The following is a 121,896-nucleotide window of genomic DNA, read 5'->3' as shown; positions in this document are numbered from 1 at the left end:
CACTGAATTTCTGCCCTGCTGTACTTGCACATTTCCCATCAAGGCCTGACATTATTCAGTGTGGCTGTAATGAGAGATGGAAGTGGTAGAAGGAGTGGTGTGCTGTTTATTTCAACCATCTGTGACTGGCCTGAAAATTCCCTTTAATAGTCCTCGCTGCACAGCACAGGGAGAGAGTGACTCTACGTGAGCTATGTCTGTGTCAAGAGAGTGACACGAAAGAAAAGGAGGTGGTTAGGATCTCAAGTGAATTTGTTTTGCAAGTCAAACATTTTAAATCTCTCTGACGTTGTGTCTCCCTCGGGATGAATGGTAAATTATGAATGTTGCTGCTGTGCTTGAAGAATCAATCAAAAGATAGAAATAAATATCATCATATATTTTGCATAGATTAAAATGAAACTGAAATGAGGAAAATAACACAGACGTCACAACCTGTTTGATGTTAAAGGGTTAGTTCACCCAAAAATTAAAAATTCACTCATTATCTTCTCACCACTACTCATGCCAATGTGTTTTTTCTACATTTGAAGAATTGGTCACCATTTACTTAAATTGTATTGGATTTGGCTGCAACGCTGTTTACCCCTGAACCTCCAAAAGTGCTTCGAGGACTCAAACACTTCACCCAACCCTCCATCGGCATAGTGGTAGAGTAGATAATGAGGGAATTTCCATTTTGGGGTGAACTATCCCTTTCATATGCAGCATCTGTCATTTTAGCTCTGAGGTCTTGTTTGTTTCGGCTGACTGAAGAAATTCTGAATTTCCAAATCTCCTGTGGTGTTCTTCTTTAAACTATGGACATACTTGCATGTGTCGCTGTCTACTTAGCTACATTTTGAGATACAAGCCCAACACCGAGGCCGTGGGGGGAACGTGTCGCCTGATTTGTCGATGGTCCTGCTGTGTGTTTTGCGAGCTTTTAATGCCATTGAAACCGAGTGCTCTCTGGGGACGGAGAAAGCAGAGTTGAAATGAATTGTGTCGGCCGAACAAGTTTAACTCCTTACAGGTGGTCAATAATGTGCTCTTTAAATAGCAGGGAGCCGTGTAGTGGCTACATGTATTTATGATGAAGCTACAGCCGTGCTGGCCTACTTCTGGGTGACTGCTCAGGTCCCAGCGAGGAACACCTCCTCGCTCTCCCTCTGTCTTTTTCGGTTTTTGGTTTCGTTTCTATCACACGTTCTCTTGCCCCATTTCTCTCCAGTAGTGTTAGATCTGTCTGACTGGAGGTTTGCTTTTCTTAGCCTGGGGGGAAGATTGGAGCTATATTGTATAACCATCATCTCAATAGTAATCACACTTGCTTGTTTATCATGTATTGCATTATGTATTTATGTGTCTGTTTAAATCAATATGATATCATTCAATTTGGTTCCCGGCTTGTGTCACTGAGCTACAACTGCAGAATAAACAAACATTTCACAATTGAAAAGGTCACAAATAGCAACTCACTGTGTGTTTCAGATCCCTTTGAAAGTTCCTGACACCACCATTTGGGTCCAGAGCCTTTTTAAGAGTCCATCAACAGCACATCGAAATGTCAGAGGATTCTGATGCATGTTTGGATTCTAAAGTGGCTTTTACTTTGTAATTTCTCTAGTGAGACTTTATCGACATTCAAAACATGGTTTGAAAGAGTTGTTTATATTACAGGCTACACACAGGCAGCACCTCTCCAGAGGCAAGAGTTGGGTGCTTGCTTGCTAATGTCGGTGATCCCCAAAATAGCTAAAGTGCCTTTGAGCAAAAACAACAAATCCTACTGATTCTTGTACCAATGCGCTGCAGGTGGATACCCCCATGTCTTCTTCTCTGACCCTACAGTCAATGCAGGACAAAATTTAAAATTGAAATTTAAGTGTTAAGTGAAACAGTGTTTCCTCAGAGGGAAAACACACACAGTGCAGGAAAGCTGAAAATGCAGTTTGGCTTTAGGCAAGGTTGGTTAAGTGGACACATGAAAAGACTAAAGGAAATTAAAGCGTAGTATGTGTACAGGCTACAATAAGGACACGTTTTAGCAGGAAACAGACTTTCTGAGACTTCTGTGATTTGGCCCTGCAGGCAGTGTGTGTTTGTACGACTGCAAATTACACTTCATTATAATTATTTTCATCACAAACTAAATTTTGAATGAATCTAATGACGTCAGTGAGTGTTTTGTTCTGCGTTTTGTCTGGATGTGAATTGTGATGTGGCAGGAAAAGATAAACCTTTGTCCAATATCCCTGAAAAAAGTAAAAATCGAAAAATTCATATATGTTCTTTTTTTAAAAACTATTTATTGTACTTTTCTGTACAAAACAATATTTGTGATACATTTTATAACCGTGTCAAGAAATAAAACAAAAACAAATCCCCAAATAATCCAAAAGAATTAAAAAGTGCACATGATATTTACAGCTGTTGTTCTGTATGAAAATCAACACTTTCTGAATACGAGAAGAATTATATTGAAGTATATTATTATATCATGTTATAATGACATCAATTCTGTACTTTTCTGTGGTTCTGTCCATGGTGCTGAGAGAAGAAATCTCAGCCATGTCGCAGTACAAACAGAGGGAGGCGCTGTTGGTCATTTCATGTGCAAGAGAAATCTCCCATAATGTTACAACTCCATGGCTCTAACAACCATTTATCTGTCTATTGAAGATAATAATTGTGTGAGCAGAATTGTACCATTGTTGCAAAACATAAAAACTGCAATAATGACCCACTCTGAATGTTAAACTGGGACAAATAAACTCGGTTTGTCTCGTGGAAGCCAAAAAAACATGTCCTGTGTTAATGCATTCAAATGAAATGTCTAATACTAATGGCTTCACGCTGGGGGTCAAGTTGCAGCATTGTGAGAGTTTAGCTTATGATAATAATGGGACAAAGATGGGTGCAGCAGTGAGCCTGAAACTTGATTTTTTAAATGTATCAGTTTGTTAACCTTGACAAAGCCAAGTCATTTTAACATGTAGTTGAGGCTAATAATACAAAAATAAAAAAATATATTACAAAACCGTCTGATATATAATAATATACTCATTTAATGACAAAAATCATGATATCGTTTTAATGCTTTCAGGGAATGTGATGATGATTGATCATGAACATTTTTCATTTTCCACCAATCCACCAGCAGCCTGGGATCGCCCCTAGTGTGTGTGTATGTGAGGAGTGTGCATGTGTGTGTGTGTGTGTGTGTGTGTGTGTGTGTGTTTGAGGAGGGGGGAGGCAGCCGTTCAGGCACCACCCAGCTCTGAGGGTGAGATGCTCGTTTCAGCACCGCGGGCAGCTCCCGGTGAAAGCAGCCGCTCCTCTCCGCTGCTCCGAGGAGAAGAAGAAGAAGAAATAAAACCCCCTCATCCAACAGCAGAGATTTCTTTAACACCCCCGGAGAACTGGAGCATTTGGTTTAATTCAATCTCGAGAAGGCGACAGATTTGTAGTGACAGGCTACGGACAAAACCATTACAGGACTCCCGAGGTTGGCGTGTGCAATCTCTGCGAAGTTTCCCTCGCCGCTGAAAAAGGCGCACTGCCTCCATCCCGACCCGGGAAAACAAACAAACACCTGCTTGTCGTTCAGGGGGGAAGTTGAAGTGAGAAGACACCCGCACCTTATTTCTGTGTGGACCGCATCCGTGGAGAAGTTGTTGGACTTTTATCTTCGTTTCACCAGCTCGACTGCATGCGTAAATGTCTGGTTTTGCGCGCGTGTGCAGAGGGATTGCCATTTTCCTGTTGGATAATACTCCCAGAAGCAAAGCAGGGGCAGAAAAGACAAGTTTCTCATCTTTTCCGGTGCAATAGGCTTCTTCAGCCTTCGTCGCTCCCCCTGTGCGATACTCTTTTTTTTCTCCCTCCCGGTACAGCGATGGGAGACCGACAGCCCCATGACGCGAGCTTTTGATGCGTCCGGATCCACCTCACCTCTCTGGCTGCACCGCTCCTGATCCATTCCTCCTCCTCCGAGTCGGTTTCATTCAGCATCCACAGAGGCACTGCCATCTTTCTCCCTGCTAAAGACTGGTAGGTGATAATGGCCATGGATGGATGAGCGCTGCCTTATTCGGATCGCTGTGAGATGAAGTTGGAGGCCCTGCAGCGCAGATTAACGGAGGGCCAAGCTTAGACAACTTTTTTTCCTGATCCATGGTGTTTTAAACTTGCGAGCAGAGGAAAGGTGTGTATCCTGTGTGTGCATGACGGAAAGGATGGCGCTGACGACAAACTGCAGGACTAACCCCAAAGAGCAGGCATCCGTCCAGAACAGCTTCCCAGATGTGGTTGAATTAAACGTCGGCGGGCAGGTTTATTACACGCGTCACTCAACTTTGGTGAACAACCCGAATTCATTACTCGGTAAGTTATTCTCCTCCAAGAAAGAGGCGTCGAACGATTTGGCGAGGGACCCGAAGGGACGTTATTTCATCGACAGAGACGGCTTTTTGTTCCGGTATGTGTTGGACTTCCTCCGAGACAGACAGGTCGTCCTCCCGGACCACTTCCCGGAGAAAGGGCGGCTCAGGAAGGAGGCGGAGTACTTCCAGCTGCCCGACCTGGTGAAGCTGCTGAGCCCCGAGGACATCAAGCAAAGCCCGGACGACTACTTCCACAGCGACTACGAGGATGGATCCCAGGGCAGCGACCACCGGCAGTGCCCGCCGCCCTCCCTCGTCCCCGCGGACAGAAAGAGCGGCTTCATCACGGTGGGGTACCGGGGGTCGTGCACCACGGGCCGCGAGAGCCAGAGCGACGCCAAGTTCAGGAGGGTCCCTCGGATACTTATATGCGGACGCGTGGCCCTGGCCAAAGAAGTTTTTGGGGAGACCCTGAACGAGAGCCGGGACCCGGACCGGACCCCGGATCGCTACACCTCCCGGTTTTACCTAAAGTTCAAACACCTGGAGAGATCCTTTGACATGCTGTCGGAGTGCGGTTTCCAGATGGTGGCCTGCAACTCCTCGGTCACAGCGTCGGTCGTCAACCAGCACACAGAGGACAAGGTCTGGTCCAGCTACACAGAATACGTCTTTTACCGTAAGTCACACCTTTGACGCGCACGCACGCACACAAACGAACTTGGGAGTCGCCGCTAGTGGGCGCGCTTGGTTTGCTGGCTGCTGGCGTGGAGAGGAACATCTGGTAATGGGGACGGAAGGGCGTTTCTGGTAGGGGGAAGTCTAGTCTGAATAGGTGAATACGATAGTGAAAGCCCCCCCCTTGTGGTGATTTGAAATGTTTCCACCCTTTTCTACAGCTGCAGCGTTCTTTCCACTGGTTGAAAAGCACGCTAAGGTAGCATCAAACTTTACGCTCCATTGGTGTGCGAAGTTTTTTCCGAGCCCTGTCGAACAAAACCAGATTTGAATGATTTCTCTCCAATCTGAGCCACAGTAATCGTCATGGCAATGACGCTTGCCACTTCTCATCATGGTGAAATGATCCACGCCACCTCTCTGCTTTCATCCAGCCCATCCTTTCATCTCGCAGCATTTCCTTCTGGCGCTCCATACACCGTCGCCCTGCAATTACTCCATCTTTGCAGCTGACAAGAATCTGGCAGCGAGGGAGTGGTGGTGGCGGTGAAGAAGAAGAGATCATTGTTACGTTTATGTTGCACCTTGTAAAGTTTAACGATGCAACAAAATAATCCATCTATATTTATGTCGGAGATAACTGCCACAATGCAGCTGCCACGGTGTAGATCCTGTGAACTGCTTCTGTACCTGTGACTAATTCGACGTTATAAGACAAACTTCCCATAGAATAACCCCTGACCCTGCAGCCATTTTTGAAATGTCATTAAATATTGAGAAGGAGAAACAGAACCAAATAAACTGGAATTTGGGAATTTTATTCCTTTAACTTGTATGGAGACCCCCATTAATACTGTTTGGCAACATGTTTGACACTGACAAACTGCCAGACACATTAGACAGACTTGTGAATCACAAGAAAACCGAATAAACTCTGTGAAACTTGTGATTACAAAATCTATTTCTACCGTAAGTAGACTATGGCTTCATGAATATTTGAAACTGCTGCTGGACTTTGTTTCAGACTGAATTGATGTTAGAATCCCCAAAAGATCAAATCAAGTCGTGTTACATAAGTGAAACGTCAGTGCACAATGTGCTGACTGTTGCTGCAAATAAAACTGGAGAAGCTGCCAAAGGCTCTGAGATCTATGTGTCAAGGCAGCGATATGATATCCACTAATAACCCAGAGGAAGAGTTTCTATTCTTAGTTCAGTGATGTAATAAATATGGTTATTTTAATTCAAACAGGAGTGGTGACGTTCACTCATCTTTCTCTATACTTGTTGTTGATTATTGGTGTTTTTGTATATGAATATTGTATGCAGACTTTTATTGTAACATTCATTGAGGTACCAAACTATCTCATCAAACAAACACAGAAACTAGAGAAAACTATTTGCCTTTGGCGTTTCGCAGCCGTAATAGTTCGGAATTCCTGTCCCGTTCTCGTTTGAAAGTCATTTCTGATTGCAGAGAAGACATTTTTGGTTCTTTTGTCAGTCGTAATGAAGCAGCAGACGCCGTCTCTTATTCAAGTGGAACACTTTTCAGTTCAAATAGAGACATCTGTCCAAGTTGTTTTGACTTTGCCCGTTTCACTATCCAGTGCTCCAGATGTTTGGCAAATGAAAACAGTTATGGTCAGAAATCCTTAAAAAGGCTAATTTTCAATCTGGCACGTGACTCAGAGGACGTTCTTCACATTTCCAAATGATATTTTATTCAATTTGTTCCAAGATTGACTTGTAAAGAGTAAGATGAGGGTTCAGGAGCGCTGGTTAGAAATCACTAAGCCGCGCCTTTGGGGAAACCCCTGCTGGCCCCATAAATCAAACAAGTCACACAAGTCAAAAGATCACGTGATCACAGAGCAAACACAGTTAATAAAAGACGATTGTGCTGGTTCCAGGCTAAATGAGCTCTGCATTAATGGTCCGGATGCAGCAACCACAACAACTGGAATGGCTCTTGGCTCTCATAACCCCCAGGAGTAGCACTAACAAGCCAAATCAAGTAGTGGTGGGGGATGGTGACACACACTCACTCTTACACGCTCATGCAGAGACGCAGGCATGCACACATGCACACAAACATGCACGCTCAGTCTCCTTGTGTATTATACGACAGTGTGTGTGTGTGCGGCCTCCAAAGACCTCTTACTTACCGACAAACAACAACTGCTTCCTGGCTTTGTTGACAAATGTTCAGCGTGTTCGAGGGCACACACTCAAAGACGAGGGCACAAACAGCAGCAGATGTGTCGGGCCTCAACACACACGGGTGGCACAAAAGCCGACACGCGGCACTGCAAAAGTAAGAGTAAAAATGATAATGATAATGATAACGCCCACTCAGAGGCGGCAGTTACACAAACAGATAACCAGGCTGCACTCTCAGAGGCAGAGGTGCACACGAGGACACACAGAGAGGCACGTGCACACAGGTAAGCATGCAGGGAGTCTGTTAAAGGAAGCAGTCATCCAGTGGATTAAGTGCAGTCAATGAAGTCAGATATTAGATGTTACTGTAGTGTGACAGGCCAAACCATTAGAGGAAAGGGAAGTAAAGGGAGATGTCTGTGATTCACAAATATTTTACACAGTTTCCACAAATGTACTCTACTCTTTTACGCCAAAATGAGCAGTTGTTTCCTTTTCCAATTGTCATTCAAGGACTTTGCCTCTTAGTTTTTTTGTGATGAACGGCCAGATGTTCAACACGACATCCTAAAATTGCGCAGAAAGTGCAGCAGACTGCCAAAATAAAGCAGAAAAAGAATTGTTGACAACCTGGTTGTCCTGTTTTCCGATTAAAACCTGCCTCTACTGCAAAGTCATTTGACCCGGGAGTGAGTGCAGATTTTATCCATTCCCACTGCAGAAGATGGGCGTGATGGGTTTTTTGACCGGTGGAGATGCGGCTTAAGAGCAGTTTATTTAAAGGTTAGAGGCCTTTTCTGGGAACTCCCTTGACCCAGGGCCTGAGACCCAGTATTTTGTTTACCTGCTCATCATATTTTTTGATGTGCTCATCTTTTCCTTCTCCCCCCTCGTCTTTTCTCTCCCTCTTCTCATTTCACGGCTCCACATTTCACTCTAGTCAATCACGCCCAGCCTTTCTCTCATATCTCAGCTCCCCACCTTCCATCTCTCCTTCTTCAATTTTCTGTGTGTGCCTCGGGGGCACGGAGCAGCGCGGTGGCACCAGTTACCTTTACATGCCTCGATGCACCATCACGCCTCCTGTCTCGCTTCTTATTCACGTCTCTGTCTCTCTGCCTGTCCATCTCCATGATGCTTTACTCATTACTTCACATTCAGCCGTGTCATTTTGGGGATTTTATTTGCTGTTCTGTTTGTGCCTCTCATCATTACACGCTAACAATGTGTGCGACCTTATATTCGTTGGCCCTCTCTCAGCCATATTTGGAGGTCCTAAGGTCTTTGGCAACAGCGGCAACTCATTGTGTTTCTCACATTGTGATTGGATCCTGTCAACGGTTTGACAGGGTTTTGACGAGCTCATGTTCTGGGCATGCTTGAGGCAAAAGTGGGCTTTAAACATCTCTCTCGCTCCACTTTTGAGATGCACAATGTCTGGACCCACGACATGGACCTCACTGAACACCAGGGAGGTGAACAGAAAGTTGGTGGTTGGTTCTCCAGTCTGCATGTTAAGGCCTTGTTGGGCAAGACACTGAACCTCAAAGTGTGTGAGAAAGTAAACAGAGAAATGTAGAAGATAAGATAAAACTTTATTGATCCCACACCCGGGAAATTCCCTTATTACAGCAGCAGACAGGTCAGAATGAGGTAGACAAGAGAATAACAATATAAAAGAAGTCAACAGAAATAAAAAATACAGAATATGTACGTAATAGACACCCTTCACTACAGAACAAATATTGTTCGTATAGAAAAAAAATATTTTGGTAGAATGCAGTGGTACAGAATTATTGCAGAATGTAAAAGAATAAGGTGATACTGAGATGAGCAAAATTACTGATGTGCAAAAAGACCATTTTTAGTTCACAAATAAAAAAGATATGATATGCTACATGATGTGATTATGCTACATAGGTAGTGTGCAGAGGATAATGTTGTGCAAAATAGTGTAAAAATAGTTAAGTAGATTGTGATGATGGAAGAAAACAGCCAGTATGTATTAAATGTTAATTTTGCTGCCTGCTGCTGCTGAAAGAGCTGTTCAGTGTCGTGTAGGGGGTGAAACTTCCCCAGCATCCTCCTCTCACCCACTTCCTCAGTGGAATCCAGAGGGGGATCCAGGAACGAGCCGGCTCTCCTAATGTATGAACAGGTTGAATGGTATGTTCAGTAGAGCTCGATAAGTGGTCACTTAGTGCTATACAAAAGCAATCCATTGACCGTATACCTCTTAGGAATGTGAGTCAGGTTTTACTTCAGAAGTCAAACCCACTAATGTTCCTGTTACTGGATTGGACTAAATCTATAGATTCATTTATATTGAATCTATATTTTTAATCTATAATATATAGATTTATTCCTCATAAATCAATAGATCCAATTATACTCTGCACATATGCAGTTGGGTTCAAAAGTCTTGTGGAAAGTCTCCTAGAAGAGTAGACGTTGTTATTGCATCATATTGATGCACATTGATTTGTAATGAGATCTGGAACAATCACATGAGGATGTGAGGTTCTGTCCATATACCCTTATATCTGCCTTTATAGCTCCGCCAAGGAGATTATGTTTTCACCCCTGTGCGTTTGTTTGTAGGTTGGTTTGTATGTTTGTTTGTAAGCATGACTAGGATTAATTACCTTGAAACTTGGTGGAAGGATGCTATATTGGTCAGAGAGGAACCAATTAAAACTTTCTAGATCAGGGAGCGGGTCCAGAAATTTATCGTTCACTTTCTTTAACATTGTGAGACGGTGTGTTTTTCACTTATTTCCCAGGAACCACTTAATTCACATTACATTTTTATTTGCATTGGTGATTGAGACTCATCTGCCAAAATCTCACACTGCTCGCTTCACTAAATTTGCCAGTCAGCAATAAGAGTTTGATCGTGTCACAAAATGATAGATTTGGGGACAAACTCACCTGGCTAGAGGAATCCTCTTTAACATGGAGGACTGGTAAATCTACTTACACACCACAACAATTTCAGATATTTAGTTATTTTATAAATTGGAACACATCCATTTCACCTCTGCGCCTTCATAATGGAGCCAAATGCATCAAGGACACCACCACAGTAGTTTTAAAGACAACTCATTCACTTTCTCTGCCCAATTTGATTGACGCAACTTCCACTTACGACCTTTCTTTGCCGGAAGCTTGAACCTGCATTAGGTCTTTCAATCCTCTGTTTTTCTTGTTATCTATTGCCCTGGATTCCTCCGCGGCTCTGACTCTACCTATCAATCTGTCCTCTGTTTGTAGTTAGTCAAATTCTTGATGGCCTCTAGGCAAATGTATTTACAAATGTGTTGCATAGCAAGAACGATAATTAATCATCTCTACGAACAGTGGATTCAGTGGTTCTCGCCGCAGGGCCTGAAGGAGCCCGTGCTGCAACGGAACCATCCAGCACAACATCCTCCGTGAGGCAGAAGAAGGAAACAGTTCTAAAAACCTGCTGAGAGAATACGAAAAAAACAACATGTTTTTCTGGCTCAGGATGTGTTTCCCCAGGCTTTATTTTTACCTCAGCTGAACATGCCAGGGTGAAGTGTGTGTGTCGGTACAAATGGCCACTTCGATATGGCCCATGTGTGTTGGTGTGTGACACATTGTGCCATTAGCCTGTTACACGCAGATGAGCAACTTCTTGTATGGCAAATGTGTTTTGGCAGGTGGGAAGAAAGGGGTTATGATAATGGTTATGGCGTTTGTGAGTGAGTGTGTGTGTGATAATGTGACCCATGTTGCACTACCTGAGGCATTTCCACACCCGTTGAGCCTCTAGCTAAACACACCGGCAATCCACCAAGCAGCCCCACACACACACACACACACACACACACACACACACACACACACACACACACACACACACACACACACACACACACACACACACACACACACACACACACTTGTAGACACAAATACCCATCGCTATAAGAAACTATCATCCTGCGAGCCTCTCCCTGCCCAGTCGGTGAAGACATTAGCAGCGGCGGTCCCATGCTGCAGGCCTGTAGGAAGTGATTAGCCGAGGAGCAGACAGGCCGTGACAGCTCTGAGGAGAGTCTTGATAGGGACAGCTGCTACCCTGGCCTCAGATCCACAGGGGAGTCCACCGCCGCACACCTCAACTCTGCATTATTCAGACAAAAAGGAAGGAGAGAGGAAGCAGGTGGAGAACTTGGTTTGATTTATGAAAGGAGAGAAAAAAACTGCTATTTGCTGCTATTTTCTACAGCTCTGTTACTATGAATACTCTGTTACCGATGACGACGACTACTACTACTACAACTAGTTCTGGATTTCAAACTCTACCAAGACTTGAACCATAAAAGTGATAACATTAAGATTTATTTATTCATCCATCCATCCAATATCGATACCACCTTTCCTTTTGAGGCTCACGGGGAGAGCTGGAGCCAATCCTAGCGTATCACAGGGCGAACATACAGAGACAAACAACCATTCACACCTACGGACAATTTAGAGTCTAGACCTAACCTCCAGGCTGCATGTCCCAGGACAGTCAGAGGAGGCCGGAATACCCAGAGACCAATGGAAACACGGGGAGAACATGCAAACCCTGCAACCAGAGCTTCCTGCTGCAGTTACAGTATGTAGCTTTCTCAAATTAATAAAATGACATGGGTCCACTACATTAAACTATATTTGCTTATAGTATTTACACAGAAGTGAAGATGGATGAAAGTGTGAGTGAGTAAGAGTCTGACTTGGGTTTCCTTTTTCTTTTACATGCTGTAGGTGAAGAAGAAAGACAAAAGAGAGCGTTGTAAAAAGACATGAAAGCTCACATGATCCTTTCCCTTCCTCGTCAAGACGATAAAAAAAACAAAAAAACAACTGCGAATTTTCCAGGTAAAGTAAAACAAAATACTTCTTCTCGTGCAAGGACGACTGATTTAAAGCAACGACGGAAAAAGGGGAAAGTGAGACATGTTCCAGAGCAGTGGAAGGAGTGAGCGATTGAAGGTGAAACTCCAAAAGCAGCCGAGGGTAAAGAGAAAGCGAACTCAATTTTCACTTTTCAAATAGAGTTTATTCACCTTCTCACAATGATTGGGGGGATAGTTACGGTGTATGTTGGAGGAAGTGAGTTAAATTTCAAGGAAATCAGTGTAGATTAAGTTTATCCTGAAACAATATACTTATTTGCATTTATATTGCGGTCGTTGGATTGATTTCACGGTGGGAGGTGCAGGTGGGGTTATAACAAAATAAGGGGAGAACGCTCTAAAAGCAAGAATGAAAAAGGGGCAAGTGGGTCGTATGAAAAGAAGATCGACTTTCTTGTTTGTCTAGCCTCCCCTTGACCTTCTCCCCTGGAAGCTTAGCGTAGCTACGTAGCGAATATTCCCATAATCCCCAGTCTCTGGAGGATACGGGGAACTGCAGAGCTCTGGGAGAGAGTGCGAGAGAGAGAGAGAGAGAGAGAGAGTGAACACCAGAGCGTCAACAAGCTCCTGTAAGCCCGCTGAGACTCCCTCCTCTCTCCTCGCTGTCTATTTTTCTCCTCCTCTGTGACTCTTGACACTCTATTCTCTCCGTGGCGGTGGGCGCAGTTGATACAATGCCGCCGCTCTCCCCCTGTTGTGTTGGAATAAGTGCTCCGCGGTGCGACGAGGTGTGGAGCGTCGCCATAATGACAGAAACTGCAGCTGGAGAGCCTCTTCACTCGCTCAATCCGCCGGCTGGCTGCTGTAATGCATCACTGCTTTAATATCCCGGCTATGTGCGAGTCCAGATTGGCTGGGAAACATGCACAGAATCCCCATCCCATCGGTAATTGCACAGCATAATCAAACCAATGGCTGTTGCCACTGTGGGGGTGCGGGTCACGCATCAGAATAATGCTGCTGCCGTTAAAGTTTCTCCAACTGAGGAACTGGCACTAAAAAGATGAAAATCAGAGAATAATAGCTGAGCTCCCGTACATGCGCCTGTTTGGTGCTCGGTTTTTGTTTGTCAGCAGGATTACGAAAATCAACTAAGTGGATTTTCACAAAACTTGTTTGAAGGATGGAACAAGAAAGAAACCGTTACATTTTGACATGGATTCCGTCAAAGGGGCCGATCCAGGAACTTTTTGTAAGATCAAGCATTTTTTGACATTTCTACAATTTCGTAGGGAATAATTGATAAATCTTGATGGGATGATGTCATGACATATTTAAGAGACTGATATTTATGTGTGTGTGAAATATGGTGTGGCTTGATTTCATTTAAGGGGACTGTTGGGCCTTGGCAGAGAAGGAGTCAGATTCTAGTTGATACTGATATATGAACCCACTGGTGGTGATCTTCTGTAGTATGAGGTTTTTATTTTCTAAGTTTGGTTTGGGTGCATTTCTACATTTTAATTTGGAGAATTCAACTCAAACTGAAACTTGACATAAATAAACTGATGATTTTTGTCTTTGTCTCTTTTACACGGGGGTCAAGTAGCAGGCTCACATGTAGCGGTACACGTCTGGTGTTTACAGGGCACGTGGTAGCTTCAAACCCTTTTTCATGGTTGTGCCATTGTGCTTGTTTTTACTTCAGCAACCCAGGGCTAAATTCTCAACAGAGCTCGTAAAATTCAACATGGCACAAACTAAGAAATCTACAAAAGTGTTTTGGGAGTGAATTTGTGTTGCTTCACTGGCACGTTTGTTTTCTTTGTTCCCCCCCTCGTTCCTCATTCACCTGCACCTGCCTCCACCTCATCCATCGTCTGCAGGGAGTGGGACTGATGAAGCAGCGGGTCAAAACTCAGGATATTACTACTTAAACTTCTTCATGAAACTCCCCAGTTTGACTGTGTTTGTGGAGCACTCCTTATTCCCCGGCGCCTCATTAGAAACACACAGTGTCACTCACGCAGCAGTGGTCCCGCAGCGTGATGGAGCATATGGTCATAACGCTGTAATCTCACTCCACTGTGCTTTATGGCTTCCCAGGGCAGGGTGTCAGTGGCATTTCATTTGTAAGTGGAAATAAAGACTTTATGTCCATTAAGGAAGCCAGGCGCACTAATGTAGCAACTCCAGAGGAAATTAACTCTGGGGGAAATTACGGAAACCACCTATGGTACTCTGTGATAAAAGCTTAATGAGTCTTAAGCTTCTGAAAAACTATAGTATAACTGTCCTTTAGTTTTATTTGTAGTAAGAGGGACGTGACACTGCAAGGATACAAATAAAGGTCATTAGTAGATACAAATCTGAAACAGGATTTGATTTGGATTTGATTTCACCTAATTTAATTTTTTAAACATCTGAAAGAGGATGGAAAAATTATACAAATATTTAACTAAAACTGAGACTGGATTATAATAAATACACATATTTTCAGAGAACAGTATTTGGGCCCTTTAGAACATATTTTGATGGTTGAAAATAACTTTATACTGTGTTAAAATAGTTTGGCTCTATGGTATCAGACAGACCATGACTTGGTGTCAGTGCAGAGGATGAGTGTCAGTCCTGCGTCTCATCAGTAATCCATCTGTGTCATTTCTGAGTACTCAGCTGCTTGCTCGAGCATAATGTCATCACCATTTTATTGCTAAGTGGCTGTAAAGCTCCCTGTCCATTAAAGCACACACACACACATTTGCTGAACAAGCGTGCACACACATGCCCTGCCCCACTCACTCACACACACACACACACGCCCTGGGAAGTTAACCTGTACAAACAGCTCACAGGTGAAAAATGACAGATTAAAGATCAGACGGCACACTCACTGTGTCTACAGAAACCCACCTCTTCTCCCGCTGTGGTGCTGGATCCCCTCCGTCTGTTAATTTCTCTCCTCTTCCAATTTTACTGCGATGGATGAGATGCATTTTATTTTATTCTCTCTGGATTCATGTGAGCAGCACTGAGAACACACGATATCACACCACCAAGCTTTTACTGTGCTGCAACGTTTCTTCATTAATGTCTTTATAATCAATTCGCCTCAATCAGTAGCTCACGCTCAAAACGGAACAGGGAAGGTTCGGACGAGTAGGAGGGACAAAATAAAACAAAGACATTATGGAGTTAGTGTTTCTAACACACACTGAATCCAGTGGATGTAAAATATCAGAGAAAAACAAACTATTAAACATGCTGGGGTAAAACATTAGAGATGATTTTATTGTCTTTTTATTCAGCAAAAACGTCGACAAGTAAAGAAAAGACGTCGGCATCCGACTGTTTGGTTTCACAATGAAGAGTTTATGGTAAATCAGTGTTTTCTGTCTTAAAGTGAACATGATTTATAGAAAATGAGAACGTCCTCTATTGTCGCATCAAGCCCGAGCTCCTGTTTACCATTCACGGTGTAATGAATTATTGAGTCTTGTTCACAAAGGAACTGCACGGTATGTGGCAGCCACACAGGGGTCCCGACTGCTTGCTTGCTAAAGTAATGGGTTGCTACCTGGGGTCCTACGTACACATCCTACCTCTGTAATGGTCTCATATCCCCACGAGCCGTGTATTAGCCGTGTGCGGATAATCATTTGCCGACTGTGAACCTGTGTGATTACGGTCCGCGCACAGGAAGTAATGCTGGTAAATTGGTTTTGTGTAAACACTCGGTGGCGCATATGCAGAAACGCACACATGCACACTCGCACACACAATGCAGATAAGATCAGACAACATGGTCTAGCCGGGAGACACGTTATTCACTATGAGATTAACCTGGCCAGAGCTGCAGAGGGATTAGTAAACAGCGTGCGTCTTTTCTAAATCCAAACAACCGATGAACCGACACAAAGTCTAATCTGCAGACCTATAGTGTAAAACGTTTTCTGCATGGCGGCTGCAGCCAGATTGAAAGTGTAGATCGGATCTCGGGAGCGCACACGAGGGCTGCGTTTGTACACGGGCGCGCACTCGTGTGTGCTGGGACGACAAACAAGCAAATGGAGCAAGACAATTATCCACATCCATCACTTCAGAAACTCATTTAGCCAATTACAGGCGTTACAGGCTGACATTTAGGTGCAACTCTCCCCTTTAATCATATAGGGTGTACTTTTTCACACACACACACACACATACGTGCACACTCACACATATACTTCAGTGTGTTAAAATGCTGGTATTGAAGCAATAATGTAGTTGTCTTGTTAAATAATTGCATGTTCTCCTGGAAGAGAAAAACTCATTCATCTTGATTAGGATTTCATATGTGTTGCATGTTTTCCTGTGTGTGTGTGTGTGTGTGTGTGTGTGTGTGTGTGTGTGTGTGTGTGTGTGTGTGTGTGTGTGTAATTGTTTGTGTGTGTGAGGTGGAATAGAGGACACATAGTCTTTACCAGATCTCACTCTCCTGTTTTCATGCAACACCCAATAACTAATGTCACTTGGCTTTCCACCCTCAGACATCACTCACCCTCTGGAGGAGCTCTCCTCCTTCTCCTCCTCCTCCTCCTCTCTTCTCCTCCACTTCACCCAGCTTCACTTCTCTTTCACCGCCAGTTTACATTCCCCTCATGAATACACCATTAGCTATGCTTTTTTCCCCAGCAAAAAGACGAGACATGTGCCACATTGTGCAGGCAAACAAACCCAAAATAGGCACGGAAATAGACAAAGTCAAAAGAAAGATATGCATATTGAGATCGTTCGACCAATGAGCCAAAACGGCGGAGTCGGAATAAATATTCAGGACGTGTTTGTCGGAGACAGTTTGCTTTGGAACTCAAAATCTTTTCAAAGTTGGTTTTGACTCATCTGTTAAAACCTGAACTCCTCAAGGGCATAAGGTTTGTTATTTTTTCCAGCTTTGTACGGTTTTTGATTTGAAGTGAATTTTGCTGATCAAGTGGTTTGCATCTCAACGCTGGTGTTGTTAAATACAGCACATGGGCCTTCTGGGTTTTTGTCAGTAAATTGTCCTGCATACAGCAAGTGAAATATAACATGACACCAAATGTTACATTCTGTGCTTTGAGAGAGTAAACATGGAGAAGAGGAGGCAGAAAAAGGAGCAGTAGAAATGAAGAGCAGAGGACACGGACACGGACACACACACACACACACACACACACACAACACACACACACACACACACACACACACACACACACACACACACACACACACACACACACACACACACACACACACACAATCTAGTATACAGCTTAATCTCTTGCGATGCTATCACCGTATCTCTCTGCCTCTTGGTTCTTACCATTTTTTAAGCTATGGGCAGTGGAGCCAGCTGAGTGAGCAAATCCATAGTGGTTAACAAACACAAATAGATGTTTAGTTTTGACTCACTGGCAGCGTGGAAACGTGTTTTGGCTTGAACTCTTCAAGTCGGCATCGAGCACTTTTGACATTTTTCTTTCTCTGCTTCTCGTTTTTTCTTCTCGGGGTCTCGTGTTCCTGTTCTGTATCTGCTGCTGCTTGGAGCGTTTGAATCTGTGCCAGCTGTGCAGATCAGATATATATATATATATATATATATATATATTTTTTTTTTTTGGGGGGGGTTTTCTCTGGAGCATTTAAAGCAACAAGGTGTTGTGCCGAGAGCTCAGCCTGTAAACAATCTCTGGCATGGTGTTGATCTCCAACATCTCACCTGGAGTGCACCGAGTGCTACGTTGGCTGCCAGGACATGTTTTTGGTTGCTGTGGTTTTGGCTGCCGTTGGTGCTCTGAGCCTCTGTCTCACTCCGTAGCCCTTTCTCTTATTAACCCTCCTACATCCACCTCTTCTTCCCCCTTAATGTCTCCCACTGACAGCCGGAGTGAAGAGTTCGCCTGCTGCTGTTCTCACTGCTCCAGGACTTGTGTCTCTTTGTGTTTGTCCTTCTTTTCTACATCCACCTCTTCTCTGCCTTTTTCTTCCTCCCTGAAAGAGCAGGGGTTTGCTGTGATTTGGCCCTGATCTAATTTTCTGCGAGGTTTGTAACCATTGCTCTCAGTGCTCTGTCTTTCTCTACTTGTGCCTCTTTATTTGGTTGGTGTTTTTATCCCTTTTCTCTCTCCGAGCGCCCGAGGAGAAGTAAAATCAAAAGCAGCCAGAACAACAGTCCTAGTCTCCCTTCCTTTTTATTCTGTTCCATTTTATTTTCTGCTCCTCTTCACTCTGCGCTATTGGCTCCGTTTTTTTCCCCCTCCTGTTGTCTCTTCACCGGATCCTCATTGGTTGCTACTTCCAAAGAGGGAGAAGTAGACTCTTCACAGCAAGTGAAATGGAAATAGAGTTCAGCTCAGCACAAGAGATGCACTTCTTGGTCGTTTGCTGCTCTTACATTAAAACCTATATAACATAAATACTTGACCTCGCTGAATGAACGTTTCAGTCGTCGACGAGACCGTAAAATAAACCTCGAAAGGTCAGCTAACGAGGGACGAGTGGGACTGGGAGTCATTTGTAACCGAGGCTGGGTTTCTTGTTAGGTGTATTTCCACAATCGATTAGGAGGCTCCGCTGTGTGAAAATAGGAAAAAAAGGTTACATTAGGACTATTTCTGGTTCAGGTATTTCAGGTCTCTCTGGTAAATGTCAGAATTTATCTCACTTTAGTTGAGCATATTTGCAAACTAAAGTAACTTCCACAGCAAAATGACTTCATCATTTTTAATTTCTACTGCACAAAGCTGTTATTTTGCTCGAGGGAAATCCGACCATCAGTGGCCCCAGTCAGTATGATGTGTGCACTCTGCTTACATGAAATCACAGGGAAAAAACAATTTGAATAACCAAAGAGGTTTTCCCCAGTGGAGTTCCTGCTATGAAAAGTCAATACTCACAGGTCATATGACCCTAAAAGTGACCTCTGCCTGCCTTTGACCTTTAACCTTTCACGTTGCGGCGGAAATGATGACGTATGACATGCTCAGTCCTTTTTGTGTGTGTGTGTGTGTGTGTGTGTGTGGGGAGGGGGATGATGAAAGATGAAAAAAATAATGCTCGGTGCCACACACATGCACGTACGCGCACACACACACCTCAATAGATCCATCCATCTAGTGCAGCTGGAGCAAACTAAACTCAAAGCCCTGATGCCCTTCAACCAATGAGTGTCCTCCGTCCCTTCCTGGGGGACCCCGAGATTTCTCCAGGCCAGATGGGACATGTAATTCCTCCAGCATGTTCTGGGTCGGCCCTGGCGTCTTCCATCAGGTCGACGTGCTCGGAATATCGCTTCAGGGAGGCGTCATATACCGGCATCCTGATCAGATAAAATCAACCACTTAAACTGGCTCCTCTTAATGCAAAGCAACAGCAATTCTACTCTGGGCTCTTTAGAGCAATTGTACTGTACATATGGACGCCCCCAGAGTGGGAGTGTATTTATAGCCCAGTGTTGGGTTTCATCCACTGTGCAACACTATACTGGTGTGTTGTACATCTTTAAGTATAACTGGATTCTCTTACAACCCAAAATAACTGTTTAGGTTCTCGGAGAGTAAATTTGCAGCCTCAGCAAACGACTACACACAAGCAGCCCAAGTTCTCACGGTTTCCATATAATACCTCTGTGGAGACGTTACTCTGATGTGTAGCTTTATTTTTTGAGTTGCTTTGAAAATTAGACACAAGTGTGTGTGCAACATCCGTTACACAACCAAACCTCTGACTGTCGGCAGGGAAGTTTCACTGGGTTTGACAGGTTTTGAGTTTCCACAATATGTGGAATATCAAAGACAATGTCTCTGGTTCTGCTGCATCGATTTTAATGTTTTTTTTTTGTAAACTGTACATCACAAGTCTGACAGTTGCACAGAATTGCACAAGTAAAGCGTCGAATATTTGGCTGCTGGATCTTCACTCAATTCTTTGGGTCACTAACTGAAGCTGAAGATCACTGATGAGAGCTGGAATGTAAATTCCCTTTGCTTTTCATTGCCACAGCCTTGGTGGACCCACTTGACTTATTAGTGAAAACTCAGATGAATCTCATATGATGGTCTTTTCTGTAATTTTTCCTTTTTCTCCTGTTGAACATGCAGATTGTTGTCGGTTTGTTTCGAGAATTTTTGTTCTGTTGTTGCTTTTATGAATTTTTAATGCTTAGGATTGTAGATTGGTTCACTTTTTGTGGGGGCTTCTTTCATTCCATCTTCGTGGCAGTGGTTTTTCTTGTTCCATTTTTCTCCTAACATTGATAGAAAAGCCTCCCACTTTAAATGTCACTGAAATTGTCACTTGTGTGTTTGCGTACATTCGTCTGCAGAGCACGCACACACCCACTCCCACACACCCACACACACACGCACACAAAACTGACCTGGGAATGTGTCTGTGATGTTCCTTTCTCATCTTAGTTTGATTCTGTTTGCATCTGTGCTAGTTTGTATTCATGAGCTTGTTTGGCTTGCCACACACGGAGTGACCACAAGAAAAGTCAGAGTGTCAGAAAGTCAGACACACACAAACAGAAACACACACACACACACACACACTAATGCTTACGGTAAGACAGGAATCCATTATCAGTCTGGAGTAGCCCATAGAGAGTGTGAGTTATGAGGTATACGAGTGGATGGGGTGCTAATATGAATGGATGCCTCTCATATACTGCATGCTGCTGCCAGCCAACTGAAGTGATGACTTTGTGCATTCACGCTGAGCGGAGGACTTCCTGCGATCAACTCGGTTACGGTGTGATGAATGCAATTTCAGTATGACTTCATTTTGGGGAGGCGAGGTGCAGGAAGCTGAGATGTGATGACTCTGTTTTTGAATTTAGTCGAGAATAACTTTGAAAGTGACAGACTGGCGGCAGGTCCTCATTTTGTTTAGGGATGCATTTGTTATTATTACATGTCTGTGATATTGGATCACACTTTGTCTAATGGACTCTGTCATTGGTAGAATAGTTGAGGTAAAAGCTTAGTTCTAGCTTGGCTGGTATTTTTAATCCAACAGGGCAAACAAACTGGGATTCATACTGTAGGATCAAAAGTGCTACAGAGCTAATAAGCTACAATAGCCTCCTCTGTGCCCTCAAAGTTCAACACTGTCAAGGCAGCACGCTTTTGGTCAATTTACAGGCCTGCGTCCCTAAGGACCTGAACTTTTAAGGCATAACACTAACGCTTTGCCGTTTCCGTGTACTACTTTGCCTACAGTTGTTTCCCCTATAGTGGTCAAAAGTCTTTGGAATATGTTACCAAACAAGTATTGGGCTGACAAACGCAAACAGACATCAAAAATGGATTTACATCATGTTTTAAAAGTGGTTTAAAGTGCCGTTGATCATCTCATCCAATAATGATGGTCCAGTTTGGCCTACGTTTACTCCTGATGTAAATATAAAGTATCTGAATAGAAAGGGGCCGATTCTAGGGTAAAGAAAACTTTAATTTATAATATAATTCATATCATTTTGATGAAACACGCAAGTGCAAACATCACAAGGATTATTTTATATTCAATTTCAGCCAATAGATCCCTTTCACCTAAATCTTACACACTGGACCTTTAAGTCTTAAGAAGGTGGGTGATTCATTTCATCAACATAAAGGAGCAGCTAAAAGACAAAATTTGAGTCTTTATCCACCAAGAAAAGATCTTTCTCAGGACTGCAGTCAACAGTCTTCCTCCATTTTCATCAAAGGCCCCTACTGGGTTAGTTCTAAGTTACAAGTGTTACTCAAAGGCACCTCGACAGTGCAGGAGAGAATTACTCATTCACCTCCACTCCTTAGTCTTTTCTTTCCCAGCTGACACGAACAACGGATCAAGCCAACCTACATAATCTCTGTCTCACCTGGAAGTTTCCCCGATGCGTCTCCCAGCATTGTGTGCACCATAAATTGCAAGGTCATGTGTTAAGGCAGAGAGGGGGTTGGGGGGGTGTCTGATCTGGTATGATCAAGTGATACTTCCTCTACATGGGCTGGCTTTCACTGCTGCTCCACATGCTCATGGATCATCAGATAAGGCAGCGCTCTGACAGGGAAGCTATTGGCTGGCAGTGCCGCTGGAGTCTCCGCAACTCCACAGCTCACGCAGACAGCATGAATGGGGCGCGCACACACACACACACACACACACACACACACACACACACACACACACACACACACACACACACACACACACACACACACACACACACACACACACACAGCGAGATAGGAATGCAGATACAGAATGACCTACTGGACATGCACCGTTACTGTCACAACATTGGATGAATTATTTAAATCCTCCACTGTGTATAATGTACATGTAAGTGGGGCGGCTCTGGCTCAGAAGGTAGAGCAGGTCATACATTAATCACAGTTTGTGGATCGATCTCCTCCTCTTCCCATGTCCTTGAAGCACTGAACCCAAAACGCTAACACTTGTTATGCCTGCAGCTTGCATGCCAGTGGATGTGTGTGAAATGGTGAATCTAAGGGCAAATCATAAAGTGTTCTCGAAAAGTTCCTGAGCCACACCTTTGAAATGTGAACGTGTCAAATCCTACAGGCATGATCATACAGTCAAATATTGACATTTTAAAATCTAAAAGTATACACTTCATTTTATAGCAACAAGGAATGGTGTGTCTCCTAATGTCAATCAATTAATCAAATATTCTTTGCAGTTCTCAAACAATTTTGGTGATCAAACAATAATTGTTGTAATTTCAAAACAATAATGACAAAATATTCACTTTGTGTAGCTTCCGGAATATGAATGAATATCTCTCAAACTTTAACCCATTCATCAGTTAAAAAAATATTTTTTTATGATATTCACTGCGGGAACTCATTTTTCAATTTCCTCTGGTATTTTATGAACAAAATAACTGAACAAGTTATTGAAAAGTCAATCAATTATTATCAAAATGAAAAATAATTGATAGATGCAGCGCTAGTTTATAACCTAGACTCTAGGTTATACACTAGCGCTGCATCTATCAATTATTTTTCATTCTAGGTCCTAGAGAGTTGTTGGTAAACGGTCATGATCTTAACTTAAACTCAGCAAGTGCGACAATGACAACTTTACGGATGTGTTGCCTTCAAAAGCTGCGTGGAGATTTAATAGGTTCCTCCCTTTCTTAGTCAGCGGGGACTCTACATGATCAGGGATCCAGTGGGACGTTCTGAAAAGAGAAGATGAAAGAAGAGAGATGATGTGCTGTTTTCACCAGCGTTCATTTTGAGGGATACTGTAAAAGCATCCAGAAGAAACTCTTTGGTATGGAACCTCTCAGGAGGACGTGACCTTGAGCTTTGCCTGAAAAGTGACTGTGAAGAATTATTTTCGGGGGCCTTTGAAGTTGCGATTGTTCTGGCAGAAACATACTGGGTGTCTTTTGCACATTATGATACCAGCGCCGATGGCTCCAGGAAACGTCTGCTCCCAAATGGAATTCTCTACGGAATTCAATTTGTGTGTGTCTCAGCGTGCTCTGGGGACCTCTGGCTCCATCGCGTACAGTGAAAGAGATATATAGTATGGATGCGACCAGATGGGGCCCAGAATAGCCCCGGACACACAAAGCAGATCAGCTGGTGCAAATGTTAGCTCACGTTTTAAGAGCTGGTGAAAGAGAACTTCAGATTGTTACGTATTTTTAATCTCCTGAATGTTAATCGGGACAATTTATACACAAATGCACCATAGTTAGATATATTTTATATACTGATCTCTGAGCCCATCGGCTATTGTCTGAGGATGAATTAGCCCCGAGGGAAAACGGTCAATATTTTGAAGATTCTGAGGTAGACAGTGGATATCCAGGACCAAGACTGTTCACAGTCCAACTAAATCCTTTTATCACACGAGTTGAAAGCTTCCTCGAACAAAACAGTGATAGAGTCTGTAGGTGTTTCAGCTCCAGACGACATATTGGCTACTGTCTATTAACAGCTACCTGCAAATGGATGCAGATAAATTTAAAAGCTGAGAGCCGATGCCTTTGGGTAAATGTGGTCCACATCATTTGCTCTGCACATGGACCTGCGGGCAACCAAAGCCTGCTCCAATGTGATTGGTCGAACTAGAAATGGAAACCTGAAGGCTTCAAGACCCCAAATCTTGTCCCTCACCAACAGATTGTGAATATTCACGTACAGTATCTTGTCCTCATTCCGTCACTACACAGTTACATTCGCCCTCTTTGATTCTAGCAGTGCCTCATTAAATTAGACGGAGTAAATGGTCTTGTGTGGCACGATGGTACAGTGGTTTGCACCGTTGCCTCAGGGAGAGAAGGCTGAACCATGTGTACCCCGCCTTTCGCCCCCGTGTGAGCTGTGTCAGCCCCCACTCCCAGCACCTTCTAAAGGATTCGCGCTGTAGCTAATGAATGGATTATATCAAAAAGGCGAATAAAAATAGAAAACGTCGTTAAAGCACTGCAAAATAAATTGTTCAGGAAATGAGCTCCGGTGACACATGTGATCCTTTCAACGTTAACAAATGCCTGAGCCCAAAGCGAACATCTGGTGCCGGGAGGTTAACAGCAGGGATTCGTGCTGACAGTTGATAAATCAAGAGTCAGAAAAGCTGCAGATGCCTTTGAACCACTCAAACTGTCTCCATTGTAAACAAGAGTAAAAGTGCCTGGTAACTTCACTCTCTGCCTGTGTGACAGTGACGCATTGATTTAATAAAAAGTCATATCATAATCAAGTGGACTTCTGACATCAAGATGAACATTTACTGCAAAATAAAATGTCCTTTGCAATTAAAACATATCAGCACACATTTTATAGCCGCCATTATTATTTTGTATCACCCAGTCATCCATTATTTATTTGAAGAGGGAAGTTTGTTCTGCTCTCATTCATTTAGTGAACCGGTTTGACCTGCGGTTCAGTATAAATCAATTGCAAGGTGCTCTGTATTGAAGGAGAAATTCCAGGAAAGAGACAGATATTGGACTGGGAGTGGATATTGCATTCAGTCGTAGAAACAGTGCCCCATCCCTACAGCTGCAATCAGTAAGTTGTTAAGGTAAAACGAAAAAGTCATTATTCACTCCAACTGCTCTCATGTATTTCTTCACATAGAATATGCAACTTTTTAAGAGGGCTATTAAATCATTTGCTTGTCTCGTCAATTAAAGAAAAATAGAGTCCCACAGTGTTCCTAATATACTGAGCGCTGCCGCCTGTTACCTCAGTCATTCTGGGTCGTAAGGTAAAAACGTAAGCTGTAATTACCGTGTGCGTCCTCGCCTCTGGATCTGGTGATTGTATGTCCGCTGCACCGAGAGGTTGTTTCAACTTCAGGATGTCGCGGGAACTTGATTTGCATAAAAGCACAAAATTACACCACGGACAAACTCATTTGCATGTAAATACATGATTGGATAAGCACCGACCGTCCACCTGGACATCAGCGAGGGAGTGGATGTTTGCCGGCAGTGCAGAGTCTACACTGCGCAGTGCTGAGAAAAGACGTGATTAAGACATTTTGTGCAATTACCTGATCCTCTTGTCCAGAGTGCTCTCGTCGGAGGGGGAGTCTACTGTACCTTTTAGCGACACTCGCTGAGGAGTAGTTCCACCCGGCTGCCTCTGAACTGTGGGTTTAACCATCACCCTGTCAGTATAATTTAAGTGGAATAAGTCATAGCAGCTCCACCTCTGTAAAAGATGCATTCTGAACTGTTTCAAATGGTATTTTCTGGTTTGTTTAATGTCTTATTCAGTTGACTTTGACTTGCATGACAGCTCAATGCTATTTATAAATACCCAAGTGAAGAATGCACTTCTTGTGCTTTTCTGATTGGCTCCATATTCCATTTGTTTTTTTCCCATCCAATCCGATCCCTTTCCATTCCTTTCCCATCCCATCCCTTTCTATCCTGACCTATTCTAAACTAAACCATCCCATCTTCCTTTCTATTCCTTTCTTTTCTCGTGGCTGTACAAATCATTTCCAGATCGTCATGCACTGTCAGACTGATATGGATCACAGGCAGTTGCAAAATGTGGCCTTTACATCAATGGGTTGTCATATATGAATATCGATCTCTTTTCAATAGTGTGCTCTGGAGAGGAACAGGCCTATTGCCACCGTATTACAGAACATGTCATTGGTATTTAGTTGGTAATGAGTGCAGGGCAATAGCTAATAAAGATTTCCTTACCAATAGCAGCTCTCTGTCATCTCCACTTGACCATGTGACATCTCACTGCGGCTGCTCCTTCATGCAATAGTCCTCCCTGCAATAATCAAACCCCTTTTCTTGCATTTTCACCGAGGAGCACGATTAAGAAACGCTCCAACAACTCATTGATCAACACATCATTTCTTATAGATGATTCACAGTCAAATCTTTCAGCCTGTTGGTTGGTAGACAGCTTTTGAAGCAGCAGCAGCAGGAGACGTTTGGTCTATGACTCAACTCGGCTGTTTGTATCAAGAATATTTCAATGTGAAGCCTCAGCTCTCTCAGTATTGAGTAATTGATCTTTATATCAACTATGGGCAATAGTGGGATGTAATAAAGTATATTTACTTAGATACTTAAGTACATTTCTCAGTAGATTTATTTTCTGGTATTTTTTACTTTTACTCTACTATATATACACACTATCAAATATCTCTAACTTCCACTTCTTATATTGTGTTACTTCTTTACATTGTTTTTTAATCTTTTTAACAGTTATCAATAGTGAGAGGGGAAGTGGTCCATTGATCCAATCAGAGGTAGCCTCCTTGATTTAAAGACCACCCCAAAACTCTACCGTAATGATGCAGTTCCCTTTACTTTACAGAGCTTCGAGCGTCTTTCAGCTCATTGTGTTTTTGTTGTATGACGTTCAACTTTGACATTTTGGTTCAGTTTCACTTTTATTATGACCTTAACAGCAGGAAACAGTTTTTCAGCAAACAAGCCGTGAGTGTGCACAACTTTCAGAGCTCTCTACGTGGCCCCATGACTTCTAGATATATAGTAAAAGGTTCAGCTTATCAACATCATCTACGTGATCATGTGTCAAGGTGAATGGGCTTCCAAGTGCCATATGTGCACAAACTCACACAATAAGCATAATTATCAATAAAAAAAGGTCTCAAGATGAATTCTATCATGTATTAGAATACATCAAGGAAAGAAGTAATCATAATAACAATGCAGCTAATGGTCAATCGTTTCTCTGACAATACCACAGTTACTACAGAGACTTGCCATTGAACACAATAGAGAGCTCCGGGTGGAAGCAATTTGACAGTCGCATGCTATTAATTAACTAGACGGCTCCCAACAAGAAGGAGGGAGACACACACACACACACACACACACACACACAGACAGAGAGACTAAAGCTAAATGTCACTGATAGCCTCTGTGACTGGAGGGAGACTCCTCTCTCAAGAACAGTGAAGAGTGAGCGAAGCTGCCGTCCCTTTATAAACAAAACCTACATTTATCCAGTTAATTAATCTTAATTTCACTCCTCGAGCGCGCTCTTCACAGCCAGACACTTTATATCCTCACCTCAGGGAGCTTTCCACAACAACAGCTCACTACTGAGCAGCCTCAGTGGAAACATTGGTTTAAGGGCACAATGAGAATGACCATCCATCTGACCTTTAGGGATACACCTCCAGGAAAAACTAATGATTAAATGGAAACTTGGAGGGTATTGATCAAGGGAAAGGTTAAATGAAACAACCCCCCCCAACCCCCAAAAAACAGCCTATGCAGTACATTCATGATGTTAGTCACTGTGCTCCTGAGACCATGTCCTGGAGTCCGACACCAGTCCACTTTCACTCAGACAACAGAAAAGCTTTTTTTTCTGTTTTAACTACTAATTATAGCAAACTCAGAATTATGAAACTTCAAAGACTTGGACTTGAAAGACTGTTTGAGCCTTCGAGGCTTAATTTGACATGTAGCATGTCTCAGAATTTGTTTGCTGAACTCTTAACGCACAGAGGGAGCTTCTGAAATGCAATGTATGCAAGATGAGAATGTACATGATTGAGATTATTGATGATTTCCTTACGTTTTTCTGAGAATGTTTCTCGAGGCAACAGATTTTTGGTGACAACACATTTGTCATTGAGCTATGTGAGAAACTGCATCTATGAAAACAACCAGGGGGTCATCGTCCTGTATGGTAACATCTTAACTACAAGCACCACAGTAGGAGAAGAGGTCGAATGACACCGAGCAATAAGGTTTAAATGAAGCAACGAATAAAAAGTAAATAATGGATTGCTCATTGTTCTTATAGTGAAAATGCATGTTACTCCAGTCATGTTATTTTTAAATACTGTGTCAGGTATTAGTATATTATGAATATAGTGGAAAAATGAAACTGCTTTCAAACAAAGTGCCACATCAGATAAATGTAGTGTAATAAAAAAGTGCAGTATTATTATACAATGTTATATTAGAAAGAAAATATAAACACATCCAAAGGGAGTCCTGTAAAATACCAGGAATCAGTTTCATCTGCTGTTTGTATAAGTTCAGACTAATTCTAATGCACGTTTCAGTTTTCTGCTGAAGATTGTGACACCAACTTAGTACAATATTCATTTTACAGTTATATCACTACAATAAAGACATCGAAGAACATTTATGGTGGAAATTTATTGTACATACATTTTTTTTAACTTCATGAATGATTCTCAGATGAGAATCAGAGAATATCAGAGAATAGCCAAAGCATAAAGACAAATAATAAAACGTAGTGCTCGACCCCACTCCTTGAAATTTTACAACCTTGTCATAATAAGCAACAAACATAATTCAAAATTTAAGTTACTTCCTTTACAACTTCCATCTATCTATTATTTATACAGCTTATCCTTTGAGGGTGGGGCTGGAGCCGATCCCAGCTGACATTGGGGAGACAACCTTCGCAGTTCTCAAATGAACCTAACACAGAAAAGCCCCAGCCGTCCATCGCGCTCAAACCCAGAACCTTCTGGCTGTGAGCTGACGGTATAAACCACTGCACCACCGCTCCACCCTCACCAGTACTCTTTCAACCTTTTGTGAAATCAGTTTCAGCAATTCTGCCGCACTCAGACTATTTACAAGTCTTATTGTGGGGCTCATTGGCGTCTGCTGGGAAGTAGGTTAGGTCAACAATGACATCACATCGCCATTGTTTACCAGTCTGAATGCACAACATCATTTGAACCCTATTTGAAATCACTTTGTAGTTTGGAATTGGGGCACAGCTCCTTTATCTCGCTCTGACTGTCACTCTCCGTGGTGCTGAAATATTCAAACAGTCGCTCTCCGTGGTGCTGAAACATTCAAATGCCGTCTTTCTTCAACGCATCTAAACAAAAAAACCTAGACTGTCTTTCTACGCCACGTGTCAGAATGTGTGTGTATATAATCGTACACACACATTCTGAGACTAATTCTCGATATTAAATGCAAATATTTTTTCTGATGAGCTTTACAATCATACCATGGATTTCACAGCATTTCGATTATAGAATAAAAATCCTTCCGCTTTCAAAGCCAGGATCTGTGCTTTCCACCCGCCCACACACCATTAGGCAAGTTTGCCTTCTCTCTTCAAACGTGTCTTCCCCTGTTCGGGGCCCCTGGAAGGAGCTGAAGCTTTTTCCTCGGAGTCTCACACACATCAAAGTCATCCAGTTACGCACAGATAGAGGAAGAGAGAACAAGAACAAGGGAGAGGAAGAAGGAGCAGGAGAAAGAGAGGGTGAATGTATTGTGACGCTCATCAGTTGGATGCATCTCTGTTTCCACATTCACTCACATGCTGAGGAACAGCACGCCGCCTCTTCATTTCACACCATCTACTCCTCCACATAGACACGTGCACACACAGACACACGCACACGCTGACACGCACGCACGCATGCACACGCATTGTAGGATCAAATAATGTCATAATGTCACTTCAACAGAAAATGTAGAGAAAAAGTCAAGCATAGCTGAGAGGCAACATCTCCAACGGTCTTCAGTGATTTAGTACAAACAAGTTGATCCTGCTAATGAGAATCAACAACTCAGTTTTTCGGCAATTCCTCCGTGAACTTTTTTTCTTCTTGCTTCTCCATCTCCCTCTCCTCTTTGCCACTTTAAGTCCATTTCTGTCCTCATCTGGCCCCAGTCGCATCGCCCCGTCATCCTCTCCATCCATCTTTCTTTGCCCATCTTTCCCACCACGTCCTTTCTCCTCATTATCCTTCTCCATCATCCATGATGCTCAAGTTCAGCCCACTGCACCAATTTGCCCTGACGGTGAATTGTGTTGAAAATAATTCCCAATGCTGAGCGGCCCGTACTGGGCTGAGGTTCAGGCAGATAGGAAATGATGGGAAGGGCTGTCAGCCGAGAAATTGTGCGGCCAGGGAAAAACACAGCGCCAGAACAGGACACGGGATTAAATCGCACTATTTACCGGTACAGTACAGAAAAAAAATTCAGCCAGGGCACACTTCAAAGCAACACATTGGTTTATTGAAAGTAGCCACAAAATGCAAACGAGGTTGGTGTCCGCTTTGCATTCATAGCTTGAGCTTTCATCAAGTCTTTTATCAAAATAAAAGACCCTTTTGTAATGTTAACACTGAGCAATGAATAAATTGAATTCCTTGTTTTCTGCAGCTTTTTTTTCCCTGCACATTTGAAAAACAAAGCACTCCACAACTAGCATCTTATCTCTCTTACTATACACTTGCATTACAAATAGGCTAAACTCATTTATATAATCCGCTAATCTCCCCAGCAGCGTTCTCATATCACAACACACACACACAAACACAAATATACTCACAGGCACGCACGCACACACACTTGGAAAATACACAAATTTACCTGACACGCACACGCACACACTTCTGTGTCTGGCTGACATAGATCCAACAGTATTTGCTCGGGTGTTGGATGCCGAGTGGGTCTGGTCGTAGCCAAGAAAGCTTCGGGGCCAAAGTATAATTCCTGCACATTCAATAGCAATCTGATTAGAGCTCTAAATTGCTTTTCCACTCAACCTTTTAGTGTTTTAACTCTCCTAAACTCTCTCTCTCTCTCTCTCTCTCTCTCTCTCTCTCATTATTGCCCCCCCCCCCTCACTACCACTATATTGTCTCCAATGCTGCAGCACATCTACCTTCCTTTTTCCTTCTGAATCTTTCAATTTCTTGCCCGTATCACTTCATTTCTCCTTCCCCTCTCTCTCTCTCTCTCTCTCTCTCTCAAATTTTTACTCCACGACTTTCATTCTCTTTACTCTCCACCGCCCCTGTTTCACTGGGTTTTTTCTTTATCCTGATGAGTCAAAGTGGAGGATGTTCTCCATTCTTTTCCACACTCTCCCCCATTAGTCCATTAGAAGCTGCAGCAAGATGTACATTATTCTGGTCTCAGGGGCCCGGCTATCACTTTCACTGTAGCCAGAGAGCCATAGAGAATGGCGTGTACTCAAGGCGAGGGGCCTGGCATGCCTTGTTAGGTGTGTCTCAAGCTTGAACGATTAGCAATTACACTGTCTGGCTAAACTTCTTGGGATTTGATGGAGTCAGCACGCTTGTCCAATCAGATATCAGGATGAAGTTGTTTTCCCCCTCAGAGTGACTAAGCATTAGATGGTGGGGGTTGCTTTTTCTAAGATTTGGTTATATAGCTTGTTTTCTGTTTTTTCACAGAAAATGATGCCTCCCAAATTCAAAATCAGAGGATGTCAAGTCGAATGCAGTGCCAAGTCAAAACAGAAGTTATCTCAGGGCACTTTCCATAAAGAGCACGTCTAGGCCACGGAATTTAGTATGATGAGTAAGCACTAAGAGACAGGATCAAAGAAAAAAGAGAGAGGGTGAGTGAGAGATTGAGACAGAGGTGGGGGCCTGTGTGTGTGTGTGTGTGTGTGTGTGTGTGTGTGTGTGTGTGTGTGTGTGTGTGTGTGTGTGTGTGTTGGGGGCTGGGAGGGGGTTGTACAATGCTCAAAGTCATGTAAATTGAATGAGCCACCCTCCAACAAAGTCAGAGCTCAAGGTGGTCCACACAAGCTGTAGAGTGGCAGTTTGAAAACACGTTGTAAATCTGCATGAACATATTGTACTCTTCATTTGGTTAGGCACAGTGGATCGGTCAGTGGGGTGGTATTTTTGGGGGGGTTGGGGTTTGGTTCGTATGCTTGTTGGGTGAACGTGGTATCCAATGAGATAATGCTGAACTCTGCCTGCCTGCCGAAGACGGTAAAATCTTTATGGATGGCCACAGACCATCGTTGTAGGATGGTCTGTTGTTTTTTCAGTTCCATTGGGCTTAAACTTTTGAAAGTAAACGGCAGATCGTGCAATTTAGTTAGCCACACATCTGCGCACACAAATTCTCTATCTGCACACACAGTCCTCTCTCTCTTGGGGGATTGGGGGGTGGGGAGATGGCTGAGAGGGGATGGCAGACTCGCCAGGTTGATAAGAGGGATGGTTTCTTTGGTCATTTTGATTTAAAGGCGATGCGTGGGTACACATAGCAATCTCTGGAATTCAGAGTAGTTTAGTTTCACACGCGCTGGTTTGATCCCTAGTTTTGCTCTGGCAAGAGAGACGTTGCCAAACCTCTTGGAAACTTTAAACTCTCTGTTGTAAACAAATACGACTTTGTTCCATGAGGCAGATTAAAGCTGTTTAATGCCTCTTAAAAAGTCACTGGGCTGTGACATTGAGCATTAACTTGTAAAAGCATTTTAGAATGCGAGCCAACATCTCGGAAAAGACATAAATTTGTTTTCTGTACAACTATGACAATGTGCGATATGTGTTTGAATGGAGTTAGTTTTTTCCCTGCCCTTTCATCCCATAGTGTGGATCATAGACACCTTTAATCACAAGCAGAAAGGGCCTCGTCTGGCTGAGATAATCTCCATCCCTCCTCATCCCTGACCTTAAACATCCACAGCCGGCTGCCTTTTCTGGCCAGCTCAGCCTTGAGTAGCATCCCACCACCAACACACAAACACGCAAAACCTCCTTTCATTCCTGTCCATCCCTCTGCCTCCGTAACCCTAAAGCCCTTCTGCAGCCCTGTAGCCCTTCAGCTCTCTGGCCTGTTACCCAGGCAGCAAAGTGATGGATTTGTTTTCATCAGACCTTGTGACCTCCCCTCTAGCCCAGCACTGGCTACACGGCCCTGACTGTGAATAACATTCGCCCCATCGCCCCACCCTCACGCCACCTCTGCAAGGATTGTAGATGACCTTTAAACTTCAATTCAACACAAGCATATTTGTTCGGTATGCAGAGAGGGAGGGTTAGAAATAAGGAAAGAGAGGGTGATAACTTCAGAGGCAAGCGTTTATGAGCGAGGGCAAGTTCACACAGTGGCCATTGATCACTGTCAGCTATTTGCTGATGATAGACATCGAAGCATAAACAGAAATCTTTTTGCAAGTGTAAGTTCTACCCTTACACTGCATACGTTTTGCAGTCATACGATCTGTATTATTTAGTTAGCTGACAGTTGATGTGTCTTAAGAGCTCTATTGTGTTTTCACGAGTCATGACAGTGACTCATGATGGCTGAAAGCTGCAAGGACAGTGGTCATTAAACACAACCTTCTCACTCCTGGTGTTTTCCCATTGCATGTCCTCCATGAATGATCTGGAGACGGCAGAAAACTTGTTTGAGCACCTCCCCTAAAATCACTTTGTGTCTCAGCTGCAGATTCAGCAGTATATAAAACTGAATGACATGTCAAAAATTGAATCTGAAGAGTTGAAACAAGGCTACAGGCTGAATTGTCTAGAGTTTATCTTGTCTCTCTCGTTCCTGCTGTCACAAACGATGTCAATGAAACGATGTCACTAGTTTTTTCTGGGCCTGGAGTCTTCAAATGAATAACATGAAGTTTCTGTTATAAACTAGGGGTTTGAAGTTTGAATGATCACTCTTATAATTCCAGACATCTCTGTTTGTCGGTCTGCATATGGCTCACAAATCTTGGGAACCAATACTAGTATTTTGCAGGTATGTGGAATAACCACCTATAAATCTTAACGTCTGCATTTTACAATATAGGTATTCTCAATTCAAATAAGATTGATGAAATAGGCAAAGGGTGCAAGGGTGTAGCTGTGTTTTATTCTTTGTTTAATATCTAATCAAATTTTCAAATAAATGAGAATCAAAGAAGAGTATAAAATCACAATACTGTGAAACTGCAGTGGTTGCACATCAGATATCAAAAGACAGGACCACCCACTCCACACCATGTCCCACCATAAGGCGTGTTGGAGTAACACCATGTCCAAACTACTTCTCAAGTACCCCTACTGTAGTCAAAGCAGACAAAGGATACAGCCTTGGCTCTGCCCCCCCTGCAGCAAGATGTGTGCTTCATTATGACAAGCCCTTAGACCCTTGCAATTATCACTGGAGCCGTCTCTTTGTCTTACTCCATCACTCTCTCCCCTCTTGTTTTGCACCATATCTCTGTCTCGCCTTCTTTCTTCTTCCTTCTGAGCAACTCTGACAAGGCGTCAGTCCTCTGTGTTCTTTATTGGTCCAGGCAACTCATTGCTAAGCTGCCCCCAAACAAATTTTAGAGAGTGGATGTGTGGGTACATGGACGACGAAGGGGGGGGGCTTATTCAATTTCACTCCCTGTAGGTCTCCTCATACAGCAAAATACCAGCGCGAGAAATGTCAGACACACTCTCTGCTCCGTCTCTTCCTGACTCTGTATTTCTGTCTGGATCTGTCTGCAGAGGCTCATTCCCTGCGCCTTTACTTTTTAAAGCTTGCAATCCCCCACTGTACGCGGTTTTGACGTGCACCGAGCTTGTTTGGGCCATTGATAAGGAGGCGTGTCAGTGATGTGTGGTCAAAGTGGTCAAAGTGTTTCTCTGTGGAAGTGCGAGGTGCCTGTTTTGACAGCAAATAAGGTGGAAGGTGGGTGTCTGAATGCTAATGCAAGCCAGAGCAGCTCTGCAGCTTCTTTCATCTATGCAGAGCGGAGATGGAGCGCAGGAGGTGAGCAGGCATTAAGGAACAACACGGGGAAAGAACTTCAGGTGTTGGTGTTTATTCCTTTACATCTCATGACTGCTCTTTGACCCACTTACTGAATGTCTGCTTCTTTACTGTAACTAAAGTTCTTCTTATAACCTAAGAACCAAAATCCTGCATGGGTACATTTTTTGCTAAACCTGCATCTGCAAAACTCTGCACCGAACCCGACCCGTTACCCAATGATATCTCAGAGTCAAATCTGGACCCACCCGGACAAGTTAACATGTCCCATGACCCCGACACCATCATCCGTGATTAAACACACATGCTACATAACCAACCTCTCACGTTAACTGGGTTACAGCCTCCTTGTCCTCCTGTTTTGGTGTGTTTGAGTTTGAAGTGTGTTATTGGAAAAGTTTCTATCGTCACTACACATATGCTTCAGCTTCTATCAATGTCTGTCCTCCGTGTTGACGTTCTTAGCTTGTGGCTATCGAAAGCTTATACTTTCTGGCGGTTTATGATCCATTTTTATGTACTTGGTGTTGTTGGTAATGACAGTTATCTGAGTGGAAGTGAAGTCAAAGTTGTCGGAGGCTTTCACAATAAAACTCATTCTGGCAGATGACTGTGCTTCATATTAGGCTTTTTCAAACATTCTGCACAATCGGTTCAATTTCTGATTTCTCCAGAGAAAATAATCATACTTAAGTTCTCATCCGCTGCCCATCCAAGCTTAGATTCTGATGCACACACATATGGGGCAGCTTTGTTATTTTTTTTTTTTACGAACACATAAACATACGTGCAGAAAGCAGAGTGCCACTGTGCATTGCACACAAAGATAATTACTATGAACAATCCCATTAGTTTCTCTTTGTATTTTAGTTTCCCCATCCTCCCTGAGTGAGAAAACCAAGCCAATTACAAAAGGAGCACTGTTCCAATTACATAAACACTGATATCCAGCTTTGTGGTGGCAGCTGGTTGAACGGTGTTCTTGTTAATGCATAGCTGTTGTTTCTTTCCTCCCCTGGTCCCAAGAAAACAAGAAATGAAGAAGGTCAAGTGCCTCCTGAAATAACCACGATGATTCTGTCTCTCTCATTGGCAAGTCATTGGCATAGAGCAATATCGATCAAGGGAGGAAGAAAAGGAAGTAATAAAGAGACGCAAGGAGAAACAAATGAGGGGAGGGAGCTGGGACAGGGGGAGGGAATCATGATGGACAAACAGACAGTGAGCTAAAAGAGGGCAATAAGTGAGAAAGACAGAACGACACAAATGGACTGAAAGAGCTGTATGGTTCATTGAGTCGCCCCCCCGGCCAAACCTGCAGGTGTGACATCTGAACACTTACCACTATCAGAGTAACCTAGATTCCGCGGGGTCACAGATAGCTTCTCGAAGACGGCACATTGGGGTCAAGGAGGCTGTTGTGGAGGCTGCAGCTGCACCGGTACCCCAGGTGTGCTCGGCGAGCGAGGAGCTCAGGGCCGGGCTCTCGGCGGGGCCTGCGAGGGGGGTAAGCAAGATGATGAGTCAGTAGAGACAGGCTCACCGTGGCGGGTTTACTCAGTCTTATGTGGCCAGTCGATGGCCTCGCTCACACTGACTGATCTGTCCACACACACATATACACACACACACACACACACACACGCACGCACACACACACTCCCTGTGCTTCTTTACCGCAGTGGAAACATCATTATAACCAGCAGTAGCTGCCTCGCACGAATCAATTTTTACGTTGACGCTTGGTGAGGGAATTGCTCGTTCCATTTCCTAAATGTTCTCATCATTGATCTAGGCCTTGAGTACTTTCTGATAAATGGTCTTGGCCTGTTAGGTACACACATGCACACACATCCTACTTGCAATGTATTTGGGTACTTGAAAAATTAGTGAGCATTAAAAAAGACCAAAAAACAATTGTATTTATTCAACAAACTGCTCAGTTTTTGCATCATTTGTTAAATGCCGCTTGAAGTTTTTCCAGTACCAACGTGTTTCAGAATATCCAAATGATTGAATAAAGCTGGAGGCTGCATTTAACTAATGCCAAGCAACTGCAGGTCAGGTGATGTAATATTCTGCTTTGCCACAATTACAGCAAAATGATGTAATGTCATTTAAATGCCATTTAACAAGGCTGGTCCGTGCACATTGACCAAGTGAGTTAACTACACAGTAATTGAGAGGCAGAGAAAAGCGTGATGAGGAAATCAGAACAGTAAATCCCTCACTGTTTGAACTTGCATTAAAAGCTTATGTAAGCAATTAGTGCTGGGGAGTATAATTTCCAGAATCAAGGTCCAACCAATTCTCTCCCCCCTGTGGAGGAATATGAAATCAAAAAGCTCGGGAGTTCAGATGCAAAGCAGATGATGAACAGCAGCTTGGTGAAAATGTCATAAGGATTGGGCCCAAGCATCCGTTCGAAAAATTGCTTTCATCTTTTCACTGCGTTTTCTAATCGGCTGAAACATACGTGGAGTATCTACATGCAGATTCATCAAATACGGCTCCGTGATTGATTGGACTGGTTCATCGCAACAAAACAATAATGTTGTGAACCTGAGAACAGCATTCATTTAGCAGTTCAGACAGGCCTGAAAAACCCATAGATGCTAATCTTTTTTTAATAAACTGCCACCACTACTCCCACATGCAGAGCGTTCCTGTGGAAATCTGTTGGTTTACACTCAGATGTATAACTAACAAATTGATGCATTAAAGTTCAGTGCTGACCTTGGAAACAGTAGGTGGACTAAAGACAAAATCCTAATTCAAGATCCTCCCAACAGCTTTTATCCGCAGCCTGACACCACGTCTCACAGACAACTGAGCAGCCTCCATCTGCTGATGAAGCTCATGACTGTTCTTGTGGAAACAAGTTGCCGTTTTGCTCAAGCTGACTCCTACACATGTTGAACAGTTTGCCAACATTTCTGTCGGTCAGTTTGTTGAAGACCACCTGCAGTTAGAATCCTGATTCCCACCGGTTGGACATTTGGTTTTATTGCAAACTCCAACAGGACTTTTACAGATTCACTCCTGTTTTCCTGCTTGACTTGAGTGAGGGCTTTCAGTCCCTCAAATTAATGTCATGAATCTCATAAATGTTCAGAGGCCTAATCACGTGTTCATCCAATGCTGGACTCTACATCAGACTATAGACTAATTATAGATGAATGTAAATTCATGCAAAAACATGTAGAACGACAAAAGTCATAATTCTAGAGGACAAAGAAGCGACTGAAAGATGCTAACGTATTTGACAGTCTACATAAAAATCACACATGTACACGGATTATACAAGAAGGGATTATTAGAAATTAATTTCTGCTGAGGGACTTTAATTATACAATATGTTGACATGCAACTACACCATTGCCTATTACAGAAAAAGCAGATTACTGTAATTGTACTAGAAATTGTTGTGCTATTATGCAATGGCCGGTTTGAACAGGTTGAGTGAAGATGTTGTCAGATGACAAACATGGCACTAAAGAAAAGGACCGACCATGAACATTGAATAATGCGTCTACGGATGAGGAAAATGTAAGCAATTCAGTATATGTGGATTGAATTGTGATTTGGAGCAGCTCTATAAACAAAGCTGCAATGAACATAACAGTAAGAGTGTGTGTGTGTGTGTGTGTGTGTGTGTGGTATTAATCATTTTGTTGGGACCGAAATCTGTTACATAGTCACATAGGTACCTCTCTGTGGACAAAAAAAGCAAATCCATACACAGAAATCATTAAATTAAATTAAATGAAAAGGTTAGGACTTATTTTTATATTAGATTAAGGTTAGAATAGGGTAAGGTGTATAGGTTTGGGTTTAGATTTAAGTTTAGGTGAAGGTTATGATAAGGACTTAGGATAAAGTTTAGGACAATTGGTTGGACAAGGTTTTCAGGAGTTAAGTATAAACATAATTTTTCTCCAAAGTCATAAATACACATCTGTGTGTTTAGTCCAGGTATTACTCATGTTGTGGGGACCTCAATCCACTCAATCTGTTTGTATAGTCACATTATAGGAAGCAAGTCCCCATAATGTAAATCATATAGGTTTCAGGTTAGAGTCTCCAGGAAATCAATGCAAGTCAATTGTAATGTGAGCGGATGAACACAAGTACAGGAACATCCATGTATCCCTTTACAGGAAAACCCTGCTCCACCTCCAATCCATCAAATGCATGGAGTACATGGAGTAGAATGAAGTGTCGGGTGGGTGTATCAACATGAATACACAGTACTTTTAAACCAGAAGTACCTTGAGCAATTTAATAAAGCCACTGTATCTGCACAAACATAATATCTATGTTCTTGCTCCGAGCCCCTTCCTCAGTAAATAAACAATTTCAACGGTGTGTTCAAATCTGCGTAGGGATCTCTGCTTCGATCTCTCTCTCTCTCTCACTTTCCCCACTCATTCTTTATCTACTTTACCTTCCTCTCCTTCTCCATTTTCTCTCTCTCTCCTCGCCTCACACATTATATTTTGAATGCTCTCAGGCCTCTGTGTAGCCGCTGGAGTGAACCTAACATTATTTGCATTCTTAATGAGTGCTCTCTGAAAGGCAGTCTGCTGTAACAGCACGGGCTGCAGTAGAAAAACACAATATCAACAAAAACATACATGCATAGGCTGCTCTTTCGAGGGACGGCCGCTGTAATGAGTCACAAGGGGAGTGGCAGTGCCAAGACGCTCTTTTTCCAATTAATGATCTCAATATTAGGGAAAGACTAGAGCAGAAATAATGATCTGGGTCCGTCTCGGTGCCTGAATTACAGCCTTCAATTTTATTATTTATATCAGAATACTCAGCAGGCAGAGAGGCAGAGGCCTGGAGAGTGATTCTGACACCATGCGAGATGTGAAGTCTTCACACTGTCCCCGGGGGAAACTCGGTTTTCAAATCTAGCAAAGACAACAGTGTGAGTCAAATGCAGCAGTAGACAACACACTATGGTAAAGAGCCTTCTAAGATTTCAATTGGGTAATGCCAGCTCTATAAACCTATTTTACTGGATTATTCCAGACATTATAAATGTAAAGCCTCGTCTCCTTCAACATTCCTGTGGGTTTTTTTAGGGAAAAACTTGTTGGATTGATGTCTTTCATTTCAATGGTGCTGAGTCAGGTCTGTGCAGGTACAGGCTGGTTTAAACGAGTCGAGAGATGAGGGTGACGGGATGCAACTGATGTGTTTTCTTCATGGGTCTGAAAGCATAAAATCTGCTCAATTAACATCACATTCTAAAACATTTTACTGAGACGTGTGATGTGTGATTATTGATCTTAAATCGTTCTTTTCTTTCTCTGTAAAGACCAAGAGACCTTGTGAACTATATAGAGTAAAAACATGGATATGCAGGTATAAGTATGTCTTTTTTTTCTTGAAATGTAAATGTTCCCCTTGAGCTAGTTTAGCTGTGAAGAAACGGATTATAGGCACCAGAACAACATGAAGGTTCGTCATCACACAGTAACTCCAGTCGCCGCAGCAGAGCTGCACTTAATCCTCCAAAAATCTACTTTTTGAGTTTGTCATGTCGTCTTTATGAAGTGATTTTATGTCTCTATTGTGTTTACAGCTTGTAACACCACCCGCATTAATAGGGTCATGTCATTTCATTGTGTAAATGTAAAAGATGTCTTTTTAATACGTGCTTTGGTTCTGAGGACAAACCTATTCTTATGGATGTATTCAGTGGGATCATAAATCTTGTGCAATGCATTGTGGATGATAGGCTTTATTAAATAACTTCAGATAAGTTGTTTTTGACTTCTCCTTTACTAATGACTGGTAGTGACAGTGGCAAGAGGTTCTTCAGTATGAAAAACACAACTATCCATAGTACCAGTAAGAATGGGGGTATATTAAACAGTCCTCAACATTTATCACAACAATTGGACAAATTTGATCAGTCCTCTGCACAAATTTGTTTTTTTGCACTCCATTTCCCAGAGCCCATCCACCCAGGAGCGAAGTCCCGGCCTCCTCCACCTGTAATAAATCAAGAGTGCGTACTCTGGAGTGTGTGCACTCGAACGTTTTATGCAGTGGTGAGCGGTTTGTAATGGCCCGAAAATTTGAAATACAAGAAAAAGTTGTAATTTTTTGTTTTGGTTTAATGATGGTTCCTCTCCATTGTTTTCCAACTTTGTGAAGCAGCAGTATGCCAGCGAGAGGAGAAGGGGACTTTGTCTATTTCTATCGCCATGCATAATTTAAAACACGGGGCTATTTTGGGGCATTTTGCAGGCGGGCAAGTGAGGGTTGGCCAAGTGAATCTGAGTACAGGACTAATGGTGGTAATGGCTGCAATTATATTTTATATACTATACTATATTTAGAGCTTTGGCTGACAAAGTCACTTCCGTCTCCCTTACAGACTTTGTCACTTTGAAAGAAAGGGAGCCATCTCATCTCTGCTTTTTTCCATTTCTCAATTTCTCTGCATCTCTCTCTTTTAGTCTGTGCTAGCTTCTGTGTCTGAGAGGGCTCTAAGTTATCGCAGCTCTGCTAACCTATCTATGGCCGCAGTGACAATGCTGGTGCAATGACTAAAAACACACAACACCAATCAGACGGAGCAACAACAATTCATTCTGCTCGCTGTTTGACATCTTTAGTGCACTTGCTCCCGGAGTTTTGCCAAAGAAACAGCTCTTTCTGCAGACATAAACATTTTTCAAATTGTCACCCAGAAAAGTTTTCAAATGTTAGGACCTGGACTTTAAAACTTAATCAGTAAGTAAGGCTACAAAAAACATATACCCGAGTGAAATGCATAACATTTACTCTGAATAACAATTACATTTTCTTTTTGGTTGAACACATCCTGCCCCAAATAGTTTTTTTTTTAATCTTCTTGCCTATTCATTTGCAGTATACGACTGTTATAAACATCCCAATCCAGCGCTGTACATCAGCCTAGATTTGTCAGTATATGCAGTGCAAACTATAAAACTTTCATATCTGGCCTTGTTACCCTTTTCCCCATTCAGGCTTTACTCTGGAGGAAGATGCAAGCTCATCACTAACACCTTGGGTGTCACAGTGTTCCGGATGGAGGGGAATTCTCTCACATGTTCATATTTCCCTCAGTAGTCATCACATGCTGGTCGGGGTTGACATGATTTATAGAGTTCCCTCTGAATAAATAATCCGTTGCGGTGCCGGGGAATCAGGGATAGGTGATGCATAGGCTTAGAGTGATGGAGAGGAGCGTATGGAGGACAGGATGGAGAGATATGGTAGAGGGATGGATGGAGGTAAAGATATTAAGAGGAGAGGGGGACTCGGTTAGGTTGTTTGTCAGCCTGTTACTTTTAAGTATGTAAACCAACAATACACTCTAAGTGGCTTTTAGATTGGTTTTACGTCACAACACATTAAATGTTAGGTTTAAAACTAACAATTGAAACAACTTTATTAGCTGTTAGAGCATATTTAATGTAACGACACGTTGTTTTACTCATGTTTATTTAATGCCAAGCTGCTGGAAATTGTCTTAAATTCTGCATAATGTCGCCTGGGTCTGCGGAAGCTGAATGTTACAGAGCTATGACACAGCAAATGCTGTAGCCTACTGGCAGCACACAGACTGCATGTAATGGACGATGCATATATTCTTCCTCCCACTGTCTAGCAATGAAGCCAGCGGATTTGCTTCGCCACAGTATGAGAATATTTGAGTCGCCCCCTCGCTTGCACAGAACAGAAGTGATCAGAAGGCGAAGGTTTGCCACTGCTACATCCGTGTATGTGGGACCGTGCCTTCGATCTTAGCTGAATTTTAAAGTATCAAACAACTGCCTAAAACCAAACATACCAAAAGAAAGTGTGATGAGAAGTACCTAGAAAAACTTAACTTGCAATTCAAACTTTTTGGTTTGGTCAATGTCCAATCCACTAACATGGAGGAAGCGCGATTTATAACCTATACTGTAGTAAGCCACGAGGTATTGATCAGGAAGCTTCACTATTGGAGAGCATTAATGTCGTCCGTCTTCATTACAGTCTATGGTAGTACAAAACACAATGTATAATATATATATAAAAATATATCCTAAGAAGAAACATAAATTGTTTGCATCTTCTATTCACTTGCCACTGTTGCTCTGACTTTGTGCATCAATTATATATGTTACAGGGCTTTTTGCAAAGTACTTATGCAAATGAAACCTATATGAAGTGCGAGGAGGCCGCTTCCCTTTGTTGATGCCAAGTATCAAATGAAAAGGTAGAGATCACGAGAGGAGGAAATGGAAAGCTGCCACATGCATCTCTCTCTCTGAAGTGAGCACTATGGAGCGGTCTTTGATACCAAATTCGAGCCACTGAACTCTACGTTGATTTGCATTGCAAATAAACCCAACGTATTGTGCACCTAACATGACCAAACAGGGTAAGTGTTGGCTCTACACGTTCATGCAAATCATCCTCATTGCTCCAGTCTTCAGGCCGTCACACTGAATACTTATTCTGTGATTGACTATGATTTCAAGCACTGAGCGTGAGGGTGCAGATTATGTTCGGTGCCAATCATCCTAAAGCCTCTTATAAATCTTAATAATCTGATCACATTTCTCTTTTCCACAGATTTAATCTGCAACTGCAAATCTGGAATAGTTGCTTAAGTAATGTATAAGATTTATTATGATTTGCTCAGTTAGTTGTGCTCAGGAAGCAGATACTGAAACATGGTAGCACAAGCAGCTCAGCTTAATACTTGTGATAAATGAAACCAGATAGTGTCGGATGCACAACGCTCCTGTGTTGGGCCAGCTGGATAGGAATCAGAAATCAAGGAGAAGGTTATACGACTGCTCCAGACAGCTTTTGAGTTGGGGTCATCCTATATTTGTAACTGGTCCCAGCCAATTAATAGTTAGACGAACCTTTTTTAAAACTTTATACTAAATTGAAGATTGGTGCTGTAACACAGAACGAGGTAAGCTTTCCCCCCTTGGATTGTATGCTTCCCATACAGACATAAGACTAAAATCTATGGGCCTCTTGCAACAAAATGTTCATATTCTTTTGTAACTCTTCAAAATGACAAACCGTTCCTTGAATGACCCCAAATTTCCCCAAACCAATTGTCTGACATTCAAACTTAACCAGAGCTGTTTGAAAATGTTATTCAAAAGGGGGATTTGCTAATGAAATTCAATATGTATAACCTCAGATTTTGTTTCTAGGACATTAAAAAGGTAGGATGGTGCTTTTTCTTTTTACCTCATTGCCGCAGTATGTCCACTGTTAACTACGGGTCGTGTGTGATGGAGCCTGTGCTGTATATTACAAGGTTCATGCAAACAGTTTATTCAGGTTATTGCACTTTGACAGGATTCAAAACCCTAGTTTCAAACATACCAGGTGCTGTGTTATTCAATCTTCAGCTTGTTTTATCCATTATTTACTCGTCAAGCTGCATAAACGCAATAACCTTTACATCACATCACTATGCAAAGTATAAATATATATATATTCAAATCAATATACAGATCCTTTGTTTTCCTTATAATGAAATCACCATTAGAAACCCAGCACTTCTTCTGCAGGTGTATATGTGGTCACGCCAAACATTCACGTTTAACAGCTGCATCTGCAAACCTGTCGATCCAGCTGCGAGCACCTCAGAAGTCACAGTATGTGAGAGCTTATGATATGTGACAGCCCCTCAGTTTTCAAAGTCTCTTCTGGGACTTCTCTCCGTCAAAGTTGGTAGCAGAGTAGGGGAGTTCTTCAGGAGCACCAATCAGAGTGCGTTGGGTGTCTTAGACTCCCTCATTACACTGATGGAAGACTGGATCAATCCGTCCCGGGGATCATTAACCAGTCATTCAGATTCTGCTGCTGTTTTCGCACAGACTGTTGCTAACAGACTTGTGTAACTCATCGCACCTCTGACTCTTATGTTGCATCATTAGACTCCTTAAAGTCATTTGGTGGAATCGGTGGATTTCTAACGAGTCCGTACATGTATTCGTTGAAATCGAAGGACGTGCTTTGAAGAAATTCTTGTGTAATATCCCAATTAGTATGAAGCCCCCTCAGCTGGACTTTGGCAATCGCTGTAGCCGAGATGTGAGAATGAGAGGCGGATATGAAGTAGACATTTTTTATTCAGGAAACATTTTTGAAGCTTCAGTCATTCAGTTATTCATGCTCTCTCCTACCATAACAGCTTACAACCACAGCCTGCCAATACTGGCTGTGATTTCAATTCCCGAATGGTTCACCTGAACCGTGTTCCACATTCAAGCCGTTATTGGAGCGGAGCAGTAATGCATCACTGGAAACCAATGATATGTCGACAGAGATCACTGCCAGGGTGTCAAACTCAAACCACCCACGCTGACCGACCCTCGGCGAAGCAGAACTGAAAGTCAGGGAAACTACATGTTATCCGGTGGGGATGTAACGTGTTCTTGTTGTACTTTTATCTCGCCTTCAGAAGAACCCAGCGGCCCCTTTGATATTCGTCCCACATGTTTTTCAGATGAGCCCGAGTGGAGTAGAGTGTGTTTGAGAGTCCTCTGTGACTGTCTCTTTTGCTTTGTCTGACCCACAATCCCTTGCGTGCTCACATGGACATGGACACACACACACACACACACACACACACACACACACACACACACACACTCTCTCCTCTCGCTCGATTGATTGCTATAATCAAACAGCGGACAGTAGCGTGGTCGTATCCGAGTGCCACGCCATTTTCCACTTCTGAAACCCATGCTGGGTGGAATACTCTCATTTTCTGCACAACCAGTCACAGGGTGAATGAGGCTGCTGGTAAATAGGGGAAACAAAAGACAGACACATTATCACTGTGGAGAAAAAAAAAAAACCACACCATTCCCTCTGGTAAAAGAGCAGAGAAGATATTTTTTGACACAGTTTATGTGGGTGGCAGAGAAAATGAAACATGAAAGACAAAGGTAAACTGTGAAAGGATTAGGCTTTGCTCTGTATTTATTTTATACCATCACAAATATGTGATTTGCTGTTTTCTTTATTTTTCCATCTTTAAAAGAGAACATATTCCTTCCTGGCACGAGGACAGACAAGTGACAGTCGGAGCACGCAGGTTAATCGGCTGGCAGAGAGTCAAGCTGGTGCACAGATAGGAAGCCGGAGCAGACAAGGTGCTTCAGTGCAGAAACAGACTAAAGCTCAGGTCAGAGTAAAGTTAGTGCTGATGCTTTTGGAAAACTGTTTGGTGCTTTTTTTATATGATGTAAACCACAAGTATTTACTAAATCCAAATATCTCCGTCGGTATGTGGCTCACATCTCTCGAGATCCGTTCCTCTTGTCAGTTTCACACATGGCATGCGTATCATTAAGGGCCCAAGGAAGTGCAGTTTTCGAAATTTGCCACGATTTGGACACGAGTCCTGAAGCTGGTCTTTACTTGCTGCTGCTCAATTACTGCAGGTCACTTTTAAAGTTTCAGAAAGAACAGGCCGAGCAAACAGACCATTCCAAACAGGCACTGAACTTTTCAAGATGTGAGTCAAATGCAAAAAAAAACGAGGGTCACATTAGTTGTGTGCCATTAGAGACGCTCGTATCAACCCATTTTTATGCACATTTTCTAATTGCTTTATAAAACATTTGGTTGCACAACGTTGCGTTGGGGCAATTTGTGTATCAGTGCAAAACTGTAGCAGCAGATCGAAACACAATGCTGAATAAAGACAGGACAAGAAAATGAGAAACACCAAGTATGCAGTTACAAATGAACAGACATGTTAAATTTTGTAATCTTGCAGTTGCATCTCGTAGGGCCTTTTTCTGAATGCTGAAGAAAACACAGTTTTGCATTAAAATGGAACGTACATTGCAAATACCTTGGACATTTGAGGACTATATTCTAAGCGTGTTAAAAAAGTCTATTTGTTCATTTTTTCATACATTAAGTCTCCAAACAAGCTGACAAGATAATATCTGACATTTATATCATTGGAGTCATTTTACACGGGAAATCTAATAATCACTTCCTTGTAGCTCTGTTTGATTCTCCTACAATTCTGTCCTTTGGTTGGGCAGAGTGCAGTAACTTATTTGGAGTTTTGGTGACAACTTCTTTTTTGAGCGTGTGAGCAGATCTATAAATATTTCATTAACTCTGTATATGATATTCTAGGCCTATACCCTGGATACACCCAAGCAGAGAGGCTAAATAAAGCAAATGGAGATGCACAAACAGGAAATAAGAGGCAAAGCCTTTAATACTGGTAAACAACTGGGTATCTTCAAATTATATGGTACTGAGTTTTCTTTTGCACTGAAGGAGAAATGTGCAACCTTAACTTGTATACGTGTTCCAGTAAATATTGTTTCGTATTTTGTTTCCTGTGTCCTTCACGCAAAGTGAAGTGGTCATTTGATCCAGTGAAATGATTATATGTATCTGCATTTTAGTGAGTGTGATGCTAGTGCACAGAGACGGAAAGAGAGCAGCAGCAGCAGCAGCTGAGGGGAGAGGCAGCAGAAGAGCATGTGATTGAGGTGCAGAACAGTCAGAAAACAAAGAAACGAGACAAGTTAAGTCCCAATAAGGACGCGACGAGAGGAGAGATGAGCAAGAGAGAGATAAAAGGAAGAAAAGAGAAATGAAAGCGAGCAGAGATGAGACACGTATGAGCCAAAGGAGAACTGAGAAAAGAAGAAAGGGAGCGGGAGACAGAAGAGTGAGAGGGAGAGGGAAGCAGAGAAATGTGTGTGTGTGTGTGTGTGTGTGTGTGTGTGACTGAGTGGTGGCAAGATTAGGAAGGCAATATCAGACTGTCCATCAATGTCACAGTGCTTGTGTCCTCTGTAAGCCATTTCATCCATCAGCCTGGAAGGCCTGGCTGCGTGGAGACGGCAGTGCCTGGCTGTTTACCTATTCTACATGGTGACACACACAAATCCCTCTCTCTAATACCGGGTTTAGATTGGGGCTTTCTGCAATCATTCTACAGATGCTACAGTCTTACTGAAAACAGACCCCAAAATACAGAATATGAATGTTTGAAAAATGGGAAACTAAATGTGCATAGAATGTCGTAGGAAGACAATAACTAGGAGCGACCCTATAGCCAATGGCAGCGTCCCTTTTACGACCATTGACTGTTTGTAAAGATGGACGACATAACTGCTCAAAGGGTCTATCACCCTCAGGTGGCTGGCTGTCGTATAGTTCATCAAGCCAGTCTCCTCCGTGTTAACAGATGGGACACGGACCAAACTAAAAAGTCAAAAACACACGTCAATTACATTTTTCCCAAAGAAGGTTTTGGGAAAACCAGGCTTTCTTATCACAGGGGTGTTTGTTCAAGTGATCATTTTACTGATAAGTTTGTGTAATTAGTTGTTTGATGCTATAAAAAAATGGGGTGAAATGCCATGATTGACAGCTGAAATCGGTGTCACTGGGACCTCGCTACCACAGCTCCATCCCAATGATTGCTACTGTGCAGACTCTGGATATTGGGGCTATTTAAGATAGATGTTATTGTCCTCCTTTATCTATGGATATGACAAAACTTAAAAAAATCTAATTACAGTCAATGCATCAACATGAAATAGCTCCAATAAATAACATGTTTGTTGGTATAGTTAAAAAAAAAAAGCTTCGCTAAAACATGACTCCCTCTCTACATTAAACACAGGCATGAGATTGATATTGGTTCTAAATTGTTGAATTATTCCTTTAAAATAAAACCTATAATGTAGAATATTTATAATGTGTAAAAAGCAAAATATTACAAGTAGCATCCTGTCATGTTCTTTAATATGATACACACCTGGAGACCTTTATTTTCGCACACTAGACATGAGGAGATCAAATATTGAGTGCCTGTACAAAACAACAGCGCACATTTCAGCGTACCACGTCGCTCTACATTTATACACTGTTAAGTCTTGATAGGGGGATTAGAGCTCAATTAACAGGAGCTTTTAATCATCACTGTTTCCGCATGTTCTTAACACCAATGCTACTAATACAAATCTGAAGTGCCTCTCTGCTGTTAAAATCCCCCGTGTACCGCTGTGTAAAAGTGGCGTTGCTTTGAAAACGCACCAAAGTACTTTTTCTTTTAGGTTACAAGTACTACAGAGTGAATCTGAACGGACCCAGCTGCTGTGATTAACCCCCAGTCCCCCCCCCCCACCACCTTAAAACAGACAGACTGGCTCAGTTTCAGTATAATGATGCTCCATATGTAAATATCTGCTGCTCAGGTTCTGACAGAGCACGAGGCCTGTCGAGCGCCGGGCGAAAACTACCTGAGGGTTCCTCCGAGGCCGTTTTGTGTGCTGTATTTTAATTGGTCCGGAGAACAGCGAGAGCTTTCCAGGAATATTCACAGATTACAAGTCGGGAAACTCCGAAAATGTCCCAATTAAATGACGACGCGGGAACAGGAGTTTGAGCGGCCCGTTCCAAATGAAGCAGCTATTATTTAGAGCATGCAGGGGAATATACACATTCAAAGTTCAATTGTAATTCTGGTGTAAAAGAAAAAGGTAATATTGGAGGAATGTCATCATTTTGCAAAGATCATCGTGTTCTAGCGAGAGCTCTCCTGTTTTTCTTATAGGGTTTGAACCGTGCACATTTGTCATAGTCTTTGTTTTCTCAGCATAGGGAGACCAATCTGTAATGAAGGGTTGGGGTTGTTTCCTATCGGGAGACTCGATAACAAAACCTCATGTTTAGTAAATGGGGAGCAGTGCTAGTTTCGGGGCTCCAGCGAGTCCAACTCTATTTATATCCGTGTTATTTTCTGACACTTAAATAACAGTTATCAGGATTTAGGATTTTTTGAACAAAGGCTGTCACACTTTGTCTTTAAGCTCTCGACATTGACAGATACTGATTATAGGTTAGAAGCATTTTATAACCTTTACAAATTTGTCCCTGACTTCACCCTTTTTTTTAAATCTTTTTCATTTTCAACCAAGAAAGCCTACATCCATCGTGTATTTTTTTTGTTTACTGGTATTTCGTCGACCATTACAGCGGCGTATGAAGTTCTGCTCTGTGCTAGAAAATCACTGATTGTCACCATTTTTCTGCCTCTGCTTAGGAGAATAATCTGGTGGGGCCGTTGCACTGCAGGCTTCAAATAAGATTTTCAACCCTACATAATTCTCCCCGGGGAATTTATTCATTTTCTGCTCTGCATGCACGCACATGTTCGAGAAGCTCAAACGTGACAAAGGTCCAAGAAACTGCGGCCTATTCACACAGCTTGGGATGAAGGTGCCTTTATTTAAAGGGTGTGTGTGTGTGTGTGTGTGCTAAGTACCGCACTGCAAAAAAAAGACATAAACGCTTTACCCACAGTTAGGTTTTGCCCGGAGGATGCTTTGATTTGTCCGATGATGATGATTATGATGATGATGATGATGATGATGGTGATGATGATACTCATTTCCTTATCACTTACTGTAAAGATGAATGAGCAGAAATAAAAAATACTGCACAACTCTGAAATAATACACCTTTTTTCTCTTTCGCTCTCGCTGCAGCTCTAGTGGCTGAAAAATGAAATAAATAACAGGACCCTCCTCATTTTTCAAAATAGACGTGTGCTATCTGACCCCTGTCTCTTTGCCAATCTCCGCTCTATTTCTCCATGATGTTCTCTCCATTTCCATCAGTCATCAAAGTCCATTAAAGGACTGTTCATCACACAGGCCGCATCATGTCAGGCAGTGACACAGTGAATAATGCATCGTTTGAGTATGGAGGGGGGGGGGGAATTAGTGGCACTGATTGAGAACCAAGTTTCCTCTGATTAGTTCGAAGCTGATGGAGCATGGTTAGGCTTTTTTTTGTAAAAACCCACTCGCTACGTCACATGGAGTGCATGTAGGATATGGCAAGAAGATGAAGAAAAGAACAGGGCAGTAATAAAGACAAATTAAAGGAGTTTATTTCGCCGCCGTGTTGAATGGCTGTTGCCTTGGATACGGTGAATTTAAACTGAGAGGGTGATGCAGAGTGCAAAATGAGCAGATACTGAGAAATAGGAGAAAGAGAGAAACAGCGGGACACATCGTTTAGCATTGTGCCTCTTATCGATTCCACCCTGTCATTGCTCAGGTAATGGCCGAGACTACCTACCAATTAGAAGATTAGGGATGTGGTCTATCTCACATGGACAGCTGGAGAGCGGAGGGGGAGAGGGTTGCGTTTGCAATTGAGGCCAGTTAGAGTCCTCCAAATCCAATCCAACACGAAAAGCAACATATGGCTAACGGAGTGCAACAGTAAAAGAGAACGACGGGAGTGATTCGCAGAGGTTTTCATTCCCCGTGTTGTCCTGCTGAGTCACAAGCATTGCTAAAGGGAGCTGACATCTGGCACATGAAATCCTTCATGCACATATGCAAGCGCAGCCACCAACACCTGCCTCCTGCCATCAACGCTCATGCTGCAATTCCTCCATGAGCCTGCATAAGCATCAACTCACAGTCAAGCACCAATAATCCAGAATGCCTTTATTAAGACTGGTGCAGTGGCCGCTCTAACTCTGCCTGTCTGGAATGGGCTGCTGGCTTGGACTGTGGTGATGCTGGTTGCAGCTTTCTTTCTGAAACTGTAAAAGTGACAGTGCAGTAATTGACCCGCGGCGAGTAAAGACCGGCTGCAGGACACGGCAGAACCCCGAAGCCACCGCTGCTGCACAAAGAGCTGTTCGCCTGTTTGTTCAAGGTCTTGGGGAAGCTTGAAGTTCAGAACGCAGAACCTGAACTGGAGAATCCGTTGTTGTGAAAACGCAGTTGTCGTGCTTGTCAACGTCATTTACGTTGATGACTCCTGGACGCCGCTGCTGCTACAGAGCGCTGATCGCCACTTTTAGTGCGAAACTGATAAGATGAACAGAGATATGTGAGCCAAACACACACACAGAGAGATTTTGGAATTAGTAGATGGATGTTTTTTTACACTGTACATAGACTGTTGGCACACACATTTTATCACTTTACTGGCAATTCAGTAAATCTTTTTTTAACAGACATTACTCAAAATGCATTTTACAAAACACATTCACATCATAAATGTAAGCAGTGCATTTTTATAGTGTAAGTGATATAAGCCGCCTAAACAATTAAAAGTAGCTCCCCTCCCCTCATCAGTAATTTATTGATGTAGTTTACTAACTACTTGACTGAGATGTTTCCCAGCTGCCTGTCACTGGCAGGCCTGCAGCCCTTGCATATGCCATCATCCCTCTCCCCTTCCTAATGCCTGTATGGTGTCAACACAGCCGTCTGTCATAGTCAGACAGGCCCTCAAAAGCCCTGGGAAAAAATCCCAGCACATCAGTGGACCATCCAAAACAATCCAAAAGGTTTTCTCCCCCCCCCAGCCACTCGAATAGTCAAGATTTCTTGTTATACTTGCTATTTTTTGCCTCTCGAGCAGAGCAGGAACTTTCCTGGACACAAACCAACTCACATGCTTCATGTCATGATTTATTTGCCGTTTTGATTTATGTGCTGTCTGCTGCACTTTGTTGTATCGATTTTGCTGCTATGGATTTGCCAACTTTTTCTGACCTAACTTTTTCACAGATTTCTTTATGCTTTGTGCTCAAATATAGCTTAGACATGCAGCTGCTCTGAAACAGCTAGATGCAATAGAGCTATAACTGTAACATTTCAAAATGTCCTCTATGAAAAAGGCCTATATTTTAGCCTGTGTCACAAATCATTAGTCAAAGACACCCTTAAGCTGTTTTCAGACATGACTTGCGGATAAAATCTGGAGAATCGGGTACAGACTTTACCCACAGCTTGCCCAACACACATGCACAACACTGCGGGAGGTTCTCGGCACAGAGAGCAAAAAAATCCTTATCTTATTCAGACGAGAGGTGGAGCAGCTGGCAGAGGCAGGAAGTAAAGTATTAACTCTGCTGCAGAGATCACATGATTTCCTTTAAAGGGGACATAGCATGCAAATTCCACTTTGTTAGTGCTTCTACACGTTAATGTGGGTATCTGGCATGTCTACCAACCCAAAAACTCTGGGAAAAAAACACTCGCGCCTTTTGTTATGATTCCTCTAAGTCAGAAACGTCATGCTTGAGTGACTCGATTGAGCTTCCTGGGTTTTGTGTCGTAACAATGCACTGGAAGTCTCCCTACATGGTCTTGGCCCACCCCCCATCTCATCCCCCCCCGTCCCCCCACACTCGTTACGCCGGGTTTACACCGGACGCAGCGAGGCGCCGTTCCCAAGCGCGCAGCCGCCTGGCTGTTCACACGGGACGAGCATTTCTCCGCGCTGGTCAGCCCCATAGACTGTATATATAAGGTCAGCCCGCGATTCTGCTTTCTCCGCTTGTTGTTGTACCCGTTGAATGTCGGGGTTCGGGGGTAAATGATGGTCTTCATAGCACCCCCCCCCACCTCTCTCTTTCTCTCTCTGTCTGTCTGCTTGTGTGCTTGTAGTGGATGGGCAGAGGGGGACATTTAATTATGTGATTGGGAAAATTAAAACTCCAGGACAACAGAAGGGGAATACAAAGTATGGGATGCATATTTGATAATTTATATCATATAAAATATGTAATTTATATCGTTTAAAATCATGGGGGGAGAGGGGGGAGCTGGCTCATTAGCATTTAAAGGAACAGGCACTCAAAACAGGTCACTCTGTGGAGGGCTGTTTTATACAGGGTAAAAAGGGTGCTGTTTTAAATGATCCTTGTGGTATTTTGACCAAAGTATGTTACAGACATTTCATTAAGACCCCAAGGAACCATATCAACTTGTGGTAAAATGGGCATGCTATGTCCCCTTTAAAACACACAGACTCCGTGTCAGCTCTTATCACCACAAACTCTTTAGACATCCTCGCCTGTGTCTTCTGCGCTTGTGCGTTTTCACCGGGAAATATGTGTTTCCTTTTTTTTTTTAATTGCCGTGTCTGTCATGTGTTAGAAGCATCATCAACCCCCACCTCATGCGCAGCCTCTCACTCTGACATTTGCGTTCACACATGCACCTCCTATGGAGAAAATACAGAGTATCTGCACAGTTCAGTGCATGTCTGAAAGCAGATTTAGTGAAGAAGTCTAAACTTCCCCTTCGGTAACGGCATAGAAAAGCTTCTCGACCCCCCTCAGAGTACCTTACTGCCTTTTGCTTTTATTCCTGGGGGGAGGGGGAAGAATACAAACCCTCCTACTGTGGCATCTAAGCTCATTACAGAACAAACTCTGTATGACACTGAACAGTTTGAAAACAGCTATTTATTATAGACTACACATTATGGCTAGATAGATCTACTGTATTATTGGTTTCTGCTTTTAGGTCTTAATCGGGGTCAACAATATCAAAACCTGTCCGAGAAAATGGCTAAGTGCTTTTACCGCATCAGTGATAAGTTGTATGTTCCGCCTGTCTGTGTATGAATGGGGGTCTGCCTATTAAAAAAGCATAAATCACACATTGTGATGGGTGCATGAGGTAGAAGCTGAGAGACGACATATGGAGCTCCGTCAGCGAGCTGTGGAAGAGCTAAATGTAGGGTGTCGGGAGCGCAGACTGCTCCCAGGATATGAACAAACACAAACACAGAAGTTACAAATATACGCACAGATGCATTGAGACGCACACACACTCACCAGCTGCGTGAGAAGACGAGTGGCTTAATGACACTTTGCGTGAGATCAACTGTGGAGACGCTCCGAGAGTCACAGTGAGGCAAAGCTGTTGTAGCTTATGACACACACACACACACACACACACACACACACACACACACACACACACACACACACACACACACACACACACACACACACACACACACACACACACACACACACACACACACACACACACACACAAAAACTTATGCAATTAATTAACTATACCTTTGAAAAAAATACTTAAGTGCTCTGTCCCTTTTTATTCTTTCCATGAGTGTCAACTTGTTCCTGGCACTTGCCCGACACTTGGTGTACACACTAGTCCTGACACTTCACTTTACTGCCAATTACTTTTGGGCTCTCTCATTGCTCCGAGGGTCTCTCTCGCCCCCTGCTATGTGTCTGCATTCATAAGTGTGGACAAGAGAGCGAGAGGCAGCATATGTGTGTGTGTGTTTGCGTGCTTACATGAGTGGAAACATTAGTGATGTGTGTGTGCGCGTCTTCGGTAGCTGTGTCCCACTTCATCCATCTACCCATCATGCATAGTCCCTAATGAGGCCCCTGGGAAGCTGTCCAGAGCTTGTGGTTCTCCAAAAACGGCTCCTGTTCCAACTCTATTTCAAAGCTGTTGCCTGCGAGGCTTTGAACCACGATGGTCGGTAACCAGCAGTCCAACTTTGTCACGGTCCTTACTGACGTTAACACCATCAGATTTGGCCTAAATACCCTAATGATGTCTGAAATAATGTTGTACACCCATTTGTTCACACACGCACAATGTGGATTTATAGTTTATCCAAGCTGTTACTTTTCCATTTTTCCCTCATTACTCCGTCGATTGTGTGTCATCATGAGTGGCAGGAGAAGAGAAGCAGTTGCGACTCAAGACAGAGCGACCACACAGAGGGAGAAATAATGTCTCCAGTTTGAACAAAATGCCGGCAAATGGGCAACACAATGGTTTATTGGCAGGGAAGCAAAGAGGGGAAAAGCTGGGGGAAATTAAACAAGTAAAGGAAAGAGAAGGAGGCTGCAAAATGTGCCAGCATCCACATGTAGAGATTTACAGTGGGTCGTGTTAAAGAATGTCAATCCCCCTCAGGCAGTACCCTATTACTCTTGGTTCACCAGCCATGCCTTTTTCTTGCACACCCTGTCCTGTGCTGTTTTCTTTAAGCCCTCCCTGCTGGGAATACTCCAGGTGAAATGGGACAACCGGCGATGAGCCATTCACCGGTGATGCTCCAGACTGAGGCACTTCACGTGGAGTAGATGCTTGGATGGAGTGTAAAGAGGGAAGAGCAGTTCTCAAGTTCACGTAGTGTTTTGTTTTTTCGCAGAATTCATGGGGATGAGATGTTAAACTCGCAGAAGCAAGCGCTCTCGCAGCCATCTGCACAGAGAGAGAGCTTAAAAGAGAGCGATTCACAATGCTGAAGGATGGTGTAGTGGTCCAACCCCATCTTAAATGCCTAAATTGAAAATGATCTTTGCTGGCCTCAGACCAAATCTCTCCAGAGCTCGTCGCATCTGTTTCCTCCCTTAGCTTTTCCTCTCGATAGAGAAAAGCTATTGTGGACCATGTGGCCACCTCCTTAAAAAAAGCAAAGCGGGTCAAGTAAAAAAAGAGTGCCTGATGGAGTCAGAGATAAAGGGGCCAAGTACAGAGAGTCCTGCCAGGATGGGAGAGGATTTAACACCATGATAAGGTTGTATTGATCAGACGTCTCGCAGTCTGTATACCTTCCTGAGCCAACAACAGCTTCCCTTAATCTTTTGATGCTTCTGCTTTACAGTCAATCCTTTCATCACTCCGACCGTCCACCCTGGACATCCGCGTCAATTCCGTCTTAATCCAGAACCGCTCGCGTTTCTTTCAAACTCTGTGTGCCGTGATCCAGAGAGCATCTTTGCCTTCTCTTCTCTGTAATGATCATCATCTGCTGTATTTTAGATTGCAGCCTTGATTGTTCCCGACAGTGCACCGGTGCTCACACTCGCCTCCGTCATGCACATGCAAAGGCTTCCAGGGCCACAGAATGGGCAACACATTCACTGCCCCAAACACTTGAGCGTCGAGTTGCAGAATCCTCCGGGGAAATCAGGGCCAGTGCCATGAATTGTTGAATTCAAGTGGTCGCATGGGGCCGTGGTTCATGAACTCCTGAGGAGCTGCATTCAGCAAAAAGGCGGCACGGCAATAACACTTTTGTTGTACTCATACACAACATGCGTTTCCCTGATGTATACAAAGTGTGATAAGGTTGCAGCACTGAGAGAGAGAGGCTTTCAGGGAGATATTCAAATGTGTGCATCGTTCTCACAAGTCGAAACATGTTTGAACAGGAAAATTGATTGGATGAAACATGTCAAATAATTACCATTCACCACTGGCTCAGGTAAATACACACTTGACAGATACGTAGCCGATCACGTCGAGACATTGGCGATGAAGGTTTTTGCATGAATTGATACACATGCGCCACTTTATTCCACCTCCTTGTTGTTGTGAGCAGCTCAGTCGTGCAGACACTCAGTGTTGAAAGTTTAACTTACAAGACGGGACTCAATTAACTGAACGTTGTGTTATCGCTGCTGCTCAGAAACTGGCAGCCTCCTGGGATTTTTCCCAGCACCAAAGTGTCATCATCCTTCCAAGGATGACAAACGTAAACAGCAGCGGTTGGTGGTTGCAGTTGAGGATAAAAACGTCAAACGGATGAGAAATGTCAAAAAAGTCAAAGCTGTGACTCTTGTTGAACCGTTCCTGCACACTGATGAATCCAGGACACAAACATTCAGGATGTTCTGCAGGCTGAAGGAGGGAGCTATCTGCTAGTAAGTAGGTGTAAGTGATACACGGGCCACTGAGCATGGAAGGAGGCATGAATGTTTTATAAGATGAGGTGGGTAAGTACTGTACACAGCTCATGTCTTGCGTCACGTGCAAAAACTATCCTGGATGGTGCACGGGTCTAAGTATATTGGTTTTTTTGTCCTTTATCTCTGATGTGTCCCTTAAAATAGGCAGGGGTACTAGACTTTTGTCATTATTAGGTTTAGACACAAATGAAGCTCGTTCAGGTTTAGAGAAAGATCATGGTTTGGGTTACAATACCTGTGTCTCAATTCAGGAGGTGCGTCCTACATTTTAAGATAGATTAGACTGCCCCATTTAAAAGTGTCCTTCAAATGAGTCCATCCATTCTTGAGCAAACGAAGGGCCCATCAAAGGGGGTGCATCCTTCTTAGGCCGACCTATCCCAGGATTTATTGCGCACTTTGATGAAGCTAACGATGCGATGGTAAGAGACGGACAAGCTGATGGCTCCGTAAACCAGATCACCTCATTTAGTCTTGGCCTTCACGGACTACTAGACTGCGTCCTTTGAAGGATGCAGCCACCGAAATGGGACACAGAAAGAAAGTAGGCTTTCTAAGGCTAGAGAACCTCTATTATCAGGTTTACAATCAAAAACACAACGTTAGTGTGGTTAAAAGAAAAATATGAGAAGTTTCAACCTTGAAACAAACAGCATTCCTCAGTATCAACATCTAGAATTTGTTAAACACATAAATTCACAATGTAGACTTTGCATATCCATACTCTAGATTTTCATCTGATCAATTATTACGCAGCTCAAGTAACTATGGGTCTTGTAGGATAAGAACAATAGTTTGACTTGTGACTCGTGAAATTAAGAGAAGGAGAAGTGACTGGGGAAAAGGGACAAATGATAAAATAGCCAAAAAGTGAGACTGGGTAAGGAGAGAAAAAAGGAGAGAGAGTCTGTGAAGACACTCTGTTATGTTGGCAGAGAGGGGTAAGAGGGGTCAGATGACAGATTGGGGAAACAGAATGGAGACTGATAGAGGATGGATGAAACCGGGGGATGGACACAGAGTGAAAGTTGCATCAGAGAGAAGAGGAGAAGAAAAATGAGTGACAGTGAGGCTCAGTGCTGCTAATGGCGAGAAAAATTAAAAACGTCATCGGTTTAAAGGATGAAAAATGAACGATCATTCTTGCAAATGATGATAATGGTGGAATTAAAATGAAATAGAGCACCATTTAACCCCAGTCTGCAGGAAGTCGTGCAGATATAACTGAAACCATCACAGAGTCAGCATAGTGTCAGGATTACAGCAGTCATGGGGAAACACGCAGTAATCTACATTTTCAAAGTAACCTTCCCAACTGTGTGTGTGTGGGTGGGTGTGTTTGTGTTTCAGTTGGATAATCAGTGAACGTGTGTGTGTGTGACAGAGGGATAGAGATAGTGACTGATGAGCGCTCTGCATAGGCAGAGATAAAGCCTTGTGCAATTGTTCTGCAGATTACGACTGTGTGTTTGTATTGACATCATCTGCAGATAATTCATCACTGGACACTGGACCAGAGCACTTGGTGTTTGTCAGGAGCAATATGCAGTGTGCACTTTTACTACAACACGTGTCAATATGGACAAGTTTGTGCATGTACACATGTCTTCGCATATTGTACAAATGTTCAGTGTGTAAACTCTTAAAATGTCATTGTTTTTATATTGTAACACCATATACAACGGAAATTAACTTGTTTTAAAGGTATTGGTTGAATTTTTTCAACATAATACTGTTTTGTTCAGTTTTTTCCCCCTGGTATAGAATTTGTGGGTACATAGTGATCAATTGGTTCATCTGTAATCATTGCGTTTCCACAGTAGAAATCTGGTAGAGCAGTGGTTCCTTTTTATGTCTTGGGTCTCTTAAAATAGTAATTTTCCTATATCTCCACAGCAGTGACCTCGACTTGGTCAAACTGACAATAGACTGTAAAAAAAAAAAACGTTGCACAATTAAATGAACACAATCACACAATACTCGACACCTGAACACAAAATATAACCTACAGTGTATTAAAACACAATAATAATCACAGAGAACACAACTGCGCCACATCTCAAGCCCTAACTCGCCATGTCAAAGCAATGTTTTATATCAAGACTTCTATTCAAATGTGTCCTGCCAGAGTTTCATTATTAACCAGAAGAATTTTTACCCTTCTCATATTAACTAAAGAAAACTCCAACTTTGTTTGGTTTTCATCACTGTGTGCAGAACTATTCGCAGCATGCTTGCGCACGCTATCGCACTGTTGCATGTGCTTGCACCTAGTCGGATCACAACATTTCATAGAAATCAGATCATTAGTTTTTGCCATCAAACAAACAGACAAAAACAACCTCCTCTGCAGAGGTAATGAATCACATATTTTCCCCTTGTGTTTGTCTGTGTTTTAAAAAGTTTCTGTTTCGTAATCACTGAGGGAGATATTATAACTTGAACTTTCATGGGTACCAGGGGACATGTCATTCCATTATTACTCCTGTCTACTAACATTTACTATACGTGTTGGGAGTTTGACTAAATACGCCTTTGAGAGGTTGCCATTTCTTCCCCTTCCCCACATTCAACCCCTTAAGGGAACCCAAAGGCTAATTCTATGACTCCAACTTTGCTTCTCTACAGCTCAGGAGACAAAAGGTGTGATTTTTTTGTCTCCTTTGGAAAAGAAAATACATATTATTCCATTAATAAATTTAGCAATACATCTCCCTTAAGTCTCAAGTATGACTCGCTAAATGTCACGTCTCGCTTATTTCTACTAGTGAATTTTAAGAGAAAAATTTGTGAAACATATCAGGTGGATGAGAAACTAAAATCAGATGTGTTAATTTAAGGCCTTGGAGGCAAATTGTGATTTGTGAATATGGGCTTTTATTGATTGATTGATTATTAAAACTGCCGGCTGTAGCTTAAGCCTTTTTTTGTGTTGTTTCTCACCCCATTTTTAAAGTGTCAGCATTTTGTCAACCCTCAAGGCCAGTTTTACCCTTTGCATCGATCTCATGTTGCCATTCACGGTTTAATTTATACATATTCAAGTAACATTTGACGTGTCCTGTCCCAAAGGTGTAATCAAAGGTTGATAAAAACTAATAAAGAATAGATGGATGATTAATCAATGGAAGGATCAATGGTAAAGTAGTAATGGAGAGGTGGTAGTTTGATTGACAGCTCTGTGGATTGATGGATAAGCTGTAAATAGACATGGAGATAATGTATCTGAGCCCAAAATACTAATTATATGAAAGTCATTATATGGACGATCAATACATATGGTTGTTTATCCACTAAACAAGTACTACCACGTGTGTGTGTGTGACCCTGATGTTTTCTGTAGGACCAAAAAGATCTGCATTTTTCATATTTTCATCTTTCACCATAAACAGACTCATTAAAAGAGAAGGGGTAAATAAAAACAGCAACAGTGTGAGCGCTGGCGTCGTGGCGTTCAGCGTGAAACAGACGGATCAGAGTCTCTCAGAAAAATGATCATTAATTTGCATCACCATGAAAGTTTAAGTGCGCAGTCTGGATTGTGGAGGATTGAAAGTGATCATCTGCACAAGTATTATTAATGAATGCAGAGGCCGCCGCCTGTTTAAAAAAAGGAACGTTTTTGAACATGTGGAAATGAGGCTTGATTAGTAATCTGTGGTCTTCAAGAGGAATGTTTCACTGAGCCTGCGTCACTACAGCTACTCTGAAGTGTCCCGATTGTTACAGATCATTTGTGCACGCGAGGACAGGGCACCACTGATACTTCTCCATGTCACATATTAATTGGTTACTTTTGCTTCATGTGAAACTTTGTAAAACTTCTCTTCTTGCCATCTTCATTCTTTCCTGCTGCTTTGCCTCTTGGTTTTCGCCACCTCCTCCAAAATTTATTTCTTACACACAATAAAAGCCGGTGACAGTGGTTTTACATGTGTTTTTCGAAAGTTGAGGCAATTTGCACTCTCTTGTGTGGAGAGCCTGCCAGTGAAACATATGGTGAATTATACTGTGGTTTTGAATTACACTGGCTTTAAATAAGAAAAACACTAAGATTAAAAAAAAAAAAAAATAGAGAGGGAGGGAGGGCAGGAGTCAGAAGACTTAGAGTAATGCTGCTTTTAGATATGCACTAAACTGCAGATATTCTCCTGAAATGATATGAGGAATGTCTGTATGAGCCCATATGGGAAATACAGCATGATAATGTTCATATTCACCGTGAGCAAGTGAGTGTGTTGATGAGGTTTCTAACACGCAAAACTGTACAGTAGCTAAAAGAATACAGGGACGTGCCATCCACGCAAAAAAGACAAGATATGTGATAACTTTTGGTGATAAGATCTGATGCCAGTTCCACAGCGGAATTTATACATACGTCCTGCTTCCAATCTGCTCCACCCAAGCTGACCTGATTGCTCTGGCGCATCTGATCTTCTGCTGCGTTCCTCATACTGTAAGTAAAAGGCAAACTCTGGAAAATGTCCGGTAGCATTTGAATTGAATTAGATTCGATGATGGGGCAGGAGCTGATGCAGAAAGGGAGGCTGATCCAGAACTTGCTTGGTCTCCTCTCGATTTTAAATGGGATACAGAGAGGAGTTGTTGTGGAGGATCCAATAAGGGACAGAAAGAGTAAGAGGGAGAGAAATGTGCTGCGAGAAACTCCTGTCGTTACATAGTGTCACTCTCTGGAGTGAAATGTAGCACCTGCTTGCAGGGAAGAGAAACATTTCCACTCAGCAAGAAAAACAAAACAAGCGTGAGCAAAGAGAAGATGCTTGCTGCCTTTACTTTGAAAAGGACTAATTATACTGCATCAAGAGAAAGACAGAGACAAGAGAGGGAGAGAAAAGGGTGGAGCTAGAAGTTGTTATTTCTGGTAATCTATTACGCAAACCCTGCAATAAAAGCTCGAACCAACAATCTGCTTAGAAATACACGCTGCTTGGATTCTGTATATGCTGATATTTCATTAGACAGCTGACATCTTTGTCCACAGCTCATTCCCGGGGCCAGGGACAGTTTAATCAATATCTGACCGACTGTGTTTCTTCCCACAGCTAAAAACCAAAGAGCCGGGATGTAAAGCGAGGTCGTGCAGCAGCATCTGTCACGTTGAAGCGTCCTTGGGCAAGACGCTGAATCACTGCTCACTCTAATTGCTCTTCATTTTGACCTTTGCAAAGAGGAAGGCATGCGAAAGAAGAGTCCCCTCTTTGGGATAAACACATTATCACGTTCTTATTTCATTTAACCTGCGAGGACATCGGGTCGTGCCACCGGGCTGCGAGCTGCTCGGCTAACAATCCAGAGAAGAGTGTCTTTGTGGGCCCACAAAGCGTTTGAAATAACATTCATTTTGAGGCAGTGATATCAGCTCTGAACGAGAGAATAGACCCATATGCTGAGAATCTCCAGCCGACGTCTCTTTCTCCCTCTTTTCTGATTGACTCTACTTTCTTTCTCCCCCTTTTTCACTTAGTTTTTTACTGAGCCTTCAGACACATACTGTCTTTCCCTGGGATACTAGTAATACCATGAGAGGGTTGAAAGCCATTAGTAATTCTGTTTTAAATAGTATAGTCCATCAAAGCCATTTGTCTTCATATTGTACAAACTGTACTGTAACTGCACGATTTAAGGCTTACACAGTATAGACAAAAGGGTCTGAAGAGAAAGGCTTGTGACTTAAATTTTATCCTTGCGGTACAATGTTCTTAAGTCGTCTGATCAGTTCTCATGCTGCAGGCAACACAAAGCAATATTAATATGAAGCATCCAAAACCAGGCCCAGTCAATATCAGAATTGTTTAGTCTTGAAACGTGGGTGAACTTGAGTAATAACATCATTTCATATGCCTGTTGTGTATTGATAGAGACAACTATTTATACAGAAACTTACAACCTTTGCACAAGCGTAGACATTTGAACAAACTTTTCTTTCTTGTCCTCACTGAGAGCCGACTCCAGCCGTGCGAGGTGACACTGAGGGATGGGACTCAAAATGTAGAGATTACTCAGGAGACATCTTAACCCACAGTCCAAATGATGAAACTGAGTCCAGAACAGTCAGAAATCCGGAGAGTCACACACAAGGAGGCTATAAAGCTTATATCCACGAGGGCAATGGTGACGATGTGGCAGTACACAAACAACAGAGCACATGACGTAAAGGGTTTCTTGGAGGGAAGCACAGGGACAGGAACTCAACAGGTAACAGGTGAGAAGTTGTCAAGTGACTGAAAACCAGGATCTGCATCAACAGGAAATGTCCGTATCATGTCAAAATAAAAACAGGAAATGAAAAGACACAGTTATCATCAGTGTTACCTCTACAGGGCAGACTGGAGGCGACAGTCAATCAGAAAATGACCGGAGGGTTTATTGTTTCCTCTTGTCTTGTAAATGCAATGAAGCTTTTGGTGAGAGACCCAAACCACCACTCGCTCCCGGCAAGAAATCCTGTTCAGCGGCAGAGAGGAAACTTAAATGAGCATGTTTATTGTCAGGACAGAGTCTTATAGATGTTTAGCGAAGGCAATACATGACACATTTATCATTTTAAAAAAACATAAGACACATATGTAACAACCTCTTTTCTTTGCCACCGAATCACATCACCATGTCAGAAACTTCAGGTCAGAGCTGCTGTTATCTTCCTATCCTGTAAGTGGTGCTGGCTGCACATTTGTAGAAATCCCTTGATGATAATTTAACCACTTAAGGTTAATCAGTGATTTTGCGAGTAAATGAACGACTTGTTTCCATGAGGTGTTTTACATTTAAAAACAAATCTAATTTACAGCAAAGACATTCATGGTTTCATACTGTAGCAACGGATTCTGAGTGCAGGCGTAGGCATAGAAACACCATCGTGTTACTGAGAGTCACAAGTGCCTCTGCCATTGTTTGATGCTTCACACAGGGACATCCACCATAAAAGAGTCACTGCCACAAAGCCTTTTTGAGTTTGACTGACCTTTTCTAATGCAACCTTTATTGGAACATGTTCAGGTTTTTCTGAAAGCTTTAAGACAAACTATCCAAGTGATGAGTCTAACTGAGTATATATAGATAACATGAGGCAGGTTCAGGGAACGTGGGTAAACAAAAAACGGAGATAATCTATGAGTTCATCTTCTTAGAGATGTTCTTACTTTTAATGTGAGATCCCAAAGCAAATTTTCTTTATTTCTAGAAATAATTAATGAGTTAATCTGTTTTTATGCGCAGTGCTCATTTGAAAAATAATACCTCCATTGAGTTGTCTCCGTGCATCTGAAACAAGAAACCTCTGTCGACATGAAAATAAGGACTGATAGACTAGATAGTTCAGAGAATAAACTGAGGAAGCACAGGGGAGAAAAAATGGAAAGCATCTAATGGAGGGCAGAAACCTTCATCTGACAGAGGAAGGCAGAGGAAGAAGGGCGAGACTGAGGGAGAGACAGGAAGGTGGGAAGAGGGAGCGGGACACAGGAGCGGAGAGATGCAGACGGCACAGTTGAGGTGGGAGAGGGAGTGATAGATAGGAGAGGTTTATTTGTTTTTGTTGTGCCAACATCATTTATCTCCGGTGAACAGCCTCCCAGTGCTGAGAGGCTGTATGACAGAAATCAATCAGAGGGCAATCGCCCATACACTTCCACTGATGCGCCAACCCATCGATACAGGCATTAGGAAAGGAACGGTGAGGGAGGGATGCAAGGAGAGAGAGAGAGCGAGAGAGCGATGAAAAATACAGATAAAAGAAAAGATGGGCCAAAAATAGATTAAAAGTGAGGACTGGGAGAAAAGGAGGGGAGTAGTTTTACCCTAAAAACGACGGTTCTGCATGTTTTGCCAGCGGATTCCAGTGTCAGTCAAAGGTCCCTTCGTGTTTGCATGACCACGAAACACCGAAGCAGTTGTAGGCATTGTTTTGCTTGCAGCTCTGCTCAACACCAAAGCGCAATTATTTCTTTCCCCCAGAACGAGTCGACATAATGAGGTAAATATTTGAGTCTGTTTGCTCTCACCATGCAATATTGTGTGAACAAAAGCATTGAATCATGCTGCACGAGTTGTTTGGATACATTCGAAAGTCTTTTTTTTATTCCCACTCTCTTTGAACGTACAAATTCAGCGATGGGGATGGAAGCAGAACAACCAACAGAAGTGAAACCACGAGAACTGGTGACTGCATAGAGCAGAGGGGGGAGGACATGACGTAGAAAATTCTGCAGGGGAAAGCACAGTGTTTTTGTTTACAGATTGACTACAGCCATTTTCATGTATCCGTAAAATCAACGACTGAGTCGAAAGAGTTATTCTCCCATGCAGTTTTGTGTCTGCCTTTTAGAAACATCATCAACACACCCACTCGTTTGAGAGAAATGTCTGGAGCATCTGACTTGAATACTTTCATTTGCCTTCTCAAACACGGCTCCTCTGCACAGACTTCTGTGCATGTCTGAAAGCAGCTTAAAGGGATAGTTCACCGAAAAATGAAAATCCACTCATTATCTACTCACCATTATGTCGATTTAGTGATGGGTGAAGTGTTTGAGTCCACAACACACTTTTTGGAGTATATGGGGTAAACAGTGTTGCAGCCAAATCCAAGTAACTGGGACCCCTTCTTCAGGCATAACAAAATAAAAGCGACTCCTGAGACTCCTAAACTCCTTTGTGGACTCAAACACTTCCCTCACCCCTCCACCGGCATAGTGGTGAGTAGAATATGAGTGAATTTTCATTTTTCGGTGAACTATCCCTTTAAGTGTGATGTCAGCTGACAAATATGACATGAAATGTGTTGCTGTGGAAAGTGTGTATCAGTGTTTTATTGTGATGTACAAAAGCCTGAATTATACTTGTGTGATCATCATAAATATTAACAGAGAATGTAACTGTCCACATGTGTCAGATGATGTTATACAGCTGCTCATTCAAGAAAAATCATCAGACCTTTAAATAGCAGCTCATGCGAGGACATCACAATGACATGACATGAAAGAATTAGGTTTGAGCTTGATTTATTCAGTGTGTGCAGTGTGTGCAGTGTGTCAGTGTGTTGACTCTATTTAATTGTAAGTGTAGTGTAAGTCAGCCAGGTCTTCTGACTGACCATAGCTGGCACACGTTGTTGAGACTCCTGCTGAGATCAATACATCAGGGTCAGGAGCACCTGTCAGAACGCATTGTTTGTTTGTGAGTGTGCGTGTGCGTGTGTGTGTGTGTGTGTGTGTGTGTGTGTGTGTGTGTGTGTGTGTGTGTGTATAACAGTGCGTGACAGTCATTAGACTTCTGTCCGACCTCCTGCTCCTTTCCCCTGGAAGAGAAACAACATGAGATCACATGAATCAACTGCTGCACATAACAGTAGAAGACAACACACACACACACACACACACAGAAACAGTGACACACACGCAACACAAAGCAGGAGTGTGCGTACTGAGTGATGCTGGCCAGAGGCACAGCCGACAGTCTGACACCTCTGATGACATGAATGGGAACCCCACCTGACAACAGCCTCCCTTTTCCTGCCCAACGGCGTACAGATAATAAATCCAAGGCCAATGTCACTTCTACGCTGAGGGATGACCATAGGCACACACACACATGTGCATACCTCTCTGTTACACACACACACACTAAAACATGTATGATGTATGTGCAGGAAAGTAGGCTGCATGGGAACAAACCGACCTACATCTTGGCTCTCATATATGGTGCATCACGTCACATGTTAATACTCTATGTACAGTGAATGGGAAAGCGTGTACTTATACACACACACACACACACACACACACACATAAACATACACTCTACCCTGAAGGAAAGCATGACCTTATCCCCACATGTGAGCAAAGAATGCCACAGTGTACTGTATACTATAGGTCACACAGATTATATACTGTCACACAATGCATGCAGAAAAAACATGATCAAAGCCAGTCTGAGCACATTAAATTCTAAAAAAAGATTTCATGAGCAAAGTGAGACTTTTTTTTTTTACTTAATTGGAAAAGTGGGCATAAAAGAGACGGATTGAGACACAAGCACGTTAGAGCAAAATCTATCGCAGACTTGATTTTATTTGTTAAGCCTCGTTTAGCCAGGGTGCTGCTCGACAAGCAAAAAAGCTTCCCTTCAAGTTGCCTCAAATTTACACAATAAACACAATCTCGCACAAGAGCTTCTCAATACAACTTAAATCTTTTCGCTTGGTCCCAGGGGCAGGTTGGAGATTAAGTGCCTTGCTCAGGGATTAAGGCAAAGAGCTCCTGAATCACTTCCTAGGCCAGTTTTATTATGAGGGTCCGCGTTTGAATCGAAATAGTAAATGGTCCGTCTCTATATAGAGCTTTTCTAGTCTTGACACATTGGCATGCTGAATTGGGAAGACTGGGATCGAACTGCTGACCCTCTTGTAAGAGGACAACCCGCTCTACCCCTGATCACACGCCCGCTTGTGTGACCTTTACTCAACTGTTTTTTTTGCAGTCTACTCCAACACATATTAGATATATACAGATATGTGCATTTCAGTTTGAATAGATTAGAATTTGTAAGGTTGACAACAAAAGAGAAAACACATTTGCTGTTTACTGGTATACATTGTTTTCTGACTTATTTGTATTTCTAATTTTCATAAATTTGATACATTTACCACAGTAATATATTCAACGGTATTACAAAAGCAGCGGGCGGTTGGCCCATGCAGTGGGTTACAAAAGTTGTGAAGGAGAAAGATGTAAAAATAGGCTTAAAAATATCTCCACTCTTTCCAAAAGTAGCAGTGACGTCAGTGAAGTAATGCAAACAAGAGTGAGACTGAGAATTATCAGGAGTAATGGGACATCTTGTAAAACAATCACCAGTACGCAGGAAAGTTATTCTCATTAGGTATTTTACTGTCGTGTTAAGTCATATGGTTCTTTCTAAACAAGCTTTTTCTTCTTCTCCATTTGGAAGGAAATGAAACTCTAAATTCGACAATAAATAAATTCCAGACAACAAAACATCTCTAATATTATTCTGTTGCAGCCTCATGTTGATTGAAATGAGCGATGAATGAGTGGGTGGAAATATTTTATGATATAAATGTTAACCGAATGGTGACTTAAGAAAAACAGCATTCATTTAATATTCAGACACATTCTTGCACCTCCTCCTCGCCTCCCGTGATTGATTCAACGTCTTTCCAAACGTGCTGACTTGCACGTGGGCGTGATTGACAGGACACGGAGATGCCCTCACCCCAAGACGTCTTCTGACTGGTATGAACAATAAACCTCAGGTTATTTTTGAGTGAGTGGATCATTCAGTCTATCTGTCATGAGGAGAAAATGTCAAAATTATTGGCAGTTTTAGAGCTTAAATACCTTGTCTATGACTGGACAGGACATTTTCTAATAATTATCTGTTTTTCTAATGAATAGAAAAAAGACGATGTTTGAATTACGTTAGATCTGCACAACCAGCGTTATAATGTGCCAAACCACCAGCTTACACAGGACATGAACAAGACATCAGCCTATTAAATGGACTGCTCAGGCATGATACAGGGGGACTCATCACAATTCCCTCAGCTTAAATGACCTCATGGTCATTACAAATGTCCACCTGAGTGATGACTGCAGGCGTCCTTTGAGTCGCTCACTACAATGTGCATTCCTCCTCAATATAATTAAAATCAAACGGTTCGTGAAGCAGCTTTAGCCTTTCAAACACTGAAACCTTGACCTTTAACTATGGCACCTCTGTTGCTGTAAATGTAGATGCTCCTGTCATCTTGCTATGATTAAGCAAAATTGGATAAGAGGTGTCTGATTTATCAAGTTTGAGGCAAATGTTTTGAGCCTTAATTGCTGCCTCGACTATGATTATTTCTGGGCTTGGATACATTTTCATTAGATTAGATTGATAGAAATTACTTCTGACGGATGGAAAATTAAAGGATAAACTCTAAATTACTTCACGTAAACAGCAGTTTATATTTTCATTGCACATGGTATCAGTATACTGTACATTAAAGTAGAAATGTTATGCTCATACTCAGGTTATTACTTGATCTAAAGTTCAAGAAACACATCACTTTCCCCACAGTCAATTGCTGCAGCTCCTCTTTGCAGCCTCTGTCTGAAACACTGGTTTTAGCTCCTGTCTCTTTAAGGCCCCCCTCCTAGTAAAGCCCAGCCAGCTCTGATTGGCCAGCTGGCCTACTCTGTTGTGATTGTCAGTTTTGTTCTCTGTCTTGTTTCTTTTACATACAAAGAGGGCAAAGAAATGTAAAAACTGAAAAAGCAAACAATTTCTCTCTTCACACATCAATGAGCAAATTTATAGTTTTTTCCCCTTCTATTATCAGGGGAAATTGGTTTTACTACTAATATAACTTGATGTGCTATGATGCATCAACACTGTATACTGATACATCCCTTTAGAAACATAATGAGGGTGTCACTGTGTGGAAGAGGGTAGCGACACCACTCAGTGACACATCAGTCCCTCTGAATGGTGTCCTCACCGGAACTATTTGCCCGTCTATTTGTCAGGAAGCAAATGGTTTTCTTAAGGTTTGACAGGGAATCCAATTGGTCAAGATGATGAATCAGATCCCTCCCTGGTAGACTTCAGTGTTAGCGAGGCTAATAGCGACTCACAATACCTGTTTATTCAGGCAACATGTCACTGTCAAGACGTACAGCATGAGCCGCAATGAGGTCTGTTTAATTACCAAACGCCAAAGTTTAATCAGAATGTCATACATCACGTGTACAGACACAATGGCTGCGTTTACACACTCACAGACTTGGCAAGTTTCTTTTAGACGTTTATTACTGCAGCTCCACCATCATCCCATCGGTGTATTTGGAATGGCAGAGTGGCCTCTGGCAGATTTAACAATTTACAAAAGCATGGGGCCATTTCAAAACTGAGCAAGCAAATATGAGACTACATCCCATCAATCAGAGGGGGCCCCTATTCACTCATGGCATAAATTATCTTATGTGTCCCTAGACAAAGATTTGGAAGAGACACCACTGCACAAATCACGGGTTATGTTCTCTCACCTCCCTGCAGTTTAACTTTATAATGAATGCATCTCTTTATCTGAGGCTGATGCATTTTTAATTGAGTGTTTAACTTCAAATTACACTTTTACAGTACGATAGTGTGTTTTATTTAGTGCCTTTGTGTTAGACCTGCGTCTATGTGCTGTTGAAAGCTGTTGTAATCAAAGAGATTCAGAGCTGGCGAAGACGGCAGAGAATGTTACGTTCCATTTGTGTCACAGCCTATGGGTGATGTTAAGTTCATGTACAGTAGGCAGCAAAGTATGTGCTTTTATATTTAGTGCTGTACGGAATGTTAGTCTTTCTGCCATCTTGACCACCAGTGTGAATCAGCATCAAAGGCATCCAAGAGATTTTTCATCTATATATACCCACATAAATGTAGTTGTGATACATGGTGGCCATTCATGAGTGGTAGTCGGAGGAACAAGTATTGGTTGGATGAATCGATTCCTGCCCTGCCGCCTCTCTATAAACACACTGAATATGCTGCTGAGGACAAAGCGAATTAAAAGCAGGGGGGTGTTTATTTTAAGCAGTGTTATTTATAGTCCATCTTGTTTGAAGTGAAATGCTCAGCAGCACATACAAAGAAACTGCGGTACTATTGAACTTGATGAATAGAAGACACATGAAAAGCTGAATCCTGTGTGTGTGTGTGTGTGTGTGTGTGTGTGTGTGTGTGTGTGTTTGTGAAAAATGGTGAGGGGCGGAGCTCTGAATTGTAAGTGGGGGCAGCGTTGCACGTGTGTGTTTGCCTCAAGGGTTTTGATCTCTTTGCCTCACTAAACAGAGAAGAGTCCATCAGCAACAGATACCCCTTCAATTATTCAGGAGGTTAGCATGAAAAATAAATGGCGGTTTCCTGCAGGGAGAGTTGTGGTGCCGCTCTGGTCTCTCTGAATCTCTCAGCCCACCGTACACTCACGCAGAGGTTAGGCCGGGCAATTGATTCCATTCAGTGATGATTGTACCTACTGGGTAGTTTTCTTTTTAAGTCTCCAATGATTCCTAACGCCTGTTATTGATCTCACAACAACGCTCCCAATCTTTTTTATTTGGAAGTGCTTGATCAAATCATAAATGTGTAGTGTTCCTGGGTTTAATAGACCTTATGAAGACTGCAGATAAAGAGGCACATAAGTTGTTTGGTCTTTCGCTGCACAGAAAGAGGGTTGTGGGTTTCAAACCCTGACAATCAGGTTGCATGTTCTCCCTGTGCCTTTGGGAGAAGCTCTGGGTTGTTCAACTTCCTCCCAGAGTAGGTAAGGTTAAATTGGCAGTAGATGTGAGCTAAAGGCAATTTTTGTCTTTGTATGTTGGTCGTAAGATTTGCTGACGACCTGTCCAGGGTGTACAGCATTTCTCTCCCTAAATCAACTGGAATTGGCCAGAGCAATGAGGTTACCCCTCAAAGGATAAGCAGTATAGCAAATGGATTGATAGTTGGAAGTCTTCCGGGGAAACAGCAGAGAAATCAAGTCGAATGCTTGTAGAGTTTGATGTCTGTTCATCCTCAAATTGACGGCCAGAGAGTTTGACAATTTTCAACAAATACCGTTGCCTTCTATGTTTTACTGTAAAAACATGTGGAGCGTGTAAATCTAGACATTATGTCGCTGTCAAAGGTTTTAGCTTTCCCACTTCTTTCATGTGACAGCAGGGATCTATGAGGGTCGTTCTTTGAACAATGCAGGGTTGTCACACAGTCAGCCGGCTCACTTCTTGATTCGACTGGAAGCAAGCCAGTCATCCCTGATGTCATGTCACTTTGTTCTTAGTGATATTCATTTGGCATTAGCTGACTTTTCGTTTTTGTCTGCCGTCAGGGATTCCATTCTTCTCCTGTCTGACTAATTTGTGCCTCTTTGTGCTACCGTGTCATTTTTGTGTTCACGACGATTGGCCAGAAGGAAAGAAAAGGTGGAAAAAAGTACCCCGCAAAGTATAATGTTAGCTTCCTATCTGCTTCTCTCTCTTCCAGGTGGCCAGTCACGTTGGTCCTCCCCTCCATGTGACTGCTGCTGCAAGAACCACAAGGGTGATGGAGAAGGCGAGAGTGGCACCTCCTTTAACGAGCTGTCCACCTCCAGCTCTGAGAGCCAGTCAGAGGCCAGCTCTCCCCAGGGAACAGTCATCTGTGGGCCGGTAAGCCGCCAGCCTCACCCCCACGCCAACGTCCAAACCCTTGACAGGCCACTAAAAAAGGGCCCCGTCGCCATGCTCCAGCAGTCCGACCAGCGGCGTAAGAGTGACTTGCTGCGCACACTAACGGCAAGCTCCCGTGACACCAGCACATGCAAGAAAAGGCCGGCAAAAGAGAAGCTGACGGTCGAGGAGGAGCTGGATAAGTGCATTCAAGACTTCCGCAAGATCAAGATCCCCGAGAGGTTCCCCGAGAGGAAGTACATGTGGCAGGCCGACCTGCTGAGAAAGTACCGCCTCTGAGCCAGGAAACAGGAGAGAGCGAGCAGCAACACGAGGCCAAGGATCCGTTTACATGTTTTTTGATCTTGACTTTTGCAACAAAAAGGGAGATAACACTAAACTCATTTGAATCTACGTTCCGAGGGGAAAGTTCACCGTTTTGTCAGGAGGTTAAAAATCCACAAAGAAGGGAGAATGAAACATAAAAAACAGATTCCTATTGACGTATGTATGTATGTGTGTGTATGTAGTTTAGGCACTCTGTATGTACTGTAAGTGTGTGCTGTACTTTGCTGAATGCTTCAGAGCTTTGAATAATTTATCACTGAGGACCAATCACAGAGGGCAGAAGACATTCTTTATGAAGCCATCAAATGAACAGAGGGCTTGCAAATGGCCACACAAGGAATTAATGATGGTTTCTGGACTGCACGTACTGTCGTCTGTCATCGTTTCACCGAAGAACTATCACAGGAACCACAGTTTTAGTCCATGGATACAAACACTGATTTAGTATGTGAATGTGTGTTTGTGTGTGTGTGTGTGTGTTTGCACCCAGGTGGCCTAGAGGTCACGGATAAATCTGCATCAGGACCCATTAATAATGCATGCTGTCCCGACAGTGCTCTCACTATAAATACACTCAGAGGTCTTTGCTGCCAGGGGAGCGTAAACAGCTGGGTCAATTACTTTACTTTTTTGGCAACATCTGCGGACCTCCGAGGCAGGAGGAGGTGCCATTTCATCAGCGCCGCAATTAATTTCCTCCTCACAATATCATTTATATTGCACACGCACCCCAAGTGAGTCAAATTGCCGCGCACTGCATTGATTTTTTTTTTTTTGCTGCGTTGGCGAGATGAGGAGCAATACCCAGGTTAATGTGTGAAGGGTAAGTGAGAGAGTCGAGGATTTGATTTGATGGTCGAACCGCGGGGAAATACACAGGTTTAATAAAGAAAAGCCCTGATTCAACACACCTGTCCACACAGTCATCGGTTTATATCACAGGCATTTAACCCCTTTTACATCACCGACACGAAAAGAGCCCTGACAAACATTCATCCCCCATCACAGCGATCAATCGTGAGGTCATTTACACCAAGCTCAATATGACACCTGCAGTTAATACAGACAGGTTTGCTATGTTTGCTAAACCCGTCAAGACAGAATGATGCATCCGGGGCCGACTGGTGACACGCTAATCAATACTTATTGATGACAGGGTCCGGGCGATAGAGCCAATAGCCGCGGCTCTTGTTTACAGTTATTAATGAAGCCCCTTGGTTACTGACGAGGACAAGCTGTTCATGTATTCAGTGAAAATTAGCCATTCTTCATGTGTTCATTTACGTCCCCCCGGCTCTGTCAGAATCAGCGGGATGTGGTGCAGCGTTGTAACAGAAACAAACACAGCGATTTTCAAAAGAGCACAGTTTTAATTTCCCACCAGATTGATGGTTATTTATTTTAGGATCTTGTCGGAACATATATACTGGCAGAGGGATTTGGAGTTGATTCCACAGTGCAAATTAAATGATTGACGACGGTACATGACGAAAGCACAAAGACATCCGCTGATGCCGGAATCACGCGTCAGCTCTCTTTAGTCTTACGATGGTAGAGTTTATATCACAATCTCTGTTTTAGGAGAAAGCACATAGGAAATGATTAAACTTTTTCAACAGCGACAACAACCAAGGGAACAAAATGCATTTCTTGATTCGAGTTCAAGATGTTAATTTCTTTTATTGGTACACAAAAAAAAATCGGATGTTTTTGTAATAGGACCATCTGTGTGGGTCGGCAATTAAAAGGCACGCTGTTACAAGTACTGTAGAAGGCTTTCAAACACGCAAGTTCTTATGAGTTTCTCCGAGAGGAAATAGCTGAAGTAGAAAACTGCTAATCAAATGCTTAGATGTGTTCGTCAATCACAGCTTCAGGTAACATCCAAGGTATTTAGGAATGTGTGATAGACAGCTTTGATGAAAAAATGTGGTTTGTGAGTTATTGCGTTTGAAATATATTATGACCTGTATGGTATAGATGATTTAAAAAAGCAGACAGGAAAATGTAAATTGGAGGAATTTGATGTATTTGTTATAAAAACAGATTATATGATTGATTATATTATATGAAGGCACAGAGGAGCGGGCTTTATCAACAATCAAAGCAAAGCACAAAGTACACGGTTTAATCTAAAGCACACCCAAATAATAAAATATACATAATATATACTTATTCAAAGATTGCTTTATTAAAAAAAAATGCCCCTGACATGTTAATAGAAACAAATTATTGCAAAATGTTTAATATACTTATTTTTCTATCCAGAGGCTCTTGAATTCATATACAATCAAATGTCCTTATTCTCCCTTAAAATGAATTTCCGTGAGCGAAGTGGGTCACAGGTTGTTAAAAGTCTCCAGTTCTATTCAGCAGTGCCCATATGTCTCCTACAGTTTATTATAGCATAAATTAATATGGCTGCAATAGGTGCTAGATTAAAAAACAGTTTCCTCATGTCAATATAATGAATATGACTTATTTTTCTACATCTAAGGAATATTACATTTTCATTTTAAAGTCATTTGTCTTCTCAGTTTGAGTTGGAATATGTTAGTCCAGACTACATATCATATGTAAATAAACACCATAAATCACACCTAGCCAGAATAATGTATTATACTCTCACATAACATGCAAATCCATGAGGCGCGGCTGCTTTGATGCAGTAGACTGACGCTAATATAATACAGGCATTCGTGTTTTATCATTTGGAGTGTCGGTCCAAAGGGGGTAAGGGGAATATAATACACACCCATAACATGTATATTTACCACCATAACAAATGATGAGCTGTAGTCACTTTTCAAGACAGTGTCATAAATGAGCTGTCAGTACATTTGTCTGGAAGTCCGTGGTCACCAAGACCCTTCAGTGGCTGAATTTAATCATTAGATAAAAAAAATAACTATGTTTACTCCTTTTAACAAAAGAAAAGCATGTTTAAAACTCAAACTGTTCATCTGGAACCCAGGAGGTTTTGTGTTACTGCACAGCACCGTCACAAAGTGTTAGGACAGTGATATTTTTTCGTTGTTTTGGCTCCATACTCCGGAACATTGGATTTGAAATTAAACAATGGGTGAAAGTGCTGAGTTCATGCTTTTAACACAGTTTGTTTCATCCATATTGGGGAAAATAGTGCAGAACCCCCCCAGTGACAGGACGATGCAGCAGGACTTACTGTCTCCATTTACAGGTGAGGCAGCAAACGTTTATGTTGAGCCTTAACCTCTTATTGACTAGGCCCCTTGTCCAGGCCCCTGCTTGAAAACGCCTGAAATGAATAGTGTATATCAATGGTCCATATGCATAATCTTGGTACTTGTATAAGGTAACACTTGTATTTCTACAGAGGTTTAAGCATCAGACTAGATGTTACTGGGTCAGAGTAAATGAAGATGGAATACAAAATAAATAAAATATTTTATAGCTATGTAAAGACAGCTACAGTGGGAGACACAGACTAAAAAGGATCAGCAACAAACTACTGAACGCATTTATGACACTGTTCATCTCATTCAGAAGTAAAAACCCTCAATTTAAACCACAACTGAGAATCGGAACTTTATATCTTTAAATGTACAGCTCGAGCACGGAGCCAACACAACTCTAGATAATGTTAATTGTGATTCAGCACTACACAAATAAAATTTAATTGAAGTCAACTACAAAATCGTTAATAACTATAATCCAGTTTAAAAGATGTTTTCTTGGTGTAAACTAAAGGTGAAGTGTTCACTCCAACACATTTTAGTCATTGAATCATAAATATTGTACTAATAATATACGATTATATCCTCTGGTTCATTTTTCCTTTGAAACGCCTTTCAAAGAAACAGCACAATGATTTGAGATAGTGAAAAAAAAAAGGTAAAAGGTGTTTGCAGTTGCTGTTACAATAATCAAGTTTCCAAAAGATCCAAACACAGTAAATAATTTGGATGAACTGGTGGAAATATGAATCATTTGAAACAGAAAAGACTAGAAAGGATTTTGTTGCGCAACTGTTTGCATCCGTCATGTTATTTTTGACATCCTGAGTACTTTTGCTGTTTTCCTTGCGCCAAGTTAAAGTGAAAGAGCGAGCTGATATAAGTAGGGATCCTGTTTGCTTGACTCTGCCTGCCATTACAAGAAAAAAATGCATCATGAAATGCTCTTCAACAGACACGCAGTGAGAATAAATACCAAGACACCCGGAGGCCTTCTAGAGTAGACTTCAGCTGTTTTTTGCACAATGTATAAAGTTATATAAAGAAGCAAACACGAGAAAGTATTTGAAAAAAAAAAAGACATGAACATGTTAAGAGTAAACTGACAAACACAGCCACACACGACGTGTCTGTCACGAGAGAGAGAAAGATTCGATCGTTTGTTGTAATTGTACATTTTCAAAATTTCTCCTTCAGAGCATGTGCTATGATATTCAGTTCTCTGGGCCATTAAACGAACAACAGACGATGTAACTCTTATTGACGAAGAATGACTGTCAATTTGCTTTGAAGCCTGATGTGACGTGTGAAAAGGGATGAGTTTTTGTCTATTTCTGTTATTTTTGGAGAGCCCGGCTACAGTCTGTGATTGTCTTTCTTGAAGTTTTTAGGCGTGCCCTGCGACTGAAGCCTGTGCACACGATTGCGGGCCCTTGCTATTTTTTCCCTCCTGCCTTTGATGAGCCTGCCAACCACAAAGAAAATCACATTATCCCGATACCACCACGGTAGACCCGGCACACGCTGCTTGAAAAAAAAAACAAAGGGGCGTCTGTTTTTGATGTATGTTGTTCTGACACACAAAAGAAAAGAAAAAATGGTTCAGAAACATTGTGAGCATGTTGGTATACAAAAACTTATAACAGATTTAACCTAGTCTGTTTGTGTGGAAAAAGAAATATGTCAAAAACTGATATTTAACAGAAAAATCTAAACTTGCAAAAAAAGAAAAAAAAAAAGAAAAGATAAGCACAAATGTGTCGATAGTGTCTGCTGTTCCTCCACAGTTGTTTAACATTATCAAATAAAAGTCGACTCTGCAGCGCGACCGAGCTCCTGCAAAACAGAGCGATTCTCACCAGAGGCTGTGGAATAAATGTCAGTGAAAAACAATTTCGGCTTCTTTCAAATTACGTAAATCTGTCTATCACAGTTTTTACAACCTTTAAATTATACATAGATTTACTCCTTTAACTTCAAATTGAACATGAGCTGCTAACGACTTAGCCTCCATATCGAGAGTCGCCCTGTATTCCAGGTGTGAGGTCCCATTACTCTGTCTGCCTTTAGAGACAATACAACTCATCTGAGAGTGTTTAGATACGAAGCATAGTATAGTCATTTTGAAAAATGTATGAGTACAACCAATAAACAAGACATTCTGTACAGCGACCTATGAGTTGTATTTATTCTCTGTGTGATAAGAAGTGAATTTTGATTGATGAAATTCATTTGTTTTGATGTTTCTGCTTTGGTCGGGCGGGCAATGGAGAAGAAAAGAAGAAAAGAATAACATTCTGAAATTAGTTTTTAATTAATTGTAGATTAAAAGTTAATTTATGACCGGGGGACAAATCAACTGCATCTCAGTTGCATTTCAGATAGCATCTCAGTAATGGCAGTATTGTTTAGCTGATATGCACTGATTGGCTGTAAATTGTGGGAAAGTGATTATATATCAGCCGCTGTGTTCAGTTCATATGTCAGAGATCTAAAATCCTTGCATCTGCCAGGGTTTACTTGAAAGCACATATTTCATCAAATCATCCAAATGCAATGATTACAGTTTATAACACGATTTTCACTGGGATCATTTCATAAAATCAAATAGCAGTCATTTTCACATTAATGACGGCTGTGTTCAAATTCACTCTCTTTTACTCCATAGGGTAATAAATGCCACATTGCACCTCGAGTGATGACAGAAAGCAATGATGATTTGTGGTTTTTATCAGGACGACTTGTCAGCAGGACTAAATTTACTTGAAGGATTGCCACGAAACCTGGAACAGGTAAATGATATGGGTCAGGGAAAAAACAAAAAAAGTTCGGTGCAGATCCAGGTTTTTTTCCCACTTTCATAAACTTTGTGTTTTCGCACTTTTCCCAGGGAATAATTCATAGATATTAATGAAAGAAATACATCATGTTTAAAGGACTGATGCAATTTGGAGCAGCTTGATTGGGAGATAGGGGAAAATTGGGCCTTGGTGGAGGAAGGTGCTCTACTGACATAGTCATAAATGGAATAGTGCACAAGGGGACAATAAAGTGATTTCAGAAAGAGTAACCATACAGTGAGGAATAAAGAGCAAATCCAAAATAACTGTTCAAAACTGGTTAAAGCAGAACTCAACCCCCACACACACACACACACACACACACACACACACCACCCCACCACCCACCACCAGCTAGACCGTCTAAATGAAGCAGGTACAGTTGAGAGCCTTCACTTAAAGGTCAGGCAGAATTACAGCTGTCAACAGACTGACAGTGAGAGGGGAAAACAAACAAAAGGCTGCCAGCAGGAGATCAGGCAGGAACCAACAGCCAAAGCACCAACAGAAGGGTGAGCAATCCGACAACACTGTGGGCCTCTGTTGTACCTAATGCACAGAGAGGCCAAACGAGAGGCATCTAATGCAGGGAGGTGCTTCAACCAGGCGGTCTGCAGGGAAGCAGGAACTTGACAATGCGGTGTAATGGGCAGGTGAGTGGAGCAGGGTTGGAAATGACAGGTGATTTGAGCTATAGTGCTGCAAGTCGGTGGAACGGGAAGAACAGAGGGAGCACGTGTTATTCTGAGATGATCGGCCCCACAGGTAACCTTCAAACCGTGTCAGATCCAGAGGCTGAGGCAGCTTCTTCTTCAGTTGAATGATGTACTGAGGTGATTTATTACCTTATAGATACAAACAGTGCATCGCTCGTGTAAAATTAGCTGAATTGTCTGAGTGTTAATATTGGATTTGATTTAGATGTAACAGCCAGCAGATTTGCAGCCACTTTTGACACCTCTGTGGTTCTTCTCACCTCGGAGAGTGGGAGGTATCGTCTTTTTGAAATGTCCAAAATCTATAGCTGAGAATTACAAGACGGAGGTGTTTTTTCCCCACTCGGCATAAACGAGGTGCAATTCCAACAGTTCATCTCCACCATACACACAATAGAGTTCAGACATGATACACAAAGAAAGTAAAGTGTATTTAATTATTTGTAAATAACAGGAAATGATGTATATATATTTTCTATATACATTGGATAACAACATTAAAGGTCCAGTGTGTAAGATTAAGCTGAAAGGGATCTACTGGCAGAAATTGAATATAAAATAATCGTAGTGATGTTTCCACAGTGTGTTTCATCTAAATTGTACAAATTGTTGTTTTCTTTACACTAGAATGGGCCTTTATATTTAAACACTTTATATTTACATTGGGAGCGGGTCCTCTCTACGGAGGCCGCCATGTTTTTTTTACTGTAGCCCAGACTGGACAAACTAAACATCTTTGAGTTTTTATGACAACTGACGGCTACCACAGGTTATATTTCAAGGGAAGGGGTGAAGTGAGGGGTATTCAGCTGCAACATGCAACTTCACCACTAGAGGTCACTAAGTTCTACACACAGAACCTTTAACATCCAACGCAAATATTAACCAAAACCGGTACACATGCTGACATCATCAATGTGGTAAAATGCAAGTATTTTTGTTTAAAACATAAAAATAATAATAATAATATTAATAATAATAATAACAATAAATAATTTTAAAAGATAATCAACAAAAAAAATTAGGAAATTACATTTACCTATTGTGTTGCTGAGATATCCACAATAGTTAGCATGGTAAACCCCTAGCCCCATCCTGTAATACCACTTTATACCATTAGGGGCGGTAGTGATTTTTAATAGTGACTATGGCTCAGGGGGAAGGGGAGGAGGGATTAGAGTACATTTCCTTGTTTAACACTTACTTTAGGAGAATATTCTGCCCCCTATTTATTTGAAGTTTGAATCACATTTGAGTATTTGTTAATGGTTGGGGTGATGTACAAACTGGTTTCAAACTAAGCTTAACACCTGGACCGATACCAGTTTTTACCACTAGGTGTTTCGTTAACTCAGCAGAAGCTCCCGAGCGGAACATGAGACTGAGAGAACAAATGAAGGAGTTCGTAGAAACTCCAGCTCCAACTGTTTTCCAACTGCCAATAAACAGTAGGTGTAAAAAAAGAGGAAGCAGATGGTGAAGCAGCATCACAATCAGCTGGAAACGTCAGTTACATGTCAGGATTTTTTTTCTCACATCAGCCTCAAATCCAAAATGTTGCCATATTGGCGCTGTCTATTTTTCTTTGAGACTAAGTCTGAAATTCCTCGTCTCATCATCACCCCAAAAAACACACAAACTTTCCAGTAAACAGATACCAGTGTCCCTCCCTCTCCTGAAGTTTGATCACCTTCATGTTACCGGCCTCGGGCTCGGAAGTAAATTGCACACTGCTCGTCAGACACTGATGTTTCTGTTGGTCTGTTTATAAACAAACATAATATTATGTGAATCATGTTGTCATGACGATTATTAATAATTCAGTGCAAGTTGGATTTAGAGCCGAGACACTGTCTGCACAGGTTGTGGATGTAGTCTACTTTGTATTTTGTCAGAACTTTTTAAATGTAGGTTTAGCAGATTTGCACAAAATCAAACCAAAGTGAAAGTTTTACACTGGAACAAACTCTAAATGGGTATAGAGACAAAAAAACCCTAGTCCCAATGTTCGTTAATCCATGAAGGGTCAAACTTGTCCCACTCCACATAACCAGCTGAGTCAGATGGCCGCCCCCCCAGATGCCAGTTCTGTTTTAAGTTTCTTCTCGGTCAGAGGGAGTTCTGTCGCCACGTGCCTACTCATGGAAGTAAAATAAAAATGTAAAGACTATGACCTGGAAAGATCCCCCGTGATCACTCCTGTTATAATTTGGCACCCACTCCAATTTTATTATAGGGGAATCATTAAAAATAACAAAAATACTAATTAAAATATCTGACAAGGAGAAGGGATATAAAAGAACAAATATGGAACAGGACTCACAGTTTCGGGTCTTTTGTGATATGAAGGCCTGATTGTGTTGACCATAAAGGGAATTAGAAAATTCATACATTTTAACAATATTATTACAAATTCAAAATGTGCTGTCCTATCTTCAAAAAATAACATTTTCCCCTTAAGCACTTTCTTTGATCATGCAGATGATGATGTCTATTAAAGTCTATCAGGGTTTATTTCTCTGGGTGACCACTGGGACTGGACCAGAAACTAATCAGACATAGGAGATGGTAATGGAGCAGAGATCATGGCGATAACACATACAAAAAAAAATCACCATTAACCATGAAAGAAAAACTCATCCTCTCTCTACTCAAAGTCCTCGGACAAAATTTCAAGAAATGAAATTGTTATTTAGCAACAGCATATGGAGAGAAATCTGCTCTGCCCGTCAGACTGGCTGCTCCCCTGACAATACAGTTAATTATACTCATTTCAAAGTCACAATCAGGAAGAGAAAGTCTGGTTGTGAGGGAAGAATGCATGTTTCATGTCTCTCTGAGTGGCTGCCAGCGCTCCGTCAAAGGGAAGAGGAGGGGAAGTATGCATGGCAGGCTTAAAATAGCATCAGTGGGATCAGCTATCTTAAGATCAGGCGGTGGGGTGGCTGCATGCTGATCTTAGAGCTGACTTGAGCCTGCAATGACAGGACTGATTGGTGGATGAGGGGTGTGGATGGAAGTGTAAGAGGAAGGTGATAAAGGCTGTTGAAAGAGGGAATGGTATTGCATGAGGATTAAGGTGAGAAAATGAAGGGAAATGAGGCAGAAGCAATGGGCAGCAGGAGCGAGGGAGAAGGTAACGGATGTAAAAGATAGATGGGAGGGATGATGATTTAAGGGAGAAAATGGAAAAAAGTTAAGTCACAGAAGTTTTGTATGAGAAAAGGCACTTTGATGGAGAAAAGGAAGCTTTCACAACCATAACCAGGTGTATCGAGAAAGGTGGAGGAGTGAGGGAGGAACGTAAGGGCCAATAGAACAATGTCAATGAAAGAGGAAATAAAAAAATTAAGCGGTTTCAGGGGGAAAATAGGAGGACACACAGAGAGCCTGTGTTGGCTGTCAGCATCCATCTCCAAGATAAGAGCCCCGGCTACATGATCTGTTTTCAAGCATTGCAGATGAAAGTGAGCGCTCCTGCACTGTAATCAGATCAGCCATGTGTATCGCCCATTGTTGCCGCTATCGCCGGGATGCTTTTCTCAGCAACGCAGCCTGAATGATGCACAATACCAGGCATTGTGGGGCCAACAATGGTACAAGCATTTGTGCACAATTGGCTGATCCAGCTTGGGTTGTGCCCTGGAGCCGCTATCGCATCGATGAGATTAGTGAAAGGACATTTGATGCAGGGTTTTTTTTCTTCCTTTTTCTCTGTGAACTGAGCCAAGCCAAGGAGGTCACACAAGACAGAGGCAACCTTAGAGGCAGAAGATAGAGCAACCTTCAGGTAAAGCAGACGTGTCAGTGAAGGGAGCAACAACTATAACACAAGAAACGCGAGTCTTGAGAGCTGTTAGAGTGTTATTCATCCATCTTGTTCACCTTTTCATGTAAAGCACAAGAACATGAAATCCTCCTCCTCACTTATTTATGCAATTATCCAGCCAACCGTCCAATCATGTGGCAGCAGTGGCATGTGTACAATATAGGTCAAGAGCTTCAGTTTATATTCACATGTGAGTGAGTGGCAGCTCTATGATCGGAAAAACGTCTTGTTGATGAGAGCGGTCAGGGGGAAACAGCCAGACGGGTTGGAATAGACAGAGAGACTATGGTGACGCAGAAAACCACTCATTACATGTGGTGAGAAGAACTAGAATTACAGCACTGCGGTTGTATGTCTTCACCAACCAGTGCAGTTTCTGTGTACATATTTCTACATACCTTTTTTTCAATGTAACCTTGTCCTTTGACAACTGAAACACAGTATCATGAGGTCATTGTGACCTTGAACTTTGACCTCCAGGCACCAACATCTAATCAGTTCATCTTTGATTTGAAGTGAAAGTTTGCACCAAATTTGAAGACATTCCCTGAAGCTGATCTTAAGACAACTCTGACGAATCTTGATCTCTGTTGGACCATTTACCGCAGATCATCCCCTTAATCTTCTTTCCAGCATTGAATGAGGCATAAAAAGACCCAAATCTTACAAAATAAATAAGATGAATATGTAGTGGACATATCTGCAGAAACGTTTTGATGCAATCATGTCAACATGGACCAGAATCTCAAAGGAAAGTTTCCAACATCTCGTAGAATCCTTAAAATGAAGAATTAACGCGATTTAGCATTGGGAGACCCTACATAGCAATAGTATGGTGTTTCTAATAAACTGCACGGTGAGCGTGGCTGCAAAGAAGGAAGGACTAATAGTTATTAAGTTGGTGTTTAGGAAACTATTCTATTTCTGGAGTTTGCAACCAGTGACACCCTCGAGTTTCTCACAAAACAGAATACACGTGCGGTTGCAAATGTTTTTATAAATCAGGAAATCCATTAATTATCCTTGTTATGCCCCAATAATACACAACGCATTTTGATGAGAAACTCTGAAAGTAAATCACAATGTTTCCAAGAAAACTCCACAGGGAACCTTTAATATTCTTTTTATGTTTACTCTGGGATTTAAGTTTATTATTATATGTTTCATCATCCACATTCCACATCGGAGGAATAGTTATTTATTCAAAACATGTGATAAACAAATACAACCGGAGAACAATTTATTTTGTAAATATTAATAGAGTGGTATTTTTGGTTCTGTTTAACAGCGGACTACAAAATATTGTCTTAAGTACGATGACAGATGAAGACGGAGATTTTCATAGAGCATTTCTAATATGGATTCGTCAGTTCATCTGCTTGTTTCCTCTCCTCCCACGTCCACTTGTCTCCTACAGTATGTGTGAGGTATCTCAGAGAAACACATGAGAGCACAAAAAGCAAAGAAAGGTGCAGAACACACAGAGAACAGCAACACACGACAAGTGGCCAAACAGAGCTCCCGCTGCTGCTCGGTGGGAGATTTCATTTTTACTTGATGCGCTGCTTTCACGTCTCAACATTCAAGAAAGGAATCATGAAATGGAAATGCGAATTTGTGACATTCCATCAAATACTCAGATCCTTTTTCGGTTGAAAATATATAATTTAAAAACAAAAACAAAGGATAATTATCGCGAAATGACATTTTTAATGCATAACTTTAACACAAATCAAAATTTGTTCAAAACTGTCTTTAACATTTTCTTTTATTGTTGATTTATTTTTTTCAGTTTAATGCCTCAGTTGTTTTTGCAGATGATTGTTTGTATTAATCTAAATTATTGACCTGATGACCTGCGATTCGTACAATTAGCATAACACATAACACTTTGGTGCCTCTGGTCACAAATGATGAAAGCATCATTTCCAGTTAAAGGGCTCACAACCTTCGTCCATTAGCCTGTTGTTGCACATGATGAAATCACAAATTACAGGGTGAGATGTGTATGTGTTAAAATATCTGCACTGTTGCATAAATGGAAAATGTTATTTTTCTTTAATGTCTTCAATGTGGGAAGAAATGGGAGGTTTCCTGCAATTCTTTGTTCATTTTCATTTCTCCCCAGTGTCAATATTAATCTTTAGTTGAGTTACACAAGACAAACAGATGTTTAAACTTACAGCTTTAATGTAAGTATAATAACATGAGGTATGGATGCATCGACTGAGAATCTGAAGAAACAACTCTGCCTTGTTGCTGTAAATTTATTGTTGTTAACCCTCAGAAAACAAAATATAGCTTCATCAGCATTCAGGGTAAAAAGATTCTTTGAGCACTTCCCTGGAAGTTGAGAGGATGTAGACAAAGGAACGAGGGCATTTATCAGGCTCACTCCAAACCACTTTCTATTTTTATCTCATTCTTGACCTGGAATATTTTTAGACTCGTTGACTCATAATATTTGGCTGCCACTGCCGTCAACAGCTTGTGCATCTTTGCCGCTGATGCCAGATCAACAAAGCCAATAAGCTCACGACAGCTCAATCAGTAAAACGTGTCATTATGGCTGTTTGAAGGCCTCGGATATAGGACTGAATTGTTATTCCACAGATTGTGTTCCAGAAGAGCGTATTATTCCAACCCAAGACAGAATGCCAAATTTCAAAAGAGCCCAAACTACATTAAAAAGAATAAAAATTAGCTGCAATGCTTTTGGCAGTTTTTTTTATAACTGAGTCAACACATTTCCAACATTTTAATTAGTTTGTACTATAAAATAAATGCTCAATATGTCAAACACCTCACTAGTGCCGAACAAGATCTGACCAAACAATTTCCACAGACTCACACAGAGACATTAACACTACATATGTCACATCAGTGTCACACTGGCGGTGGTAGCTTCATACGTATATATCTGTCATTTATATATATATATACTCGATTTGTGCAATATAACATCTTAGAGAGTTTGTGTGTAGATGACATTTAGGATAAAAAACTTGGTGTAAATGACGTTTCAAGTCGAATTTGAATGTCGGGGCTTACGGACACTTGGATGACACCACAGGAGCATTTTATGTTTTAATGGGTTTTTTTGTTGGTGTTTTTTTATGTTGTGGTCACCATTCACTTCAATTGTATTGGATTTGGCTGCAACGCCGTTTACCCCTGAAACTCAAAAAGTGTTTTGTGGACTCAAACACTGCACCCACCCCTCCATTGAGTGGATATCTCTTTTTAAGAACTATTCAGAGGATGTCATCGCTAACAAGACATGGGACGCAATGAAACGCATTGATTTGGTGCAATTTTCCACGTGAATAACATTATGTAAGAATTGTTTTCTTTAAAGTCAGGCTTCAGACGATGACGACCTGAGAGAGGGGAGCGACAATGAGGGAGAGTCCAGCAGTTACCTGGATGAAAACACCCAATGACATTGACTCTGGAGAGTCAGTCTTAGACTCATGGAGCCTGCTGAGCTGTTAGTCCAGTATCATCCTGTATGCGTACAATGCAAAGGGGGGAGGGGGAGCAGCACCATGTGTGAAACATTAACATTGCACCATGTTGTAATATTTAACGTGTTAATTAAAGTGCCCTGTGGGATTACAATCTACCACGCTTCATCAACTCGGTGCAAAATCACCTTTTATTCTCATAAATCAGAAAGGTATTACAGTGTCTATGTGCGTGTGACTGTTGGCGTGCATGTGCATTATTGTGAGATAAATTTAGTATTAGCTTTACACGTTGTGATCAGGCCCTGTTAGCTACGCTGCAAGGCCGTGACTATTCATGTAACACTCTGTCGGATTAATAGAAGATGCTCATTAATACAAGCACTGTAATTAATTGTGCTATGCATGGCATGGTTGCGAAACAAATACTGCGGCACACGGATAAGTATAGTTTTGTCCTGCATAATAAATCATGTTAGATCTGTACTGTCAAAAACTCTCTGCTTTTTTTACTTTTGCCTAAAGCTGTCAGGCCCAATATTTAATCCAAATCAATTTCACTTTATTTGTCAAAACATATTATGCTTCTAATTTCCACTGGGTCCTGGATATATATGGTTAAAAAGACTGAATGCAAAAAGTAATAGTCTTTTCATTGAAAGTAGATTAATTGAATTGAATTGAATTGAATTTGGCAGAAGACACAAATTAGTATCTTTTTCATTAGTAGAGCTCATTGGTCAAACTGGTTCCTTAAACCAGTACGACAGTGGTATGAAATCTACAAAATGAGTGTGAGCTCAAGTCCTTAGAAGTTGCGTTCACAGCACAGAATGAGTCACACATTCTCATTTGAATCTAAGTATTCAAATTTTTGAAAGACCAGTGGCAACTTTAGTATTGAAATTCAAATAGCGGCCCTACTGCGCTAATGGAGCACAATTACTGTGATTGCAGCAGAACGCATGTTACAGTAGAATGTCTGTATGTGGTTTTCAGCTTAAGCACAGCTTCTCACAGAAAAGCTCTCACAGGAGGCTTAGATGCACGATTCCCGCAGCTTCAGGCCTGTTCGATTTTATTGTCACTCGGAATGAAACTTAAGAGCAAGTCAAAGCTGGAAATGAGTCTCCCACTGCCCCATTTAACTTGTATTATTTAGATCAAATTTCAGGTGGTATCGGTGTTTTGTCGCACGCTCAGTACGACCTGTTTCTGCGGAGTTGGAGATTATGGTGAACGGGTGGTGGAAACAAGGAAACAGCCGAATGAGGAAATATATTCCTGCTTTGACACAAAGGAACAGCAGAGTCCTCAGTGTTTTTTAAATAATTAATTAAATGTATGTCTATAACAGGGGTGAACATGCATGTGCAATCAAACAAAGGTCACTCTCACGTGCAAAGAGTGAAGAACTGCATTGATGCCACAACCGCAGCTGAATCTATGAGGTCTGACTGTCTGCATGGATGGTAAAAATGTTGTGAAGCATAACTGACAGCATTTGGTTTCACTTGTGTTTATTATGGATTGGTGCATAGTCTCTTCAGACTTCCCTGCTTAGTTAACCCTTATCACCACATGCTTTACTGATCAGTAGTTAGATTGTTTCCGATTGGCAGTCACATTGATTATCAATGACTGAAGACAAATGGTTATTTCCGATCAGCAATCACCGTCAATCAGCACAAGTAACTAAGCTCAGGTTTATGAGCCATGCTCTCTCCAGCTCGTTTCTCTGCTTCTATTTCTGCTGTTCTCGGTAGAACTAGTTTTTAGTGACACATTAAACACCCACACGATTGAGAGGAGAAGGAGGAAGACATTTACGAAGCCGTTTCTGCAGACAAACTCCTTCTTTTCACTACATTTTCCAATAAAATGAACCAAAACACAGGTTAATGACGGCAGCTGTGCTGTGAAGCCGGCGACAGTGACATTTAAAATGAGTGATGACTGTAAAATAACTACCAGAGAGCAAGAAGAAAAAACTGTAGCTGTTGTTATCTCTAAAAAACAGATTTTACAATAAAAATAAAACGCTTACCACTTTTTCACGATGAGAAATGAAGTTTATACTTTAACACGCAACAGAAAGACACAAAAAAGGCTGAAATAAAAGCTTTGATCGGAGGCGCTAACCATCAGAGCCACAGAAAAAAAACAATTATGCATACAAAATAAAATATCACGTCCTAATCCGTCATGTAATGCTCATCAGCAGATGATGCTGCGCAGAGCCACACATTTTCAATGACCGGCGATTGGGTGATGGATTCGAATTCGATGCACCATTAGACATGCTACTGGTTATGTATCAGTTTTTACAGCTTCTGGAAGAGCTCAGGTCTCTTTGTGTTCAAGTGGCTCTGAGTTCCCTTGTTCAGATCAATTGTGGATAACGGCCACAGTCTCGGGTGTGTTTCATTTTAATCTCACCTTAGAAGTGGAAATGGGCAATGAGCAAACCTCACAATGGAAAGCTGAAATGAATTGTAAATCAGGCAGGAGGAGAAAAAAAAGTGTTAGGACTCTCTGACTGTTGTTCCAAAGAAGAAGTCTACAGAGGCAAAGTGTGAGCCCATTAAACCTCCATTCATCCCTCCTTCCTCACACACCCTGCGAACAACCAGACTGTTTTCAGTCAGGGCAATTTATAACAAAGTCCTTCTCATATACATATATCTCTTTTTTTATTTATTTAAAGGACCAGTGTAAGATTTAGTGGCTGTTAGGTTGCAGACTGCAAGCCAATGAATACCCCTGCACTTCCAAAGAGAATCTGCAGTGGTCTGCAGGCAACGAAGAAATGCAAAAGGCCCTCTCTAAACCTATAGGGGCTCATTCTAAGGCAACAAAAATACATCAATTCTTAATAGTAATTAGGATTAGAATTATAGATATAGAATAATAATAATTATGAAGTGAATTATGAATTATATACAGCTCAGATGTCTTGATGTAATTACCAAGCTGTTGCGCTGCAGCGATACAGCCTCTGTGTCTGTGTCACCTTTAATGTGTTTTAATTCATCCAAACTGACAACATCATTTATCTCATCTGTATGCGTTTGTGTCAGGTCAAATATATTGGAGCAGGTAAATAATGCATTATTATAAATTTGGTGTCAGTATAAACTAATGTTAATTAGTAGCAATTGTGTTGAGCAAGAGTTGATTGCTGATAAAATCAAAAGAATATTTGACAACAGCGACATTGACAATATCTATATAAATATGGATTCATTATGTGATGATGTTCACATAAGCTGTTTTTCTTAATTATGGCACACATCCTGTTCAATATTTCCATGAGTTATCCACCAAGTATCTGACATCCCGTGTCACAGATAAGGATTATTAATGTAGCTCAGTACCTGTGTGGTGCAGTGCCAATATTCATAACCTGCTTTGAATGATGAAGGAGCTACTTTACGACACCCGGTGATTACTACATGCTGACCACAGCAAACACGCAGGGGGAGGGGGGGCTGCACACACAACGCTGGGACAATGGGAACGAACAGAAGGATACTGACAGACTAATGCATACCTTGTCTCCTGTAACATGAAAATCATGCCATTGTGCTGAGTCTGGATCTGCTCCTGCTGAAGCTGGAACTGTGCGGTTTCGCATTCTCCGAATTCTGGAAAAGTTCCTTGAAATACAGAAAACCTTGGATTCAGCATGATATAAATACACCTTAAGTGGAACTATTGAATTTGATCTAAAAGTCTGACACTTGCCATAGTAGAGTCAGAATGCTGCATTGTCCTTTTTACGGTAAATACAAATTGAATATCCTTTAACTTATGTGCGGCTCAGCACACAAGCTATTGAGTCAAGGTAAAGTCCAAAGTTCTTTTTCCACCAGTCAACAACAGCTTGTTTCCTCATGTGTTAAAACTTTAGATCATTTAAAACTTAACAACGCAGAGAAGGAAATCTTACGTAGGAGAAATGAATACATTTGAAATGACCTGATAATTGAATCAATTACTTTCTGAATTGCCAGTGTCTGAGTTACTGGCAAACTGTCTAAGCAATAATATATTAACAAATCAATATGCAATGATTAGTTTGAAAATATCTCAGCATACTGGCTACATTGTCTATGAGTCGTTTTCTGTTTCTAATTGTGAACTCCCAGTACAAACGTTGCACCTACTTGTTGGATAAGTAAAGGGTTGATGAAAATAATCTGGAACATTTACTAATATTTATGAGTGTTTGCACATTGGTCCAGATCTCGATCGAAATACAAATCGAGATCAGAAGACACAAATTAGTATCTTTTTCATTAGTAGAGCTCATTGGTCAAACTGGTTCCTTAAACCAGTACCACAGTGGTATGACATCCAAAATGAATGTGAGCTCAAGTCCTTAGAAGTTGCGTTCACAGCACAGAATGAGTCACACATTCTCATTTGAATCTCAGTATTACAATTTTGAAAGACCAGTGGCAACTTTAGCATTGAAATTCAAATAGCGGCCCTACTGTGCTAATGGAGCACAATTACTGTGATTGCAGCAGATCGCATGTTACAGTAGAATGTCTGTATGGGGTTTTCAGCTTAAGCACAGCTTCTCACAGAAAAGCTCTCACGGGAGGCTTAGGTGCACGATTCCCGCGGCTTCAGGCCTGTTCAGTTTTATTGTCACTCAGAATGAAACTGAAAAGCAAGTCAAAGCTGGAAATGAGTCTCCCACTGCCCCATTTAACTTGTATTATTTAGATCAAATTGGTATTGGTGTTTTGTCGCACGCTCAGTACGACCTGTTTCTGCGAAGCTGGAGATGATAGTGAACGAGTGGTGGAAACAAGGAAACAGCCGAATGAGGAAATATATTCCTGCTTTGACACAAAGGAACAGCAGAGTCCTCAGTGTTTTTTTTAAAGAATTTATTAAATGTACGTCTATAACAGGGGTGCAAAAGATTTAAATATGGCTTAATTAGGAGACTGTTGGGCCTACTTCTAGTTATTCCCCTTTATTTATGTCTTCCGTACAAAACTGAAATTATTGTGGACATAAAAATAACATTATAAACCCTTTTATGTGTAACTTTGGAATTTATTGAATATAAACAAATAGAGAAAACAAATAAGTCCATCCACTTATCATTAAAGTCAGTGTATCAATCTGCTAACTAAGTGGCTCTGCTGCATCTGCTCAGAGGCAATAAAAAATAAACTAGAAAAAGAACAGGAATTGCTTTTGATGCAGTGCTATGACAGGATTACTTGGAGATGGCAGTAAAATCCTTTTACCACCAAAAAAGGTATTACCAGTTGACAAAGGAATAGCGGAGCAGTTCAGTTTGCTATATTCAAACTGTAAAATGTCCCATAAAATCACAGGGCCACCCAGACTGCGTGTATCTGGACTGAAATGGAAAAAGTTTGAATCGGATGCAGAGAAAAGTGCTATAGGAGCTGTTGTTTTAAAATATATAATATTTTAAAGGTTTAAAGTGAGATTTTAAACTGAAATACAACAGACAATCCTCTTTCATGTTCTGATGACTCCGTTCTTGTGATATTAAAATGGCATGGTGTTTTCATTTGAAAGCAGATAGGACTGGACGGCCACAAAGCCGCAGCGCTCAGCCCTCACATTCAGTAATTACACGGAGGAAGCTTTTTATTCGAGCAAAGCAACCCCAGGCGCCTCTAACGCGCCTCCTCGCTGCCACTGGGTGACAAATCGGCCGCAATATCTCTAACTATCAGGCCACTGTGGCAGAGCTGTCGCTTTCATCCATCCAATTAAACCGGCTCAGTCATTACAGGGACGAGACGCACTTTAGAGGTTAGCTGCATCTGCATCCAGCCAATCACATTTAATGTATTCAGTGATTAGGTCTGTACCCTTAAGAGACAGAGAGGCATGAGACAGGCTTTCCCGTTGACAGGGATTCATCTGTACATGAGAAATATTCTAACAAGCCCCAAGACCACGATCTGAACGCCTGGGCCGCAGCGCTGACATCATCGGCTCCGTCTCAAGCCATCACAGAGGAAGTCCCAAATGTTTCTGCGACAGCAAATCAACTCCTTTAAGTAGTCCATTCGTTTTATCAACCCTTCTCATTAACCCTGGCTCCTCCACCAAATGTTTTTTTTTCTTTACAGCTCGTAACTGAGAATGTGTTAACGTGATTGAATTGACGTATTTTCCAAGTTGCAAATAATTGCTGCTTAGCTCCATCCATCCAATGTCTCCTGCTTATTCAGGGGTTGCCGTCTAGGTAGGATATCCAGATGTCCACGCTCTCCAGCTCTTCCTGGAGGATCCCGGTGTATTTCCAGGGCCAGATAGGATATGTAGTCCCTCCAGCAAGTTCTGGGTCAACCTCTGGGTCTCCTCCCGGTTTGGCTTGCCTGGTTAACCACCAATGGGAGGCGTCCAGGAGACATCCTGACTACTGATCTACTTTCCATCTGATTTTCCCATTCAAATAACTTCCTCTAACCTGGTGTTCGATTAGAAACTGTCTGATTGATTTTGTGTCATTACCCAAATGCAAGAAATTGACTTTCAAATGCAGTGTTATTATTTCCAATAGTAGTGACAACCAAAACTATAGAAATAAGACCCAACTTTTAATAAACAGATGTTTCCCTTAAATGTATAATATGGAAATCAGTCCACTAGGGGCCTCTTGATCTAAACAACATCAAAAAGCTCTAGTGAGGACGTCATGATCGTGGGATCATGGGAGTTTTTGTTTTCACCACCATCAGTGATAGTAATCCATTTGACACGACTGAGAAAATCATGTTCACGGGTGTCAAAGTTTTATTCACGTTACTCAGCGATCGGCAATGAATAATCATGATCCATTACGAGTGACCAATGACAACATTGGAAGGAAAATAACGCAGACTGGCTAACTGGCTAGCAGTTGTGTTTTTCCTTATGTATCCTACGTCGTTTGCTGCAGAAGTTCTAGCAGTGATGGGCAACATATATTATAATTAAAATCAGTCACGTATTAGTGAAAGTTTAATATGCCTGTTGCCTCTGACATTTGCTTGTGAAGTCTTACTTGTTTTGGAAACGATATTTTTAAAAGGTCGACTCTGGACATTCATGAATGGGAACACAGACTCAATTGTTTCTGGAATAATGACTTTCAGTTTTACCAAAGATTTCACATCCCTATTTATTCTGCACCTGCCATCGGGAAAGTAGGACATATTTTTGCCTTGTCGGACAGAAAATGGAACACAAAACCATGAACGGTGGAGCGTGTGCGGTTTGGAAGTGGGTGACAAATACATTATTGCCTGGCGCACAGCAGCAAACAATCCAACCGCTGCTTCGGAGAGTGAGCTGTCACCGTCCCCACAGCCAGACAGACTCGCACCATAAATATCAATAAAATAGAGAAAGCGAGATGTCCGGGGGGAGACTGCAGCGAGGTACATGAATTAAAAATGTCACCGATAAGTTTAGAAGCGAGGGAGCGGGTCGACAGCGCAGCTCCCAATTCATTCCGGCACAGAACAAATTTTACCTTGAGGGAGATCATATCCAATGATAGCAGACTGCGGAGTCCTGTCAGCTGTAATGGGAACAACTAGATAACCATCTATCAGGAGCCGGAATGAAAAAGAAAATAATGAGTAGAATAAATTGACGTCACAACAATAGACGGCCCTTATACTACCCTTATAGAGAACAAGAGAGTAGTGCATTACATTCTATAGCTCAGGGCTGCAGATAATCATGAGTTGTTATTTGTTGATTTTTTTTTCTTCAGATTAATCATTTGATTATATAATCTATATAATATCAGAAAAGTAACATATTACAAAAATTTACGGCCAGATATACAATATTGAGACTTTGCCAGTGTGTTTATCTTTATCATTTCTCCTCTTATTTACACTCAATTGAGTCAATTTTAAATAACTTTAAATAACTGACACATGTAACCATCAGACTCTGACCTCTCGCCTATCTTCCATGATCCCCATCTTTTTAATGGGACCAGAATCTGAGGGATTATTTAGACTAGTAGTCCCAACACCTCTCTGCCCATGTGGCTTGTGCTATGTCCGCAGAGCTTCCAGCACACTAACCGGTACGTTAGTGTACATAAAGGTTCCATGAGACATAAACACTGGGACTATCTTGTCCCGGCACATTACAATGAAGTGGTAATATTATATTTTTACTTAAAAATGTCTCGGCATTGAAAATATATTTTTTTCCTTCCACGTAGATGAGAGGATCTTGACCTGCTCTTTGAAAAGACGTGGAGTAATTTGGATACCTAACTCATCAACGCTGAAACCACCGGGCCTTAATGAGAACACTCTAACCGTGATGTTATGATTAATGTGCGGCCATCGCAGGCTCCTTGCAATTTCCTCTTACTCACCATTTGCCCCCTCCTTTTTTTTACGTTGTTGTGAGTTTGCTCCTCTAAAATTAATACACAGTTGAATCGCCACCTTTCTGAAAAAGCTTCAGCAAAAAAACTAAACATTATAAACTTTATGAAAAGTAGGATTTATTGCAGGATTAAGATTGTGTTACTTTAAAATGGATATTCCTTATAAACTGCCTACTTATATGTGGGGCTCTTTGTGTGGTGCAATTTCGATTTAGCCTGATGAAGGCCTGGGGACGGAAACATCATTAATAAAGTGTTGGCACTGGTAAAATTAAATTTTATTATCGTATTTCATACTATCTGTAAGTCATAATTTATGAGCTCACAGTGAGTGCTCATACAGATACTGTGTAAAGTCTTTGGAAGATTTTTTTTGGGGGGGAAAATACAACCTCTAACTCCACAGCCTGTGGTCAGGCATATGCAGCAATACATCATTCTCACATTCATTGACTCGGGCTTTAATTAATAGCTTGCTCGCAGTGCCTTCCCACATCTCTAATGGCTAAAAATGTTTCTAGAAGTCCACCGAGGTGTAGGCTGCGCTTGAACCCGAAGGCCGTATCAATTAGCTGTTATTTCCTCCGAGGCTCGAGATAAGGAGGCAGTTATGATCCACACCTGGCGAGACAGATGTCTGACCTTCTGGATGACCTCTGCCCCCGTCTGGTGTCCTGACCCATGAGACGCTCTCACAACTGAGATGGAGCAGCAGCTCGACGGTGCTACATCAGTGAAAGGTGGGGAACCTTTCAGATGACTGATTGCTTTATTGGGCTGGTCCAGGTGCACATTTCTGAGCTATTGTTTTGCTCCTGCAAACAGTTAGATCTTTGAGACAACTGGTTCTTTGAGGAATACGTGTTTTGGGAAGTTGGTGGAGATGAGGAAAAAGTTGTTGGTTCATTCATGTTAACTTTTCTTAAATGTGGAAAATGTTTTTCTGCGTGTGCACTAGCTTTACTTAACTTCCTATTTGGTCAATTTCCAGTTTGCATCCCTGTCTGTCCAGAATATTAATATATTTAACCTTCAATAAAAGGTATTAAGTGTATTTTGTCATAATTAGAATTCTTGAGTTATGGCCAGAAACATTTTTGTGAGGACACAGTGATTTATGGTGCGTTCACACCGAATGCAACGAGACTACAGAAGTCAATGCGAAGACACGATTAGATGTGAGTAGCGTGTCCTCACCCACGGGTTCTCGCCAATGGCGCATTTGAAGCAGCTCAATTGAAAGATGGAGAATCTGCCTCTTTTCGCCCAAGCATTCGCTCGTTGGACGGGAATTTCATTGATCACGCTTAAGGTGTTCTTGAGATGTCTCATTTAGGAGAATGGGATGGATGGATGGTTCAAACTTTACCATCTCCAGCCGGGGCTCCACAAAGGCTTAATAAAACTGCCAAAATAATATCCTGTCCTCTTGACTTATTTCTCCGTATTTTCTCCATGGCCGCTCATTCATTAGCGATTAGCGACCTCCTGATCTTCGCACCATCACAGGGATGAACTCCATGGGCTTTATTTCTCTGCTCCGTTCCTTTTCATAAGACTCCTCCTCTGGTTAACAAGTCATTTATTAAGCTCTGTATTATCTCCCACTGAGAGAGTACATCAAGCACCTCCTGACCTGCAGCTCATTTTTGTCTCAATGGGCTCTGCTCCTAAAAAAGGGGCTTGGAATGAACAGTCATAACGAAGATGGTCTGCGTCGCTCGACCACAGACTCTATTGTCTCTATTGTCTCTATTGTCTCCCGCGCAGTGACACTTGGAGAGACGCCCCTCTGACCTGCGTGCCTGTACACATAACAGACTGCTGGGCTGCAGTTGAAGAGGTATGAAACGGAAGTGAACCATGCTCAGTGTGAAAAAATATCTCAAAGTCTTTGTTTTAGGAAAAATAAAACAAGTGGGACCAGTGTTTTCCTCTAAAAGCCATGTTTTTGTTTGCTGCATATTCCAGCAGTGGTGAAATGTGCTGTCTGACAGCTCCGTCCTTTCTTCTTCAGCCTAAAGGGAACGCATTGCAAACATTCCCCCTCACATTTCTATTGAAGGAAAAGAAGGTAGTTATTTATTATTTAACACTGTTGCTCTGCATATTGAGAAATAGCTCAATATTTAAAATTATGGCGAGAATTTTCTAGTGTTTCAATCTTGCAATCATTGTTTATTCCAAGTAGTAGCATTTCTCTTTAATTTGATTTTGAAAACTGTGTTTTGAGGCCCTGTGTCCTTTGTTAATATTGTCAAAATGCACCCTGGTGGCTTGTTGCAGGACAAGACAATAAACCCTGCCTCCTCCATGTTAGTGGATGGGACACAGGCCAAAGTAAAAACATGCTTTATCTGAGTTTGAATTACTTTAGGTAGTTATTATCACACTGATGTTTGTTCAAGTGTTGATTTTTGCAGTAAGTTTGGTTGTAAGTAGTTTGATTGACAGATGAGACTGACTCGTGATTGGTGCAGACTGCCCAACATGGCAGCACCCATTTCTGTGATATTTTGAAGAATGTTTTTTGACTTTTATTTAATTTTTTGAATGCGATGAAGTGGAGACATGTGCATCTTTATATACAGTCCATGAATCTTAGGCATGGATATATCATGATAAACATCATACATACATTAAAGGGGACATAGCATGCAAATTCCACTTTGTTAGTGCTTCTACAGGTTAATGTGGGTATCTGGCATGTCTACCAACCCAAAAACTCTGGGAAAAACACTTGCTCCCCCCACTGGGCCTGGTTTACACCGGACGCAGCGAGGCAGCGCAGCGCCGTTCCCAGGCGCGCAGCCTGGCTGTTCACACGGGACGAGCATTTCTCCGCGCTGGTCAGCCCACGATTTGTCTGGATCGTTGGGACTGGGAGGCTGCAGCAGTTGCTCGGGCGCGACCGCTCGCTCTCCCATGCGTGAGCTGGAATTTGTGTCAACGCCACACAGCCAGCAGTGTGGAAGACTTCCGCAGTGTTCAGCACTACTGTAACACTGGCACAAACACACAGAGCCCCCACTCGTTACGCCGGTTTACACCGGACGCGGAAGCGCCGCTGCGAGGCAGCGCAGCGCCGTTCTCATGCGCGCAGCCGCCTGGCTGTTCACACGGGACGTGCATTTCGCGCTGGTCAGCCCCATAGACTGTATATATAAGGTCAGCCCATGATTCTGCTTTCTCCGCTTGTTGTTGTACCCGTTGAATGTCGGGGTTGGGGGTAAATGATGGTCTTCATAGCCCCCACCTCTCTTTCTCTCTCTGTCTATCTGCTTGTGTGCTTGTAGTGGATGGGCAGAGGGGGACATTTAATTATGTGATTGGGAAAATTCAAACTCCAGGACAACAGAAGGGGAATACAAAGTATGGGATGCATATTTGATAATTTATATCATATAAAATATGTAATTTATATTGTTTAAAATCATGGGGGGAGAGGGGGGAGCTGGCTCACTAGCATTTAAAGGAACAGGCACTCAAAACAGGTCACTCTGTGGAGGGCTGTTTTATACAGGGTAAAAAGGGTGCTGTTTTATATGATCCTTGTGGTATTTTGACCAAAGTATGTTACAGACATTTCATTAAGACCCCAAGGAACCATATCAACTTGTGGTAAAATGGGCATGCTATGTCCCCTTTAAATATTAAATTGAAAACACCTTGAAAAGTGTTGCTAACCAGATCCAGTGAGATATTTCATTTATACTGAGTAGCAGTCAAACTCATCCACTTCTGCTGATGTGTACTTTCTGTGGCCAAGGTGTGTAATTATCAGTTTTAGCTGCCCCAGATAGGGAATGAAGACAACAGCAGTCCCAGCATCGGCCATCTGGCTGTGTGAGAACTCAAGTCTCTGCTGGCAGAGAAACAAATGTGTTTTCATCCTCGCTGTTCAAACACCCACCATAAAAACCTCAGCTGTTCTTGTTTTACAGATTGTGTATTTGTCATGGTCACTTGGACACTGTCTCAGTGATTTGGTGCGTGCTCCTTTATTCCAGTTGCCAGCCAACCTGGCTTGTTTCTATTCCCCCTGGCCATGACACGCATTTACAGAGCATCACTGTAAATTTTGTGCAAAGGGCAACTTTGCTCAAAGTGGAGGCTCTATGTTAGACATGAGGAAATTTAAATGCAGCCGGTTAAAATAGTATGTAGTCATCAATGCATATGGGTAGTTGCTTTGGAGAGAACTTGCCGTCAACATTTTAAACTTAAAAACAAAAGCATGCAGCTTCTCTCTCTAAATTCAATCTGGAAACTGACATTGCATCCTACTGTATTCCTGTGAGCTATGGGAGTTATTTAATTACCCTAAACCCATGCCTTCCCCCCCACATACACACACCACCACCACCCCCACCAAATGAAAGAAATGTGGGTGAAGGAAAAAAAAACAGACTTGATCTTACGCACAAATGTATAGGTCACAGCTATCTTTAGTTCAGACTGAAGGCCTATTGCAGTTGTTATCTGTGTGAAACAGGGCCAGATGGGGTCTAACCTTGGCTCAATCCCCACTGGGCATTCATCTTAGCTCTAATTAGTTGCTCTTAGAAGCTCGCTGGGCCAGTTGTATCACCCTGAACACAGACACGTCTGCCGCTCACACCTTGGCTCACAATGCAGCCCAGCTCGTGTTCGGAATAAGAAATCTCAATAGTTTTAAAAGTGGTGAGATTCACTGATAAACCAGAATACTAATAAATGTGACTGACATTGTTTTAAATGGAAGGTAAATTAATGATTTGATTTGAGTCAGTGGAATCTGAAATATTAGTTTTTATGCAGTGGTACAAAACAACAAAACAATGATGTTTACTCTTGATTTGTCATGGAAAAGAGGAGAAGCATTAAACATCAACGACGACTGAAGCCGTTTGTTAAAGGAAAAAAATATGTGGTTTCAGGTGATCATGACGAGACCAGGACATTCGTCTCCTGAACAATAACCTTTAATATTTACAGCCTGCAGCAATTTCTGTACGGGCCCTGAACCTTTGAACCTTAAAGTCCAAGGTGTGGAATTGTCCAATATGAACGTGATTCCGAGATGTGTGCAACACAACACTCAGTTTTTTCTGACATCAGGTCAATGAGGGTTTGATTCAACTTTACAGTAATTCCTTTAAATTTGTCAAAAGACATTGGTCCGTCGGGGAACAACAAGAGTTGACATCTCTGACAGTGTCAACAAAAATCTAACTTCACAAACAACACACTGGGAGAGCAGATGTGATAACACAGAGACACACGGTTTTATATTCACATTTTGTCAATATTGTGTTACTTTAGATTCAGTGTGGCCTTTCCACTCGATCCGAGTCACTTGATTTACCAAAAAAAGCACAAACTGTTTTAATTAGGCCACAGTCACCGGCAGCAGCAGCCGTATTGATCGTCACTTCGGCACCTGATGATGGATTATGGATCTGATAGGTTTTAGCCGTTGGACAGGGAAGACATGACAAGGTATTCTGTTAACATAGAGAAATCCATACTAACGTTCAATTGGGCCCCTCCCTCCCTCTCTGCCCGACTCCTTCAATCCATCACCCCCTCCTCTCCTTCTTCATCCTTCCATTTGAACTCTCTCCGCTTCCTACCAATTTTCATATTGCTCTTTTTCTCCCCACCTCGCCGCTCGTCCTTCCAGTCTCATTACTTACCCATATTTTCTCTGCCTGTCAGTTTTAGTTAGGGATATTTACAGTGCTGCTCTTGCAATAACCAGTTTAGATGGATCTCACCTGTACTTGTGACGGTGCGTTGAGAGGAAGAGGGGAAATGACCCGTGTGATGGTTTTCAGCTGTGTACTTTCTGTGCACGTGTGTTGAAATGTAAAGGAAAGAAGAATGATGCATTTTTCCTGGTGGTAGGAATACACAGAATGACGTGCATGTGCGTCAGGAACGTGTCATTTCATCTCTCTTTAGGATGAGAGCCACACAATGTCCAGTTCTTAGCTGTGCGGGAGAAACCAGTACGTTTCTGTCATTTTGAGCATAGCTGGATTTGTCACTGATCCATAACCTCTATAATAAAGATGGAATATATTTTATCTGGACTAATACTATAGCAGTATTTCTACTTTACATATTCTACACTTCATGAATTCCATGTCAAAGACATGTCATGCTTTTTTAAAAAACTTTTTCAGATATTGTGTTAATTATATAATGTATAATTAAACCAACAGTAGAAAACAGTTCGAGGGAGTTTAGACACTTTCCAACAAATGCTGGCATTAACCCCACACACTTCAGTTCCCAGTGGCTGCTGGTGCCGCAGAAATAGCAGTTCTACTCACTCGTGTCTCATGTGTGGGGTAAGAACTCAAGCCCTTTTTTCAGCTAGAAGAACTGTGCTTTTATAGGATTTGACACATGCCTCTTAACTTCCTGCACTTTTCAACAGTGTATTATCCAACGATGTCCTTGAAAATACTGATGCACCAATTAAAACCTCTTCAGCCTTTGTAAGAGTAGAAACGGCTTTTTGTAAGCTGTGAGAGCAGATGTCTTAAATGTGTAATGAATGTTCCTGTTCATAAATATAGCTCCAGTCACACAAGCAAAACTGAGTGAAGAATTGTCATACCAAGCACAACACACACACAAAAACACACACATAGATACTGTACATGCTCACTAAGCTGGCGCTAACATACCTTGAACTGCAGCAGTACCCATGATCCCTCTCTCCAGCCTCTGGACCGGCCGTCAACTCCCAGTCCACAAGAACCAGGGTGATTTGCATAATTACAGGAACCCGTCCGACCTGGTGAAAATGGTGTGTCACGACACTGTCAGGAAGCAATTTCCCTCTGAAAGACCAGTAACAAGGGGAAGACAAGAGGAATAGTGGGAAATTATACAGACCCCATGAATGTAATTGGATAGAAGTCATCCTAAATCTAGTGTCTGTGCTGGTTTACAGTGAAATCAAAGCTGCTCTCACCCGAAAAACTAAATGCGGTCATTCAAACTGTTGAAATTACCAATGTTTAAATTGTCCTGACCCATGTTGAGGTTGCACAAGCAGCTACTTTGAGTATTTGTTTCTTGAACTTACAAATCTTAGAGATATGCCTTTAAGTCTTTCATGAAAACTATTGAATCAAATCTTTCCATTCAGGTATGTGAGCACTTTCCAGAGGGAAGAAAAAAGCACATTTGAGAGAAAATAGATTTTTCAAGGTTGTTGAAAAGTCACTCAATTTACACATTTGATGTATATTCACGAAAGGAATGTAAGGTATTGCACAACCCAAATATAAACCAAGAAGACAATAATGGCATAACTTCAATTTAAATACAAAGTTCTCTAGAAGATAGGAAGTGTGACGTTGTCCTTTTGGAGAAGAGGATGGAATAATTCGTCATTATTATGGAGCCACAGTAGGAGGTTGAGGTGGATGAACGGGTCAACATGGAGAACAACAACATTTTCTAATATTTAAAGGAGATGGGATATTAATGATAATTGAATAATTCATATCTAGGTAAGAGGAAGAGAACACAGGGCTCCGGAGCATCCAGTAAATCCTCCTCCAGCCTCGCATGCTTGTACAACTGGTGTGAAAACCGATGTGAGCAGCCCGGTGCATGAGGTGTGGAGGATGAGTGACACAGCAGAATTATTTGAGGCAGGATTGAAGCATTTTGTGTGGAAAAGGATGAAGCTGTTTTTTCTTTTCTTTGCTCTGTTCCAGATGGGAGATGAGTGAGACGGGGAGAGAAAACTTAGCCGTGGAAGAATCTGAATGTGATTTTTTTTGACAGCTGGTTTAGCTCCGCTGGTTTTTGACTGCACACGTCTCAACATAAGTTAGACACTTTACTTGAAAATAAAACAAACCGGGTAGTTTATAAATCCCCACAAGAACAAAGTACTTCTCTAATCATTCATTAGAGCAGAAACAATGCAGACGTGTGAGGTCAGCTCGGCCGGCTGCACCTATAATGTCACGTCTCATCTTGCAGATTAATTTAATCATTGCTTAAAGCTTGATGGGTAATGTATATTTAATTACCTGTGCAAAATATGCCAAACATGTAGCGAGTGGTCACCCCGGCCTTGTTACAGTTGCTGAGGCCGCACAGAGCCATGCACCGAACCTTGAGTGTAAAACTTTTGCACAACTGTCAGACTTCCGTTGATCCCAGTTACAGTAAATCCCTGTTATTACGCAGGGCGGTGTTCGCGACGGCCTCGGCCCCTGAGGTTGCTGCTGCTAATGGACCTGGTTCAAAAGGAGCAACGCTTTCATGTCCCGTTTGATTAGTCAGGTTAGCTGTGACTCAGAGCTACAGCGCACTCTGGAAACAGAGTGAAAGGGTAGCGGCGTTGTGACCTGGATTGTAATGTCCTCTCGGTTTCGGCCTGAAAAGACTGTGAGCAAAGATTCTTCAAAGTCACAGTGGATTGTGCAGGAGATACGTGGTCGTATCTCAGCATGAATAAGCATTTTGTCTCTCGTGAAGATACCGATCACATTATTTTCTCATCCTTTATAAATCTTAATAAGCTTCCAACATTAATTATTAGATCATTTGAGTTTTGGGGCCCGTCTCTCTCTCTCACGCACCGTCTCTTCCCTCTATGCACTTTCTCTTCTTACGCCTTCCAGTTCCCTGGAAGATATAAATTACACATTCTGTTGGGGTGTGTATGTGGGGGATGTGTTCATTAGCTATTTGTATCTCTTCAAATAACTCCATTGTTCCTCTTTTTGAGAAAGTGATCAGCTCGCAACTCTAACGCCCTTGAGAGCGACACAGATGAAGAGAATACTAAAAATGTCCAGGACAACACTGAGCGTTACACAGAACTTACTTTTTTTCAAACAATTCAATAATCGAAAATAACGGAATTATACATTTCTGTGTCCTCAAATCATCTTTCTGATGATCCAGCACACAAGCCACGCTAAACCTGGTCTATGTGGCATTGTTGCACTCCATAATGTCGTACAATTACAGAATATCCGATTTGGAGCAGTCCAAACAGAAGAGAACCTGGAGGGTATCTCAGGGTTCTTTGTAATTCTGAAGGTTTTTCCTTTTTCGTTTCTTTCTTATTGGCTCATAATGCAAGAGGTGAATTTCATTGGATTCGCTCATGTTGCAATGTTCCAGACAATTAAAATCACTTAAATTAAATCTCATCTACTGTGGTTTGGTAAAGACTGAAATGCTTATTCTCAATCTCGACCAAAACTAGACGACAATGTCTAACGTTTTTTGTTGACTGAAAGTGGATTTAAATATTTATGTTGCCCTTTACTACATCTAACATGTGTAAAGTTTTACTCTACTATAAATTTTATTTAAAAAATGAGTTGGAGGTTGAATAAATATTAAAGTAAAATTTACTTTTTTATCTCAAGATTAAGTCTAATTATAAAAGTAGCTGAAAAATATAATATAATATAATTGGTGGTGCCAGGGTTGAAGTCAGAACAGCACCAGGGTTCGCAGGAAGAATATCAACACAAAAACGTGTCTCTATATGAAAGCAATTCAAATTCATGAATAATAAGCGTTATTGGCTTCAGCCACCCCACAAATCTAAAAGGAAAAGCTAATAAACGGATGGATGGATAATATAACAACCACCTAACTAACGTCTAAAATGAGTAAACAAATGTTTGTTTTTCTGAGAAATGCAATCTGTTGACAATTTCAAACGTTATCAGTTTCATGCAGAGAGCAATTTACATAATTTCCTTAAGAGCATTGAAGAAATTTGAGTAAATTATGTTCTCCATATGATACCGCCGCCGCCTGCCCTTAATCTCACGACTGTGGAAACAGTGTAAAATATTCAGCTCGTTCATGTTATAATATGGCCAATATGAAAGGAGTCTGATTGGAAAAAGTGCATGAAACTCATTCTACAAGCCATGGGTGTGTAATTGTTCTGTTGCTAAATTGGGAAGTTCTTGAATCATTTAATGAAATAGTAATAATGATACATTTTATTTGTATAGCATTTTTAAGGAACTCAAAGACGAACTTGATAAACGTATCGAGTTAGCACTACTTTGAAAATAACTGGAGCTACAAAAATAACTCAAGGCCTAACATAGTCTCTCCCTTTATTATCAAGTTTGTTAATTCAATACTACTAGAGAAGATAAGTCTGGTGAAAATAAATGGCGGTTGAATGATTTTATTATTTCATCTTGTCCCTAAATGATCAGAATCAGCAGAGCAAATTAAATATTTAATACATGTCATAACAGTCGTTCTCCTCATGGGCACTGGCATCGTTCTGTTATTAGAGACAACGTAAAATTATAGATTCAAGCTGAGAATCATAAATGCTTGTTTTTGAAGCCGAGATGCCAAAGGGAAGCGACAGCCAGTAAAGTAATAAAATTTGATTATTTGGACCAGAAACACCATTGTTTTTGTGGAGTTGTCGTGTGTTTGATTTCGCCTGCGCTCAAATTGCCATTTGGAAGTGAAGAGCACAAGCGGTGTTTGTTTGGCCTCTGGACTGAAGATGAGTTTGTCTCCCAGCCCTTTTGGACATTAGCTTGACCACTGGAGTGCTGTTCACGACCTTCTCACTTTGTTTTATATCCCCTGCGTTGATACGATCCCTCGGCCAGATGTCCATTTATTTTTCTCTACTTTGTTTGCGTCTCCTTTGAGAGTAGCTTTTCATTTAGTGTCATCATTAAGGATTTGTCCGCATGTCCAGAGTCCAAATGACTATATCATGGTTTCATTTCCTCTGCATATATTTACATGCAGTAGCGCACAGTGGTAAAATGTGGCTTTTAAGTATTCAGACCCCCTTATTCACAGATAAGGTACTAATACACTCGCCTGCCTCTCCTGGATGGTTTATATCCTGACTGTCAAAAAGTTGAGAAGTGTGAATAGAAAAAACTCCAACAGACGGCACAAGAAATCGTTCTTGATGCATCAATAATTCAGTTGTCAAAAACGGACAGAAAACTGGTTTAAGTGTCTCAAGAGAACTAGCAGGGTGTAAAAAAAAACATATGTTCGCTCCAGAAATGCTAAGAAGGAAGTGAGCTGTTCACACAAAGTCAGACAAACCCAGCCAGATGGTTCTCTTCTTCCCAGGCAAGATTTGTTTCATATGGCAGTTTCTTAAGGGAATAAAGTTAATTTGAATTGTTTGATTTGTTCACCTCAAGGTATTTGTTCTCACCCTACAACTCAGAGCCAGTCAATGACGGTGAATGGATGCATAATTAGGTATTAATCTTACTAAAGCAACAAGAAAGTAAATCAAAGGTTTAACAAAGAGGTAAATTCAAACCCGTGTTATTATAATTCATGTTAAGAAAGTCATGAAGCTTTGGAGACTTTCTTATAATTGCTAGTTGAACAAACATTATGATGCCATTATTAACTCACGTGTAGTTTTATTTACACATATGTTAATAAGAAAGTTATAATGGTTTATTAAGATGTTATTACCTATGAACTGACCTTAATTCATATAAAAAATCATCATAACAAAGCCATTGAATGTTTGAGCCTAAGTTCACAGTAGCAGAGTCTTTGTAGCCGTGATAAATTGCGTGCTTGAGGTTTTTTAGGGACATGGGCTGCCTCCCATGATCTTACCAAAATGTCTATGGTGCCCTGATCCACTTCCACAAGTATGAATCCATCTTTTGACAGCTTTCAAGAAACGAACCGCAAGAAAAATGGGACACACCCACGAGTCACTGCATTTAACTGCAGCTATCAGAGAGTGGAGGAGTCACCAGAAATTGAACGGAGGGAAAAGGAGGCTGAGATGATATCAGAGATCAGACAGCTTGTTGTCACAGACTCAATTGGAGCGTATTGCCTTTGTGAGTGTGTTTACAGGTTTTTGTTGCTCCTGTCTAAACTATGGAGAGACATAGGCAGCGGCTTTTACTGTCAAGTCAGAGGCCAATATTATTATTGCAGGAACAGGCAGTTTTTTTTGGAAAAAGGGTACAGGGAAATTGTGCCAAATAAATGGTGTGTGTGATGCAGTGATGACAGTCATCATGTGTTATAGGTAAAGTTGGTTTGAAAAAAGTGTGCAAGTGCATTTTTCTCCAACTCCTTCCCTCACTTCCTCCCCTTGACCTCATGAGTTCAAGGAAGAGTGGCAATGAAAGGAGAATAGTTTGACTTTGATCTCAACCTTATTAAACACATAGACCTTTTTCACAGAGTGTAATTTCACATAATCTAGGGGGAGAAACTGGGGTGTGAATCATTAACTGTTTCATGTCTGAATTAGATTTGGCTGCTTCAGTTGCAGTTACCTTGTATTTTCCATACTGGCGCACTGCAGTCACTGTTTATGTTATTAGTAAAAATGTGCTTTTCCAACCAAGTTAAAATCTCACGCCTAAAAGGGCTTATTCCATGTCAGTTTTTCCTGTGAAGTTACATCACTGCTGCATGAAGTGTTGTAAAATGTAACTGACTGCAGTACACAGGCTAAAATATGGGAAAGAAATATATACAGGTATATGTAAAAAATATGGACTGCTTTTTTTCATTTATCATTTCCTGTTGTGATTAGAGACGTAAACAGAGGAAAACTTTCATCTTAAACTATGATATTCAGATCTAGACGATGGAGATGCATCTGGAGTTCCCTGAACTCTGGGAACTATAAATTATGGATGTATGATTTATCTAAAATTGCTAATTGCAATATTTTCCAACATTTCCTTTTGGCCGAAGGCATCATGTTCATCTGTTTGTCCATCAATCCAATTCTCATGAAAGCAATATCCCAGGAAGCCCTGGGGGAATTTCATTAAATCCGCCACAAATGTCACTTTGGACTCAAGGATAAAGGCATCAAATATTTGAGATTAAAGGTCATGGTTACTGTGACTGCACAGAACATGTTTTGGGTATAACAATAAGTTACACACTAATTTTGACAAAATAAACTTCAATAAATATATAAATTCTCCCCCTACAATAGTGCAGGTGTGACAGGCCACCAGGCCAAGGAGAACTCTCTAGAGGCCAAAAACAAATATAACAAAATAATCAAAGATTTGAATTATGAAACTATAATTCAATCATCCAATATCTATTAATATCCATTGTTCCAAAATGCCACAATAAAAACAACTGTGAGGCAGAAGTTCTCCTCAAATCTTTAGTTTAATTTCCTTTAATTTGCTGCTCCTCTACAGGTTTAGGGTTAATATGAATATTGATTCAATTGTTTTTTTTTATATTTCCATGACGGTGAAAGAAAAGTTCCACACATGCCATCTATGTGAACATTACAAACGTGGGTGCCATATTTTGTCATTGTATTTGATTATTATTATCTCATTGGCCTTTAATTGGGGTAGAAACAGCTTGGTTCAGTCTATAAAGTGAAGCATTTCCACACTAAAGGAAGTAATGTTTGTATATTTTATACAGTATGCACATGTCTGGAACATGTGACTCACCCTGCGCACATCCACCCACCCACATCTGCCTTCTCCCCTCCCTCTCCTCCCCTTCCTTTACTGAACCCCATCAAACCCTTAAGCTTTGATCAAAGACCTCCGTCTATGTCTTTGACAGCTTGCATACATACCGAATTACCATCAGCTAGCAAAAGCAGTAGTTTCCTCATCTTATTACCAAGCTATACTCCCCAGAAGGTATTGAAGGGAGATTGATGTCTTGGTAATGGTCACTCAGGTATCACTTTGCATTAAGGGCTGCTTATGGGGAGATATTCGCCCTGCACACCCCGTCTGACGAAGGTCACACTCGTGGAGGGTTTAAACTCAGCTCCTGCTGGCTTCAAGACGGAGTCAGGTGGACTCCTGGTTATTTCAGAGTATATTCTCCTTTTTTAAAACATAATTATAGATAGATATAGAAATATACTATGTTTTAAAACCAGTGGAGTCGCCCTCTGCTTGTCATTCAAGAAAAAACAGGTTTCAGTACTCGATCAGGATGCCTCCTATACTCCTCTCTATGGAAGCATTTTAAGCAACTGAGAGGTGACATAGGGACGACCTGCTGGAAGAGTTACGCACTTATTGATCTAGAATCCCGAACATTTTAAGGAGGATGCATCTGAAGGATTTCTGGACTACGTTGCTTACTTTGCTGCCATCGTTCCATGGATCTGTGAATGAAAGGTCGGATGGAGGGATAACTGAAAAAAAAAAGAATGAATCATTCATGATCTCAGTTTTTGATCATTCTATGCATTCTTCAGAATTTGCCACATCACAGCTGCGACTTGTCCTGTTGTGTTGGGAATTAAGTTGAAAGCGCTAAATCGCTAAGCAAAGCTGCCGTCCAAGGATTTCTCTTCAGCCTTTGAAAAGACACGGACTGCTGTATGATCTTAGACTTCAAAGTTCCAATGTTCACACGCCCCAGAAACATTCCTCTGTACAGTCGGGAGGACGCATTGAAGAAAGTGACCAACGTGGCAAATTAAAAGAACACCATGCCCTTTCAACTTGGTCAGCGCTGGATGGAAAAACAGGATCAGCAGCAACAGAGATAGTCTTGACGACCCATCAACTCCCTGGTATTTCAAATATCATATTTAATCATGATTAAGGACATTTCAAATTATTGTCAATTCAGTTTATGGCCATTTCGCTGGCGGGTCTGGTAGTGTCCTAATTTTGTCTTCTCGAAAATGGCATTTAAGTAGGTAAAATATTACCTCATCTACATTTGCATGAAAAGCAGCCCGTGCTGATTGCATGCACATTGACACTTCAGCACATTGCTCCACAGAAACGATTTAAAGGAGATGAATCTCTGTGACTTGATAATGGCACTCGGGCTCTCTGTGCTTCCCGAGCAGGCGATTGGTTCATCAGCGAGTGAAAGAGGCACGGTAGTTCAGTCAGCGCTGTGGTCGCAAAACACTTTGGTTATTGGAGGGAGCTGAAAAGACAGATTATCTGCAAGAGAACACTTGGACTGCCTGAGCCTCTGAGTTATTCTAATGGATGAAAAAGTACGGGCTGTGCCAAGACTTGCACAAAAGCTGTTCTCCTTTCTCTTGAGAAGCCTCATTGCTTGAATCAAGTTATCCTCAAAGCGGATATCCCATTTTTTTTCTCGAAATTGACCTTAAGAAAATATCAATTTATTGCTTGAGAATGTGAGATAATGTGCAATTAAGAATACAGAACAAATCTGTTTACGATTTGGTAATTAACTAAACTGAGGCAACAGGACAACATCCCTGATGATGAGTACACACACAAACTGAAACAAACACACCAGTGCGTAGGTAAGAGTGTGATAATGGTTGGGGACAGCAAGGGGGGAGGGTCACGTACAAATTCGTCCCAAAAATATGAGACAGATCTGCATCTACAAATATGAACAAACACAATCTATTTTAATTATCAACATTTCAATGCTTTAATAACAGACAAATCATTGTTTCCTTCTGTCAGTTTGGAAAACAGCAGAGCTACTATATACAAAGGTCATGCACTGAAGTGAAAAGCAAAACATCTCGGGAGACTTCAAGAATCAAATCAAATCAAGAATTCTTGCCCGTGCCCCCATCCTTGAGTTTCCTGGAAATCCGTTCAGTTTTCTTTGTGTAATCCTGCCGACGAGCAGACAAACACACAAACCAACAAATAGTAAAACAAATTGTCTGTAAAGGGAGATATTTAATTTCTATGGTTACTCTACTGAAAATTGGCGGCCAGCTACGAATAAAAAAAACTGGTAATTTCAACGCGTTTGAATCCATATTGTTGCCACTGTTGTCTGTAAATATGCTCGTTTGTGGAGGGACAGGTGTTGATAAATGGAGACAACAGCAGAAGTCCAGAATTTACATTATTAACCTCCGGCTTCGCTGTGGGAGGAACCTCGTCGATCTCCGTGCCAGAGAAGTGGGATGTGCACAGAGAGATGGTCTCCGAAGACTCCGAAGCAAACTGTTGCGTATGCCTCTCAAAAGGGAACTATCGATTTCTATTGGATGTATTCCCCAAAGGCAAGCCATGAGTGCAAGTGTTTTATTTGTCTTGTGTGAATGACTTGACGGGTGAACAGGGAAAGAGACTGATCCCTCTGCTTGTTGTCAGTGGCTGTATGTTGTTGCAGACAAGTCTCGAGGGTTTCGAGGAACACAGCATTTTTTTTAAAAGCACAGATTTGACTTAAACAGTTACTCAGTAAAAAATCCAGACGGTCAATAATGAATAAGAAAGCAGAGAACAATAGTTGTTGTGTACTATTTAAACAACATTTAAACTGACATCCATTTGAGAAAATTGATTTTTTAGTAGTTTTTGGTTAGATTCCAACTTTCAACCATCAAATTAATTTGAGTGAAACAATTAAATTCATCGTTGACAGTCGTTTATAACCAAGTCTGCCTCCCACACCTGAAATTAGTCATATTATTGTCCAGTGATTGTCCAATGAGATTGCAAGTTATCACCAGAATGAACGTTCCCATCACTACCTTCGATCCCAAATGAGAAGGGTTTACATGTCTCAGTCGCCTCACCCTCAGATCTCGTGTCCATTCTTGTTTCCTTTATACTTTGGGAGAATTTTTCACTTACAAAAAAAAACATTTCAAAATATGGACGACTAAAGATGGAGCACAGATAGAGATCTACCTTTCAGAAGGCACAGACAGTCGTTGGATGCATTCTAGAGACTAATTGTGTGGAAAAAATGTGATAAAAGAAAGCGTTGGTGTATTAGCACATGGAAAACAGGTGGAGGAAACACCTGTGTGGCGTAATTAATGGTGCGATCTCGAGCACAAAGCTCAAGCTGCAAAGACGCTTTGTCATGCTTCTGCCCCCCCCTTCCCTCCAGATGACTGAGGAGGAACCTCCTTCAGGCAGGTGTTGACTTGGCACTCGCAGAAAACACAATTACCTCCGGTTTCGATTCCAAACATTATACCAGCTGATTCCACTAATTAGATTCTTTTGGGCACAGTATTCTGTTTGGTGGTGATTTTACCTAAAGTTGCTTCAGTAAGTCCAATAGACATATCACGACATGGTGCCTTTAAAGAGTTGTTGGAATCAATATGTAGCATTTACTGAATCTCAATGCAGTTTCTATACCAACACTTTAGGAATTGATTACATCTTGACATCCAACTATTAATGAAAATGTAATTAAAGCTGATGTACATATAGATGTATCAGATCAGGGCCCCCAGCCAAATGGCTAATGAAAATATATCCAAACCACGAAGATTGAATGATTCACTTTTAAAGGATGATACTTGTATCTCCCTCGTTGAGAAGGAAATAGGAACATTTAGATCTGCCAGTGTAGAATCTGTTTCCTCTATTTAAAGTGTTGAAAGTCAGTTATGCCATCAGCTAAGTGCAGGAAAGCTTGTGAAATGAAAACTGAATTTACAAACAGAAATAAAGAAAATAGAGTTCCAAAACCTTCCGAACAAACTATAACATTTTATTAATGTTCAAAACTGGTTAGCTTTAGCATCCAAAATGTTACACAGCTAACTACTGCCACTGGCTGAGGCTGCAGCCCCCCCCCATAAAACATGTCGATATGGCAGTATTTTGATGTAGAAAAAGAAAATAATTATGGCTGTGTTGGAATAAAGTGGCGTAAAAGCTCTCGACTGGAGCGATGTGTAACCACTTTCAGCACATGCATGTGGACGATTAAGATTTCCTCTGTTTTCTGAGCTCTTAGTTGTCGACAAGTCTAAATGAAAAATTTAGTTTTATCAATTGTTAGGAGCATCCATACAGTAGATGGTTTCCTTTGCATTAAACAGTAAAAATCAAAGTTTAGAAATAGGGGATTTCATGCTACAGATTATTATCATTATTATGTAGGATACTGGCGAGGATAACAATCTGCTCGGCCACTGGGGAGCTGCCGCGCCTCTCAGGGTTTACAGCAGCTGTCATGGCCACACAACAACTCTGCCTCTGCCTAAAAAAAAAAGAAGATCCTGTGAGTAAAGTTAGAAATTGTCAGCTTCTTGAACATCTCTTCACGTTATTATCATTATTTCTCTCAGTTTGTAGATGTCTGGGCCTAATGTAGGAGCAGCTGAATCAAAACCAAAGAGACGACAGTCAAATGCCTGTTGGTGGAGGAACACACCTTATTTCTGCCTTTAAACTAATCCAAGGAATTTTCTGTTATGATGAAATTTTTCAATATAAATTGCATGTTTCTAAAAATATGACCCTTTCTGAATCTGCAAAATACACGACTATTCAAGCATTTGCATTTTCCTGAAGCCTTAATAGCCTGGCACCATTTCTGTACAGAGGAGGTGTGACACTGGCTGTTAAATGTGCTGCTGCCTGATACATAGCAGGTGTTAGCAAGGCAGCCTTTTACCATCTGTATAACACATTAGAATCCACGATGTCGAGCATTTGCAGGACAACACCGGCCCTGGTATCTCATCGGCGTTGGCTCGAACCACGTCCGTGTTGTTCTCACTGAAATGCCTAAAAATTGAATCGGTTTTTTTCTCTGCACATCTATCGCAGCCGATAGAGCACAACAAAAGCATCAGTGATTCAACAAGAATTGTAAATAATCCAGTAATTTACATAATCTCAGGTTATGTAATTTAAAGGAAACCACTAAATCGATGTAATCCCACAACAACGTGTTCAAGGTTCAGTGTGTAAGATTTAGGTGAAAGGGATCCACAGGTTCTCTTTCATGTTTGGAAGGGGAGGGTGAGGTGAGGTGCATTCAGCTGCAATTTACAACTTCACCACTAGATGTCACTAAATTCTATACACTGAACCTTTAACTTTTGAATTGTCTGAAGTGCTGTGTATGAGAGCAATGGTCTGTACATGAGACATTACGTGTATCTTTCAGTGGCAGGAGAACTGGAGTGGCAATACAGAGGGAATAACATGTATTTCATGATTTCTATAAAATAATTAAATTAAATTAAAAAAATTGGGAAAAATAAGATGATATGAAGAGTGAGGGAATATCTGAAACAAATGTGTGTTTAAATTGTTTATATAGTCAGTATGTTAATGTGTTGAAGGGGGTTTTGTGTCTAGGCAGAGGTGTATTTATCTGTCTATTTTTGGCTCTGGGCTTGGACACATCACAGAGGAGAGGCACAAAGAAAGGAGTGGTAGAGAGCAAGAGGAGAGGAGTGGAAGATGTGGTGCAGCTTTTAGTTATTAGTTCAGTTTTCAAAGAATCGATTCCCCAAGGAGAACTTGCAGGGAACTAATAGTTGTGAGCTCTCACTAAAAATGAGGATGGTGCCTGTGTTTTGATGACATACACAGCAGCTTCCTGTGGGGAGAGGACAGGCAGTGGGGAATTACACAGCTAGGCGAAGGTACTGCTGTCATAAATATGTTATGGGAAAAGAAAGAAAAAACGAGAAACTGGCTTCAGCTTCTGTCCACGAGCACTACAGCCTCACATGTGCAGCTGCAGGTGCATCCATGTCATTTATGTGATCCTGTTCCGCGGCTTTATTTCATTTTTTTAAGCTATTAGAGGACATGTAGGAGCCAGGATAATTTACTGACAAAATGGTGCGATGTAGTAAAAGAGATGTGCCAATCACACCTCCTTTTCAGTGTGAGTTCAGTTGTTGAGAAAAGCAAATGTTCCTCCTCCATTAATCAAGCGTCTGAGCAGCCTTTTGTCTATTAATATAAAAGCATCTTCCCACCAAACTCTCTGCGCCTCCGCGGAGTGGGAGTGATGTCAAGATACTGCAACAGACAATATTGGTGGTGAGAGGGAATTTTCTGCCTCGTAAATGAGACTAATTTCCAAGCGTATTAAATCAATTAGGGGAGGCAAATCTCTCTCATGATGATGTTTATCAACAGTGAAGCTCCATTGGAAGCTGCAAACTAACTGGGTAACAGTTATTCTTGTCCACACTCACGCAGAGGAACCCGGGAAAATGGGAAACAGATTTGCAGTAATCTACAGTTTAGCAATTTATCCCTTCATCATTGTTGAATGGTTTTCAGAAAACCAGTGAGAAGAAAGGTTGAAAAAGGGGCTTTCATGCAATCTTTTCTCCCTATTACAGCAACAGCGTTTATGATTGGAATATTTCTGGATCTAATAGGAGTGGTAATTTACACTTTAATCAGTTATATATTGAGGTGGACTCACTTATATCAGTATAACATTAGGCAATTGTCTTATATAAACAGGAGAGTAGTCAATTAAAAATGTCCAGTTTCCATATGGGCATGTTGTATTAAGAAAGGACTTGACAAAGTTAACCCTAAAGTCATACGATAAGCTGAAATGTATGTTTGTCCCATAAGGATGTACGCCATGATATGTCTCCATCGCCCCCTGGTGGCTTGCTGCAGTATAGCTCCTACATGCCTCATTCATGTTAGTGGATGGGACATGAATAAAAAGTAAGACGTTAAATTAATTTTTCGAAAAGATGATTTGTAATTTTAGGTATTACGCATAATTTGGAAGTGTCATCTTTCCGTAAAGTGTTGTATCAAGTAGTTATTTGATTATAGAAAACGAGAGAAACTTCATGATTGACAGCTGAGATTAACTCGCAAGTTGGTCAATCACGTGTTATCGGCAGTACCTCGAAACCGTGGATCCTACCCTTGATTTCTACTCTGGCTCCAAACATGCAATATGGTAATGCTCCTATCTGGGATATTTTGGCTTCATTTCAGGACAGTTGGCGGTGGGGGAGATCTTAATATTCAGTCTATGATTTGCAGTTGCTCTTATCCGGTATACATAACCTGAGACAGAGAAAGAAATGTAAACTGTGTAAATGCTAAATCTGAAGTTTGAGGAACAGAAAATGCTACATTTGACATGTCAAAAGGATTATTCCCGACACTACATCCATCCACTCGTCAAAATGTAGTGGTCTATAATACCTCCTCTGTATATCACCCTGGTTTCTGTCAGTGGGTAGAGGAGACCACGGGGGACATTGGCACAGATCAGGTTTAGTTTTCTCCTCTTTGCCCGGGGGCTTGGCTCTAGCAATCGTACTTTGGAAGCGAGTGGATTACTTCAGGTTTTTATGACATGTTGTCAGAGTGTAGGCTGCTGGTACAGCATGAGCCACTGTCCATCAGTGAGGAACTGAAACATGGAGAGCCCGGAGAGCCAACAGGTGGAACAGGCCGGTTGTGTTTGTGCTTGTCTTCAGCTAACTGTGTACGAGCCGCATTGACCATGGTAGGGAAAATCCTGCTCCTGAAAAACTTTCGACTGAAACCTGACCAAGAAGCCAAACGTTAAGTAAATAACGATGCGTCTCAGGACAACAAAGTGAACTTTGCTTCCCCCTGCTTTCTATATGCTCACTGAACTATTTACATTTTGGTCTGTAGGCTGATCAAAGTCCTTAAAACCTGAGATGGTTTTTAATTAGAGCTTCGAGCGGCCAATTATTCAAAATGACCTCGCTGCACAGGATACTTCTGCAACACACACACAGACACGCAAACCTCCTCTGTCCCCTCTTGCTCTTACCCTAAGCTCGACTGTCAGTGTTCATCTGTCCGTCTCTTCATTCTCTTTCTTTTTCATTAGAGAGCGTTCCCTCTCTTCACAACCCGCACTCGCTATAAGTGGGAGTGGGAGAAGGCGCCAGAGAGAAACATCGACTGATTCGATCGAAAAAGCACAGCTCCGTATCAAAAGAAGAACAAACATGCAGCCTATTGACATTAAGCAAATTCACCTGCTCATCGCCGACACCGCTGCAGCCGCTGATGTAGTTTTGCATCGACAGTAAATAAACTGGAGGTAAACTAAAAATACATCACAACCATGTGATTACTTAAAGAGGCCGAACGTTTTGCACAGTTTTTAGTCAAAACGTTTTATCAGCTCATTATTGCTCAACTGCAGGAATTTCACATTTTTCTACCTGCTTGGTTTAGTTCCGTTGTTTTTCTTAAATTACTTTTCTTTCGATTTTTTTCTACAAGTCTAAATGGGTCTCCTGCTGTGAGTTTCCTCCAGTTCTCCCTTTCTCTGGAATATTTAAGGTATCATCTGCAGGGAATTTAGTCTGTGTTATTTTACATGTCTATAGACATCTTTGGTTGTGATTATGAAGACTTATGCTGTGTTTTAAAAGATACCATGTGTAGCTCATAAAACACTGTGAATCAAAGTCAGGTTTACCAAGTAAGTCTTTTTACCTCCATCAAGGAGGTAAGTTTTCATCCCCGTCCATTTGTTGGTTGGTTGGTTGGTCGGTGGGATTTTAGTTTGGATGGTTGATTTGTTGGTTGGTTGGCTGGTGGGTTTGATGGTTGATTAGTTGGTTGGTCAGTCGGTTGGTCAAACAGTCAATTGGTTTGTTGGTTTTTTGATTGGATGGTTGATTTTCTTGGTTGGGTGGTTGGTTCGTCAGTCAACAAGATTATGCAAAAACTACCAAATGGATTTCCATGAATCTTGGAATGGGCATCGGCCGAGAAAAAAACCATTTAGTTTTATAATTTTTTCACCAATTCAACAATAAAGCATGGATATTTAGGGGACGGACCACTGTAAGTGTATCCATAATGCTGCAGCTTGACCGAATTTAAAGGAATTGTTGTAGGGGTGTGCACATAAAAGTTTCTCTACCATTACTCACTACTTTTTTAAGTCCAAATGAAGTTGATAAAGTAGTCATTAAGCTTACACTGTTTTTGTCTGTTCCTCTACAGAGTCAGACATTGTTTTAACCACAGATAATTACTCCCACTCCTGCCCTTTATTCTGATCTCAGAGTGATTGATGCCTCTTCTCTTCTGCAGAATGCAAGTCAATCTGCTTCCTCATTCTGCAGTAACACCGCCATAATTCTTAAATCAGGTGAGTGCAGCTCTGAAACAAGAAAGCTGCATCTATAAAAGTGGCATGGGAAATGGTTGTGTGAGCAGCAGGATGAAAAACATTACCTACATCAAAAAGAGAGAGAAGACGGTGTGTGTGTGTGTGTGTGTGTGTGTGGTTGTGTTTGAGTGCTTCTCTCTCTCCCCGTCACTGTATAAATACACATGTTAGATATGCAAATGATCTCTATATGTATGCAGGGCTCAGTGCAACCGTTTGTTTTAACTGCTTGTGCTGTCACTGACACTGCAGCGCAAGGAAAATAGCCTTTTCCCCCTAAACCATTTAAATGTATGCTGTAGTGTCCGTGCATGTGTGTGGTCACAGCTATGCGTGTGGTTAAATATGTGAAGCCATGCATGTGTGAAAGTGTTTGTATGAGTGTGTGTGCATGTGAATATGGAGGATCGTAGGGGAACCTGACTCATTTTTCAATCTTCAACTGGATAGGCCACCTGTCCCATATAATTTTCTCCTGTCAGTCATGTTTGCAGTACCTTTAATCATAGTGAAGTATGGCTGCATGTGTAGGGGTCCATATGTGCACATGTATGTAAGTAGACGTGTACTTTCACCTCAAATCTTGTATAGTATAACGTTTGAATCCATAATTTTCCTATAATTATTCCTCGTTGGAGTTTGAAATGCGTTTGCAGTGTGCAGGCTGCAGTAAACGTGACACTGGGGTCAAGCCGACAAGGACTGATTATTGTGATTGTAAAGCAAGACTGACATTATAATCTGCACCAGACAGACAGATGCACATGTAACAGAGTTAGAAATGTACTTTATTTATTTTTATTTAGAATTTGTATTTGTGAATTTTATTAGTTATTTTACTTTATTAACGATTACCTGCGGAAGTGACCTTGCTGTGCGTCACCTTTTGTGTTCCTCCGAAAGCTTATACTTCCTGTCAACCCCTCCCCCCCTCAGTGTTGTTTTACATTACTGAGGGTTTAAGAACGGAGATGCAGCAGGAGGTGTAAAATAACCACAGCAAAGCAATGTGTTTTTACAGGTGAATAAAAAGCTGGAAACCAACCCCCTGAGTCATTCATCCTTGTGGCCAATCCAAATCCGTTACACACAGAAAGAGCAGGTGTATTGCCGGAGTCTGCCAGCCTGCAGTCAACCACATGACCGTCCATGGAACAAGCAGCTAAAGTGGAAACCAACAGTGTTATACTAACTTCTGTCTTCCTGCTGAGGATGGTAAAAACGTTATGGCTTTTTTCACAATCAATCAGCCCACTGACGTGATATGGTTTCTCCTGCCGTTGCCAATGGCCACCTGTGATAGATGTGTTTGTGAAAGAGATTCACAAACACATCTAAAAAAGATTTCTTATTTTAATATTTTTGTTAATTCTTGAGGGAATTATGCTCTGATCTTGATATTCTATTGTTAGAATTAGACTCTCTTGATATTCTATTGTTTAGAACCATATATATTATATACATATTCCAACTGTAGACCATCGTCTGTAGGATTATTCAGCCTTGGCGGAGCTGTGCATTCCACTGAGTGCCATTCCAGTTACGTGAAGGGTTATTATGATGAGTTTGGATAATTATGATATTGTGGTGGGACAAATAAGACAATGGCAAGCCTCCATAATCTAAGTAATTAATGTGAAACACGGGACACACTCAGCATCAGCCTCTTTTGACCATTAGCAGATTTTCATGGGTTCATCATCTGCTACTACAGCATCTGCTTTGGCTTCGTCAGATGCCAGTTATCTCTGCCTCAGGCTAGATGGTGTTTTACCATAGACGACACACCCAGATGATGTGTGTATGTATTGAGAGGTTCTAAAGAGCTTATGAATAACAAGCATTGTTTTTCCTCAGTTAAAAAAGTTGTACTGCTCGACAGAAACTAATTAAATGCGGCAAGGAATTCTTGGATGAAAATGTTTCATCCCGGTTAATATAATCTCATTCATGTCGTGGTGAGGCTCTCTACAGCGCATGGTAATTCTTCAACCTGGAGTGTGTTTCCTCAGCTGCCTCACATCTCCGATTACTCTCCAGATGCTCCTCATTGCTCCTCCTCACCGAGTGTTTAAAGCAGAGGTGTTCAATTAAAATTCAAAGAGTTCCAGTTAGTTAAGATTTCCTCAAGCTGAGGCCTGGAACGTCGCCCTGGAGTTGGAGGGGGAGGAACTGCAGGGCTAATAAATGACACTGAAATAACCAAACAGTGCAATGTATGTTGAGTTTTCCTTTTTTATTCATTTCTGTTCATTTAGTTTCACATATTTACAGTTTTACATCATTTTATAATAATTTCAACACAGTTGAACTTGTTTCTCCAAATATTGTCTCTCATCTCTCTCATGTGTGTATTGCAATGATTGCCTGAGTAGAATCATGGGATTACAAAGGGCAGGGTTGATTGTATCATATGATTATTTTTGTTGTCCCGCTACCCGAAATATTAAATAATAGAACTGCTATGTCAATGATCAGTTGTAGGTTAAGGTCTGGATAGGGTGGTGTTCCGTTCCAGATGTGGACCGTGGACTGTCTTCAGATTTAAGGCACAACATGTCCTTGCAGCCCAGATGTAAGATCTTCCCGCAAATTATTCTGTCGCCTCATCAGTTTCCTCAGTTGTACAAATATCCCTGATACGTCTTTCTGTTTCTACCTGTGTAAGAATAAAAATCCCTTCAGATTCAAATTCTTTTTCGCCCACTGCAGTCAGGCCACAGAATTTGGACCCGAGATTAGACTTTCACACATCCTACTGTTCACCATTCTCCAGTCAGAACCTACAACCTTGTGCAGTAGTTTGGTTTTAATCTGCAGTCCATCATCCTCGTGGTGATTTTCCATCATGCTCCACCTTCTCTTCAATGCAGCCTCACAAACCAGTCTGCATCACTGTGTTATAAAGTAAAATGTGGGTGCAGACTCCATAAATCACTGTCAGATTTTCTACCACGTATCTGTTTCTCGGATGCTTGCTTGGTACTTCATATTGAATCTATATTACATTCCTGTTCCAACCTAATATGTTGCATTGTCTGAAAATGTAATATTCCTCTATAACCTACCGCAGTCAGCCAGGAGAGAAACCATTAAAAGAAATTATCAGCGACACCGACTAGACATAAGTGTGAAACACAGCTGTGGGGGTGTATATATTTATAAATTAGTTTTTCATGAGACAGCTTGAATTTTTCTAAATCGTCTTTTGGTCTCTTACTCTTCCTATGAATTACAGGATTTCAGAAAATATCAAATATAAAAAAAACAATAAGGAAA

At 41.6% G+C, this 121,896-nt stretch overlaps 1 protein-coding gene across 1 annotated transcript; it reads left to right on the top strand.

Annotated features, from left to right (window-relative positions):
* The first annotated feature begins 3,181 nt into the window (after nt 1-3,181).
* Nucleotides 3,182-78,658, top strand: kctd16b (potassium channel tetramerization domain containing 16b). The gene is made up of 2 exons (XM_035177751.2): nt 3,182-5,046; nt 72,760-78,658. Exons 1-2 carry the CDS (start codon nt 4,209-4,211, stop codon nt 73,221-73,223), a joined length of 1,302 nt encoding a protein of 433 aa, XP_035033642.1. The 5' UTR covers nt 3,182-4,208; the 3' UTR covers nt 73,224-78,658.
* The last annotated feature ends 43,238 nt before the right edge of the window (nt 78,659-121,896 follow it).

This window comes from Hippoglossus stenolepis, chromosome 15 (assembly GCF_022539355.2).
Source record: "Hippoglossus stenolepis isolate QCI-W04-F060 chromosome 15, HSTE1.2, whole genome shotgun sequence".
NCBI lineage: Eukaryota > Metazoa > Chordata > Actinopteri > Pleuronectiformes > Pleuronectidae > Hippoglossus > Hippoglossus stenolepis.
This window is presented reverse-complemented; position numbering and strand designations above follow the sequence as displayed.

Bases quoted from the DNA above. Each gene is read 5' to 3' on its own strand.
- kctd16b (XM_035177751.2), top strand. From the start codon at position 4,209: ATGACGGAAAGGATGGCGCTGACGACAAACTGCAGGACTAACCCCAAA. The intron at 5,047-72,759 runs GTAAGTCACACC...TCTCTCTTCCAG, and splicing joins CACAGAATACGTCTTTTACC to GTGGCCAGTCACGTTGGTCC.